Source organism: Zophobas morio, unplaced genomic scaffold (genome assembly GCF_036711695.1).
Source record: "Zophobas morio isolate AGI-343-1 ecotype UQ-CSIRO unplaced genomic scaffold, CSIRO_AGI_Zmor_V1 ptg000012l, whole genome shotgun sequence".
NCBI classification, from domain to species: Eukaryota; Metazoa; Arthropoda; class Insecta; order Coleoptera; family Tenebrionidae; genus Zophobas; species Zophobas morio.
The window spans coordinates 21,778,574-21,922,752 of NW_026972117.1; the positions used below are offsets into that span (position 1 = coordinate 21,778,574).

The 144,179-nt window shown below is 32.0% G+C and overlaps 1 protein-coding gene across 1 annotated transcript; it reads right to left on the reverse strand.

Annotated features, from left to right (window-relative positions):
• Positions 1 to 2,171: 2,171 nt before the first annotated feature.
• On the reverse strand, positions 2,172 to 113,269 carry LOC135128019 (ecdysone-induced protein 78C). The gene is made up of 6 exons (XM_064054810.1): positions 112,894 to 113,269; positions 57,096 to 57,220; positions 31,867 to 32,008; positions 14,371 to 14,885; positions 3,875 to 4,054; positions 2,172 to 3,820 (listed from the first exon to the last, which is right to left on the reverse strand). Exons 1-6 carry the CDS (start codon positions 113,144 to 113,146, stop codon positions 3,629 to 3,631), a joined length of 1,407 nt encoding a protein of 468 aa, XP_063910880.1. The 5' UTR covers positions 113,147 to 113,269; the 3' UTR covers positions 2,172 to 3,628.
• Positions 113,270 to 144,179: the final 30,910 nt, after the last annotated feature.

Below are 144,179 nucleotides of genomic sequence, written 5' to 3' on the forward strand. Positions count from 1 at the left end.
GGCGCCGCGCTAGTAGTTGTTAACATTATTTCGGTAAATACTTTCTTTGATGATCTGTTTTCAAGAAAAAAATATATTTTGTCCCAAAATACAAATTTTTTCATTGGTTTTGCAACACCCGTCGCGAGTTGTTGTCTGCTTCTCTGAAAATATAGTGAAAAGTGCTCTGAAGAAATAGTGAACCGTGAAAAGTGAAAAATACTAACTAAATAATATATTGTTTAATTTTTGATTTGCGTTTAAACCAAGAAATAACGATTTTTTTTTCAATTGTCCAGGAAATTTATGTATTTTTTCCGGATCAACATCACGGTGATCATGACTCAGTATCAATTGCTGAAGAATTAAAGTATGAAACTGAATTTGTTCAAACTGTTCGTCCACGTCCCCGAAAAAGACATTTTAATTACGAAACTGCAGATGAGCTCATTTTAGACCCAAAGCAAAATTTTAAAATCAATTTCTATTATTATTTATTCGACACGGCAATTGCAAAAATAAATGAAAGATTCGAATTGTTAATACAACAGAATAAAAAAAAATTATTTTTAGAAAATATAGAAAACTGGAGGAAATCGGAGCTAGAGCAAAAAAAAACACAATGTGTCAACTTGCAACAGAAATTAACATATGGCGAAGGTCTGTTCCATGAGTTAGAATTGTTGCCAATATTTTTTATAAATAAGTACACAACTCCACTTGATATTTTAAGTTATATATATTCGAATAATTTACTATCCGCATTTCCTAATCTTTCAACATCTCTACGTATATATTTAACCCTTCCAGTGACGGTAGCTGAGAGCGAAAGATCATTTTCTAAGCTAAAGTTAATAAAAAATTATCTGCGGTCAACCATGGCCCAAGATAGATTAACTAGCCTGGCCATTATAAACATTGCAAAAGAAATAGATTTTGAAATAGCCGAAATAATAAAAAAAAATGAAATCTCAAAAGCGAGAAAAATTGACTTTGATGTATGAAATGCCACAGAATAGTTTTAAGTTTAATCATTCTGATCTGACATCTGCACTGTGTAAATTATATAATTGTAATAAGATTGTACTGATTGTCATCGTTTGAACTTCCTAGCCATGTTGTTTATATAATAAATAGATGAACCATCATTATGTTTTTGATTTTTGGCATATTTGAATAGAATATTTAAGTGAATTGTGACGGTTAACTACTTCTAAGTTAACCACCCGTAACGTTAGATTCTGATGTGGGGCGCTAGACTCTGTAAAAAACAGAGTTAATTAATTTTTGACAGGAGGGCGCAACGCTGATTTTCGCACCCCGGCGCAGAGGATGCTTAAGACGGCCCTGCAGGTCTCAATTATAATTTGAGAAATTTAACTAACGATCAGTTACAAAGCAATTTATTCGCATTTTGAACTCATTGCAAGCGTTTTTTTTCCAGTATTAATGAGTTTTTTTCTAATTGATATGATTGTGAATTTATACTGTAATTATTGTTCATCTGGTATGGCTATAACTGTTCGGTTTTGTTGATCCCTGCTGTAACAAAAACCGAAACAGAACTTTTGTCATGATTATAAACTGAGTACTAATTTTTAATAAATTAAATACATATAATCATTCAACACTTAATATAATGATGAATACTGTATATTTATTGATTTTACATCTCAAACAAGATGGATTTTTACTTAATAAATTGTATATATTCTCAATATCGGTTCTTTTTGCGTGTCGCTTCCTGGGTTTTTCATAATTTTATTCAAAGTCCTTTTTCGCAGAGTAAAAACGATGTCTTCATGCGTTAATGTAGTAGGTTTAAGAATTAAATAAACATTTCTTAAGTATTTAAGACGCCCATGTGTTCTGTTGCGGATTTGTTCATATTCTCAAAGTGATTTTTGGTGCTTTGTTCTGAACCGTGCGTTTACAACAGTTCAATGACCGGAAATCTATTAAAATACCATCATGCAATTTACACATCTGTTGAATGCTGATCCGTATCTATTAAGCGTGCAGAAATTCAGTACATTTACTATAATGAATTAGAAACAAAAAAAAAGCTCCGTAAGTGGTTGACAGGAGACAGTTACAACTTGGACGGAAATGGAAAGAAAAAATCAAGAAATTTAATCCGTAATATACAATTTAATCAAATTAAACAATCTTTCATAACAAAATGCTAAATATTGACATATCAAAATAGCATAATAATAATAACATGAAACTTCTACCATTTAGATTAAAATAAAGATTTAGTGCATAAACAATACCTTATTACATATAAACTTTAATAGAATAAACAAGAGTAATAACAACGATTTCAACATTCATAGGTAAAGGTTGTCAAATATGAGCACATATCAATTATAAATATTAAAAACACATCGATAAAATGCGCGCGTGTGGTGGTGTGTATGAATTATGCACATTGAAAAGTTCTTAAATATAATTTGCAAATAAATAAATTGAAATGGCATGATAAAAATGGATAAGGCAGTGGAAAATTGATAAAAACACCGATAAATAATAGAATACTCTCTAACAATATAAAATGTACTATGTACAGATTAAGTATTAAAATTAGGTACATTTAATTGTCTTTTGTCATGTCATTTTTCCAATTAATGTCTACTAATAATTAGTCGTAAAATTATAGCCTCATTATATACATAAATGTCACTAACCGCGAAATGTGTAAGTACGAAACTTCAGTCACACCTTAACAAAATAAGGGATATGTAGTAGGTACATCCTATTCCATCGATATGCAAAGAATTTCTGTAGACACCTAAAATTTCATATTCTGAAACGAAAGTTACACTCTAGTAGAATCGTTTGTACTCTAATAGATAACAACACCCTAATAGGTACAACTAGGGTTAGTGATATACCGCGATATGATTGTTACTCACTTTATAAGCACAATAGATGACTACTATTATCGATCGCAGGGACCCAAAATCACATTTTTCTTTCGCTGCAACTTGCCTATTGATCAAAATTTGGTCACATAATATTGCATAAACGCTCATTTGATGTACACACTAAAACGAATTCTATCTAAACGCTAAAAAAGTATACGTTTTTGTCATCCAGGTATTTGTGGTACTAAATTAGTTCTTAGCGATTGATTGTTACTAATATTTTGTAAGTTTAAACTGGAACTACGAGGTCAGTTGTCAAAAGAAAACTGTGTTTTACTTCCTTCGGGCCACCTGTACTTATTAAAGATACGTTACTAACATTAACTTTATTTTAAACCCGGACTCTTCCACGAAAAGCCCCTCCACACCAAAATTAACCAAAGAGTTGCAACAATATGTACAGATATGCTAAACACAGAAGTAATCTTGACAATGATATGTATGAACGATACGTCAAGTGAACTACGTATTTCGAAACGAAAAACTAAACAAGCTGAAGACCCTGTCGATCACGGATTGATGTCGTTTCCTTTCAGCCTTGGCGCGATTTGAGCAAGAAGAGGCATGTACAGTCTTGGACAGAGTTGATGACCGCCGTCATTATCTCTGTCCGAGCGCGTACATTACAGCAAGATTCATGGCGATCACAATTCGTCAGGAAATAAACTGCAATAAGCCAAAAAATCTGAACACTACGATCGTCTCTTGTCTATCATAGGTCACTGTAGATCGTCTTCGGATTTAGGAATGTCGAATATCTCGGCGAAGAGCGGCGGCAGAGTCAACTTCGTCCAGTTCATACGGAACCAGTCTAGGTGTGCTGAGTGTTTAGCGCCCAGGTTGCGCAGTTCTGGCAGTTTTATTAGCAGACTCGAGAATAGCTGTGGTTCGTTGGCGTGGTTCCGGCCGACCTGCAGTCAATTTTATCAAATTTATGACGACAGTGAAAAATCACACAAATTTACCTGAACTTTCAGAGCTTCGATGAGTTTATCCTGATGATGCTCTATGGATTTAACATCCGTGATTCCGTTTCTGTCCGCTGTTAACAACACGACTGCGGAGAAAAGCCCGACTTCCGTATCATTCAGGGCCAGTGCGTTGAATGTATTGGCGAAGTGCAGAACAGACGAAATGAAGTCAGCCTACAAAAAAGAAATTCAAAATGTAGTAAGAAAATTACTAAAGAACGAAAATAAAAATACATATATTCTGGAAATCAAGACGGATTCATAAACCACAAGTATTTTCTACCTACATGACATTCTTAAAGTGCATATAAAATCAGTCCAGTAATATCTGTCTAATAAAATCTTCAACAGACTACTAAGTCGTGTGTATAAATTTCACAGCGCGCATTTGCTTTATTTGCAAACATGAGTGTCTAGAATTTAGAGAGATAATTGCCAAGAAGTGCTGGAACTTAAGCAGTTATTTTTTCTACTACTTCTAACAACAGAGATCAAGGAAGTTTAACGAGGATATAGCAGACAAGTAATGATCACGTCTGTATTTGCGTGTGAACTGTTCACTTCGTTGCTTATCTTAAATCGAACACGTGGAAGCCATTTGGCGTGGAAAGCAATTTTATGCAAAAATTTTATGACACTATGTTTGTAGACAGTAGTAAATTTAGATTCGGATCTTGAATGTTATGTAACAGCGAAATTTCATGTCGATAATGGTGAAAACATTGTTTCAAGTTGTTTTATGCATCTCCAGCGCATCTACTACAAGTCAAGATCGAGTTAAAAATGGAAAGCAATGGAGATAATAGAAAATACGTACAATGTGCTCCTGAAACTGAATCATATTTAAAAAACGGCCTTATCCAAAAGTTCGTAATTGATATACATCATAGTAAGTATGAGTTATTAAAAAGTCACCTTCTGACTAGAACGACAATGAAATTATTTATAAGCCACAGGAATGAGCGAGACCAATTTTTTATTTAAACGGAGTTCAGGACCATACGCATACAGCGCAAGTTCGGTGTCGGTTCTAGTTCTTGTAATATTGAAGGATCAATTTTAAAAGGTGAAAGAATAATCAATTAATCATAGTACGTGCAGGATCAGAAAGCGGTCGGGTACACCACAACACACTGTTTCTTTCTCTAAAGAGTATTCATTATGCGAAAGATAAAAGTAGCAACCGTATGAAATTCAGAATATAATTTTCCACACTAGAGGCGGATTAAGAGATCAGGCTTATGCTAACGATCGTATTATTTAAATTTTTTTAATGGTCTTGTTTTATTTAAAGCAGTACAACTACATGAAGCTCGTTCAAAACTTATTTGTTTTTGTCTCACACTGTATTGTGAGTAATTTTAAATTTTAGTCATATAGTAACTGTACTTTGCCACATAAAAACATATAATTGTTTAATGAGATACATTTACAACTGTGTGTTTGTTATTAAATATGTCTATCTACTAAAATGTCTTAGTCTGACCCAAATAAAGAAAGTTCATTTGTCAACAAGACAATTTAGTCATTATATTGAACATACATTAAATAGAAAACATTTTCTGTTACTAAAGTCAATGAAAAAGTGATAAGATTCCGTTAAATAAGTAATAACATACATTTGCATTGTTATAGCATATTATGAAACTGTTTCGAGCAATTTCAATAAGTGTTTCATGTCAACTGATCGATAAAATTTCCTCGGAATGATTTATTAGCTGAAAAGAAAATGAACATATGGGAACGATTATCAATTCCCAAGTGCAGCGTCATTAGATGGATTAGGTTCCATAACATTTTCATATACATAAATCTGGCTTGGATTGCGAACATAAAAAGTACTTTGGTTTTATAGCGGGCTCAAGCTGCGAAGAACTTTACAATAGCAAATGTTTTTTAAATATTATAAAATAACATATTTCTACACTTGTGGTTTATGAATCCGTCTTGATTTTTATTAGACAGATAATCTCCGAAACCACCAGACCGACAAATTTTATAATTATCCCTACCAACATTGAATTTTATAAAGCAACATACTTTTGTAGTGGTGATTTATGATTCCGACTTGATTATTACATAATAAAATTTTACACTAGTGTAAGAGAGACCTAACGGGTCGATCGTACAACTCAATTGTTTGGAAAATACATTGTGACGTTATTATCTATATTTTTCAACTTATACATGTTATAATTTTTCGAAGAAGCGGGATTTGAGTGTATGTCAGTGGAGAGAAATGTTTTGTCTAAAACTGTACTTCAAGGGTGAGGGAATTTCTGTTGAAACAGTTATTAGAATATCTCCTGATTTTGTGTTGTTTGTTTTGCGTGCAGGTTATAATTTTTAACTAATTTATATGTACATATCTGTCAGGAGATGAAAGAGTTTGTGTGTATAAATCGAGTTGTTCGATAATATGCTGATACTTTATTAAAAGGGAAGTCTTGTTAACATTTTATTTCTACAGTAATTACCAGTTTACTTAGAATAACAACACTAATCCATTTTAATGACTCGACGTATATGGTGGTGTACTGCTAACCATTAAGTACTTAATTTTATTATTTATTTTCTACTAATGGGTAGGGATAGGTGTTCAATTACATACTATGTAAGCTACTTTTACACATACTACCGATCATTTAATGTCGCCTACAGTACTTCCTGTTAGGTAGTTTAACATTGTTTTTTAAAAGAAATTGTGGTACTTATTTAGCGCAAACAGAAATTCGATTATCCAATTCATCCAGAAACATTACTAAGACTGGCAATTTTAGAAGTTGGATCGAAGAATGTTAGACCGATATCACACAAAACTGACGACGGAGCGATCAAATTTACATCCGAGTTTTCCCGTCAAAATTCATGAATTGTTGAAACTTTCAAAGTTGCCTTAAATGAAACTCCACAATGAAGAGTGACAGAAGGGAATCGAAAGCATCCAAGATGTTTTCTTGTTTTGCATAAAGAATATTTATTTTGGAATAATTTATAGACTATTCTGGATTTGAGCTGGATCTACTTTTCTTTTTTATACCTTATATATTATTATACATAGTGATGCGTAGTGGTTTTCTGAAAAGCCGTGAGAAACACTGGCTAGATCCTTTTTCCGAATGTGTGGTCGGTAGTATACCATCAACGAGAGATTCCCACGTGAAAAATGACAAAAACTTTTTCCTCATTATAATGGATTTCTCTACACGGTCTCACAGTAAGGACGTAAGTTACATTACGTCAAGAAAATGAGGCTTACATTTTTATAAAAAAAAATGGTTATTTATTTTAGTTAAAAATAATTTTACATTTTTTCGATATTCGTTGTTCACGACACATTTTAAAGCTTAGAGCAAGAACACAAACCCGCACGAAGGCTGCTTTTATTTATTCATTTAGTAGTGAGAAAAATTAATCTGGATAAAAAATCACCAACAGATGACAGACTACAAAGAGACGGAAACGGGAAACCGGCAGTTTCGTACTCTTCAAACAGGAAACGCCCCTTATTAACAACGCTTCCGTTAGTTGATTACTGGAATATACACAGCCATACGAACTTCCAATTTTCAGATTCCTGAGGGTTTTTTCACGAACTGCTATTTCGTATCTGAAGGGTTTTGTGCACCCATTTATTGCTGACAGTGAGCCTTTTCAATTCAAATTTAACTTAAAAAACCTTCTATCTCTTCGTCATGAATTATACAAATTACTAAGATTTTGCATAAGCTGTAGAATGAACCCACGATCTGATCGATTTGGTTATATTTTTTAAGAAAAAACACGAAAGGTAATTTCTTCCGCCTAACATCACACTATTTATAATGCTTGTCCAGAAATTTTCGTATACTAAAGGAATTTGATCGTCAGGTCGAGATGAAATAATCAGTATCTACCTACGACCAAGACAATAATGGTATCTGAACAATTACTTTTAACAAGCATGAAAAATCAGAGTGCTCAAGTCACCACAAAGTCTAACAATATTTTATGGCCAAATTCGACTAACAGCTACTTTGGTCCGACTCATTTGATTCGTAGTTGCACTTGCGGTTTACTGTTGTCGCAGTAGTCGGGTTTTAAAACACGATTTGAGTTACTAACTTGTAAATTGCAGCAACAACACATGTTTTCATATCTTTGTTTATTTTATGGCATATCGGAATTCTGACGAAACCACATCGTTACGTTAAAACACGTATTTTTCGTACATACATCTCATTACACATTTATTTTCTTTGTTTCTTCATGATTAAAAATTGGATAATCCTTTTGTTGTGTTTATTACATTTCTTCGGTGTACAGTGTAAAATAGGTACTTGGGAGAAGTAACGGTCTGAGTTTTACAGCTGATGTTTATTGTTGTTGGCAACAACAAATATTTATAGTTTATCTGAGAAATCTTCATTATTAGAGACACGTGTTACAGGTTTGGATTTTTTAGTTATTAAAGTTATGCCGTTGTAACTGATGATCCTTTATTTACATAGCTGTTTATGGTGTCTGCTGATGAAATTAAGATACGGTATCAGATAGGTCCCCGTAGCTTACTGTTTTAACTTTTGTGCAGAAATCTGGTTTTAAATTGTCGTTGCAAAAAAAAGCAAAGTAAAAATTGTTACCTGATGCCATTTTTGAGCTTTTATTTCCAGTTCATTGTTAAAGTTACGATACATATTTATTTTGATATAGCGAAATAAACACAACATTGCCAATTTTACTATTTTATGGTATTTCAATTTGGAGTAGCATGCAGTGTGGCATTTCGGTCATTCATTGTAATTACACTGGACATGGTAAAATAGTAATTTTCAATATTTAAAAAATGATCCGGAAATTTGTGCCATAACTATTAAAATTAACTTTTTTATCTCGTTCAACTTGTATAAAATGGATCAAAAATTACATCCACTTGCATCTAAAGATGTGTGTCTTGAATATATGATATGTTATTGCTGATAAAACCAGGGCACAGAGACCAAATCATGGCTGATTTAGATGTTTTGTTTACACCGTTGCCATGGAAACCACACGTCATAGCCGCTTGATACAACTGGATTGCGGTCCCGTTCCGACCGTGCTCGGCAAGATTTTATTCGACAACAATAATAGTTATTTAAGTAATAAGGAATGTACAGACGTGTTGACATTCGAGGTAAGCGAGTACGAGCCGAGGTAAAGCCGAGGTTTGTCGCTTGCCGAGGATGTTAACATGTTTGTATATTCCGTGATACTTATATACAATTACGTTTGTTGTCATACCCGTGATGAATTTTTCTAACTTTTTTGTTTTAAGTTGTCTGTGCGCGTAATGATATTGTGAAATACAAAATTTTCAAATAAAGCAAAAATATTCAAAAAGTGTCATCACAAATCGAAAAATGGATCTTAATGAAGCTGCTATTATTGCTTCTCAGAGTGTGCTACCTAATAAATCAAGAGCGAAGTACGAATTTACGTACGAGTCTTTTAAAAAGTGGTGTGCCAAAAAAAGTGTGGAACCTGTGGCAGAAAACGTCATCCTGGCTTATATGTTGGAAAGAACCAGCTAAAATCATCAGCCAGTTTATGGTGCGAGTATTCTATGTTGAAAACAACGTTGAACTACAAGAATGCTGTCAACATCTCGAAATTTTCAAAACTAGTGGAATTTTTGGAGTGGTTATCGACCAAAGAAGTCACAAGTATTAACAAGAGAAGAAATTTTAAAATTCATACAAAAGACTGCGGATGAAACTTCTCTTTTAATCAAGGTAAGTCTTTTGGTTTTTTATTATTAAAATTAAACTCGATTTTTTGATTTGTTTTAGACAGACGAATTCTGTAAAGTAGAAATGGCTGATGTTACTGACCATGGAAAATACATAATTATAACAATTCTGCACTCCAAAAGTGACGTACGAAAGTTCACAATTGTTGAAAATCTTGTGTTTAACTTTGACAAAAAATTATAACTAATATATAATTAAGAATGAAAATAAAATACCAAATTTCTTATTTACTCTCATTATATTCCTAGGAATGTAAATGACACTATCCATTCCGCAATTCAGAGAAATTAATAAACGAATGTTGTTGATCATTTACATGTTTTGTATCTAAGCATGTACATATATGTATGTTATTTACATTACCGGCAGCGGGAAAAATATATAATCATTAGATTATATATTACGTTTAACTTCGACTGTTTATGTTTATATATCGGAAGAGTTCGACCATTAACCACGTACATATAATAATTAGATGCTAGTTGACCAGAATAAGAGGCATCAGATAAAAATTATGCATTTGTTTTAAACGAAAATGAAATTTGATTGATTTTGTATCCTCAAAACAGAGAGGTCAACAAAGTATTTTTACTTTCTTAGCGTAACCAATGATGGCGTAAGCTAACTATTGTACTAGGTTCCATCGAACGAATGACTCCAAGAGTATGAAAAAATAACTTTCGCGTTTCCGTCTGTCTGTCGTGTGCCTGTCGTCTGTGTCGATTTTCATTTGACCATAATAATCTACGAAAATATCGGACCAATTATCAAATTTTATATATATATAGCACTAACCAAAATTTGTCTAATCATTCCCATCAAAAACTTGATGACGTCCCCTCACCATTTTGTGTAGTTAAGGGTATCTAAATTTTATGAAATAACATATCCTTGTATTTGTATTTATTTTATGAAGTTGCATTGATCGTTTGTTTGTCATTATTATTATAATTTTTATTATTCAATATTTTTCGCAGTAAAGCTGGTCTTTAAATACATAATACCAACTATACAAAATATAGGCCATGGCTCAGTGGCAAGCGCGTTGGTTTTGCATCTTAAGGGTCCTGGGTTTGATTTCCGATATATCCATTTTTCTGTCTTACACTATGACTGTTTACCTGCACTAAATAGCAGTCCATATCTCTAGTTTGTACTATTTTTTTTTATATTAAGATCTCGTTTTTTCTTTAATTACAAAATGTCAAGCAATCTTTCGCGTTCAAAAAATTAGGTAAGTTATCAAACAAGCAGAAACAATCGTAAATTGTGACCGCCGACCGTCTCCGCTCCCCGTTCTGAGTTTGTGGTTTCTTAGAATAATGCGTTTGTGTCGATGCAAAATCGAGTCATGATGTGGGATTTTGTTTCTATAACGATAAAATATCGGTACCGATAAAATGTGGTCGACTTTTTTTTCGCATCTGAAATTTATACTTTCGTCCTTGTCATTTGTCGCTTCGTTTCGTATTGGTAGAAACTAAATCCCACCCCTGGACTGTTTTCTTTGATGTATATGGTTGTTGTGAAACATACCTTTATTTTTTTTTATTTTGAATTGCTCATACAGAATGACTAAAATTTATTGTACTGTTATCTATTGTTTATTATTACATTCCACCTGTCCAAACTGGTAATAAAATTTGGAACAGAAAAATTCAGTTCAAACATGCGAATAGCATGCTTTTTACTTTTGCTTTACTACATAAATATCATTATTTTAATTTATCAGGAAAAAATAAAATTCGTAAAACCAAATTTTCGAAAAAGTCGGATAATTTCTACCGGGTTCTTCAGGGGTGAGGGAAGTTCTGCCAAAATAACCTTCGCCATTTTTTTTTTTGTATTCTAATACATTTTGTTGTCCAGTGTTACTAATTAAACTACAATGAAGTAAAACATTCTGAATATTATTTTGGACAAGTAGCTGTTGGTTAAGATACTTATCCTTTTATTATTATTAAATATAGGCGGATAGTACATTACTGTATTCTCAAATTTTTGACACAATGTGGTGAATCGTTCTTAATTTGATAAAAAACCACCCTTGCGTAGCTTCGTATTACGTGTCTAAAAAAAACAGATTAAACAATAAAAATAATAATACTAATATTAGTAAACATTAGGCTTATTCATAAACTACGAGTATGTTATTTTGTAAAATTTAAATAACATTTTTACTATCAAAATTTTGAAATCAGTCATCACATCGTTGACAAATTTTGGTTAGTGTGTAAACCAAAAACTGAAAAAATCAAAATTTAAAATACAAAAAATTATAAAATCGAAATTTTAAAAAATCTAATAATTGAAAAAAGAAATTTTAAAAAATAAACGAAAACGAAAAACTGAAATTGAAAACTCTAGAAACTTAAAAAAATTTTCGAAATCCAACTAAACACATTTTCTTGTAGATTTCGGGCAGCAGAAGTCACTTCCGGCCTCATTTCTTCGACTACTTCAACTGTTTTTCCAGAACACACTATATTTTTGGAATCAGCACGTCAAGATCCATAACCTTGAATTTTTTGAGAATTTTTAGACGACTTTTCCAAAAATGAAATATTCGACTATGAAACATCGAGAAAACATGAACATATCTATTCGTCGGAATAAACTTCCGTAGTACCAAGAATGTCAGACCAGGAAAGAAAAACTCATTAAAGAATATTAAAAATAATAGGAGTACATGATATTAACGACAAGAAAGGAAAAAGAGTAACAGAGAAAACAAGGATACTGGAAAAAACGAAAGAATACTTGGAGTTAGAGACTAGATAATTTGCCAAAATCAGTGTTATCTTGGCAAATACTAAGCCGCCCACCCACCCTTTATTTTCTTAGAAAGTAAATCAATTGCCAAAATCAGGCTTATCTTCGCTAGTACTTGTTAAGATAAGATTGATTTTGGTAAATGATATATCCTCTAAGAGAAAAAGGGTGGGTGGGCGGGGCTAAAGCTTGCTAAGATAGGACTGAACAATATTAAGAGTAATCATTGGAATGAAGAGGTGGTGGATGGGCGGAGCTATTGCTTGCTTATAAAAGACTCTATAACTAAAGTTAAACTTGGTAAACATCTACACGATATTTCTAACATACCTTTATACGTCTGTACAAAATCGATCCGTTAGTTTCAAAAATTATCTATCTAATCCAAATCGACTCAGACGACAGACAGAACAAAACGGGAGACCCATTTTTTCATATTCTAGGGATTTTTCCAGATATTTGACGGGGTCTATATTTTTACCCTGCGTCATATATATTTGTTTTTCCCTAATTAAAGTAGAATATTTACGGAAACCGTAAATTTTGATTTTGGTAATTCTATTTGTATAAAATAATTTATGTATCTTCGGATTATAAATGCAGATTTTGCTCTCCCCAAACTTGAGATACGAGTACTACATTTTATAATGAAATCCTTATAGGAATATTTTAAATGCATATTTTTATTGTAGAATAGTAACAACTTGTGTTAGTATTGTGTGACTTGGTTAATTTTAAAACTGTGTTGTATCTAGCGGTTTGCTTTTGGTAGTGTAAATGTTCTGTGGAAATGTACTTTCAAATGTGGTCATTCAAGTATTTTAGACATCTCCAGATAAAGATGCACGGAACGGTTAGAATTCTCAATTTTTCAAAGTAAACTTGGCAGTTGTCGCGGTATCCAAGTCCATCTATGACCCTGATGCATTTCCTCAGAAGCGCAAACAATTTTTTACAATGAGGTGAGTGAACCCACATGAGTATGCCATATGGAAGAAACCGTTATTTTGATTTGGCATGACAGTTTCACTTAATTTGTGAAAAGAGTATCATTTTGTCGATTTGCCCAGGAAATAGTTACCGTGATATTTCCATGTGGGACAAAGTGGGATAATACAGGTTGTTTGTGGAAATTATTCTCACGGAGGGAAAATAGTATTCGACGGAAGTCTGTTTGAAGGCACATGTGCTATTTTTGTAAAAGTTTTTTCTGCTATAAATTTATTAAAATATGTAGGTAAGGGTGTGACAGTGACGTTTGTTAGGGTTTTTAATATTCGCATATTGATATCATATGCATTGGTGCAACTGGACTTATTTATGTGTAGAATTGCATCACGTAAGCTGTTTAAATGCAAATCCTTCGGAATTTATAGGAGTTAGATAATTATCAGAGCTTATAGTGTAATCTGAATCATGTTATTACCAAGCTGTCTGGGTTGTGACGATGTCATCAAGACAAATGCATAAATTTTGATGTTTTTCAATCCAGTGACCTATGAAAATTAAAAATGTTGCAGATTTGCCGCTTTTTAGTAATGGTAGACATTGTTAAAGCTTTAAATAATATTATTAATGTGTGATTTGTCACAGTAGTTCTGACATTTGAACTATCTTTCCATGAAGACGGTTATGAGAATGAGTCAATTTGTTTTATTGATTAAATCATTATTTCATTTTTCCAAAAATGTGGGAATACGTGTCCTTGCAAAAATGTTAATGACGTCATCACAAAATTTTGTTAAGCAAAAATCGGGAAAAACTCAGTTGACACACACGCGCAGCACGCTTCTTTATACTAACATATAAGGGTTCTCTTAAGAAAATAGCCTCACGAAAAAAATGTCACAAAATTGTGGATTTCGTGTATTATATACATCAATTAAATCTTTCCATATTTTTAATAAAAGTGAATCTTTATTATTACTTGTTATTGAACCAACTTACATCGTACATAATTTCCAACTGCTGCCTCGTCACCGTCGTCCCATCGTCGAACATCATCACCGAATTCGTGGTCAGCCTAGCCACATGACTCAACCATATCTCGAAAAAGCCTATTTTAATTAATATCAGCTGATCATCCTGTCCCAGGTCGCAGAAACCGGGAACCCTTTTGGCAAATTCCACCACCCTTTGTACGCTGGGCGTGATGTTGGCGGCGAACTGCTGCCACAACCAACACCGCTCCTGCTCGAAGGCTTCGGCGGTGGAGGTGGCCACCTCGCTGTCGGCGGGACTCGCCGGAGGCGGCACCACCGGCTTGCGGACGAGGTTGCGCGTGTGCTCCTCCGTGTAGCCGCAGTTGGCGTGGTGGGCCTGGGACACGGTGAGGATGACGTCGTATACTGCGAGCTGCTTTGTTTCGGTGTCGCTCTGGTCGGCATCGGTGGTCGTGACTCGGGAGGATTCTTCGGTGCTGCGCTCGCGCGACCTCTTGGGTACGCGACCATATCGTACAGCTGGAAGAGAGAAAAATGGTTTGAATATCTGTGATTCGAAAAAAATTAAAACAATTAGCACTACGGCGAGTAATTTTAGTACAGTAAGATCTTGAATTTAAGTTTAATTACTTAACTTTATAAACGAAAACGCTCAGAAATCGTTGTTAACTTGTAAGATGGTTTTGTTAATGTTTAAGGAATATAAAATAGTGATCGAAAAAAATGCTGCATACAGAAAGAATTAGGCTACAGTGATGAAACTTCCGTAAAATATATTTTATTGTTAATGTTTATAACGAATATTTGGACAAAATACAAATCAATTATGTCCTTTGAGAAAAATGTTTGCAAACAGAGAATAGAGTGTGCAATGCAGATGCTGGTCTTATTCTTCTTTCTCTTTCGTAATTACACTTATCATCATAAACAATGAGAGCAGACAAATATCATCGACGGAAAAAAAAAGAGTCTGATGGTCAGGTCAGGTCAGGTCATTACCAAAACGCATTGACGTTCTTGCAAAAAAAATGGTTTTAAATTATTTAGACAAAATTTTCCTCCTTCGTAAAATATAATAAAAAAAATCCAGTTTTTATGTAAACCATGAAAATTGTATGAACAAAATTAATTTTTTTTTTGGAAATGTCAATTTATGCTGTATTATAAATGTTATTTTATAAAAGGTAAGGCTTATATCCATTAAGAAAATCTGAAACCACAAACTAAGGAACATAAATTAATAAATTAGGGGTATATTATTTTGCATATTTTAAAAGATTTAAAACCGTTTTACACCATCAATTATAGCTAGAATTGTGGCAGTAAATTTGTAGACATAATTGTCCATCGTATAATACATGAATTGTCGTTATGGCCCACTTTGTGTTCGTAAAAATAGAACCTGTTCTAATAAAAGTGTTTGAAAATGAAGTTAATTATGTAGGGTGAGAGACTGAGTGACAGAAAAATCACTAAATCTACGCGAAACTTGAAATTTCAAAATGAATCTAATCTCAAGCGCTATGAAAAACAAGTTTTACATTAGTCGAAAATTTTTGTAGTGAGTTTCGTTTAGGAGCCATAATTGTACGATACGAAAATGAATTCCTGGCTTTGAGTTGATATTTTTTGCTACAAAAGTGTCTCTTAATAACAGAAAACGATGTCTGTTATCATTATACAGAAAACTGACCTAACCCCAGTAATGGAACTTTCAGTAAGTTTACATTTGTAACAGAGACAGCGACAGCGTAGGAATTTCAGTGTATTTTGTAGTGTTGGGTTACTGCCAACTTACATGTTAACTGTCAAGAAATCCCAATCTTTCACCGGAACTACTACATAATAATAATAATATGTTATTTGCCAAAATCAGTCGGATCGGATAAAATCTATCACTAAAAAGGAGACGGGGTGGGTGGGCGAAGCTAATTATGTTCTTCTTCCGAATGAGAGTAGAAAATAATAATAGAATCTAAGATGTAAAAAGTAAAAAAAGCGCTAATCGTAACTTTTTTTGTTGTACTAATTGCTATAAAATTTATTTCTTATTTCATGCACTTGACCTGACTTGACCTGACCTGTCTTGACTTCTCTATTGTCTCAAATAAATAAATTTTAAAAATTTCTGTGAATATTTGTATAAAAACCACGAAGTACATTCTTAAAATAATTATATTTTGTGAAACGAACATTAATAATAATTGCCTTTTCTATCTAGGTACAAAATATTTAAGTATAACGAGCTATTTTGAGTAAACTGTAAAAACTGCTACATTTCAATTCGCGATTTTGGAAAAACGGTATGAATTTCCGAAGAAACGAAGCCAAGAATGACTTTTGGATATTGAAATTTGCAAGAAAATGTCTTCAACTAATTTTCGGAAATAATTGCAAAATTATCGAAAACGTCAAAAATGCCAAAATCAGTGTTACCTTATCAAGTACTAAATGGTTATGGAAACATCCAGATTTTTGGAAAAGAAATCAAAATAATCTTTTTTAAGGTTATTGTACGCATGGTAAATTTTTAATCAAAATCGATGTTAATCTCACCCAAAAATTGATGACGTCATTTCAGAATTTTCCCGAACAAATTCTGTTTAAAATGTGCAAAATATGATAGGTTGGGATTTAGCACTGCATTCATATTTTTTAGAACTGTTTATACAGGGTGACTCAAAAAAATTATTGAATGGGTAAGTTTATTTTTTGATTAAATTACGAACTCTATTTTCTCGAAAATTTGGGAGTACAATGCTGTTATTACTAGTATTACGTTGCACCGGTTCAAATTGACATACGTGTCCTTTTTCATTATAAAATTTGGTAATGGAACATACACTAAAAAATCAAGCAAAAAAGGAACAATTAAAAAATTATCTATCAGTTGAAAATGATTGCAAATCCATGCTTCTCTACCTTTATTTTAAGATTACATAAATAACTTTATTTTAACTTAGGTGTTATCATAAACAAAATAAAATTCTCAAAATTAAATCTTATAATTTTTGAAGAAGCTGGAAAGAGGACAGGAAGTTTTGTCTAAATAACTTTAGAATAATTTTTTTTTTTACTTTCCGAACGAAAGCTAAGGAAGTACTGTAATAGTCTCCGTAGGACGAATGGCTGCAATATAGTTTCTCGATGTTCCATGACTCCTAGAGTACGAAAAAATAAATCACCTGTTTTCATTTGTGTGCCTGTCGTCTTTTTGTGTCAATTTTTATTGGACATATAATCACCGAAACTGCTGGACCAATTATTGTCAAATTTCACATGTGTTTTAGGAATATCATGTAGATGGTGGAACTCTAAGTAGAATTTGTCTAATCATCCCCCTAAACACTGTACTGTACTTGTGGTTAATGATTCCGCTTTGAGTTTTCCCCTAGGCATCCAGATTTACGCAAAAAAATCCAAATTGAATAATAACGTTTTATGCTTTTTAATAATAATGTAACCGAAGCGATTTTACGAAGATTACTTTAACAGCATTTTTTTTTGTTTTCACACTGTAACTGGTATATCTATATTTTTATTTATTATAATCGAGTCCAGAAAAAAAGTCTCCCGTTTCAGTCCATTTGTCTGTTTAGCTGGCACCTGTTATTTTGAACTTAACGGTACGGAAGTAAATTTGGATTGAGGAAATTCAACTACTACACCTCACTAGAATGTTTTAGTATTCAATTCGTATAGAAAACATACACGGAGAGAAACCACATGCAGAGAAAATGTTGTAGAATATCTATTGCTGTTCATTTCCATATAATTTTTTTTTTCTTCCTTGTAAACTTTCTAAATGTAAACGCTGTCTCTAGGAAACAATCGGCTACGGTATTCAGTACTTCGTATAGAGTTTGTTGAGACCAAGGTTGCTTTAGGACTCCTAGATACATAACATCGTAATTCAAATTGGCTTTCGAAAATCTGTCACTGTGAATTTAATAAGAATTTGCTATTTCCTGGATGTATGTAGCAAATCTATCGTGCAGCCTGAATTATTGGTTGCCTATCTAATAATCTATGTTTTGAATAGCTACTGTCCTTATTTTTCGTTATTTGGATATTGTAAATTTTTATTTTTAATAGCTAGTGCATATTATTTCTCAGTTGTGTTTTCATCGTAATTTCTTGGTTGTTGACATGGTAAGCAACAAGTAATTTTACCATGAATAATAAAGTAATAAGTTAAATTGTGTTCGTCAATATTCTGGATAAATAGATAATTTTACAGATTATAATGCGAGTAAATATTTGGGAATATGTTGCTATAACCATATCGAAAATAATACAAATACAAAAAGAAAACATGTCATTTTCCTTCGAAGGAGAAAAACAATACAAACGAATTGGCCGTATTGAATAAAAAAAGTTGTTTATTTTTTGTTTGCAGATCCACAAACACGCAATCTATATAAAAGTGTAAAAAAATTACTAGAAATGAGGCATAAAATTTTATAAAGCGTGTTTTCAACACGATAGACGACTTTCTTTGAAGTAGTCGAGAGCTCTTTGTAGGTAAATGTAAGATAAAAAAGCAAATACCTACAGAAATAGCTATAAAAATATTACAATATATGGAAAAGTTTAGCATCTTAATGTTTTGGAATAAACAAGTATAATCGGTCTACATACACTGAAATATTCCGTATTTTGTACGTTCAAAAGCTGCCATTTTGTGTGATAATTACGTATATATCAGGTGTTGAACTGAAAAAGTCATCAAGTTGACCCTGATTTTTGTAACCATTTCATGGATGTCTATAGTAAAACTAAAATTTAATCGATAACAGCTGACTACGCAGAATGGTACAACGTAACCTCACTTGTTCCTATAATAAAAGTAATTCTATCAACAATTTTATCAAATGTCAACGGGAATCGACAATGGATATTTTCCGGCAGTAATGTTTCATTCCAAATGAACATTCTCCCTACACAGTAATATAGTAATTAATTTAAAATAAAATAAAATAATTTAATTGCGGAATCAATTCTAATAATATGAGTAATTTTAATATCATATAGTACGCTTATTTAATATTTTTCTGTCATATTTCGAGTAGTAAAATGGCTTATCTTGTGTATTTATACCAGTTTGCTGTAAATTTAATAATTTTCCCGGCGCCTCCACCATATTTGCAATGTCACACTAGTCGAAAAAATTGTGTGTCAAACACACAGTTTATTATTTTTGTGTAGTTGTATCACTAATTTGTCACTCAGATTTGATGACAATGTTACATCTCTGCCCAGATAATATCGTTTTAATACTTACATTTTAAAATACATTTTTAAACTAATCCAAATATTTCTGTACTTAAATGTTTAAAATCAAAGCACTAAACAAGAAAGTACTTGAACAAGTAACTCAATTTACAACCCGGAAGAAAAGTTTTCCAACACTCACTCAGCTACACCGAAGACCGACACACCACTTCCTCAAACCAAAAACTTTGTACTTGCTGTTAAAATTTAGCAGCAGCGCCACACAATGCACGTCCGCTTAAAACAAAAGAAACAAATCCCACATTTAACAGAGCCAATGAGAAAGGCGTCCATAAATCACGTGGGCGCAATGAGGTGACATTTATCTCACGACGTGTTGTAATTCTTGTCCTATCGGAGGCATACAAATGAGATCGATTACACACGACGAAAATATGTGACAGTGTCGATTGTGGTTCTCATTCAAAAGAACAAAGAATAATTTTGTTGAATTATTCATCGTGCTACTGCTCCGGTGTGGCGCAGTGACAATGTTGTCATGTCGGTTTTATTATGATACATGATCCTCCTAAGTGGCATACTCCGGCTATAATCACGTGCTGGAAAATTGCGCTTTAGTATAATGAGATTGTGCGGGGTGAGATGCTGCATGAAAGTGTTGTAAAAGTTGAGTGGGTCTCTGGGTAAAATGGAGCTTGAGTTAATTAATTTTACTGATACAAAAAACTAACACGAGGATGCAAAAACTTGGCTTGTTTTTAACGCGTGTTTTAAAAACAAGCCGCAGCAGGGTTAAATATTTATGTAAAGTGTGTGTGCTTTATGTCCGGGTTAATTACGAAAATTAGGGCACACACCGTAGCAAAACAGACACCGCCTAACGCGTAGTAATTTCATCTTTAGCGTGGAGTTGCCACTTCACAGACTTTGGAGCCGTTCGGATTTGAATATACTTGTTATACAAACGGATGCATGAACATTAAGACTGTTGGTTATTTTTGTGAAATATTTATTACAAAGCTCATGCTATCGTCAAAATAAAAGTGTAATTAGTGTGTAACAACGAAAATGATATCGTTAAATTTGTGAGCATTACTTATGTTATGTCAATATTGAATGTTTTCGTAACATCTGAACTAAATTCGACAAAAATTCTAGAACTGAAATTGTAAAAAATACACATATTTTGGACGTCCTGTGCTCTAAAAGTAATTTTTATTTATACTAATGGTGTTAGAGTGGACATGGAGAAATGGAAACTCCAGCGTCAAAAATTATTGGTGTCGTGTTATGACCAGAACTTTCCTCGCCCCTGAAGTACCTGATGGACCCTATTACATTCAACTTCCAAACATATGTACTTCCACTGCTTACCCTCGGAAAGTAATATTAATTTTAATCGTAAAAACATCTGGCGAATTGTCGATTTTGATAGACAAGTAATCTTAAGTAACGTGTAGTCAATAAAACCCTAATACCAATTATGTGGCAATTAAAGAGCGGTTTTAGATGCACAAACATTTGTTAAAATATTCGCACATATATGCACAAAATTCCTTGGAAATATGCACAATTTTTGCAAAATAGGCACATTTTTATGCACAGATTATGCACTTTATCTCCGGTGACCCGGAAAGAAAGAACAATAAACTACAAACAAAAAATTGCTCGAAAGTTGTTTCGACAGAACTTCCCCTGCTCCTGAGATACACTGAAACATATCCAGCATTTTCGAGTTGAGTTTTTTCTTTACACAACTTTGTGATGACGTCATCAACATTTTGCAAGAACACCTATATCAACTTGGATTAGTGAAGTGTATTTCGCACATTTTGGGTAGAATTTATTCGGCAAAATTTTGAGATGACGTCCTCAATTTTTTGGGAGGGAATGAACAGATAGATTTTGATTAACAATTTATCATGGTTACAATAACTTTAAAATGTCTGTAAGATTTCAAAGTATTCAGCTTTGCAATTCTTTATTTATTCAATAAAATAAATTGACTCATTCATTAATTTTTTTTCAGTGTCCCTGTATAAGCAGATCTAAAAAATGAGGTTTTTAATTTGATCAATAAAAAATTGGTCGAAGGCTATAAGTATAATCCGACAAAGCCAGCTGTTTAAAAAAATTATAAAATTTGATTTTACGATTTTCGTTTTGTAATAACCGCTGTAGAGTAAAAACCAGAGGCATAAATAACACCCCTTGTCCTTCAGCAGTAAGTAATAGCAAGTGAAGCTCAAGTATTTATTTATGTGTATACATCGAAATAATGTCACGTAGGAGTTAGTTTGATTTGAATGAGTTTGTCTTCTCAAAACAGGAGTAAAATTATATTAATTAAACCACAATCGAACAAAATGTTCTGAATATTATAATTCTTAGTTTATCATTATTATATAAAGACGTGCGTATTCTTCACATTTTCGAGAAAAGGAGGTGACTCGTTCTTAATTTGACCAATAAAAAAATTGCGATGATGTCATCAACATGGATAATTCTAGTCATAGCATAAAAGAAAAGTAGTCACACCGTTATACCAATTCAATGTAAGAAAAAAAAAAGAAAGGACCAAGTTCACCATCGAACCACAAACGCACGTCGCCATTATCTCCGATACACCCACTGCGCCACGGAGACATTCAAACCGTGTCGGGAATATAACATTATTATACCTTGCAAATGTTTTTGCGAAAATTTGAATGTTTAGAGGACAAACTGAAAGTGGATTCATACACTACAAGTATATGGCTACATTTAACCATCTACATGATATTTCTGATATACATACAATTTGACAACAATCGGTTCAGCAGTTTCGGAGATTACGTGTCTAATAAAAATGGATACAGACAGGCAGTCAGACAGACGGGCAGACTGACAGACAGACAGACGGAAACAACAGATTACCTTTTGTATATTGTAGGGGACATGAAACATCGGGGAAACATAAAAGTGGCCATTCGTCCGATGGACTCGATCGCAATAGTTCCTTCGCTTACGCTCGTTAATTAAAAACACGACACTTTTTTTTTGTTCTTATAATTACCACTGACGTTTTTTCAAATTTTCCATTGTAAAATTCTGTTCTATCTGTCGATAACATTTTGTATAAAGAAAAACTTTTTTCTACATCAGATATGTAAGTGGGCTGCACTTTAACGCACTAATAATGTCGGAACCTAATTCTACAGTAATATCTAGTGATTCGCTACTTAAAATTAAACTAATGTTTTCTAGGAGCTTGAAACCAGTTTTTTTTATTAATTAGCTCTTTTATCTTTTTATTTACAGAATCACCTATTTTTCCTGAAATATTCAAAGTATTGCTTCGAAAATTTTTAATTAAATGCACAGATTCAATTAAGGGCACTCTGTTTTTAATTTTTTAACTGTCACAGATATTAATTGATAATTCGCTTTATTAAACGCTAATTCGTTCAGTAAAGAATATTTTTTGAAAATTTGGTGACATATTGCGATGCCAATGCAATTGTCATTTGAAAATTTTAAAATCACTTATTTTTTATTTATTTGAAATATTCCGCGTAAAAAATTACGGCGTTTAACCAAGCACCCTATCCGATAGTAACGAATTCACGTGGTAGTGTAAAATTTGGCAACTTTTGTTTATATATTTGCACCCGCAAAGGTGACTTTACAAATATTTTTAAACATTACTTATTAAGCGATTTACTGCTGGAAATTATCCCCACCAACAATGTAATTACGTCCTCCCATTTTTTTTTCAGTAAACACGAGTTAAATTTTATAAAATAACATACTCCTGTACTTGTGGTTTATGAATCCGTACAAATTTTTTACCCAAGGCGTCAAAAGTTTCGCAAAACTTCCCTCGCGTGGATGCGAAAACTTTGTTATATACAGGATGATTACTCTTTCTAATAAGCAACTCAACATTATTATGATTAGGAAATTATCTTACTTCCAGAGCATAAGCTAGAGAAGTATTTTAATAGGATTCATTTGGAGAATGACTAATTTCATGTTTTCTGTGCGTTTTACGACTTGTTCTATTTGAAAATTTCGGTCTCCCGTTAGTCCGTCTGTTGTCTTGTCTTGCCGATTTAAGGGACACGTAAAGTCTTAAACTATTAAATTTTAAGACTATAGTGTAGATTAGATAGTTAAATGCTAACCAAAATTTTTTCGTTCATGGATACCATGTCGTTATCTCAAGATTTTTCTAAATAAATCCTCACTTATTTTAATAAGATATTTATTTTTTATTTTTTACTTTAAATATTTAGATTTTTGGAAAAGATTCAAAATTACTTTAATTATAAGAAAATTGTAAAATTTATCTTAGAAAATAAAAAAACTGACCGCTCTGAAATTTTACTAATATTTCAGTTATCATAAATTGTAGAAAATTGCTAATCAAAATGGATCTATTTAACCCTTTAAAACTTCTTGATGTAATCTCAAAATTTTGCTAGAGAAACGTTATCTAAATTTGAAAAATATAGTGTAAGTAGGTTTCATATTTTTTATTTGTTCCTCACTTGTAAACATCAATTTACCAAGTCATAAATTTTATTGAATAATATGCGTCTATTAAGCTACATATAATTTTTATTTTAATGCATAGTGTTATCATACAAAAATGGTCTAAAGGGGCAAGGAGATTATGCCTTTGGTCTAAAGTTAATTCGACATAACTGACCTCGTCGCTGAAGTACAATAGAACAAATCTCGCTTCTTTAAAAAAATTATAAAATTTTATTTTGCGAAATTTATTATTATTATTATTATTTTGGTTAGCGTTATACAATCTACACGACACTCATAACATACAGTTAAAATTTGATAATAATCGGTCAAGTCGTTTCGGAGATTCTACCTAATGAAAATTTGGACAGACGGCAAAAAGACAGACAGACGAAAACCCGCTTCCGTCTGTCTGTCTATACACATATACTTCCTTAGCTTATGCTTGGGAGGTAATAAAATTTGAATAATCAACTTTTATAATTTATCTAAGAAACAGGAATTGTTTGATATGTGATGGAAATTTTCACTAGACCAATTTTTTGTTTACCATTATACCGTACAAAGTAAAGTAAAGTAGCGCCAAAGTTGGTAAAAGTGAACACAAACTTGGAATTACAATTTTACAGGAAGTTTTTTGCGGTGTCATATTGGCAAGAAATTCATTGGAAACATTGATGTTTCTATTTAACAGGAAGACATTTTCACCAGAAGAGGCAAATCTTTTCAAGATATACCTAAAGAACAAGAACAAGGAAAACTCGTCAGACCGGAAGTGATTTAGCTCCTATGTCGTCCCTTTCTCTTCTGAGCTGCTCTTTCTGTTATTAATTCTGAAGTGTGTTTCTACTTTTTTATAACAAAGGCCTGAAAAGTAATCTAAGCATTATTGCATTTGAATTTCATGTTAAATTATGACAGCAATGTTTTCCGAGAATTTCAGGAAATAAGTCTGAAGGGAATACGTTTCAGCTTGCGAACTTTAGGCATCAAGGGTTTTCAAAATGTTCCAACCCCTTTCAGGTTTAGTAAGAGTGTTGTCAAGCTACAGAGAAAATATTAATTCTCCAAGTAAATGGTGACTATTAATAAGTAAGAATTCGAAAAGTCTGTTGTGAAAGAAAAAGCAAGATAAAACCAACATAGACACTTGAGTCGAAATTTATTGATTACTTCGGCTCTAATCTACTTTGGGAATTCCCTAAAGTTAATACTGATGGGAAGTGTTTTGTGGTTGTGATAGCGGATGTAGCCGAAAAAATTCTACTCAACTTACCCGAAGGGTATATAATTTCAAGTTAAGAATTGGTGTGCTTCAAGTCTGTATACATTGGATTTCAGAGTTTGGCCAAGTTGTGTTATTCAAATTCGTTACACTTAGTTAGACAGTTAATCAATATAAGGTTGTTTTATTCAATTTTGTATTTAAAAATAAGTAGTGCGGTAATCTAACTGGTTACCCAACTCAAATGCGTGAATACTGTAACTGAAATTTATCGCAGTGTCGTAGATCAAGTTAATGATCTCACAACTTTTGCAAGCTTTAAACCTCAGGGGGATCTCTTATTAATTTACTGAATTTGCTCAGTTACAAATAGATTTAGTGCTAATACCCGAGGAAAATCAGGAAATTTTGCAACGAAAGGAGATCGATTGCTAAGTTTTTTTGAACTATAAACGTACAATTACACAATCGACTAGAACTCGCAACATGACAAGAAAAAATGTGTAAGTTATAAGCCCGATTTAAGCGAATATAAATGTATCAGTAATGGAAAAACCAACTATTTGGTGACGAAGGCTTAATTCAAAAGCTCTGACAAGCAAGCAAATCAATGAAATTGCACTTAAAGCGAATATTAAAATATCCAAAATTTATACATCAGGCATTTATAACAAAACTGTATTGATTCAAATTGAAGCATGCGTGAATCATGTTTTCCTCCACTTTCAGATAATCCCAATGATTTATTGCTATTACCATATTTTTTTTTTGTGGAGGAAAACCGAACGACGCTGTCTGATACCGATCTCACACTGCCACTATAAAAAAAACTCAATTTCTCCTAACTCTGTACGTTAACAGCTTCTAGCACAGAATTCAAAAATTAAACACTTGTTGCAAAAATTGTTTATTATGATTCTGAGTCTGAAGTGACGAATACATTAAATTAATGGCTATCGAACAAAGCTATGCAACCTTTTAAATTTCTTGACAAATGAAACGAGTTAGATGACTGCTACCACTATTTATTATTGGTTGGATTGTCGTCTTACACAGTTTATCACTAATAGAGATTGTGAACCTAGATGTAAGTATGAAAATGCAAATTCAATCATTTATTATTGTCAGTGGTGTGGTTTTATTACCCATTACTCAATACTATCTACCATTCTCATATGAAGTCTACAATAAAATTCGTTTAAGGACTTAACAGAAGTAACTTCTGCTGTGTTCGAATAACCATCAACAAAAATAATGTCTTTTACTTATTGTTTCCGTATAAGTTTTGTAAATATCTCAGCATCTGAGTGATGTCAGAAAGAGGAATGACTCTTCAATTATTATTATTCTAGTACTAACGAGTGTTGTTTTAGTTTATTGCTCAGTGCACAGTACACTCGGTTTTATGTAGAGAAAATACACGACGTGGGCGACCTCTTGTTATTTCATTTAGAAATAACGAGAGGTTTTAAATTTAACTCAACGTATTTTCTATATTTGTGCAGTTTTGGTATAAATTTGTTTTTTCTGGGATATTAATAGCGGTAAATTACTTTAAACGTATGTTTTTCTTTACTCAGTTTCATATTTACACATAAAAAGTACTTGGTGATTTTTTAAATTTCTGCTCTAGTTACATATAACTGTTACGTTAGCAGTTTCAATTTCACTGCTGATGTAAGTATCATGAGTAACTAGAGCAAACATTTAAAAAATCATCCGATCTAACACAATGTAATATAAAGGATATTGGAGCCATTACATATTTTCTTTGTCAGATTTTAACAAAAAAGAATCTTTTGGTATATTTGCAATGTTAAAAACACAATAGTTCCCCGAAAAGCGGATGAGTAATGAATTTTTTTACAATTATAAGTAAATTCTATTTAAATTTTACAAAAAAGTATGCCTGTATATTTGAAATTTATTAATCCACGCCTACCTTTTTCTTAGATAGCTATATTGTTGGAAATAAATTAAAAATTGTACTAGTAACCTTTTCTTAAAAAATAATATTCCTGTATACTCGTCATTTAGCGAATCATATTTTTAATACTGCGTGTGCAGGCTTTGGGAAAATTATGGTAAAACAAAATTTTACAATCTAACTTACCTAGAGTGTGCAAAACCAATTTTTCTGAAGTTTTGCACACGCTTCAAACATTGCTAATCGAAAATCATTTGTTCATCCCTTCCAAAAATTTGATTACGTTATTTCACGGTTTAATTAAATGCATTTTGCTTGGAATTTAGAATGTCATATGTCTCGTTATTTAGAGTTTAGTAATATAGGTATTCGTATTTGTTTGAATTATTTATACGTGTTGATTAAATAGAACGCGCATTAAAAAGTAGATGACGTGATCACAAAAATTTTATTGTAAAAATATTATTTGATATATTATATCTCGATCTCTGTAGACGTTAGTAGGCCATGTTTTAGTAATTTTTTAGGTACCAGAATCGACTCCATCGGGCGATTGGCTATTTCATGTTTTCTTGACGTTCCATGACCCCTAGAGTAGGAAAAATAGGTCTCCCGTTTCCGTCCGTCCGTCTGTCTGTCTGTCTGTCCAACTCAATCTTTGTCAATTTTTATTAGGCAGGTAATCTTCGAAACTACTCAAATTTTATATGATTGTGTGTTATAGAAATATCGTTTAGATGGTAACACGCTAACCAGAATGTGTCTAATCACCCCCACCAACAATGGGATGACGTCATCTTTAAAATTTACAGTAGTAAATGTTATTTAAATTTTATAAAGTAACATACTCCTGCATTTGCGGTTATGAATACATGTTGAGTTTTTATTCTAGAGTCTAGACATTCGCATTTTTGAAAAAAAAATCTAAATTTTAAAACAACATACTGCAATTTAACTTTCATTGAACTTAATCAAAATGTTTTCGTTTATGCCCCCCAAAAAAAGGTGACGTATAATTTTGCTGAATATTCTGCTTCTTGTAATTTATAGAATAACATAATCCTGCTTGTGCGATTTATGAATCCGTGTTCAGTTTTTACTGTAGGCATCTAAACTTTTGGGAAAAAAATCAAAATTTTATAACAACATTTTAGAGATTAATTGCAAATAATTCAAGGTTGTAGGAAGCGTGATATATCGTTATCAAAATTTATTCGTTTATGGCCTCCCCAAAATATGTTGACGTTATCTTACAATTTTGCTGAACAAATGTTCTCCAAATTTGTGTTTACGTTAGACATCTAGTTTTTCGGAGAAAAAAATAGAATTCTTTCGAAGTATAAACATAAACAGTCGAAGTTAAACATATGTACTAGGAAACCGAAAATACATTTTTTCCTATTATCGCCTTTCAGTATTGTCCACACGTGTGCTCCGTTGGAATTTACACCACTGGTTTTTACTTTAAGAAGTTATTACAAAATAAAAATCGCAAAATCAGATTTTTTATTTTTGAAAGAAGCGAAATTTTTTGAATTATATTTTAAGAGCGAGGGAAGTTCTGCCGAAATAACGTTCGACCATTTTTACTTCCGAACGTAAACGAAGAAGTATTGTAATCGAGTTCGTCGGTCGACTCTCTACTTTTACATTTTCTCGACCCCTAGAGTACGAAGAAGTGGGTCTCCCGTTTCCGCCTGTCCGTCTGTTCGTGTATCCGTCCGTCCGTCCGTCTGCCCGTCTGTCCGTCTATCTGCCGTCCCGGATTTTTATTAGACAGATAATGTCCGAAAGTACTGGGTCGATTGTTGTCAAATTCTGTACTTAAGCATTATGGGTATCATATAGTGATGTTAAAACGCTAACCAAAATTTGTGTAATCATCCCCACAAATAATGTGATGTCGTCACTTCAAAATTGTACATAGTAAATGCGTTTTAAATTATATAAAATAACATAGTCCTAGACACGTAGTTTACGACTCCGAATTAAGTTTTTACCCGAAACGTCCAGATTTTTGGAAAAAAATCAAAATTATAAAACATTTGAAATTTAATTTTCAGTCTGTAAAACCGAATGTTTTGAAATCTTGTACATGTTTTAAAATTATTATAATCATTATACATTTTTTATTCAAAATATATTTGCTTATCTTCTCCAAAAAATTGATGACGTTGGCTCAAAATTTTGCCGAACAAATCCTATCTAAAATGTCCAAAGTATGATATGCTTGTAATTTATCATTCCATTCATATTTTGTGGATTTGCTTATACAGGGTGTCACAAAAAGTCAATTAATGCGTGAATATATTGTATTTATTTAATCAGGAACTGCAAAACCGAATGCTTTGAAATCTTAGAGATGTTTTAGAGTTATCATAAACATGGTAAATTTTTGATCAAAATGTATTTATTTATCCATTCTCTCTAAAAAATTGATGACGTCACCTCAAAATATTGATGAATAAATCCTGTCTTAAATGTGCAAAATATTTTTCTATACTTGTGATTTATCACTGCATTAATATTTTTTTAGACTTGCTTATACAGGATGTTTCAAAAAATTAATGAATTGCAAAACTGAATCCTTTGGAATTTTGGAGACGATGGAAAGTTATTGTAAGCATGGTAAATTTTGCCGAATAAATCCTATCTAAAATGTGCAAAATATGATTAGTCTATACTTGTAATTTACCATTGCATTAATATTTTTTAGATCTGCTTATACAGAGTGACTTCAAAAAATTAATCAATCAATTTACTTTATATAATAAATTTGTGTTTATTGCCCCTAAAAAATTGATGACGTCATCTCAAAATTTTGCCGAATAAATTCTACCCAAAATGTGCAAAATATGATGGGTTTGTACTTGTGATTTATTATTGCATTTATATTTTCTAGATTTGCTTAAACAGGTGGCTCAAAAAAATTAATGAATGGGAATTTATTTTATTGATTAAATCAGGAACGGCTCACTCCATTTTCCCAGAAAATTTTTGGAATATAATACTGTTATTTTTATTATTACACTGAACCAATCCAAGTTGACAGACGTGTCCTTGCAAAAATGATGACGTCATCACAAAATTGTGTAAAGAAAAAACTCAACTCGAAAATGCTGGATATGTTTCATTGTACTGCAGGGGCGAGAGAAGTTCTGTGGAAACAACTTTCGACCAATTTTTTTGTAGGATATCTAATAATCTTCAGAATTTAGATCATTGTGGTCTTAAGGTCATAGAAAAAAGAATATAAATGATCCGCATTTATAAAGCTCTGTAGACACTTATTTTTTAAACACTCGCTCCGCTTGTGCCTAAATAAACTCGTGTCTAAAGAGGTGTTTATAACACTTGTTACATTGAATATAGCTATGCGACTATCTCAAAAATTCTTGTGACCAAAGACGAAAACTTGTCAACTTCATCTTCTGGCAAAAGTAAACCAACCGAAATTTTCTAGATTTTGTATTCAGAGAAGACCTACAACTACTCATTTGGCAATATAATGAAAAAAATTAATATTTTAGCTGCACAAACTTTTGGCTGATACGCGGAAACACTTGTGGCATTTATAGTGGATTTTTTAACTAAAGCACTTAATTTTAGGTCCAAGTTTTTAAACATAGTTTAGTAATTTTTGAAATATTGACATTTTAACTGCGGGTGCGAGATAAAGATTTTGAAAAACTTTATTTAGCTTCAACTCTAACTGAACTTAAATGTTAATGGCACGACCAATATGAAAAAGTGCCAAACTTTTTGTGGCAATAAATCTGAAGTTGATGTAAATGGTAATATTTCAACTGTACCAATACAATGTATTATTATAAACTTTTTAAATTTGCGATAAGAATAACCTATTCTTGGTTTTGAGATTGATATATATATTTGATATTTCACGAGAGTTGTCAACCTGAGACATTTTTAAAGTTTAATTTAACATGGTTAACATGTCATCTGTCAAGGATAATTATGACATTTGAATTTCTACTCCGCTACTTCTCTTTTCTAGAGGGGTTTCGAGGAAATAGCGAGAAATATGACTGGCATCTGCGTTGCGCACTCAATCTCTGTTCTTAAATCTTTTCAAATTTGCAGAGTAGACTAAAAATGAATAATTGTTCTCTTCGGGTTCTATGAATTTTTACCTATTTTCGCTAGATCTACAGATACATACACAGTTAGGATTTAAACAGCAAGATCATTAAATGTAGTTCCTTTTGTGCAAAGAAAATGCAACACAATTAGTAAAACACGTTTATACTTGGTTGAAATTTTTTGTAGCGGGTGTGTGTAGTGTGTTGTGTTCGTGCAGTGACCGATTAATAAAGCAAAGGAAACTACTATTATCCTACATTTATCATTTAACATAAGCGCTAAGCATATTACTGGCAGAACACCGTTAAAACACGATATAAAATTAGACGAGAGTAGAAATACTTCTACGTCGTACTTGTTTTTAGCCAATTATGTTCTCTTTTGTTTCCAGCCGGAGTTTCGCGTTCAAGTTCATCCATTACGTCGTTCGCGTGGTGCCATAAAGAGCATCTGCTGTCAGCGCACGGCAAATAAATCGAGTCCATTATACTCACAGTCCCTGGACATTCCAACGGAGAGGCATTTTTTGAACCTGCAGTACTGACATCGATTCCTATTGAGACGTATAACGAGGCATTTGCCGTCACGCAAACATCTGTACTCGATCTGCTTCTGTATGCTCCTCCTGAAGAAACCCTGAAAGAATTACATTCATTTAGGAAAAGTGAAGCGATGTTTGTTTTCTTGTTTGTGTGTTCCCCGAAGGAGTTCTTTCGCCGATGAATGGCCGGTCTAGCGCGCAAAAACAAGTTTCGCTAAAGCGGAAGAGATCGACGGACCGTTAGTTTGGAGAAACGATGCTGGGACTTGTTCTAGAGGGTATCGATTACCTTATCGGTGGACTCGGTGCATAATTACGAAGATGTTTGCACTATAGCGGTTCTAGTGTTGAAGAAATCGTTACTTGGGGTTGCTTGATGGCGGCTCGATTGCCGGTAATTCGTGTAATTGGAAGAGCGACGCTGCGCGAGGTGTTAATTTATGCAATTCAGATGGATGGATCAATACACCAGATGGGATGCCTAATTGGATTTTTGCTTCTGTAATTTATGAAAAAGTGGGGGATTTTGCAGCAGGAAGTTATTGATTGGTGCATTGACGACCTCTGATCTTTTGTTCCGTGTTTCATTTAATTATTAAAAGAGCTCATACACTATCATTCGGAATAGATCAAACAGATCTGACGCCCAGTTTTGCCATGGTAGACAACTATTTTTAACGTGATTTATCCGCTGATGGCTAAAAATATTTTCATACAACTGTCTTTAAAAAAGACAAATTGTGGTAAGCTTTAACTCTTTCCTAATACAAATTTTTAAAATACAAACAATTTTTTTCAGAAATATTTTCAAAAATAGATTTTTACATCCTGAGCGTAATGAATCTTTGTGGTGTTTTTTATTTTATTTGTCAAAGAATTTAAAAGGACCTTGTAGGCGTCTGGTGTTTCATTTTTGAAAGAATTTTGAAGAATCATGTGGGTTCCTGCTCTTTTGTTTTTTAAAGAATTTTAAAGAATTTTGGTGGCCTCTGATTATATTTAAGAATTTAAAAATCTTGGGGGCTCTGGTATTTTGTTTTAGAACGAATTTTGTGGAAACTTGGTGATTTTCGCTTTTCTACATATTTTCGTGGCCTCTGTTTTTTTTTACTAATTTTGACCTCTGGCGTTTTGTTTTACTACGAATTTGAAAGAATTTTTGAGGCTCTTGTTCTTTTATTTTTTTTAAAGAATTTTGAACAAGGGGACCTAATATATCTTTTTAAGAATCTTACAGTTTTTTAAGAATCTGCAAATCCTAGGGGGTTCTGGTGTTTCATTTCAGGACGAATTTGAAATATTCTTGGGGACCGTCTCTGTTTTATTTTTGAAAAAAATGTAAAGAATCTTCAGGGCTTCGGTGTTTGATTTTTGAGAGAGCCTTAAAGAATTTGAAAGACTTTATAAGAATTTGAAAGAATATGAAATAATTTGAAAGAATTTTGAAGAATCATGTGGGTTCCTGCTCTTTTGTTTTTTAAAGAATTTTAAAGAATTTTGAAGGCTTGGACGTTTTGTTTTTAAACGAATTTGAAAGAATTTTGGTGGCCTCTGGTTTTTTTACTAATTTTGACCTCTGGCGTTTTGTTTTACTACGAATTTGAAAGAATTTTTGAGGCTCTTGTTCTTTTATTTTTTAAAGAATTTTGAAAAAGAGCACCTGATATATATATTTTTTTAATTTTACAGTTTTTTAAGAATCTGCAAATCCAGGGGGTTCTGGTGTTTTATTTTAGAACGAATTTGAAATATTCTTGGGGACCGTCTCTGTTTTATTTTTGAAAAAAATTTAAAGAATCTTCAGGGCTTCGGCGTTTGATTTTTGAGAGAGCCTAAAAGAATTTGAAAATCTATAAGAATTTGAAAGAATATCAAATAATTTGAAAAAATTTTGAAGAATCATGTGGGTTCCTGCTCTTTTTTTTAAGAATTTTAAAGAATTTTTGGTGGCCTCTGATATTTAAGAATTTAAAAATCTTGGGGGCTCTGGTGTTTTGTTTTAGAACGAATTTTGTAGAAACTTGGTGATTTTCGCTCTTTTATTTTCGAAAAAAAAGAATTTTGAAGGCTTCTACGTTTTTTTTTAAACGAATTTGAAAGAATTTTGGTGGCCTCTGTTTTTTTTTACTAATTTTGACCTCTGGCGTTTTGTTTTACTACGAATTTGAAAGAATTTTTGAGGCTCTTGTTCTTTTATTTTTTAAAGAATTTTACAGTTTTTTAAGAATCTGCAAATCCTAGGGGCTTCTGGTGTTTCATTTTAGAACGAATTTAAAATATTCTTGGTGACCGTCTCTGTTTTATTTTTGAGAAAAATTTAAAGAATCTGCAAGGCTTAGAGTTGTTTGATTTTTGAGAGAGCCTGAAAGAATTTGAAAGACTTTATAAGAATTTGAAAGAATATGAAATAATTTGAAAGAATTTTGAAGAATCATGTGGATTCCTGCTTTTTTGTTTTTTAAAGAATTTTAAAGAATTTTGGTGGCCTCTGGTGATATTTAAGAATTTAAAAATCTTAGGCGCTCTGCTTTTTTGTTTTAGAACGAATTTTGTAGAAACTTGGTGATATTCGCTCTATTATTTTCGAAAAAAAAAAGAATGTTTAAGGCTTTGACGTTTTGTTTTTAAACGAATTTGAAAGAATTTTGGTGGCCTCCGTTTTTTTACTAATTTTGACCTCTGGTGTTTTGTTTTACTACGAATTTGAAACAATTTTTGAGGCTCTTGTTCTTTTATTTTTTAAAGAATCTTGAAGAAGAGCACCTGCAATATTTTTAAGAATTTTACAGTTTTTTAAGAATCTGCAAATCCTAGGGGCTTCTGGTGTTTCATTTTAGAATTAATTTGAAATATTCTTGGGGACCGGCTCTGTTTTATTTTTGAAAAAAATTTAAAGTATCTTCAGGGCTTCGGTGTTTGATTTTTGAAAGAACCTGAAAGAATTTGAAAGACTTTATAAGAATTTGAAAGAATATGAAATAATTTGAAAGAATTTTGAAGAATCGTGTGGGTTCCTGCTCTTTTGTTTTTTAAAGAATTTTGGTGGCCCCTGATGTATTTAAGAACTTAAAAATCTTGGTGGCTCTGGTGTTTTGTTTTTAAACGAATTTGAAAGAATTTTGGTGGCTTCTGGTTTTTTTTTACTAATTTTGACCTCTGGCGTTTTGTTTTACTACGAATTTGAAAGAATTTTTGAGGCTCTTGTTCTTTTATTTTTTAAAAAATTTTGAAGAACACCTGATATATATTTTTAAGAATTTTACTGTTTTTTAAGAATCTGCAAATCCTAGGGGCTTCTGGTGTTTCATTTTAGAACTAATTTGAAATATTCTCCGTGACCCTGTCTGTTTTATTTTTGAAAAAAATTTAAAGCATATTCAGAGCTTCGTGTTTGGTTTTTGAGGGAGCCTGAAAGAATTTGAAAGAATATGAAATAATTTGAAAGAATTTTGAAGAATCATGGGGGTTCTTGGTCTGTTGTTTTTTAAAGAATTTTGGTGGCCTTTGATGATTTTTAAGAATTTAAAAATCGTAGGTCTCTGGTATTTTGTTTTAGAGCGAATTTTGTAGAAGCTTGGTGATTTTCGCTCTTTTATTTTCGAAAAAAAAAAGAATCTTCAGGGCTTCAACTTTAAAAGAATTTGAAGGAATTTTGGTGGACTCTGTTTTTTTTTTACTAATTTTGGCCTGTCGTGTTTTGCTTTGCTACGAATTTGAAAGAATTTTGGAGACTTCTGTTCTTTCCTTTTTGAAAAAATTTTGAAGAAGGGCACCTGATATATTTTTTTAAGAATTTTGCATAAATTTGGTGGCCTATTTCAAGAACCTGAAAATCTTACGGGCTTCTGGTATTTCATTTTAGAACGAATTTGAAGTTTCTTCGTGATCCTGTTTTATTTTTGAAAAAAATTTAAAAAATCTTCGGGGCTTCTCTTCTTTGAAAGAGTCTGAAAGAATTTGAAAGACTTTATAAGAATTTGAAAGAATATGAAATAATTTGAAAGAAGTATAGTAAAGAAAGAAAGAAGTGAGTACAGTAATCGAGTCCATCGGACGAATGGCCATTTTTATGATTTCGCGACGTTTCATGATCCCTAGAGTATGCCCGTGTGTCTGTCTGTCTGGTGTCCGTGTCGATTTTTATTAGACCCATAATCTCCCATACTACTCGACCAATTGTTGACAAATTTTGTAACTTTTAGGAATAATATGTAGATGGTTAAACGCCAACCCAAATTTGATTAATCATCCCCACCAACAATTTGGTGACGTCATTTCAAAGAATTCTAGTTTAAAATGATTTAAATGTTGTACAATAATGTACTCCTATATTTGTGGTGTACGAATCCGCTTTGAGTTTTTTCGCTAAATGGCCAAATGGTCACAAAAAATATTAACACAGTATAGTAACATTTTATCACTAGCTTAAGATATAACCGTCCGTGGCCATGCGGTTAATAAGGCGTTAACACGCGGTCCGACGGTCGCACGTTCGATGTTATACTCGCTATTTGTTTTTTTCTCGTTTTCTCTCGCGCTGTGTATTATCTACGTTTATCATAACAATTTTTTATTGATCGAATTAAGAACGAGTCGCCCCATTTTCTTGAAAAGGTGAGGATACGCACGTCTTTATTTAATAAGAATGAAATAATAATAATATTCAGACCATTGTATTCAACTGTGGTTTAATTAATAATTTTAACCTCTGTGACGAACTCGCAAATCAAACAAATTTTTACATGACATTCTTCCGATGTATAAACAAACGCTTGAAGTTAAAGCTTGGTATTATTGCTGAGAGGCCATTTTTCCCGTTGGTTATCTGCTTTAAGTATATTTTACTTTGTCCGTCTTTTGCAATTTGCGCCCCATGACACAGGGGATGCAGGGGTGTTATTTATGCGATATAAGGTTATCACAAAACAAACATCGCAGAAACGGGATTTGTTGGACTTATATTTCAGGAGGTTAATGATTTGATTCTTTTTTATACCTATGGACATTTTTATCGTTGAGTGATTTCTCTTATGGTTGCTCTAGTATCACATGATAACGCCATCGTAGTTTACATATTTATGTAACAAATGCGACATAATATTGTTCCTTTAAATAGTTTCTTATATCATAACCGCACGATTCTTGCACTTAATAGTTACGCTGTTACAAAATTTTTTAATATCGGCTAATAATTTACGGAAATTTAATGAAATTTATACACTTTCAACTGTGGAGCCAGTACAGTATAGTGTGACCATGAATACAGTGATTTTTTGATTTTGAATTTTTCAAGCCTTAGACTAACACAGCTAAAGATAAGCTTGTGCTGTCTAAGAGAAGCGTGACAGCCAAATACAACAAAGTCGAAAAATCGCTCTATTCCTTGGCACACTATACCTTGATACAGTCATTGTTAAACTATTGTACGGTTTAATGAATCAAAGTTGTAAAATCTAAAAAATACCTATAATATGGTTGCTTTGATTATCGTACATATGAAAATAAACGTCGACTTTTGCCGAATGTAGAAATAGGATTAAAACAATTGAACAAATTCAAACTTCCAGTGGTTAATTCAATGTGATATCCATTCACAAACTCTTTATTTCGTTAAGTAACTGTTACACATTCCAAAGTTTCTCCAGCCAGAGATGTTAAATAATGCATCACACACACCGGGTTCGTTACATCTTAGTAGTATCCTTATATTTCACCAGTCGATGATGGCGAAAAATAAATGGAATAGAGAGATCAGGTTTACAACATCTGCTAATTTCGTCAGTTAACTATTACTAATGTTGTAAAATTAAAACTGACAAGTATATTTGATACACTAAGGAAGAGCGGATCCGAACTCCGAGTGTAACACCGATGCTAATCCCAGCTAATGAATTGTAGAGATGTGTAATTGCTTTATACAAATTTGTGTATGTGAGCTGAAATAAACCGATTGAAATGTTTGTTCGACGTATTCCTCCAACAAGTAATTAAAATAATGCACCGTTAATCTGATAGTGCGCCAAATTTAATTAATGTAATGAAAGCTAACAGCCATTGAAACCGCATTCTCACATAACTAAATCTTGCCTAATCACCACTGGATTTAATTACTTATTAATACAGAGCGATTCACGAGTAATTATGAGTCTGATAGAATTGGAAACGAAACTCAGAATGTATTTATAAAGGCTTCGTAGACGTATTTATTTGTGTACCAAAAACATTAAACATATCTAATAATCTCGGAGATCATAATTTTCACAAAAACATCGTTTTTGAAGTTTACAATAAAAAATGATTTAATTTAATTCACGTGATCTATTCCTTTACCAACGTAACATTTTCATCCGCATTATTTAAACCGTCGGTTGAGATACATTCTAGAAAGTCAAGGGTTAACAGACAGCTTCCTGCCCCATCTTCCCTAACGACCACTTCAAGGCAATCCAACACCCTTCTATGGTAATGCGCAAAACAATACAAGTTTAATGTCAATGAAAATTAAAGAAACTCACCTTAAATTATTTCACACTCGAATAAACCGAGAAAACACACTGGCAACGTTATCGGTAATATTTTCGAAAGATTGCGGTAACGTAATATATCACCCTGTATAGTAAAATCAGTTAATCATATGCAACGGGCGGAATTGTATCTCATACGCTAGAACCAGTGCTGTCGCGGCGATAGTTTGATTACAAATATATTTTTCTTTTGGGCTATTTTAACATAATATAACATTTCAAGATCACAAATCTGTGGTCCTGTGGTTGAAAAATTAAAAAGGGCATCAAGTATTATTATTTGAAGTAATATAGTAATATAGAAGTAGTTTTTTACTAGTTGTAAACACTCCAAGCGACGCACTGGCTATGACCTTGTGGACCAGATCAAGGCGTCCCCGCTACTCGCCGTAAAATACACCTTACTTCAACTGGGGGATTGCAGCGGTTAAAACAAATTCCCGCGTACTGATCATATGTTAACACTAAAGCAAACATCTAGGTTAAATGGGAAATAAAATAGTATAAAATTAGACTTTTTTGAGATTTCAAAGTTTGTGCTTGTAGTAAAAAATTATAATTGATATTGCAGCAATTGATTAATGAACTTTTAATTTTCGTGAGTGCCTTTATTATTGCAAGTTAGTAAGTAATAGCGAACTAAAATATGCAAAGCCTTTCTTAACGATCGTTAAGTACCAAGTTTTCATTAAAACTACATAGTTTTAGTGATTATTCAAAATTATATTAGCCATATAATATTTACTTGTGGGTTTTTACGAGCCTGAGTATAAAACGGTGTCTATATTGCGAAGATGTTCGTATATTTTAAAGTAACTAAATTTGTTTTTAATTAGTTCAATTCAAATAAGCTTCCAGTTTAATTACCAGTTTCACCAAGGCACACGACGCGTTTATAGAAACATTCTGGATGCAATTTTATGTCTTTGTACTGTGACTCGAAAACAATTTTAGTAGAAATTTTTTAATTAGAACCGTGGATGAAGGCTATTTTAAACTGTATGCATTTTATTCGTTTTTTTAACTTATTCCATTTTTCAAAATATTGCGCTTTTTAAATCTTACATTTTTCGATTTTTGAGTTCTTTTATTTGTTGATGTTTTGAGTGCTCGATTTTTAAAATCTTCTATTTTTCGAATTTTTGCCTTCTCGTTTTAAATTTTTCGATTTTTCAATTTTTCGCAATTAATTTTTCAGTTTTTCGATATTTCGATTTTACACTTCTTCGGTTTATCGGTTTTTTTAAGTTAAAATTTTTCAATTTTGAATTTTCCCATTTTTTGATTTTTATCCACTTCCATTTCTTAATCTTTTGATGTTCGATTTCTGGATTTTTCAGTTTTTCGATAATTCATCTTTTCGATTTTTCACTTTTCCATTTTTTCAGCGTTTAAGTTTTGGGATTTAGCTATGTATGTATTTAAATTTTTCGATTTTTCAATTTTTCATTTTTTGGCGTTTCTAAATTTTTTGATTTTTCGATTTCTCAATTTCTCGATTAGTGTTTTTTTTAACTTTTCGACTTTTCGATTTTTCGCCTTACCGATTTCCCGATTTCTCATATTTTCAATGTTTAAGTTTTAGGATTTTTCAATATGTATTTCGATTTTTAATTTTTAGATTTTTCGACTTTCTGTTTCTTTGATTTTTTGTTCATTCGATTTTTGAAAATTTTGTGACTTTTTAAATCTTACATATTTCGATTTTTCAATTTTTTTAATTCTTCGATTCGTTGATGTTTTGATTTCTCGATTTTGTAAATTTTCAATTTTTCGAATTTTTAAATTTTTCACTTTTTTGGTGTTCCGATTTCTCAATCTTTCTATATTTGCCTTCTCATTTTTAGATTTTTAGATTTTTCAATTCATTTTTAAGTTTAAATTTTCCCATTTTTAGATCTTTGGCTATTTGGATATCTCAATTTTCGATTTTTCGACTTCTCCACTTATCGATCTTTTGATGTTTCGATTTTCCGTTTTTTCAACTTTTCGATTTCGATTTCTCGATTTCTCAGTTTTACGATAAATCATTTCTCTCTTTTTTCTCTGTTTAAGTTTTGAGATTTTTCAAGATTTCGATTTTTAAATTTTTCGAGTTTCTGTTTTTTTTTTTTTGGTTTTTTACTTACTCGATTTTTCAGAATTTTGCGAGCTTTATAATATTACATTTTTCAACATTTTTATTTATTCAATATTTTAATTTTTGAATTTTTGGATTTTTTAGATTTTTAAAATTCTTGATTTTTCAATTGATCAGTTTTGATAATATTTTGATTTCTCCTTCAAAAACGAAACATCACATATTTAGAAAAAAGACGCTAAGAGCCCCTAAGATTCTGTAAAATTCTTTCCAAATAAAGAACTCCACGGATCCTCGAAATTTGTTAAAAGTAAAACTTTCTCTCTTAAACGCAAACAATTGGTCTAAAGTTATTTAGACAGATCTTCCCTCGCCTCTGAACTAAAAATATATTATCAGTACATGCTTAATTTCAATTGTTTATGTTTATACATCGAAAGAATGCGACAAATAAGCATCCAGCAAATTGTCTCCTCAAAACAGAGAAAGCGATTAAAATTATTAATTAAGCTACAATGCAGCAAAACTGAATATTATTTTGGGTAAGTCGATGTTATTATGACAATTTTTATTTTATCATTATTAAATATACACGGGCGCAACATTACTGTATTCTAAAATATTCGAGCCCCGGCGTCCTTCACAAACCAGTGCTCGTATATTGGTATAAAATGTGATGATCTAAAATCGTGAAGGCGAAAAATCGAAAATTTAAAAAATTGAGCAATCAAAACATCAACAAATCGAAAAATCAAAAACCTGAAAAATCGAAGCTTTTTATTTTTTGAAGATATCTCCTTTGCTCTTTGGACAAATTTGTGTCGTAATAGAAGATCTATTTAATGGTAAACACAAACACATTATTTAAGTCTCGTTTTCGGTAACATCGGAAATTACACAAAACTTTATTTTGTAGTACACCCAGTATATTTTTTAATACATGTTTTAATTAATGTATCTAAATAATCTTCCGTTTGCCGCAGAATACGTAGATATTGCTCGCCATTCAGGTTGATATCAAAAAAGTATTGTCCAATTATGGTATTATTTACTATACATTAACTTTCCAAACTCTGTGGTTTCCCCTTGTCTGAATCTTGTCTCTATTTTCAACAAGAGCTAACAAAATATTGCGCACCATGCCATCTTCGGTTATATTTACGAATTTTCGTTTTTTTAGTGTAAACTGACCTCTATTTCTTAAATTATCAATAATTTGTTTCAAATATCTCCGACACAATTTTATCAATAATAATTTGTTTCAAATATCTCCGATACAATTTTTTTTATTCGGGTATAATTCGTTGAACTTGTGGTAACTGTGATTCACGCTTTTGTTGCATTTCTCATACAATATTGAAATTTTTCAGAACTCCTTTTGAGTGATTACAACAATGATAAAGCTCTATAAATACTAACCTGTTTGTTATAAATGACAAACTGACATATCAAACACTTATTTTTCAAGTAATTAGATTTGAATTAAATAGATAGTTTTTGATTTATTTTACTGAATAACTTTTTAATTACTAATTTTAATATTATTTCTAATCGATTTTTGAAAATAAGAGAGCTTTCCATTTATAGAAAATATACCGAGTGCCCCATTTTAAAAAATGAAGTTGATGTCATTTTGGAGTCTACCGGAAGTGATAATAAGAAGATGTGCTTAGACAGGTTGGTATTTTAAAATGATACAAATCTGCCCAAAGAACTACAGGTTTATCTTTAAAACAAAGTTGCAACGGTTGTTTCAAATATAAAAAAAAAACACCTGTATGTACATATAGTTTGAAAATTCTTAATTTTAAAAAATGTTTTGGACGGGTGATAAAAGTGATATCGTCACATTACTGCCAAAAGATTAAAATAAAAAAATAACACTTTTTTTCGACTGACAAGAATCTGTGCTAAATTGTGTGGGACCAATTTACCCTCTTTCCCGAAAACAGAGATAAATTTTCCACCCACATGAGACATATGCATTGCTTGAAGCTTTAAACGCTGCTAACTGAGTGCCAATGTAAATTTCATTCTTTAAAGTAATACAATACACTGAAAAAGTATTACTAACACAAAATCGTCGACTTTTTGTATCAGGTAATTTAGAAATGCGTCTAACTGTTTTGATTTGCGGTACACGATGATTAATAAATAGCTTTCCGAAAATTAAAAACGATTCAAACGACCTTTGATTGAATAAACAAATTTAGAAATATCTGTCTTTGTTGACTAATTGATGATGAAGCGGTTGAATAATCATAAAAAAAAATCATGTGATGTGTACTGGTGTGTATTTTGTGTTTATTTTTACTTGCTGTATATACAATAATAGTAATTAATGCGATACCGGTGGCATATATAACTTTTAATTGTAAAGTAGAGCATATTTCAAGTTTATTTTTCCTTATTTGTCAAAAGTAGTATTTTATTTAATCCTTGAGCTTTAAAACTTTTTGTTCATAAGAAGGCTTTAAGGTTGTTTAAACAGAAGCTCCCTTGCCCCTGAAGTATAGTCAATTAATCAACTTCAGTTTCTTATATAAACTATATTTTAATTTCTGAAACTGATACCGTGGATACGGTAAATCGCTAAAGAATTTATCTGTTCATCCCTTTCAAAAACTTGATGATATTATGTCAAAATTTTGTTTAGTAAACCTTGCTTGAAATTTTACACACCATAATTTTCTACTTAGACATTGTCTGCAATATTTGTTTTTATGTAATCAAATGAACTACTGGTGACTTTAGTGCCGTATGCAGCAATATGTGTAGCTTGGTTTACTAGCGAAGTAAATCCAAATGCTAAAAATAGATATCTCACATAAAATTTTATATTGTTCCGAATCATTTTATCAACATTTAAATCACTCGTTATAACTTGATATTTAAACTTTCCACAAGTAAACTGTAAAACTTTTGCAAGTTTTAAACAAAACATTTTGGAATCACTAGCAGCTTCTCTACAAATATTCATAATGTTCAAAGAATTGATCTGAGTTTGGTTAATCAAGTGGAGGTACTTTTTCTACTTGTGAGTGTAAGTAATTAGCTGTATAAATAATAGATCCACCAAATGTATTACATTGTCTAATATATTTCACTGGTCGATGCGCCCATTCCAACTGCTTACAGCAATATAGAAGTTTTCCTGTACTTTTTTCCAATTTTTACTTCGACCGAGTTGAGACGATTCGTAATCTGTGTGCATTTTTTCTTTGTAACCTGCGCGTTTAACGATGAAATTTTTTCACGTATTATCCGTTCACGATCTTTATATAGTAGGGTTGGCCATGAAAATCTAGTGAGTTTGTTGGTATTCGATGCAGAAGAATAAAAATTCCCTGAACTTTTTTCGTTTGGTTATGTTTTATTAAATTAAGGGTTAAAAAATATGCCAAAAATATAAACATTGTTGCCGATAGTTTCAGTTTTCAGTAGCAATGACCAAGTTAACGGTATCCATTTCTTAGAAAGCATAAAATTTTACGCTATTTAAAAGAGTTATTCGGCTTTTTGTAAGTGTTTATTTCATATGTAAGGAACAAACACTAAAATTTCACTTAAATATTGTTTTTATATGAATGGGGTTCTACATACGACTATTGTCGCATGCCACATTTAGCATCTCATCTTTAATTCTCAATCATCAGTTCGTTCTGCTCGCCCACTCTTCTTAGAAATGGAAATTTCGACCTTTGTGAACAGCCTATTTCCATATCTTCCAACTTCTTTTTTCACTTTTCTAAGATTACTAAAAGGGTTGGTAAAAGACAACAACCTTGCTCTAGTGCTTTGATGGGTTTAGCTCTTCTGAAACATTTTTCCGGCCTTAAATTGAATGATTTATCTATGTAGCTATTACTAATGCTTACGTAAGTGCTCTTTATTTGCTTTTACTAAGTACTTCCAAACGCTTATTAATAAGAACGTTACTATATGCCTTCTCCAGGTCCATGAAGAGTTACAAAAAAAAAATGAAAATGCTTAGAATTTGGTGCAAAGTAACAACGTGGATGATCTAACTAAAATTATACTTATTTTGTTGTACGTCAGGTAGTTTTTCACATACTACCTTGGTAAATTTAGAACGAAAGATGCGTAAAAATATCACCCCCCGACAAGCTACAATTCACTCCATTTACATTATTTCGCTATGAAAATCTGTATCATCACCGTCATTTTCAAATTCAGATTCTGAATCAGATTCATCTAGCGTAATAATGAAAGGAGGTATAGATTCGTACCAAAGATTTCCCATATTTTTTTCCCAATCTGCCAAAATAAGTTTTTCACAATGTTTACAAAAATTTTGCCACATGGTTGGAGTACATTTAAAAAGCGCCTCAAGCCATAAATTCTCCACCCTATTTTTTAATGAAGGTTGAGAATTTATATGCTTGTTGTAATAGTTCTTACAAAATCTCCACGCCATTTCAATTGGATTATATTGACAATGGTACGGAGGTAATCTAAGAACTTCATGGCCACTTTCTCTTAATGTCTCGTCTACCAAATATATTTTTTTTCTATTGTTTCTGAAGTGTTTTATTAAATCCCACAACTGTTTCTTCGAAATTTTTTTGTCAAATTCAACACTATGTTTAAAGAGCGATTCCTGCATTTCACATTTTTTACTACAAAAAGTGGGTCGTTTATCCAACTGAACCGAATGATACGGTGCATTGTCTAAAACCACCACACATTTTTGGTTCAACTTTGCCAAAGCAGGAATGAGCTGATTAACCACCCGATTTTGAAAAATTGTCCCGTCCATCGTTTTATGATAGTCTCTATGGTTATTTTTTGAATTAAAAAAATTGTTACAAACATCCAAAACCCCGTTGAACAACCCGCGTGGAGAATAGTAAACCTTGATCCATCACTTTTAATTTTGGTGGGATTGCTTTTTAGATCAGTATCGTGCACCCAGCGACGAATGGACAAACCATTTTGAATGATCCATGTTTCATCCATATACACGAAAGTCAAATTTTCACAAGAATTTAGAAACTGTAAATATGTTCTCAAAAAAGTAATTTTGGCTGCAACGACATGTTTTTGTTCACATAGAATTTTGCGACCATTTACTTCCCTGTGTTTATAACTCATTGACTTAAGAATTTTGTATAATGTGGTTCGCCTCCCTTTAAATTCCAACTGTTCTCTAGAATATGCCAAAAGAGTAAGTATCTACATACAGTGAAATATTCGTTTTTTTCATTAATTTGTCAAATTTGTCGTTGCAGGTCTTTTCGAAACATATAATTTGTAATAAATCCGTTGGTTTTCGCTTGTCAGATAGTGATGTTTTTAAATTTTGGTCCCCTGTTGATAAAATTTTCGCCACAGTTGATGTTTCCACCTATGAGAAAAAAAAAAAAAATTACAGCGTATTTTTACATTACAGAAAATATGTTCGAGACCCTCATAGTTACTTCTTCGAAAGAAAGATCGAGCCTGTCTTTTCGAAACTGCAAAAAGCATCTTTTTATTGCAATTTTTTTTGTAGTAAAACTATTTTAGGAATTTTCTTTTTAAATAATGTCGCAATGATCTGTGAATCTGTCACAATGACAAATTATTATCTATGCTGACAAAATTAAAACATTTGTTTGCTTGATTAAAAAATTGCGTCTAATAATTCTGATCTAATAAATGAAGTAGAAAAGTGGCAATCCAGCTCAAAGCTAATGTCAATCAGACTACTGATAGACAAAAAACTAAATCATCAAATCAGTTTATCCAACTTAAAGAAACAATATCAAAGTCTACTTTACTATGTAAAGATCGTGAATGGATAATAGTTCACAAATATGTCGATCTTTTTGGTTTAAGGTGTAACATAGGATAGGGTTCACCATCAGGTTATTCTTAACAACTTCATTAACCGCGTCTCAAAATTTGTCATCAACATTGGTATGACGTGTGTCCAAATTCTGAATAGTTTGACAACATATGCGCGTTTGGCTGTTAATCACTTGAACTCCACTAACAAGCTTTGCACAACTTGAATGAAAAGAACTTTCACAATATTTACACTTTATGATATTAAAGACGACATCTCTTTTACATCTTTTACAAGACCGGCTGCGACACCTTCGCACTGCGCACCGTTTTGATCGATTGTTTGCAGCTTAAATTGACGAAACTACGTAGTCGAAAAAAATTGGCTTCATGTTATAAGACACAACTTCCTTCGCCTCCGAAGTAGAGTGCAACAAATTGAGCTTTTTAATGATAACATTTTTTGTGTCACCGTATATAAAATCAGTTTTTTGGAGCCGATAAACACATAGGTACATTTTGATTAAAAATTGACCATACTTATGATAACTTTTAAAGGTTTGCAAGATTTCAGAGAATTCGGTTTTTCAGTTTCAAAATTAAATTGTAGAACAAAAAACCTGTCTTATATATATTATGGTTCTTTTCATGCAGTGTGTATACTATCTCCATATTTTAAATGCGTTGTTTAATTATACTTATAACAAATTGTTTTCAATTCTTCTATAAGATTTTCTACATTTCGCTGGTCAATTACCTTTTGCCGAATAAACGAAGAAAATTGCTCAATTTGAGTACCCACTACTATAAAGAGTTTTCGTAAGTTTTCGCGCAGCAGCATGAGATGCCAGTTGTAATACAACTTCTGAAGGGCTACTTGAATTGTCCCTATTAACACAATGTTAAGAGCTGGAAGTTTTTGTCTTAATCATGTAGCTGACGCTACGGTTCGTTTGCAGACACTTACGACGATGAAAATCTAGTTACTAACTAAACACTTTACTAAACGCCCTACTTGGTCATGTGAGCGAAACATGAAATATTGTAATGACTAAATCTGAAAGGCTATATACTAAAAACGGGACGTTTTAAACACGTGCACACTAAAGCAATATAAAACAAAACTAGGTATAAATTCTCATAACTTTGTCTTTCTGTGCTCACAGAACTATAATTAGTTTTTGGCACTACTATTAATGATGTTTATTCTGAAGGTAATAGCCATGAAAATTAATTAAATCATTTATTAATTTGAGAAGGATTGATCGCTGTGGTTTAATTCCGCCAATTTTTCAGGCAAATGTGAGTTAAACGCAGTCAAACGTGACCTCTACATTAAGTATATAAAAAATGTAGGTAATGTATCATTATTGAAACAATATCGTTTATTTGTAATTCGTCAGATAATTTTTGCTATTGTTATTAATTTTGTCAATTAAAAAAATAATGTAGACAAAATAAATCATTTTGTTTGTAGCGTTCGATCGACGTTTTATGACTCCTAGATTATATAAAAGTAGGTCTCCAGTTTCCGTCTGTCTGTCGTTTATCTGTCTGTTGGCGATTTTTTTAGACCGAGTGCTGTTGATGTCCTCTCCCTCTCAAAACTTAATTATGTCATCTGAAAATTTTGCTGTATCAATACTCTAAGAAGAAATCAACTATTATTATTATAGTATGTATATCTATTAATCTGGCCTTGCCAAAAAGTTGATGTCGTCATTACAAAATTTTGATTAAGTTTAACAGTCTACACGTATCTGTTTTACTTCCCGAGCGTAAGGAAGTATTGAATCGAGTCCATCAGCTGACTCCCTACTCTTGTGTTTTCTCGACCTTTCATGACTCCTAGAGCACGAATAAATAGGTCTCTGGATTCCGTTTGTCTGTATGTCTGCCGTCCGTCGGGATTTTTATTACACAGATAATCTTCCAAACTACTGGACCGATTGTTGTCAAATTTGGTATGTATATTAGGATTTTGTCATTTAGATGATAGCACGCCAACTAAAAATTGACAAATCATTCCTACCAACAACTGCAAACTATGCAAAATATTATGACTCTATACATGTGGTTTATCAATGTAGTTTTTAGAATTACTTATACAAGATGACTCAAAAAAATTAATGAATGAAGCAGTTTATTGTATTGATTAAATCAAGAAGGACTTAGTCCATTTTCCCGAAAAGTTGTAAATACAGTACTATTATTAATAATAATTAGTAATATTAAAAAATGTTGACGAAATTATCACAAAATTTTGCAATGGAAAAACTCACTTGAAACAAATACATAGCACGCTTCTTTACATTTACTTTAATATTACATACATATCTTTATTTTAACTTATACGGTATAAAAAATAAAATTCACAAAATAAAACCTTATAGTTTTTCGAAAAATCTACATTTATTTACCTTTGACCAATTTTTTGATATCACAATTTTTAATTTTTTCATTTAAGGTAATTTAATTTTTCATTTTTACCATTTTTCAATGTTTCGGTTTAATGATTTTTCGTTTTTTGCAATTTTAATTTCTTCAAATTTTCAATTTCTTGCCTTTCAAATTTTTTAGTTTTTTGTTTCTTCAATTTCTCGATTTGCAATTTTTCAATTTATCAATCTTCGGATATTTCAATTTTTCATTTTTGAATTTTTCAGTTTCTCAATTTTTAATTTTTTGATTTTTCAATTTTTCGGTTCTCAATTTTTAAGGTTCTTGGTTTTTATTTTTCATTTTCCCGAACTTTTAATTTTCATTTACTCCATTTTGTATCACAATTTTTCGTTTTTTTCATTTTCTTTATTTTTCATTGTTTCTTTGGATTTTATCATTTTCTTTTATACAATTCTAAAAATTTTCAATCCTTGATTTTTCAATTCCTCAATTTCCCAATTTCTAAATTTTTCAATTTTGCAAATTTTGGATTTCTCAATTAACCAATTTTTCGATTTTTTAAATTAGATTTGCTCCTTTTATATTTTGAAGTTTCTTAATTTTTAATCTTTCGATTTTTCAGTTTTTCGTTTCTTCAGTTTTTCAAGTACTTAATTTCCAATTTTTAGATTTTTCAAAGTTTGCATTTTATACATTTTCGTAATTTCATTTTTGATGTTTCAATTTTACAATTTTTCCATTGATTCGAAAAGTTGAAAAAATCGTAAAAATGAAAATACGACAAATTAAAAATCGAAAAACTAAACAAGCAGATAAAACGGGAAACTGCAAAATCGAAAAAGAGGAAAATCGAAAAATTACAAATCAAAGTACTGAAGAAACAAAAAATTGAAACACTGAAAAACTAAAAATCGGGAAGATTAAAAATCGAAAAATTGGAAAGAAAAAAAAAACGAATCGAATCGAAAAATTGCAAAATCGATAAATTATAGAATCGTCAAAATTGTAAAGTTGTAGAAATGTAACATTGACAAATCGATAAAATCGTATAAATAAATAAGTTTTAGAATCAAATAATCGAGAAATGGAAAAATTCTAAAATCGTAATATTGAAAAGGTGAAAAATTTCTAAAATTATAATACAGACCTACTTAAAAATGAAAACTAGAAAACTTGGAAATCAAAAATTGAAGAAACGAAATATTGTAAAATGGAGAAACTGAAAAATGTAAAATTTAAAAAACGAAAAATGATAAAATCAGAGCACCGAAAAATCGAAAAATTAAAAAAATAGAGTAAATGAAAAATTAAAGAATAGAAAAATTGAAAAATAAAAAATTGAAAACTCGAGAAATTTTAAAAAGTTGAAAAAATCGCAAAACTGAAATATCGAAAAATTAAGCAAGCAGAAAAAACAAGAAACTGCATAATCGAAAAAGTGGAAAATCAAAAAATTGTAAATCGAAGAACTGAAGAAACGAAAAATTAAAACATTGAAAAACTAAAAGTCAGGAAGCTTAAAAATCGAAAAATATTAATGAATCGAAGAATTGAAAAGAAAAAATAAACGAATCGAATCGAAAAATTGAGAAACCCAAAAATTGCAAAGTCCAAAAATTATAGAATCTTCAAAATTGTGAAGTCGAAAAACTGTAACATTGAAAGTCGAAAAATTGAATAATTGAAAACATAAAGAAATTAAAAATCCGAAACGAAAAATTGCAAGGCAGTAAAATGGAAAATTAAAAATTGAAATTGGAAAAACAAAAAAATTATAAAATCGGATCACTGAAAAATGGAAAAATTGTAAAAAAAATAAAGAAAATATAAAATTGAAACGAAAAGTTGCAAATCGAAAAATCGAAGAAATAAAAATCTAAAAATCTAAAAATTGAAAAATTAAAAATTGAAAACTCGTGAAATTGCAAAACCAAAAAATTGAATCATCCAAAAGTTAGAAAATCGAAAAACCGAAAAATTTACAAATGAAAACTCGAAGAGATGCATATCGTAAAATCGAAGAAACAAAAAAATGAAAAATTGGAAAATTACAAATAGAAAAATTTAAGCAACGAAAAATTAAAAAAAATTAAATAAAAAAAAATCGAAACACTGAAAAATCGAATAATTGAAACATTAAAAATTGAAAACTCGACTAACGCAAATTGAAAAATTGCAAAATCTAAAAACTGAAACAATAGTTGTAAAAACTGAAAAATTTAAACTTGCAAAGTCGAAAAAGCTGAAGAATAAAAAAAAAAATGAAAAATTAAAGAATTCAGGTCAAAAAAGCTGTGGAGGTGATATTTACGCCACTGGTTTTTAGTTTATACCTCAGGTTAACAAAAAACAAAAATCGCAAAAAATTTATAATGTTTCAAAGAAGCGGAGTTTGTTGGGCTGCACTTCAGGGGCGAGGAAAGTTTTGTAGAAATAGATAACCTGCAACCAATTTTTTATTAATATAATAGTTTAACAGTCTACACATATCTTTATTTTAACTAACAGGGGTAACATAAAAATAATCGCAAACTCAAATTGTACGTACAATTTATCAAATAATCTCGGTTTCGTTGTACTTCAAGGGCTAGAGAAGTTTCGTCTAAATACCTTTAGAACAATTTTTTATATTCCTTCTCATCAGACCACACAAGGCCGTGGGTCGTAGACACCTCCATAATTTGATGTATGTGCGTTGTACACATGCCTGTGAGCACAACTTAGCACCCGTAATTATACCCTTACGCATATTGCTTGTGCTAATTACTGAAAAAGAACTCATTACGAATGCTGATCGTGGACCGTTACGGTACGTTGTTTTGATTAAATCATTACTCTAAACTGGTTAACCTGTGTAACACGCTTTAGGTGGGGCCGCTATTAATTAATCCCATTTGAGGCAATGCTCAAAAATGCAGACTGGGTGCTGGAGAGGAGAAGAGAAATCCACAATATGCACATCGGAAACCAATTAAATTACCATTAGCTTTGGCTCATTACTTGCGAATTGTACGACAAGATGGTAGAGTGTGGGAGGACGTGCACGGAACGTATTGATAATGGAGTAATCGTCAGGAAAATAACGACGTTGTCATAACGTAACGTATGGAAGATTAGAAGAGAAATGACCGGCTTGATGGTGATTAATTGATGGAAATAAGTCTTACTCTGGTTTTTATTCATATGCGAGTATGTAAATCGGCTATATTTGAATTGTAAATTTTCGTTTAAATTGGGAACTATCAACACTGTGTGATTTGATTAGTATCTTTTGACTGTTTTAAACTACGCTAAAAACGCTTTTTACGGCAAGTGTGTTCAAATTTTAGATTAGGCTATTTCTAGAGAAGCTAATGAAAAGATAATTCTATTATAGGAATCATCGCTAAATTGAGTCAGAGTTAAAAATTAATTCAGAGTCCAAATACAGTTTATTCATATTACTCTAATAACACTATTATTGCTTCCTATTCTATCTCGGATTAAATATTTCAAATTGCGGAAGTACTGTGCACTTATCAATATAGTGGAAATAAAGGCAGAATCACACTCTATAGATGCATTCAATAAATGCGGTTTCATAGTTACGAATGGATGTCCATTAATGTTTCTACAGAGCTGACTGTGTTTTGCTTTGTTAATTTTAAATCTGTTATTTATGGTATTATGACATTCTAACAATAGAACTGTATTGTACTGTAATACAATCCATTTGACGAATGACTGAAAATGTTTTGTTAAGGTTTCATAGCTCTTAGCATATGCAAAAATAAATCCCTTGTTTCCGCCTGAATGTCATCTGTCGCCTGCCCCTTTGTGATTTTATTAAACAAGTAATTTTCGAAATTAATGGAGCGTGCAGGCGGCGAAATGTAACCTAAATGCCACCTCAAATTTATGAATGGGAAAAACTATTTCAATTTTATAAAATACTCCTGTACTTGTAGTTTATGGATCTGCCTTGGTTGTTTACCCGAGGCATCCATATTTTCGCAAAAATTCAAATTGTATAATTTTTGTTTCATTATCAATCATGTTACAACAAAACTCATGCCGTTCTTCATCTATAGCACATTATTATTGCTACAGAAATTTTAAAGATACTTCCGAATTTTCTTTATTTTTTTTTTTAAGTAAATTAGTATAACTTGCCCACGTCACAACAAAATTTAAAAAAATAAAATATACTAATAACATTGAAAGAAACACTAATCAAGGCATCTAAAAATGTACAAGATGTTCCATTAAAAACTAAATTTTATTTTGCCCCCAAAACAAAACTTTGAATAGAAGACAATAATTTTAAGCTATGATGCTCAAAATGTTGTATAACTTATTTTTTGAAACACTTTGTTTTAGTTTTTTTTCCGATAACACTGTATTATGCTATTTTCCAATGTTGTAAAAATATTTTTATTACTTTTCGAGCGTAATCTAAGAAAGTATTGTAATATGCTCCATCCGGCGACGACTACTTTCATGTTTTCTCAACGTTTCATGACCTCTTCTTTATTAGATAGGTAATCTCCGAAACTACTGGACCGATTGTTGACAAATTTTATATGTATTTTAGGAATATCGCATAGGTTGTAAAAGCTAACCAAAATGTATTTAATCATTCACAAACACAATTTGCGTAATAAAGGTATAAAGGTCAGTAATCTAAATTTTATAAAAGAACATATAGTTTTGTACTCGTGCTTTATGAATCTACCGTGTTTTTATCACAGTTACTTTATAGAAATTTATTTGTGGAATATTTTTCATGTGTTTCATCTGCTCGACATCTCGTTTATCGATCGAGTGGGTTAGGTGATAGATTCTCGGAAGTATTGTAATCAAGTCCATGGGGTAACTGGCACCTTTCACGTTTTCTCGACGTTTCATGACCTCTAAAGTATAAAAAAATTGCTCTCCCGTTTCCTTTTCTCTGTCTGTTTGTTGTCATTTGTGTCAATTTTTACCAGACAGATAATCTCCGAAACTGCTAGAGGCTAAAGTAAAGGTACATTCTAACATAATTTGTTTGTAATATTGACAGTAACAGTACTACATATATTCCTAAATTTTCTGTAAAATTGGGTAAGCCATTTTTTATTTAATTGCCTCATTCATGAATTTTTTTAATTATTCTGTGTGAGCAAAAATCTAAATAAGGTGTCATTCATGGCCATACATATCGAAATATCAAAGGAAACAGTGAAATGCGGCTCCTCATTCGAGGACTCAATTTTGCATTGATACAAACGCATTATTCCAAGAAACCATTAACTCAGAACAGGAACCGGAGACGGCCGAAGGTCATAATTTACGATTGTTTCTGCTTGTACGATAATTTGCTTAAATTTTTGAATGCAAAATAATATTTCTTAGCATTTTATAATTAAGGAGAAAATGAGATTTCCTTAATAAAAAAAAAAAATCGATAGTAAGAGTCACAGACGTACAGAATTGTCTCCTTACTTCTATGGAGACCTAATTAATTTGCCGCTTATATTAGTAGAAAGGATGATCATCCAATTTGGATTTTTTGGGAAAATTTGGATATCTAGGGGAAAAACTCAACGCCAATTCGTACAGAAATATAGTATTGTATAACATTTAAATAATTTTAACATAGAATCTTTTCAGATGATGTCATCAAATTCTTAATTAGGGTGATTGACCAAATTTTCGTTGTGTTTTATCATCTAGTTGATATTTCTCATATACATACAAAAATTGACAACAATCAGTTCAGCAGTTTCGGAAATTATGGGTCTAATAAAAATCTACACAGACGACAGATAGACGGCAATGGGAGACCACTTTTTTCGTATTCTAGGGGTCGTGAAACGTCCAAAAAACGTGAAAATAGGCAGTCGTCTGATGGATCCTATTTCAATATTTCCTCTGCTTACGCTCGGGAACTAAAAAGTCAGGGATTTTAAATACCGGCAGTTTTATTCTTTGCTAATCTTAAGCATCTCAAGGCGAAAATAAATGAGGTATTTGAAAATTAAAACTTATAAGTTACAATAAAAGTCTAAGATTATTTAGACAGAATTTCCCTCTAGTGTGAAGTACAGTCCAACCCATTTTTGTGCGATTTTACCTATCTCCCGGAAGTTCGTTCTAAACAAAAAAAATTATAAAATATTAGCTAGTATACTCTTTTTCACATACCATGGGTGACATTTGGTTCTTTTCATTACACGTATAGTGTACAGTAGAACCTCGATAATCCTAATTAATTGGGAAAAAGGTGTGTTCAGATTAACGATTTGTTCGGATCAGCGATTTTCCCAAAAATCTGAAAATGAATTGAATGACAACTTCATACACAACTGAAAACAAACTTCAAGAAATAAACCTAGATTTTATTAAACAAAATTAAGGAATTCTTAAGCAACAGTGGATAATAGATACATTCTAAAAAAATATTACTCTGTGACCATAAACACTCTTTTTGGAATCAACACCCCGGGATCTATACCCTGAATTTTTTCAGAATTTTTAGATGAATTTTTCAAAAATGAAATTTCCCATTATATATTCGTATTACCCCCATTATGCAAATTTCGACCCATTCTCGACGATTTTCGAAATTTAACTAAATATATTTTCTTGTAGATTTTGGGCCCCAGAAATCACTTCTGGCTTCATTTCTTCGATAAATTAAACCATTTTTCCAGAAGCGTCCAGTTAAAATATTGCAATTTTTAAAAATTTCTAAAAACTCGAATTTCACAGAGAATTTTCCGAAAATATTGCTCCGTTGCCATAAACATGATATATTTTTGGAATCAGTACGTCTGGATATATATCCCTGAATTTTTTCAGAATTTTTAGGAAACTTTTGCAAAAATGAAATTTCTCATGCAAATTTTGGCCCTTTTTCGACGATTTTCGAAATTTAACCAAATACTTTCTCTTGTAGATTTCGGGGCTCATTTCTTCGATAACTTCATCCTTGTTTCCAGAATTAGTTAATTAATTCAGTGCACTAAAATATCGCAATTTTTAAAAACTTCAAAATATTCCATACAACATATGCAGAAAAATCATGCGTCATTTTTGGAAGTAGATGCATGTTTTCAAGTTCAGTTCGAATTGCAGAGTTTTTGTTCGGATTAAAGAGGCATCGACTTCAAATAGCCTCTGTTCGGATTACTGGATGCTCAGATAATCGTGAGTTCGGATTATAGAGGTTGTACTGTATTTACAAAATGAAATCCGATTTCAAAATTTTGAAATTGGTCAAAATAAAGTACCTCGGTCATGTGTCAGGAGAGGGCAATTGCATCCATTGCCCCCCCCCCCCCCCTGGATCCGCGCCTGTATCTAATCAAGATCATCACGAAAATTGTGATGTTGAACAGTAATTTTTAATTTTTAAAGCAATTTTAACATCTGACAGAACTTGTATAACTGAGGAAAACCTAGAAAAAGTAGTAATTGTTATTAGGAATTCCCCACGTGGAAAACGTGGCCATGACTGCAATAGTGCTGGTAATCGGACGACAATGAACATCAATCTTTTACAATTTGTACAATCTTTAGAGTAAAAACTCAAAGCGGTTTCATTAACCACAAGTACAACAGCATGTTATTTTATAAAATTTAAATGGTGTTTACTGAAAAAAAATGGGAGGAGATTATCAAATTGTTGGTGGGGACTATTAACCAAATTTTGGTAATTTCGGAGATATGTATCTAATAAAAATCGACACAGGCAGACAGACAGACAAACGGGAGACCTACTTTTTCGTACTCTAGAGGCCATGGAACGTTAAGAAAACATGAAAGTATTCATTTGCCCAATGGACTCTATTACAATACTTCCTTAGCTTACACTCGTAACGTAAAACTAAATTTTGTTGGTTAATAGTAGGCATATAACTGGAATGGCATTTTTAGCGCGATTCGTATTTCTCGTTGTTTACAAAATAATCATAGCGGAAATAAAAAATTCATTATTCATTCGTTGCTAATGCAATGCACAAGTTAAAAAAAATGAAGCCAAAAATGAATTATAGAGAAAACCGGAAATTATCCATTATTTTATTATTTTACTGCTAATATGTTACTCCACATTTATTTACATTTTACACGTTAAAGATTTTCAGAACATGTTTTCCACGTTCACTAATCATTAACTAATTATAAATTTCAATTTCTGATTTATAAAACAAGTGAGTTTTTCTGTAATGTACACAAATTAAACGTTATGAAGGTATCTACACTCGGAGTCAAATCTTTGGGACAACTACAGTCAAATCCACAATCACATCGTTCCTAATTACCGATATCCGATATCTTTGTCATTTTGACAGTAAATTTCGCAAAGATCTGCCACCGATTGTAATTTTACGCCACTCGATAAAAAGATAATGAAAAGTATACCTTACAGCCCTCGCACGACGTCACTCCATAATGGTAGCCGGAAGCTTTGTCACCGCATACTTTGCAAGGAACGAACGATTTGGTTGTCGATGAACTGTTTGAATCTGCCGCCACATAATGTTGTTCTGTAACAATAAAGAATAATGTTATGTAACATAAAATAAAATAACTTTGCAAAAATCTGTCGTCGCAGTTTTCAATAACCCGTTACACACGTTCGCAATCGCTATGCGTACATACATCAAAGTAACCGTAATTCAAAACGTAGCTTAGAATTACAACTAGAGAACACAAAAAGCTACATCATAAATAACACAATTCCATTGCTGTTATGAGGAACGTCGAAGATTCCTGAAATAGATACCAGGAAAACCAGTATAAATAAAATATAATATCGCTTGTTGTTAAAATACCGATCTTTTTGTGTTTTATGGTGTCTGTGGCACTTCAGCACTTGTTATATGGGAAATAAATTTAATTATGTACCTGACCTTCGGCCACGCTTACACAGTGAACAATTTAAATATTATTGCACGATTTTCTTTCATTCTTGGCTGAGGAATAAGTATTTTCCGTGCAACAACCAACCGAAGCTATAAATAAATTTAAGTAATTAATTAAAGACAAATTCAGCATCTAGTTGTGCTGATCTAAATAGAATGAAATATAGATCTTTTTTGACGGGGAAACTGAAACTGCATGTCGGTACCGTGCGCAGTAGTTGAGCTTTTTGATTATTTTTAATAGCTAACATATTCAATGATCATAAATCATGTTGTAACACGATGTAATGGGACATAAACATCACAATAAACACGTCGGTCGTCAATATTTACATTCAAACAGGCGTGCCACCCTGAAAACATAAAATCGATTAGTTCCAGTGGAACAGAATTATTGATTTGTTGCACACGGATTTGTCCTTTTCTTATATTTATGGGTTTTTTTATACAGTGGGAGAGCTGGCGGATAAAATTCAAAACATGCAGACATTTAATTTATTGTCATCGCTGAGAATTTCTGAAAGGAACATGTAACCTTTAACATTAGCTTTCGGCATTGATTTTATTTGATATTTTAATTTTGTTCCGTAGTAATCTGATAAACGAAGACACGCGTGAAGAATTTTTATTACCTTTTGTGGTTTGGATCGGATTTTTTATGCATCTTTCACGAAGTTCGTTGGCTTTGAAGTTAAACTTTGAAGAATTTTTAAATATTCATCGTTGTTTGAACTTGCTCGTATTACATTGGGTAACACTTAAAAGGAAGTATTATATTTCGTTAATAACATATCAGTTACAGATTTAGTAAGCTCTACAATAATTGTTTCATTTTATATTGTTGTCACACTTAAGGTTAACTAAAAATGGAAATGTACAATATAATAATGGTTTGATACCTTTTATTCACCGACATAAATTTGTTAGACATAAAAATAGATACATAATTTTTCATTTATGAAATTACTGACCAATAAATCAAAACGAGATGAAAGGTTATTATTGGCAACAAATTTGCGAAGACAACAAATTTTTGGTACGCTGATCAACTTCGTGTCAACAAATTTTGCTTGAAATTTGTAGAACTACCATCACACTTGACTTTTAGTTCTCAGAATTGACATATTTAACAGTGACATTGAACTATAATTAAAATTTGTGATTGATTATTATTTTAAAATTTGATATAGTGCCAAGCGTAAGAAAAATTTCTCACAATTGATAAATTCTATTGACAACTCAAACAATATTTGTAAATCACGTTGTAGTTTTTTAGCTATTTCAATTGTATATTTTGAATGATGTGAATATTTAATAACGTTAACGTTCAAGGTTGTACATATACTTATGCAAATTATCATTCTAATTGTCCTACGTCTTCTCATCTGAATACTCTTCGTTATTTAATTAGGGTAGTAGTGCAACGTACTCGTTTCACCCACAAATTTTAAAGTGATCACAGCCTCTGAAGAACGATTTCATCTCCTATTTGTCACCAGAGGTCGCCCCAACCTGTCAATTGTCATATACGCTCGTGCGCTTATCCAGCACACGTCACAAAAATTCATATATCGTGCATTTTTCACAGATTCCAAGGCTTGTGAAATATATGGACTTGAGCCACAGAAAGTGTAAGTGAAAAGCAGATTCCGTTGTTTTTTTTTCTTGTAAATTTCATACCCGAGTTTTCCATTAATACATCGTCTCATCAGAATACTCCATTTCTGTCGCCCTAATAATGATAATAAAAATAATAATGATAAGCCCCCTTCCAATATTGTTACAGATTTACTTTAAACTTAATAACAATTGACCAACTGGGGCGACATGGTGACAAATAGGAGATGAGATCGTTGTTCAGATTCAGAGGATCACTTTAAAACGTGTGTGGAATTATATTGCACTACTACCTAATTAAATCAAGAAGAGTGTTCGGATGAGAAGACTATCACAATGAAGGTCGAACGTCATGAAATCGTTTGACCCTTCTAATAATAACCATTTTGCTTCTGTTGCATATGTTGTAATAGAATTTTTTATTTATGTACTGATTGGTTATTTTCATGTTTTCTCGACGCTTAATAATCCCTAGCGTCGCCTGTTTGTGTCGATTTTTATTAGAATCTCGGAAACTTTGTCGTTAAATTTTACGTGCATGTTACGAATATGGTCTAGATTGTACATTGTGATGACGTCCCTTCAAAGTGATTCACATATTATTGCACTTGTGATTTATGAATCTGCCTTGATTTTTATCTGAATTATTTTATAAAAGTTTGTGTGCAATATTTGGCCTACGGGAATAACGAGCTACTAGTGGGTTTTTTTTCTGATACATTGAATTTATTTGAATGCTTCCAGTGACTTTAGGTGCCAGGGAAGTCCTGTCTAAACAACTTTAGACACATTTTTTGTCTTCTGTCTTTGACAAATACTAACGAAAAAATATTAATTTATCTGTAAGATTGAACAAATCTCACTGTTGTTCAAGAAAGTCTAGTCTAGACTGAACTTTGCACGAAATTTTATAATGGCATTCCAGATATTTTTAAATAACTTTAAAATACATGTAATCATTTTTAAAAGATTACAAATAGTGAGACTTTTAGTTTTTAAAACAATTTGTTATTATTAACAGCATTCGCATTAGGGAATGTTCTATTTTCTGATTTTCAATAAACCTTTTAAAATTGCTTCGAAAATCATATGTAACCATGGTAACATCAACGTGCCCTTTGTAGAATGTTAATAATGTCATGTGTCAAACCTATAAATCGTTACAAATAAGATAACAGGAAAGCGTGACAAGAGACTTTAAAGGAAATTTAATTAGAAGCTTGAATATATATTAAATAAAATCTTCGATATGCCGAAATAACCTCATTATGATGCTAGAATTTTAACTTGAGAACGGAAGCTAGGAAGTTTTTCTCGACGTTTTAGTGTTCCTAAAATAAAAATAAAAAAAATAGGTCCCTCATACGTTTGATTAATGTGGTGAAGCTATCCATATCAGAGTGATTACTGTGAAATTTGATATTTTTTTAAATATCGTATAGAGTGTAAAAAATTAACCAAAATTTGTTTAATGGCCCTCACGAAAAATCTGACGAAATCATTTTAAATAATCCGTTCACGTAATTTTAGCTCTATGCATCTAGATTTTTAAAATAAAATTCAAAATTTTATGTTCACAATGTTATCGTGAACATGTTAAATTTTTAGTCAGAAATTTACCATTTTGAAAAACTTGATGACGCTATCTCATAATTTTGATAAATAATTATATTTATTTGTTACTGTTGCTTAATTTTACAGTACAATTATTTTTATTTATTTCTTGCTTCAAAAAAGCTTACGTCATTGTTGAAAGTTAAAAAAGTAGATGTTAAAAATAAATTCGTCCGAAACTCTTAAAATAACGATAGTACTACAATATACACGTTAAAATTGATAAGTATCCTTTACAAGTTGTTAAATAAATCTATATAAAAAAATATCATCCAATTTTCACTGGTTGTGCCTCCGAGGCGAGGGAAGTTCTACCGAATACCTCTAAAAGAATTTTTAGTTCCCGATTGTAAGAAGTATTGTATAGACTACGAAAAAATAGAAAAATTTTATATATATTTCTCCACCAAAAAAGTGACTTTACATAATAAATGTTACTTAAATTTTCTAAAATTACATACTCCTATACTTTTGGTTTATGAAGTCGTCTTAATTTTTTAGTGTAGATATCCTAATTAAAAAAAAATCAAATTACAATTTAACTTTGAAACTGAAAAACCGAATGTTTTGAAATTTTGTAAACGTTAATTGTCATCTTCCTCCAAAAAATTGATGACGTCATCTCAAAATTTTGCCTGCTGAAAATTCTTTTAATACCACACCTTTATTAGATATGTGTATAATTAATTTCACATACTAGATACAAGATTGAAACATTTTAATTTCTAGGGAAACGAATTTCATGCGTTTGGTATTCAGAGGCAGAGTATAATAAGACAGCAACTTTAAGTTAAGTTATTATTATATCACAATAAATGTTCAACTGTGCATCAGCGGCTGTGATATTTATTTGCAATCGTGTTGAGCGAATCTTTAATCCACTTATGTACAAAAGAGAGAAAGATAGAGAGAGCAACAAAAAAGCATATATGTACCTACTTGAAAACTGATAAGTGTTGTATTCTTAAAAAGATATATAATGAGGAAAACAATCACAATATCTATTGTTATTGCTAAAGTTACTTGGAGACTTTTCAATAAAAATGTATTTATATTTAATGAAGAGAAATATATTAGCTTTATGTAAAATATGCACTAATCATGTTAGGAACCTTCAGGAAAACTACATGAATTACATTTGATATAATCGACAAAATAAATGACGATATACTGTGTGTTTATTATTTTTTTATGATAACTTATATAAGTTAAAAAATATATAGAAAACACCCATCACAGTGTAAGAAAAAAAGAATGGCTCTTGAAGAGTCGAACACGTGTTCGGTTCGTCTTATACTGCTTAAAATTTTATTATATAATTTAATATAATATAATACACCTAAAATTTGACGCCAATCAGTTCGGTAGTTTCGGTGATTAAATGTCTAATAAAAATTTACATAGACTGCAGAAGACAGACAGAAGGAAACCCATTTTTTCATAATCTACGAGTCCTAAAACAGTGATGGACAATACTTTCTTAGTTTACGCTTGGGAAGTAAAAAAGGCGCTTATTTAAAGTCAAGTTTTTTGAGTAATCAACTTTGTGTAGAGTTTTACCATCTTGATAATAATATTAAAGCGCACTTAAAATTCGGAGCAATCAACTCGATCCGGATATGATGTGTCTAACAAACTGCTAGTAAACCAGAGAGAAATGACCGTCGACAGACAAACAGACGGAAATGGGAACATAAATTTACATATTCTCTGAGCTGCAAAGCGCTAAGAAAATTGAAAACGGGCATTTATTAAACGAAGTGTCACCGTGCTAAGGTTCGGGTCCAAAAAGGAAATAACATTTAGCTTAATTTTGTAGGAATTTATTAAATTTTTGTATAACCCAATAAAGCAAGAAAGTAAATAAATTAATACATTTATTATTGTACTTCTTTTTAAGTATTTAGATCTACTATTAGTTTCCGACGTATGTCATTAGGTCAAAAGCCTACTTTTAGAATACGTGGGAAAAATTACACATGCTGTATGACATTTAACAAGATTTTTAATATCACAAGAAAACATTATATGTAACGTATTGACAAGTCTAGGGTAACATAAAAAACTTTAAGCTTAAAATTATAGACACATTTGAACTGATGATTAATTCGCGTGCCTAAGCTTTTACGAGCTTTGTACGTACATGTAACTTTTGTTTTAAATTAATTTATTCTTTGTAGCCTTGGAAACAAATTATTTACTCAATGACAAATCTTTAAAAGCTCTCACATAATGCAATAAACATGCAAACACCTCATAATCATTACTGAGACAAGCAAAAACAACTGTAAATATTACACTCATTTAATGAAAGCCAATCACTCTATAGCGTGTCCCAAAACTGAAACAAGTGATGAAGCGGGAATATTTTTACTACAAGTAGTTATTATGATAATGTGTCTAGTTTTTACAATGTTAGGTGCGAAATGTGTACAAGTATGCAGTCAAGAGATTCAAAGATGATAAATTGAAACGGTACATCGTTATTTGAAAAAAAAATCCAATATAGGAGAATATAACGTGACCCGTGCAAGTGATAGATTCATATTTAGATTACTTACTGACGTTTTAATTTAGACCAGATACCACAAATAAAACTGAAAACCATCTTGTTTGTTTTGTTTTTAGCTTGTAGAAGGTAGTGTTTTTATTTTCTATGCAAATCTTGTATGTTAATATATGTAAAATATCGAATTGGTTATTCCTCTAGTTGGAATGATTTAGACAGAAGATGCTTCAGAACTGGTCGTACCAAAAATGACTACTCCAAATTGATTTTGAGTAAAATTCTAGAAATAACGACAACCAAGTCTGAACATCGACAACCCTTTACTGGCTACAGCAATCTCAAACATGCACGAACGATACAAAAATAATTAATATTATTGACCATCGGAAAAAGACAAAATCGAACTAATCTCTTCCAACCGAGGGCTCGCAATTTATTATTAACTCAAATGCCATTAGCCGTAAGGAAAACGTTCCATGGCTTTCTTAATGAAATATCAATACTTCTTTACAAATAAAAAGCCCCGATTGTCCTTGGCAAAAATCCTTGGAAAATTTCATGGTCCGCAGTATCTGCACGTTCCGGATGGTCGCCAAAGATGCGCTTTTTTGCCATACGAAAGTCGCCATTGTTTATGAAATTAAATCGAGTTCATAACGTGAAATTAACCTAAAAAGCATCGTTACGTGTTGACTTTCTGTTTCAAGGCGAAGCTTCGTGGAGAAAGTAGGCACTTTCATGCATAAAAATGGCCAGAAGGTCAAGTTCACTTCGTGTGATTCAACGATTAAATAATAGCGGAATGTGAATTAATTTTGAACGAACCGCAAACAAGATCAATACGGGGGAAACATGGAGAATCGTGTCCAAAAAGGACGAAACAGTGGCGGCGCTTGTGGGGGGCGTTAAATTTATTATAGTATAATAGAGTATGAATGCGTAATTGCAAACAACACGTGAGAGGGCAGGAAAAAGCGGGTTAAAATTATGGTAGTGTTTAAAGGAGCAGTTGTTATGTTCTGTAAGCATACGTATTGCAAGGCTGTCGACCGTCTGTCATTGCTAATTTAACCGTCTAAATCTGGCTTTAGCAATTCCTGTGACGTCGGTGTAATTATTCAGCGGGTCCTGTTGCTGTTGTCACTTCAGTTGCTATTTATAGATTGTTTGTAATTATTTAAAGAGGCACATACGTACTATCTGACTATACTAAACACAGTTCTTTTGTTGCTAATGTAGCTGTCATAATTTTTGCTACAATTTTTCAAATCAGTGTTTTGATATATGTTATTTTTTAATACACCACTTGAAGTGGATTTATGGAACTTCAGCGGATGTCAATTTCAGTGAAAAATGAGAATCGAAATAAGAAATTGAATGTGGAGAATCGTAAAATCGCTGTCAATAAAGAGTTTCCACGTAATTACATCCATGATTGCTATTAATTATGGTGGTCGTTATTTCTACTCTTTTTAAAAGATTACGGAGTACCTAATGACTCGTAAATCAATTATGACATAACATGCAACACGTAAGTGTGTACGTGTGTTTAAAAGTGTTAAATATATTCTGAATTATGCAAAAACAAATTACACACATTTTTTATTTCTCGAGCGTAAGCGTAAGGAGACCCGCATGGTTTTCTTGACGCTTCATGACTCCTAGAGGGCGAAAAAGTAGGTCTCGAGTTTCCGTCTGTTTGTCTGACGTCTGTGTCAATTTTTATTAGACATAATCTCCGAAACTACTCGATGTGTCTAATGATTTCCACCAAAAAATCTCTAAAATTTACATTAGTAAATGTTATTTAAATTTTGTGATTTATGAATCTGTGTTGAGTTTTTCTCCTACATATTCAGATTTTATTGAACAAGTAATCTCAAAAACTACTGGATAGATTCCTGGAATTTTTTTAAGCATATCGTGTAGATAATCAAATTCCAATCAAAATTGTCTGGTCATCCGCACCAAAAATTTGAAAAAGTTGTTTCAAGTTTTCGCCAAGTAATTTCTATATAAAATACCCCTATTTTTAATATTCTACATAGTTGTAAATTTTTGGAAAAAATCAAAATTGTATAACAAAATTTTACAATTTAAACTAGAAACTATGAAACCAATTATGATATAGATTTAAAGGTTGTTGAACATAGTAAATCGCTATAAATCGAATCGGCAAGTACAGATTGTAGCCGATCGAAAAATATTTTAATCCCTACATGTAAACTGCCGCGGATCTTTCACAGGTCTCAATTAAGATTTATGTAAACTGCAGCTGTATGCAGGTACCCTGTTGCTGGATTCGATGTGTTAAGTGCTGTATTTAAAGATTTACATAGATTCGTCTAAAAGCATTACGTTGTAATAAGGTTATAGTAATTTTATTTGTATTATCGGATCCGATTAGATCTAAAAAAAAATGGTCTAAATTCATTTAGACAGAATTGCATCGCCACTAAAATACAAGCGAAGATGTAGTGCTTCGAACATTGTGCCACTCGATTCCTTGCCTTTTTTAGTCGCAATTAATTTTCAGATCGGAAACGTCAATAGTTTCAGTTTGAGAGAGCCATAAATAGTATCATTAAACACTTTTGAGTGCGTATTTGTGTTCCATAGGTTCGATTTAATAAAGAGACCAAATTTTGAAAATACAAGCGAACAATCACAGCTTCGCTGAAAAATTATAAAATGAAATTTTGCGAATGTTTTATAACATTGATAACCCTTATAAAGTAAAATAAAGAGATCTATGAATTGTTAAACTAGGAACGCATTGATAAATCAGAAGAACAGAGTCATAATAAATATTATGCATATGTATTTTAGATAGGATTTTTCCGCCAAATTGTGAGATGACGTCATCAATTTTTTGGGAGCTTACATTAACCCTAAAATGTTTGCATGATTTGAGAGCATTTGGTTTCGCAGTTTCAAAGTTAACTTGTCAATGTTGTTATGCAACTGTGATTTCTTTTCCAAAAATCTAAATGTGTAGGGTAAAAACTCAACATGGATTCAGAAACCACAAGAATGTAAAATGTAAGTAATATTTACTACTGTGGTGGAAATGATTAGACAAATTTAGATTAGCGTTTTACCATAGACAAGATATTCTTAGCATTCATGTTAAATTTGACAATAATTGGTCCAGTAGTTTCGGGGGTTATCTGTCTAATAAAAATCGACACAGACAGACAGACGACATGCAGACAAAAACCCGAAACCCACTTTTTCTTACTCTTGGTGTCATGAAACGTCGAGAAAACATAAAAGTCGCCATTCGTCGGATGTACCTCTTTACAATACTTCCTTAGCTTACGTTCAGTTATGCAACGTTTTTGTTTTTTAAGTAATGAAAAATAATTGGAAATGAAATTTAATTTAATTTAATTTTACCCTAAAATCGAGACAAATTTACATTGCAGAAAAACCATCACAGATCCGACGCGTGCTGAGATCAAGAAGAAACTGGTTTCCAGTAATTCACAGTTAGTGACCCTTATAATTTTATTATCTGCACCCGGTTTTATTATCCATCGCAATTATGCTATAAAAATTTACAACATGAACTGGAGCTGATTAGCTGATTAATTACGCCGCAGTTTACATACGACCAATGAGAATACCTATATTCACATCTTTAAAAAAATTTAAGAAGTCATTTCAAAATTTATTTGTGACAACTGCGCTTGAAATTTATAGTGTCTGTGTCCTTTATTTGTGATTTAACAATTTAACTACATTTTAAATTATAAAAGAATCAAATGTTTAGAACAAAATTCAAAGTGTCTTGAAATTTCCGAAAAGATTTTTTTTAAGTTTTGATCAGAGATCAACGATTAAAATGTATCTATTAATCTCATAACGTCATCATAAAACTATTGTGTTGTTGTTTTTTAAAACCACTTGTATAGGATGTTTAAAAATTTAATTAAAAAGTGGGATTGTAATTTTCTTTTCCATTTCCGAGTACTAGAAACACAGTACTACTTTGTATTTTAATATAACAAAACAACTTTTTATAATTTATTCGACAAACTGTAGGCTACTGGCTACTTTCATGTTTTTTGACATTTCGTGACCCCTAAAGTATGTTGTCTATGTATATTTTAATTAGATAGAAGGTAATGCCTGAAATTTTGTATATATTTTAGGGATATTACGTACGGCTATACTGGTAGTTTATGAACCCGCCTTGAATGTCCTTATCCTAGGCATCTAGATTTTCGCAAAAAAATCCTAATTGTATTATAACATTTTGCTTTTAGATAAGAGGAACGCTTAGTAGTGGTTGGCTCAGTTGTTTTTTTCTTACACTGTGACTGGTATTATCAGCATATTTATTTTAATTTAGATGATATCATAATATGAAATTTTATCATTTTTCAAAGGAGCTGTCTAAATAATCTTCAACCAATTGTCTATTTTAAATTAAAGTCAGACTTTATGTTCACTTCACATGACTCGTGAAGCTCATAATAAAATTTCACTGACACATCGGGTGACACACCAATAACAACTTACCAAAAAAAGAATATTTCTGTATATTCTAGACGTTTTTAGTCGGTATTTTAAATAAAAAAGTAGTAAAAAGCTGATTTAAATTCGATTTCACCGCGAACCCAATTTTCTTGGTTCTGTCGTAGTTACTTCCATGTTCGAATGTGTATCGATTCTCTTCCGCATCTTAAAAACGTATTTATCTAGACATCCTTTTCCGAAAGCCAAAAGCTTGCTATTTGCATTCAAATTATCAAACCCACAAACATTCGCAAAAAGTCTTTTTGTGTTCTTTGACAAATCTATAATTAAGAGCTCAAGAAACTGTTTTTCGGTTTCTTCATAGTTGTGAATTCGTTTAATCACATTCAACAAGTTTAAATTACACCAGAATTTATGCAGTGCAGTTTTTTAACTCAAGTGTAATTGAGATTGTCAGGTCGCATTGCACGCTTAGGCTGGGTTACAGATGACTACTGCGACGTCGCATCTGATGATGTTAGGTTTAAAGGACCAAAATAATTAAGTATGTAAAAACACTAATTCCTGGTTGAACTCTATTTATACTGTTTACAACCTACCTATATATTGTTTTTTAATATTATTGTTTTAGCTGCGTTTTGGGTTCTGTCTTGAATTGTATGCAATAATTTAACGGACACATATTTGCTCAATGCTGCCTCGATTAAAAGTTCCACAAAAAATCTCTGATAAGAAGTGAGGTGAAAATTTTTTGTTACTTCACGTTGCACAACGAAATTAAATGCGTTTTGGCACAGTGCGTTTTTAACTTTGGTGAGTGTGTGATCGGTTCGCAACGTAGTTTTTTCATTCGGTTTAATTTTGTTAAAAATAATTTATCTCTGTGCTAAAATAAAACGTGTCGTGAGAGATCTTCAGGTATCAGTACGGAAGGATAGGAAATCCGGATTTAAAGGGTAAATATTTATGTTACGCTTATTTATCCCTCTGTTGTTTGTCGTAGGGTTGTTCAGATTTTTTATTTAAATATGTGTGTAACAAAATGAAAATTGAATTGGGTGTACTAAGCAAATTTGAGTAACTTTAATAAATGCACAATACATTTGGCCTTAACTGCAATTATTTGAAATATTTAACATTTATGAATATTAAATGTTTAAAAATAAATAATAAAGTAGCAGAAACACCAGTGTTGACAGAAAACCTTGACTTTGTTTTTTTTAAGGCTATTTTTTTTGATGATATTTAAATTTTGAAATATTTGACAATACGTTACTTCTTGGTTGGTAAGTACAATTGAAATAAATTTAACAAATGAGTAAACATTTTCACAAAATAAGTTTAGTGGAAATTATGAACATCATGAATGTCTAAATTCGTTTTTAAGGTTATAATTTTTTCTTTAATAATAGGAGTTGTAAATCTCAGTTTTACATGAATTTTCATATTTTTTAAAATTACGATGATCAATACCGTTGCATTACCTGTGTTTAAATTAAAATAATTATCCTTACTAAAAATTACAAAGTAAATCTTTATTAAAGAATAATAATAACAATAGTCATCTTTACTTTTATTTATAAAATTTTTATTTATTTAAAGATTATATTCTAAATTGGTTGTATCTTAGGGTTAAAAAAATTCTGTCTAAATATATCTTGAGGCCATTTTTTTTTTAATTCAATTTGATAAATCTAATTTTGTAATGATGCTCTCCATCGTTTTTAACAATGAGTGTTAAGAAAGTTTAAGTTAATTAAAATGGTGTTTGTTGCAGTGGGTTCGTGGATGAATTAGACGGGACTCGCTAATAGCAGAAGAAGAAGCCATAAAAGTTAGAATTTTGTATTAGTCTTTATATGGTGACGGGATATTTTAAAATTTTCATTAGCCTTTCTAAAGTTATTTTTAAACAAACGATATTTCTACTTTTCAATCTGTTATGCCTCTTTAATTTTTGGTCACTAGTTTCTGTCGTGCTTATTTTTTTAGACAGAAATTTAGTTGGTCAGTTTAGAGTTAATTTTGCGTTTAGGACATTCAAACAGCCGTCTTGACTGTATCAGTATGGTAACATTATAATAAATGCTTTATTTTCTCAAAACATAGAAAAGCACTATAGCTCGTGCTAATTAACTTATCTTATAAATACAATGATAATTTCAATTACATTTCCTTTAGTACTGTACGCCAGCAGTTACTAATGTGAAATTTGATCTCCAAAACTACCACTGAATTTCATCATTTCATTCATTTCCTCCATTCCCTTCAGAATACATAAGGAAATTCTTATTATACGAACTGAATTTCCTTCCCTCACAAGGCGACACTAAAATAAGAATTTCATTGTCTCTATTTTCGTATGGTAATTCCCTGTTTTTAATCTCGTGGAACGCCTGATATTAAAAAATAAATCTCTACTTTGTATTCATTTATTCTGTACCACAAAAAGCGACGGTAACACAAGTATAGCTTTTATAGTTTTATACTTTATACCCATCCAACTGGACATAATACCATAATATTAACTTTTAAATACTTCATTAACATACCATATTTCTACCCATGATATAGTAAGAGTAAACTAATTTGTTGTTTAAGCCAACTAAAAAAACTTCTGTATTTTAATAACGGTTCTAAAGTTCATTCAGTCGTTATTAGTGTTCGGGACATCATAATAAGCTAATTATAAAAATACTGACAGATAAATAAGGTTAAAATGGATCTAGTAGAAGAGAAAGACATTACTGGTTACCGCCATATATGTCATTTTAGTATCAGTATGTATAGTTATCTGGCATTTGGTCATTATTTTAAAATAAAAAAAAAATCTTTCAACTGTTTCCATTACATATTGCCAAAATATGTTTTCCTTAGAACACGTTCGCTATATTTATCATTATCATTATCAAGCGGTTGGTAGGTGTTAAATTAGAACACTTTAGCTGTCTGAGTCGTAACAGGAAAGTTCATAGGACATTTAATTAATACCTTTGTATCTACAATTACGACCTCACGTTCTTTTTGCTACTCTTGTTGAGACAATGCGTTGTAAACTTGGTACGACGTGAATTAATGTAAACCTGTTGTTAAAATACAGTTTATACGCTTTTCTGATTAAAAGGAAGTACATAATTTCTATTGCATAACAGTCTGTTTTGCATAATTATTTCTTATGCAGCTGGCAAACCGCAATTGTTATTTTACGGTGAGAAGCGTGGCTTTTTTGTTGATCAAAGAATAGGTAAGATCACTGTGCAGATATGTCGATGATCTGCCGGTTTTTGTTCGATCATTTTATTTCACAGGATGTTTGAGTCGTGTAATAAAACGCTAAATTTCCGTTAAAAAAGCGGCTCCAAGATGGAGGATATAGCGTTTCCAGAAAGATGATCCGCGCTGAATTTTAGGAAGATGATTGTCCTCACGAAGATTCGCTTTTGAAGTGCAATAAACTCGTTGTTAATCTTCGTCAGATGTTTATCTGTGCTGCAGACAAGTCTCCATAAGCTACACAACGGAATGTTCTCATGGTTGCCGGATTTAGGATTGTTTCCTTATTAATTCGTATGTTAAACAAACGGGTTTATTTATAAACGTGTATGCAATTTTTTATTGGCTAATCCACGAAAACTCTTCCATGATCGAAGGTCATTAAGTCAACGACACCTTTTACATAACGCTTTTCGTGTCATTGGCAAAATTATGCTAATCAAAATATAGCAGAGACACGATTTGAATGTCTATGAAACACAAATTTGTTGTTGTTGTTTTTTTAACAACTTTTGTTGGTGGTCTACAGTTACAATTTTATTTCAGTGGTCATTACGATTATTAACGGTTACTAATTGGGTTATAAGGAAACGGAGAAATTAAAAAAGTAATTGTATAACATTAACTTATGGGTTTTACTTTGTTGCACGTGGAGAATTTTAATTGTGATTATGAATCGTTTACAAAACAACCAAATATACTTATGCAGGTGAAATGTAAGGTTCACGCAATAATGGTTTTAACAACGGTAAATGACATAAATAATAGCTAATTAACTCGATAACTAAAAAAAAGGAAAACTTTGTAAAAACTAGTCGGCAAGGAAAAACATATGATCTAATAAACAGACGAAAAAAAAAACACCGTTACGTCGCTTAATTTCAACTAATTGAGGCAAGCATTCCTGTATTAAATTAACTTATTTAACAATATTTAATAAAAAAAATACTTCTCACTTTTCAGGTATGAAGTGTCACGAAGATTTAATCTTTAAGAACGTAAGTGTCACACGTTCCAATTATCACGTAATTCGTTTTCTAGATTGTTTTTTTTTTGTAATTATGTTATACAATACAATTTTAATAACACTTTTTCTTTTGTTTTATCATAACTAAAGTAGATATTATATCACCAATACTTTTTACAGAACTCATATTGGTAGTAGGTAGAACGTAGGTTTGCGGGAATTCAGATGACTTTCTTGATGGAAACAAATTTTTATTCAAAAGACGGGTAAAACTGTCCATACAAAAACATCATTGTAGTTTTTTTTTCTTGCCTTATTGTGGATGGAATGCCGTTTTCATATTCTTTATATTAATAGAAGGCTGGGTTTGAGTGTCAGTTTTTGCGAGTACGAGTCTCAAATTATGCAATACTTTCTCCACAACGAACGTCGGAAAATGGGTTTTTGGTTTTGAGACTCGTCATTGGTTAAAGTTTCCTTTCGGTTCGTAATGTATGAATAATATTTACAACCTTGTTCTGCTGGCAGCCTTTTATTCGCGGAAGATACGGGTAAAGGCCGGCAGAATAAGGCTATAAATCTTGTTTAAACGTCATAATCCACTGCTAAATGTTTGCTTATTACAAGTCTAAAAGACTAAATCTCATTCCATCGCGTCATCAACTATACATACCGCAGATAAGAAGTTGTATTCTACGACAAAATATTGAATTTACACGGTTTGTGTTCTATAGTTAGAACACTTGGTATCTTTAAAAAAGATACATTAATTTGTAATGCCACCTAGTCTTAGTTTAGTGCTAAATTGAAGTCAGGATTTCGCTTAGTACCTGAAATAAATTTTTGGCCAGTGATGATGGCTTCTGAGTTTTCTCAAGCACGCTGTAAGTATTTTTAGTGAATCTTTAAACTTACAGTTGGCATGATAAAACTTTTACTGCTTGCTACGAATCACTACTTTCATGTTTTCTTGACTCTTCGAGTTTGAAAAAATAGGTCTCCGTTTCCGTCTGCCTGTCTGTCTATCTGTCTGTCGTCTGTCTGTGGTCCGTGTCGATTTTTATTAGATCCAAAACTATCTTACCGATTGTTTTAAAATTTTATATTTAGGTATGTTAGAAATATTGTGTAGATGGTAAAACACTAACCAAAGGTTGGTTAATCACCTCCACCAACAATTTAATGGTAATGTGGTTTATGAATCCGCCTTGATTTTTTTACCCTAAGCGTGTACATTTTCGCAAAAAATCCAAATTACATCCTCACATTTTATGCCAGTATTAGAACACTTATGTACGGTGAAACCCGGCCGTGCTGTAAAAATGTTTTTTGTAGTGATCTAATAAAGAACGATTCACTCCATTTTCTCGAATATTTGAGAATACAGTAATGTGGCGCCCCCCTATGTTAAATATTAATAAAATAAGAATTATTATAATAACAGCCTGAGAACTTGTTTGATCGACAGACCGGAGAACGATTAACTCCATTTTCTCGAAAATTTGAGAATAAAGTAATGTGGCGTCCCCCTATGTTAAATATTAATAAAATAAGAATTATCATAATAACAGCCTGAGAACTTGTTTGATCGACAGACCGGAGCGCGCTCAGGCCAATATCGACTCTAAGCGTTCAGATTTCTGCGGGAAATAGTTATTATTTAGATGATTTTATTTACAAAAATACATCTCACATGTCTCATTCGATTTTGACATGCAATTTCTTGAGTTTTTTGATTTTTCGATTCCTGGATGTCTCAGTTTTTGAATTTTTCGATGTTTCGATTTATCGGTTTTCCGATTTTGTACTTCTCGGCTTTTCGATTTTTCGTGTTTGGATTTTTGAATTATCCGATTTTTCTTTGCCATTTTTTAATTTTCCGAGTTTCGATTTCTCGATTTTTTGAGTTTTCAGTTACTCGATTTTTAAATTTTAGAATTTCGAATATTTATTTTGTTGATTTTTAGATGTTTGCATTTTCCCATTTTTCAGTTTTTCAGTTCTTAAATATTGTTTAATTTTTCAAATTTTGACGTTTCAGAATTTTCAGTTTTCCGATTTCTCATTAAAGTATTTTTGTATTTTCCCATTTCTCGACTTCCCAAAGTTTCGACTTTTCAGTTCTTCACTTCTTCAATTTTTCGATTTTTCAAGTTTTTGATTTTTCAAATTTTCGATTTTTTAAGTTTGCGATTTTTCGATTTGTCGGTTTTTCGATTTTTTACTTTTTGGCTTTTCGATTTTTGGTATTTAGATTTTTGAGTTATCCGATTTTTCGTTTCCATTTTTTAATTTTTCGAGTTTCGATTTCTCGATTTATTGAATCTTCAGTTTTTCGATTTTTACATTTTAGATTTTTGAATTTTTTAGTTTTTTATTTTTAATATTTGCATTTCCCCGTTTTTCTATTTTACTATATTTTAATTTTTCAGTGTTTTAAATCTTAGATTTTTCGATTTTTCAGTTCTGCAATATTTTTTAATTTTTCAAATTTTGACGTTTCTGAATTTTCAGTTTTCTGATTTCTCAATTACTCTATTTTTGTATTTTCCCATTTCTCGACTTCCCAAAGTTACGACTTTTCAGTTCTCCACTTCTTCAATTTTTCGATTTTTCAATTTTTCAATTTTTTAATTTCCCAATTTTTGGGCATTTCGCCCGATCTTGTGATTTTTCAGTTTTTCGATTCTTCCATTTTTCTCCTATTATTCAATTTTTCGATATTTCAGTTTTTGGATTTTTTAGTATTTCGACTTTTCGATTTTTTGAGCTCTGGATTTTTCTATTTATTGACTTTTTACTTTTTGACTTTTCAGTTTTTCGTTTTTTAAACTTTCAAAATCGAACTATTGAAAAAGCCCAAAACTGAAAGAAATATCCAAAAAATAGAGAAATTAAAAAATTGGAAAACTAAAAAACAAGCTCGAAAAATGGTAACCTTAAAAAATCGAAAAATTGAAGAATTGAAGAAGTGAAAAATCGAAACTTTGAGAAGTCGAGAAATGGGAAAATAAAAAAGATTGTTTCAGAAATCGGAAAACTGAAAATTTTGAAACATCAGAATTTGAAAAATTGAAAAATCGTAAAATTGAAGAGGACAAAAATTGAGAAATCGTATTATTGAAACATCGGAAAATTGAGAAATTGAAAAAAAAAACAAAGCCAAGTTCAATGCTACTTTTTAAGATTTAAATAACATTTATTCGACAAAATTGTAATCATCAGTTCCCGGGGGCATGAACGGATAAATTGTGACTAAAGATTTAACATGCTTCCAATAACTATAGTTTGGAAAATGCTGTTGCTTTTTCTCCAAAAATATTTAGGTCTCAGGTAAAAACTCAACCCGGATTCATAAACCGTAAACGCAGGATATAATAGTTATTTACGTGGCAAGCTTAGTAAATTGGCCTTTACGGGCGAGCCGGAATGTTTGCAGGGCGAGCGACGTAGGAGCGAGCCCTGTAATCCGGTGAACCCCAGTAAAGGCTAGTTGCAAGCGAGCCGCGCACAACGTTTTACTTCCTCTTGCTGAAAATCCTGAAAATGAACAACTTTGGCATTTCTAGAAATTTTACTTGAAATTACAGTCATAGAAATTATAGTCATTTTTCATAGTTTGCTCCGGTAACTATGGAAAATTGAATTGTTTGAAAATAACGGGACTGTCAATTTGTAAATTCGATTAATAATTTAAATAGTTTAATTTTGTTTCTGAGCTCTGTTAATTGTGGAATTCGATGAAGATGAAAAGTTTGAAGGTGATTTTAACGTTAGTATTAGCACAGTCTTAGTGAGATTAAGAAAAAGGCCGACGCAGCGAGTGTGTGTTTGATTCCGGTGCTGTCATGACAACGTTTTACAGGCACGGTGCCTGTAAAGCTGCCACGGTAACGCTTTACAGGCAGGGTGCGTGTAAAGGCTAATTTACCGAGTTAGTTCAGACGACAGTAAACGAGCTTTAACAAGACAAGAGGAAGTAAAATTTAAATTACATCTACTTTTATAAAATTTGGAGATTACGTCATTTCATTGTTGGTGACAAATTTTAGTGAGTGTTTTACGATTTGATAACACAATTTGAAATGTAAATTTTGTCAATCGGGAACATTCTGTACCAAGTCGTTAAGAACTTTGTTCACTTATTCGTTATCAGGTCCGACCAGATTCGACCATCTGGGTGTAAACCCTTCTTGGTGTGATCAGTAAAATAAAGTGCCTCATTCATTATTTTCTATAGCTTAACAACCAAAATGTTTATCCAGTTCGAAGGACCAAATTTATTGACCTTGAACCGTCTCAGATCTGGTCCGGGGTGGAACTCAGGGTTCGTTAATTTCATGACGGCAACGACTACTTTTTAATTGTTTCCTAATCCGGCTCGAATGGACCAAATATTCCATAGCTCATCCGGTTCGAAGGACCGAATTTACTGTTTTCGTTATTTATTTTCTGCTACTTGACACAAGGACACTGGACCTACAATTTACAAGTTGTTATCTAGACCAGAAGTCGCGACTATTTCGTATTTACAAACTTACGAAACTGATTTGAAAAGCGATCGACTCAATAAAAATATTGTGTACATTTTAAATTGGATTTATTCGGCAAACTGTTGAGACATTTTCAGGGCATTCGGCTCTGCAGTTGCAAACTTGAATTGTAAAATATTGTCGTACGATTTTTCCAAAAGTTTGAATGTCTATGATAAAAATCAATACAGATTCATAAACCACCAGTGTAGGAATATATTATTTTATAAAATTTAGATTTGAAGAATCTGATCCAACGTACAACAGAACAGAACTAAAGAATTCTTTTCACGGCGAATCTTTCGACAATAGAGGAAGCTTGCATGTCCGTAAACCGGCAGCACATCACAAAGGTCGCAGTATCAAAAATCAGGTGCTTCCTGGGACGAATATCAAGCTCTTTGAATCTCGGAGGATAATGAATACTCTGTATTCGATACTACCTTTTTGCTCTCATAAATTTATGCAGACCGACTGACTAAAAAAAGTCTTCTCATATTTAGGCTTCGGTCAACAAAATTTTTGTCTGAGTAAATTCCGACCCCAACATCCCTTATAATGGTTAATTTATTTTTAAAACTTCACTTCCTGAATCTTCGCGTGCTGAAGGGTTGACACGACTAGCTCGACACATTTTCCGTAGCCTAGATCAGTATTCAGGCTCGGTTTCAGCCAAGCTTCCGTGACCTCAAAATTTTCCAGTGACACTGATGTACGGCGCGACGTTTTTGTCACCGAGTTCCCTCCATTACAGTGAATAATTGTGTCGTTTCAGAACTGTCGATAATTCTGGCAAAGAAAAAATTGGAACGTCGTTCTTTATCGATTACGTTGCAGGGGAAATAAAAATGAGTTGGTATGGCACGTCTAGATGCGAGTTCTATCGAGTTCGATGAAAAAACATCTTTTTTAGGAAGGATAAAGCAGAATGCTGGCTATATTGGAAATGCTCAACAGCCAGGGTGGCGTTAGTAAAAACGAATGGGGAGTTTTCTTTTGTTTATTGGAAACTGCGGCCGTGACTGGAGGAATATGCAGAATATAAATCTTAGCTACAGACAGCATAGAAACTAACACATTGATGTGATCATAGTTCTGTATTTTAGCGTCTTTCTTTGCAGAATCTTGATATAAATGAATTCAGCTTAGGCACTGTATCAACAAAAAAAATATAATTTTAGGTTGTACCACAACAACCAAAGCGAGTCTAGTTTCACACTGAAATACTGAATAAAACAATTATTAGAAAGAATATATAGAACTTTTGACATTTTGATATCGCTGTAAATAATGAATCTCTTGAAATGTGAGCGACCTGCGGTTTTAAGCGACTGACATATTTCAGGACTTCAGTTTTGGTAATGCATATTGATTGAATAGTTGAATATATTTGCTATTTTTGGAATAACAATTTTAAATGAAATGTTTTATTTATTTCATTCGCTTGTTTATTTTTTTCTATTTCTGACAGATCATGTGGAAGTACTACATCTTTACCACAAAAGCAAAATAAAGGATAGTTTACGAAGTGAAAATTAAATTCATTTTATACTGAACTTATGTGAAATGTTTTGAGTCTACACAAAAAACGAGAAACATGAATGGTGTATACTGAACATTCGTAGGTTTTGCCCGTTTTTTTTTGTTATTAAATACACTAAAATGTTAATATACTCCACATCAAAATGAATATTTTCTTAGTTTTTATGTCATTAAATTAATAATAATTGTTTAAAGAACTTAAAAAAATTGCTTATTCCTTTTTAACGTATTTCTTCACTTTTGATTTTTGTAACCGTTAATTATAATTAAAATTACACAATTTTATATATCGAGTATTTAACAAAACGTTAATCGATGAATAGAATTGAAAATAATACCCTTTCTTGGAATGCTTTTTACGAGAATTATTTAAGTGTTTTTTGAAAAATTTTACAAACTTGTGTAACTTCGTGCACTTTGATAGAAATTTGTATCTAGAATTCTTAAAATGTGAAACAGTTTTATGGGAAAATTTTGGGACAAGTAAATTTTATTTTATTTCAAAATCATTTATTAAATATGTATCTCTATTTGTCAGATAATGTTAAATAAGAAAAATTGAATTGATTGTCTGAATTTAAAAGCTATCACAGATGCTCAAAGGAAGAAAAAATTCCATGCACAGAGGTATCGAAAAATTAATATTTTTGCGAAGTTATCTAAAAATGCACTAAGTTTTGGGATATAGAACGACATACCCTCTAAGGAAAGAAACGGTGGGTGGGCGGGGCTAGTACCTGCTAAGATAAGAGTGATTTTGGCAATTGACATACCCTTTAAAAAAATAACGGGTGGGTGGGCGGGGTTACTACTTGCTAAAGCAAGACTGATTTTGGCAAATGATACCTTCTAAGAAAATACAAGATACACCCTTTGACAAAATCTTAGTAAGCACTAGCCCCACCCACCCGTCTTCGCTTTCCTTCTAGGGTATGTTATTCGCCAAAATCAGTATCACCTTAACAAATACTTGCCCCGCCCACCCGCCCTCTATTTTCATATAGGTTATATCATTTGAAAAAGGAAGCCTTATCTTAGTAAATACTAGCTCCGCCCACCCGCCCTCAAAAAAATAAAGGACAGGTGAGCAGGGTTAGCACTTGCTAAGATACGACTGATTTTGGCAAATGAAACGGCCTCTATAAAAAGAGAGGACGGGTGGGCGGGGCTAGTATTAGATTTTTCAAATGATATATCCTCCAAGAAAACAGAGGGTGGGTGGGCGGGGCTAGTACTTGCTAAGATAAGCTTCATTTTGGTAAATGATACATTCTAAAAAATAGAAACATGTATCATTTGCCGAAATCAGTCTTATCTTAGTAAGTACTAGCCCCGCCCACCCACCCTCTCTTTTCTTGGAAGGTATGTCATCAACCAAAGTCAGGTTTATCTTAGCAAGTACTAGCCCCGCCCACCCGCCCTCTGTTTTCTTATAGGTTATATCCTTTAAAAAGATCAGTTTTATCTTAGTAGATACTAAGATGATGGTTTCGGACAAAAGTTTTCGAAGTATTCGATTTCAAATTCAAATTTTTACAATATTTTAAAGATTGCCATATTTTATTTTGGCGACTCTGGAAAATTCCAGAAATTAGGGGAAATAAATGCGAAAACAACTTCTGGAGGTCGAAATTGACAAAAAAAACTTGTTAGGTAAGTTTATAACGTGTTCGGGGAAAGGTCAAAAATTTCGTACGATGGGTACTAAAAAAGCATGGTTCCGGATTCGAATTTTTTAAATATTCTGTTTCAAATTCAAACTTTTACTATATATTCTAACAACTGAGAAAATTTATTTTGGAGATTCTTGCATAATTCTAGGAATTTTGGGAAAAAAGTAACCAAGAACAACTTCTGGTGGTCGAAATCAACATAAGATTTTCTCTTAAAAGCTATCACAGGTGTTCGAAGGAAGTAAAAAATTCCATGCACAATAATATTTTTGCGAAGTTATCTAAAAAGTTTTGGGATATAGAACGACATACCTTCTAAGAAAATAACGGGTGGGTGGGCGGGGCTAGTACCTGCTAAGATATGAGTGATTTTGGCAAATGATACCTTCTAAGAAAATAGAAGATACACCCTTTGCCAAAATCTAAGTAAGCACTAGTCCCCCCACCCCACCCGCCCTCTCTTCCCTTCGAGGGTATGTTATTCGCCAAAATCAGTATTACCTTACCAAGTATGTATTAGTGGTTTATGAATCCGCCTTGCTTTTTATCACAGTTACTTTACGAATTTTTTTTGTGCAATATTTTCGACGTGTTCTTCTTGTGTGACCGAGCTGTTTAGGCAATTTGTGCTCTGTTCGTCTGAAATCAAATCTCTTCAAATTCCATCGAATGTTTTTTTTTACAATGTGACTTGTATTATTTAGATTTTTTTATTGATTAAATCAAGCACGATTCATCCATTTTTTTTGAAAATGTCAAAATACAGTAATGTCGCGCCCGTCTATACCACGTGTTTCTTTTATTTGATACAACCCCTGTAACTTTTTTATTTTGAAGGATAAGCATATAGTTCTTTGAGCAAATTTGTGTCAATTTTCAAGCTACTAGATTGTCATAAATAAGTATGAATTTTTCGTCTATTTTATTGAATAACTTTTTAAATATTGATTTTAAAATATTGATCGTTTTTGATTTTTAGAAAAAATCAATTTTTCCAGTTATGAGCAAAAATATATCTAATGTTCCATTAAAAAAAATAATATTGACGTCATTTTCGGTTCTATCGAAAGTGATAATAAAAATATGAGGTTGTCATCATATAGATCTTTTAAAATGATACAAATTTTGCTCAAAGAACTACAGGTTTAACGTTTTATGGCTTAAAAGTAAATAAAATTCACAAAATTTGTCTGTCTGTCTGTTGCCTGCTACTTATTGCTTTGGAATTTAGGGTGTAATTTAAGAATATCTCGTCGATAGTTAAAAGTTAACTAAACCAGCTTTGTTGATCCCCACCAACAATCCGATGACGTCATCTCAAAATTTTGCCAGGTAAATCATATTTAAATTTAATGGAATAATATATTTCTAAACCTCAAGAGCCGGTGTACAGACGCCCAGTTAAATATTTGATTGTAATTAAATTTTTAATGCGGCATTAAAATACCACGTGACCGACATTACACCAATCAGACGTCGCTAAACGCCTCATTAAGTGCGTGACTAACTTAATTTCAATTAAAATATTCCATAAACTGACCCCTAGTTTATTAATTAATGCGCCTTGGACGTTTAGAAATTTTGAAGATGACGTCACCACCAAATTTTTCTACATGTAGTAGGTACACTGATTCAAAATGTGCAAAAAATTATATACAGGTGGTTTATCAATGAATTCACGTTTTTAACGCTGCGTGTGCACATTTTTAGAAAATTGTAAAAAATTCTACAACAAAAGTTTGCAATTTATTTAGAATCAATAATTGCTCTAAAATCTGGCACATGCTTTGAAGTCATCTCAAACTTGATAAATCGCTACCTATGCATTTTTTACTTTAACATGTGACCTCAATAAGAAAAACAAATTTGCAGAATCAAAATACCAAAATGTCATTTTCAAAATTTTGGGACCAATTTTTGAGACTTCTTTTCATTAACTCTGCAAACTGCACTTTTTATACTTTCTCAGACATTTTTATAAGACGTTTTAAAAATATTTTTCGTCAAATTTTTCCATATAAAGGTCAAACAGAAATAAATAAAAGTAGCCCCCTATGGAGATAATATTAAAAGACGTTCCCTAGGGAATTTTCATTGTGTCGTTTTTTCTAATAAAATTACAAATTCAACTGTTCAATTACCAACATTAACGGTATACGATACACTTTCACACTCAGAGTTGAAGAAATAGGATTCCTTACTAGATATTAATTACATTAACAGTTTCTGGACATTATTTGCGCTTTGCAGTATGTATTTAATTTGCTATATTAATTTTAGTTCCTATAAAATATTCTATATAACTTTCGGCGACCGATTTCTAACCTCCGTGGTGCTTGATACTTGTAATATTTACACACCTATCAGTCAAAAGAGTGTGTAGTGGATTAATCCAAGGAGGTTTTCCAAGTGTCTTCCCTCTAATGGATTGTACGGTTCGTTTTCCTGATTTGGAGAATAAAAATTTGCTCTCATATTCGCCCCTCACGTACCTCAAACAATCCAGTCTTGTAGAAAAAAATTGTATTACAATTTTGTTTTTTTTGCGAAAATTTAGATATCTAGGGTGAAAACTCAAGGCAGATTCATAAACCTCAAGTACAAGAGTATGTTATTTTACAATACAGCAGATACCATGCAAAATTGACATCATCAAATTGTTGTCATCTACACCACACTCCTAAAATACTTACATATAAAAATTGACAACAATTCGTTCGATAGTTTCTGTTTAATAAAAATCGACGCAGACGACATACAGACAACCGGAAACGGAAGACTTATTTTTTCATACTCTTGGGGTCATGAAACGTAGAAAATATATGAAAGCAGCCATCCGCGTACTCGCACACAGTAAAAAAAAGTTGCTGACTTGTTACATTATTGAACTAAAAGTTTTTCGTAATTCTACAACCCTTCAAAACCTGTTTAACAAAAAGTTAAGGATCATATTAAATTAATCAAGAATTTATATGTTGAAATATTCGATCCCGTTTTTTTGGCGTTTAGAGCGCCTCTACGATGTCACCAGATCACACTTTCGACCCGCTCTAAAATTATCTCTTAACATTTAATAAACCTTCATATCTTTACAACATCCCCAACATCCTACTTCTCGCTTACACCCTATCACCACCTACTTCCTGTTCTTGATCTGAGGCATTGATCCCGTCGCATACTGCACTGTCGTGAAGTAAGATACAGTACCGTAGATAGTTATGTACCATAGTACAAAGCATAAATTGCACACATACACTCTCACGGGAAACAACCGCTCCGAGCAAGCTTTATTATGTTTTAATGGCACTCTTCTTGCGCTTTATTTACCATTGTTAGAGGAGCTTTTAGCGACACGTGCATATTAGGTGAGATGTTTAAATGAGTACCACCTTTCGACGTATTTACAACCACGTGGAACACCTACACCACTGCGTCGAAGCGTAAAGCAAATTGCCCGTCTGAGATTTGCATACCAAGAGATGCCAGTGGTTTTTTGCTGCTAAATGACGATGAGAGATGGAAATATGGATACCCGTAATGTTTTTACGTGAGTGTGTAGGGTATTAGCACCGTTGTAAACACGTTAGGCTAGGTTGATGGACGGCGATTGATTGTGTCTAGTCATGCCACCGTGTTATTATTATATTGTTGCTTATTTCGGTGCTAATCGATAAATAGTATTCATGTTTTGAATGATAAATAAAGAGCGGCTTTTAAGCTAAAAAAAAAAAAAACAAAATAGGCGATAAAAATGGGGGATTTAGGCCCGAAAAATTGCAAAATAGGCGCTTTAGGCAAAGTTTTAGGAAAAATAAATTTTACGCAACGTCTGGTTTTCTTTGGGATCTACATTTATTTTATTTTTTCTTCCGTTGTTGCTGAGTACTGAATATTCACCAGCCGGGTATTGATGGAAAAATAATAATCAAAGAAAAAAAATTAGCACAGTAAATTCTGCAAGCATGTTAAAGCATTTAAACTAAAAACCTTGCTACGACATCAACAAGTAATAAAATTATGTTAATATTCTGTTATCGATGTTATCACTAGAAGAGTGCTAGTTAGGTCTTACCAAATATTTTAAACAAGTCCTGTTTTTTAGATGGATTATAAAGTCTTATTTTGTTAATTTTATTTTTTGATGGGAACCTCTATTCTATATGTTCTAAAATAAAAAAGATGTGGAATATTAAACCACACGAAAATGAGCACAGTGTGATACTAAACGAACAAAATTCCCAAAATTCTAGAAAAATTAGATGTTTTTGATTTAATGAATAAAGTAAATTATTCCTTTTTTGTATTTTTATAAACAATTCTGAAACAAAACTGTGTTAAGTATTAAGACATAAACAACACTGCCTCTAGCGGCGTATTTTTTAGAACATTTTTCTATTCAATTTTCAAAATGCGTCATCGGTTTTCTAGGAGGGATAAATAAATACCTAAATTTTGTCGATATTGTATATTCATTACATCAATGTTGATGTTCTGCTGAAATTTCAAAAAGTCTGTTAGTATATGGGTTCGAAATCAAATTACTATTTTTTTTTTCAATAAACTTTATTTTTTCACGATAACCCAAAATACTTACGTATAGTTAAAAAATACGAGTACATTAATAAATCATAGGCAAAGAAGAATGTCACAACATAAATTTCGAGCAAGATTTATTTAGCAAAATTATGACATGGCACTATAGCGGATACTATGAAGGCGGTTATTAGATAAATATTTAATTGACGTTAAGTCATGAATCTTTACATTCCCTATATTATCTGATCCATAAATCACCGAAATATACGTATATATGTACGTTAAAAACTAGTTTTGGATTAATTTGTTTTTGTAAGATCTTGTATTTCTCAATAAAAATGATATTCATTGTTATGTATGAGATCTTAAGGGAAAAAAACACGCAGATAAACGTCTAACATCTCGTCGGTACAATCTAAAATATAATTATGCAATTTACTTATCGGTTATTATTACCAAGGCAATTAGATCCTTTAGATCTAAAAATCTAAGTATTGTAATAGAAAATATTATAATCAGACGGCTACTTTTTTTATGTTTCCTCGACGTTTCATGATCCCGAAAGTACAAAAAGTAGGTCTTTCGTTTCCATCTGTCTGTTGTCTGCCGCCTGTGTAGATCTTTATTAGACAGATAATTTCCAAAACTACTAAACCGATTGTTGTCAAATTTTGATTAAATTTTATAAAAGCACATGTCGTTTGTGAATCCGTGTTGAGTTTTTACTTTGGACATCCACATTTTTGAAAAGGAAAAAATCAAAAGTGTATTAAATTTTACAATTTAATTTTGAAATTCCAAAACCGAGTGCTCTGAAATGTTGGAAACGTTTTAAGGTTATCATAGGCATGGTAAGTCGATAATCAAAATTTATTCGTCTGTCACCTTCCAAAAAACTGATAACAAATCAAAATTTCGCCAGTAAAATATCATCAAAATATCTTGTGGTTTATATTTTTGACAATTACTTATACAGGGTGATTAAAAAAAATTAACTAAACAATCACTAGATGGCCCACCTTTCAGGAAAATTTGTTATTATTAATATTATATTCAACCTATTCAAACTGATATACTACGTTCTTACTAAATTACTTATGTGAATAAATGACATGAGTGTCAATTTTTCAAGCTTTTTAAGTATTGGTTTTGGAATAATGGTTGCTTCTGATTTTTAGAAAAAATTAGTCTTTCCATTTATGAAAAATTATACTTGGTGTTCCATGAAAAAAAAAAAAGTTGACGTCATTTCCGGTTCTACCGGGGCTGTATCAAATAAAAGAATCACCCTGTATATGTGTTTGCTAACATGTTGATGACGTCAAAATTTCATGATAGAAAAACTCACTTTATTTTAACTTATCGGGGCTGTCATTATCAAAATAAAATTGACAAAATTAATAAGTTTTGGAATTTTTCGAGGAATCTGTGTTTGTTCGATTATACCTACCTCAGGAGTGAGGGAAGTTTTGTATAAATAACTTTAAACCGATTTTTTAACACATGGTTTTGAATCATGTTGCAATCATGCATATTTACACCGATTTTGCATATATATTTCGGTTTTCAACGAATTATGTCAATTTCTATTTTATTAGTACCGGGCGTAGAACATAATTTGTAATAGCAGAAGGTTCTGGAAACAAAATTTTGATCGAGATGATTGTGTAAAAAGTCATTAAGTTGTCAAAATTTAAATTCAAATTTTTTACAGCAGAAACATACATAGCCTAAGATTTTAAAAAGTACTGGATGGGTTTTTTGAAACACAGCCAACTGCGATCACGAATTAATTGCTCACCCGTTACTATTTGCTATTGAAAAAAGTCATCTAGTAAGCCATAAAATTTATTTTTAAAATGTAATGTTGGCATTGCAGTGGTTTGACAATTTTGAGTCAATGTCAATCTGATTAATACGAACAACAAACGCGTTGGTATGCCAATATAGTTTTTTATTTAGCAAAAAGATTACCAGACGACTTTTTTTCGATTATATGATAGACAATACAGGGACTTTTAAATTGTCCAGTACTCTAACATTTTTTATTTTTATGCTGAAAATTTAAGGTTCTAAAGATAAGGAAGAGCAAAATATTAATTCAAAATGTGATAAAAAATTATTGTAATAAGGTCCATCCGGTGAATAGCCACTTTCATGTTTTTTGGACTCCTACAGTATGAAAAAACAGGTCTTCCATTCCCGTCTGTCTGTCATTTGTTGTCAGTCGCCTGTATCTACCAGACCAACTGTTGTCAAATTATAGATGTGTTAGGCAGATGGTAAGACGCTAACCAAAATATGTCTAATTATCCTCACCAATGATTTGAGGACGTTATCTCAAAATTTTCGTAGTTAATGTTGTTTAAATTTTATAAAATAACATAATCTTGTACCTGTGATTTATGAATCCGCTTTGATTGTTGACCGCGTCGATCGTATTATTATAACTCAGTTGCTTGGAACGTTGTACTACTAACGATCTCAATGCGGGTGCGATCCCCTGATAAGCCTTTTTTTCTTACACTGCAACGGGTATTGCCTATATTTTTAACATGTACGAGTTGCCATACAAAAAATATAAAATTTTATTATTTTTCAAAGAAGTGGGATGGATTTGTTGGAGTGAAAAAGCGCCTAAATAACATTTTTTAATCACATTATAAATTTGTCTGCAAAATAATTTTGCACCTCGAAACTCGATTATAACCACTGCAACAATGTGGAAAATCGAAAAACAGAAAAATTTTAAAATTGAACCTCTACGAGTTGTAAATCGAAGAAACGGAAAATTAAAAATCAAATAATGAAAAAATAAAGAAAACACAAAATCGAATCGAAAAATTCCAAATCGAGATTTTTTTTATCCTTTTAGGATAAATTGTTGTAGGGAAATACTGATTTTGTAATTACGCCCCGCCCCTCGGTCTGTCAACGAATGAAATAATCATTACATGTACCCTTTTTTCTTAATACATATACCAAGTCTTGTTTTCATAAAAGAAACCTGAAAAATGTTTGAAATGGTAAATTTTTGTACGTAAATATGGGTTTTTGCAAAAACGCTCCGCCCCTCGGTGCGACAACCAATGAAAAATTCCTCGCAATTGAGATCGAGGCAGTTATAGGTGGGCCTTAATTTTTGGTATCTAATACATAGTTTTCTTTGAACAACATCATTACTTAAAAATATGTTTCACATGGCAATTTGGCAAATAACGATTTTACAATTAAACTCCGCCCCTCGGCTTACGACGAAACATTTACATTTTTTTCTTAATATACGTAGTCTTGTTTTCATAACAAGAAACTTGAAAAATGTTTAAAACGGTAAATTTTTGTAGGTAAATATCGCCCGAAATCTACAAGAAAATATATTTAGTTAAGTTTCGAAAATCGTCGAAAATGGGTCTTTCGTTCTTTCAAGTTTAATTTTTTCATTTTTTCAGTTTGTCGACTTTCAAATTTTTCAGTCTTACAGTTTCGCAAATTTTTCCATATTAAAATTATTCAATTTTTTGTTTTTTTTTCATCAATTTTTAGTCTTCCGATTTTTCAATTTTCAAGATTTCGATTTACAATTTTCAGATTTTTTTTATTTTTCAGTTTTATAATTTTGCAATCTTTACTTTTTTTATTCAAAAAGTTGAAAAATCGAAAAATTAAAAATGACAAAATTGAAGTGAAAATTTTCAAAATTATCATTACAGATTTAAAAAGAAAACTAGAACAAATTCAAATCAAGTATTGGAGAAACGAAAAATTCAATAATCAAAGAGTTGAAAAATCGAAAAATTGCAAAATCAAAAAAATGAACCATCCAAAAGTTGGAAAATCGAAAAACCGAAAAATTTAAAAATGAAACCTCGAATCGAAAAATTCAAACCGAGAATCCTTTTTATCTTTTTAGGATAAATTGTTGTAAGGAAATATTGATTTTGCAATTACGCCCCGTCCCTCGGTCTGTCAACCAATGAAATAATCATCACAATTGAGATAGGGCGGGTGGGCGAGGCTTATATTAACAGCGTAAAAATAAGTCCATCCGTGTTAATTTAGGAAATATGGTTGAACTCTTATGGAACCCTGGCTCCTAATCCATTTATTCGGTAAAATATAATCTAAACAGTGCCGAACTCAACAACATATGAGGTAAAGCACCATTTTGTTGAAATCAAATTTCAGCATATCTGTATAATCACGATTCGGAAACTTGACCAAGTAAATGGAAAACGACTACTATGTGACTTTTATATTTCGAAAAGCATGTTTTTTTATTTATACCGTCATAAATGAAAAAAAAAGATTTTTTTATAGAGTGTAGCTCGAATGGAAATTTATGTGATGTGGGCGTGCGTTTTCACAAAATTGTTTTTTTTTTTTTTGGTTTATTTTAATATTTTTAGTACGTGATGATTTTTTAAACAAAAATTTTATATTAATTATATCCTCTCTAATATAATGTAAACAAATATAATTTTCGTCAAAAAAATTGGATTACTAAATGATATTAATAATCAACTTTATTGATCAGAAAAAAAATAAAAAACATACAAAATGCACTTTTTAATATTATTAATTATATCATTTTTTTGACGCTTTTTCGAGTGCAAACATTTACAACATAATATCTTGAAGCTATTTGCGCATATTTTAGTCAAAATCTCCAAAAAACTTGTATGATGTTCACACTGAACAATATTGTTGCCATTGTGAGCCGTTGTTATACATATTAGATTATTTGTAATGTAAATTTAGGGTTTTATATCATAATCTCTCTAATCAAATATACGAATACATCATTTTTATGACGATAGGTGGAATCATGTGCATATTAAAATGACTTTATTAAATAATTTACGTTTCATAACACAGCTATAAATTGCAGGTGCAGTACTCGTATAATCAAGTAAACTAACATTAAATAAAATTTATTTATTTATTCGCTGCAGTCAATCGATGCTGTGATCAGTCATCACAAAGAATTTATAAATTGCAAAATAAATTTTAATGCTGCTATATAGTTTCGTTCTTGTAGATACTTCTTTTAAATAGATCAGAACAAGTTTTATTTTGCATGTACTTTCTTCTGACTAAGCGATCAAAAGTAAAAAAAGCTCACCCTACCTGAGAATGACGAAGACCCATTTTACACACAGAAGGCGTTTTTGAACTGACTCAACTCGACTTTGTTAACATTTCTGAGGAATTCTTTTGCACTATCCATTATTCGAGCACATCAAACCGAAGCTAATCGATTCCTTGTCGAATTCCAGTCCGTGCAAAGCATTGCAACCACATAATGGTAGTTATCAATAACAATGTCCTTGAAAACCCGAGTGCGACGGTTCCATCGAGTGTCAATATTTAAGAAGACACAGTTTTTTCCGTTCTTGTTAACACACCACCGATCCATCGCGGCCATCTGGCCTTTTCGCTTTTCAACATCGTGTGAATTGGACGGTACGGCTCAGGAATACCAATAGGCAATTATGAAATTCCTATAACCTTATGAGAAAACACTTCCTGGTCGGTAAAAGGTGCACACATAACTTAATTCGATTTTACAATAAGTGCAGATAGAATGAAATTGTTGAAATGGGAGAGCGAGGAAAGTTGTTACGCAAGTAGTAATTGTCGCAAATTTACTCAAAGGAGGTTTCGTTGTTGTACGTGTTAGCAGAAGATGATGTTGGATATTTCGCGTTTTTTATTGAATCGAGAAGTTTTTGTTTTGATGAATCATCCTGTTCATTGAACTGTCAAGTTTTAGCTGGATCAATATTATGAAAATAAGTCTTGAACTCTGTGGTCTGGGTCGAGCTCTGAGGAAGTAATTTGATTAGGAGGAGGTTCGTGCTGGCAAGGTGATTTTTTATCTGGTAAAGTGGATACCTGGTAATCACCTTTTTTGAAGCCACGCTGTGATTAGAATTCATAAAATTCAAGGAACATAAAATAAAGTAAGGAGTCAAAGGCATGTGAATTTACTACGGTCATAATTTAGTAGTAGGTACTTCATGCATTTTTTACGTATACCGATTTTTATGTGCACAGTGTAGTTCAAACCATGTTGCTTGATTTGAGAAAATTAAATAAAAATCAATGAAATGAATTGATTAGTATCACTCTATTTTTTGGCTTTCCAAATTTTATTCAAACTATACAATACTCGCATCGCTTTAGGGGCATTTTACAACATTTTTTTTTATTCCTTTTTTGTACAGTTTTAGATTTCAAACTTTATAGTAATGTACACAGTTTTAAATAAATCCAGTCATTTAGAAAATGAATGTAGTAAAAACTACTCGCAGCGTAATAAAAACACTTGTAGAGCTTGTTTTTTTGAATTTATAATTGTGTCATACTCAGCCATTGCCTTTGATTCGAATGCGTTATGTTACGAAAATACGCTCTTTACCATCTACACAATATTCCTAATACTTTTTCATCCTCTTAAGGGTCATGAAACGTCGAGAAAACATGAAAGTAGTCAATTTCCACAAGAAATAATATTGTGTGTGTTGTGTATCTAATTTTGAGAACTTTTTTTTGTAGTTAATTCCTATAAGGGATGAACGATATTTTAATCGTTGTTCTGCAATCATTACATTAGTGTTGATATCTCCACAAGAAATTCTAAGAGACCCTGTTAATTTGCTTTTAGAAATTTTATTTTTTAAAGGTAATATAAAGCATAGTCCGTTATAATAATAAATTATAAATTTCAAGCGAGATTGACTTATCAAAACTTTAAGATGACGTCATCATGTTTTGAGAGGAACGAGTAGACGAATTCTGATTAATTATTGATTTATCATATTTCGGATAACCGTGAAGAGTGTAGACAATTTTAGATCAGTTTTGTAATTACTTAGGTTAGATAGTAATGTTTTTTTTGTATATTTTTGATTTTTTCCCTAAAAATCTACATATTCTAGGTAATAGGATTTACTTAGCAAAATTTGTAGTTAACGTTGAAAATTTTTTCGTGGGGTTAGTCGTTAAAATGCTCCTACAATTTCACACTAGAGCGACGGCCAGATGGAAACAGGAGATCTACCGTTTCATGTTCTAGGAGTTATAAAACCTCAAGAAAACATGAAATTAGCCATTTGCCAAATCTACATCTACAATATATGGATATTTATGTGATGAAATATGTCTTTTTAGCATTTGGGTGAAAGTTTTCATAGCGTATGTTTAAAAATCAATATCGCAGTTATTTCGGAACGCAGTTTTCACCACTGTTTTCAGCTTACAAGATATCTAAGAAACATGTTCGGCTTTTTTGTCAGAAATGACTTATAGTAAAAGGAAAATTGTGAGTTTGTGTTGAAAAAACTACTTTTGTTGTATTTCATTTCTGACAAAAAAATTGATTAGGTTTTTCAGGCAGCTTATAGATTTTTGTAAGCTGATAACAGTAGGGGAAACCGCGTTCCAAAATTTCCATAAATAATTGAGATATTGATTTTTAAAGATACCTGATACCTGAACACTTCCTTCAATTAAAAAAAAACTGCTATTACGTTATATAGAGAAAATTGTGGACGGGTTATAATTAAAATTACATAACAATGTCTGTTAATATTACGTTCTGAAAATGCATTGAAAATCCTAAGGTTTTCGAAAAATTAATTCAAGTTATAAAATCAATAGTAGAAATTTAAAGTTAGTGAAAACATTTAAAACACAACATCTGAACAGTCGCTTTAAAAGTTTAGAATTTTCCTAGTTTCTGTTATGTTATGGCTGTCTACGATTGATTAAGTTAAATATGTCAATATTCAATTGAAAATTCCATTACGTTGGCCTTGATTTTTATTTCCTGAGCGTAAGCTAAGGCTAATTATAATCGAGTTCATTGGACGACTGGCTACTTTTATGTTTTCTCGATGTTTTAGTATCCCTGGAGTGTATGTCTGTCTGTCGGTCTGTCTGCCTTCTCTCCGGATTTTTATAAGATAGATAATTGTCGAAACTACTGGACTGATTGTTATCAAATTTTATATATGTATTGTGAATATCGTAGATAGTAAAATGCTAACCAAGATTTGGCTAATCATCCCCACCAACAATAGAATGACGTCATTTCCAAATTTGCATTAGAAAATATTATTTCAGTTTTATAAAATAAGGTACTCCGGCACATGTGGTTTATGAATCCGTGTTGGGGTTTTACTCTAGACATTCAAATTTTTAGAAAAAAAATCAAAGTTGTATAATAACGTTTGGAATTTAACTTTGAAACTGCAAAACCAAATGCTCTGAAATCGTACAAACGTTTCTGTAAACATGGTAAATCATTGATCAAAATTTTTTCGTTTATGCCCTCCTCCTTCAAAAAGCGAGATGACGTCATTTTACAATTTTTGTCATCAATGTTCTTTAAATTTTATAGAATTACATACTCCTGCATGTGTGATTTATGAATCCGTGTTGACTTTTTACCTTGGACATTCAGATTTTTGGTAAAAAATAAAAATTCTCTACAATTTAGCTTTCAAATTCTAAAAAATTAATGCTGTGAAATCTTATATTAAATATTTCAAGTTAATTGGAAGCATGGTAAATCGTTAATTAAAATTTGGCCGTCATAAATGTTCTTCAAATTTACGAGTGTTTTTAGGAAAAATTGGATGTGGTGAATCACTTAATCAAAAATCAATCAAATTTCATTTTTTTCTATCTGCTGACGCTTGCAATCTAAATGTACTAATAGTCGAATTCTTTCGAAGTATAAACATAAACAGTCGAAGTTAAGCAAGTACTGAGAAATTGAGAATATTTAAATTTTTACGTTTGTCATATGTCATATTGTCCATAATTGTGCGGATCGCACCCCTGGAATTTTGGTGCAGGGGGCGCGACGGTGTTATTTACGCCACTGCGTAAAAAGAAGGATTTTTCGAACTATATTTCAAGGGTGAGGGAAATTCTGTCGAAATAATTTTCGACCAATTTTTTATGAACATTGTAAAGTATTTCTACGATAAACGTAAAATTTAGTAGATGACAATTATACACAGCAGTGTGGATTAATAAAACCTATGCATTTTTCGCTATGTTTTCTTCTATCAAAAAAACAGCGCCAATTTGATGCCTTTTTCTATGAATACTTGTTATGTTATAACTTATAACATACCCTTATAAGAACTAAAAATTTTACTTCCTATAATTTAAGATTTATTAGGTTACATTTTCAAGCTCGATATAACGTTAAAAATTATAATCTTCTTTGTTAACCTAAAATTAATTTCCTAAATCCTCATATTCAGATGAATGAAACTTTCCACCAACTTTAAATAGTAAATAAATTTGTGTCATAATTATTAAAACAATTTTTTTAACTCGCTCCATTTGTTGTGTCTTGGATATATGATACTTTGCTGAAATGGTGATAAAAGCGGACACCAAATCATGCCTCATTAAACGTTTTATTTACGCCGTTGCCATGGAAACCGTGCGTCTAGTCACTGTATTTAGCTGGAATCGGGTCCTGCTCGAACAGTGACCACTAGCAGTAAATCGGTTGCGGGATTTCATTTTCATTCTGCGCGAGTGAAATTGTTTGAATTTTAAATAAAAATAATGAATTCAGTTGAATATTTAATAAAAAATCGTCTTCTCTATTACAATAGTAAAATTTTAGTGAAAAAGTGTTCATGAAAAAACGAGAGATTTTGATAAATATTTCAATAGAGATATATAACAAGCATGGTAAATTTTTGTGGATGTGCGGTTGTAAAAAAATACAATAATTTGTTTTGTTTATCTTCTCAGTAATGATTTAAAACCAAAGGTATGTGGACAAGTACTTTTTACTTTTCTTGAATGTATTTTTGTATTTATTTCCGTCACATAATTTCGTCTATAACAGCCTGTTTTATATCATCAATCAACTTGTGTCCCCCCATTTCAAAAGGTCACGAGCCGCCACTGATAAATATCCTAATAATCAGATCTGGAGTGCGTTGAGAAGAAGTTTGAAAATTAACTTAAAAAAAAATTGTTTTGCATAATTGTAGGAAAAGATTTTTTTCTTTTCTGAATAATTTAAGAAAAACGTCTGTTATAAGTAGGTTATGGAAATGCATTACTCACTGCCTTTAAAATCGCTACTAATCCGTGGTTATTCGAGCTGTAGATCCATTATTTCGTCATTAGTTAGCTACAAGTATAGCAAGACCATTATTTTGACGAATATCTGATTTCATGTTTTCTTGACATTTAATAACTCATATGTAGAAAACGAAAATCTTGCTTTCACGTTACCCTCCGTCTATTCGTCGTATTCGTTGGTGAGCTTTTAAACAGATAGCATAAACTTCAGAACCGATTATTCTGAAACTCTAAGTATAGTCTAAGTGATCGTGGATGTGCTACAAGTACAACGATAAGCGAAATTAGTTTGTTCATCTTCAAAAATCGTATAAGATCATCTCAAATATTACGGAAATATCACTTAAGCATAGCATTATAAAATCCTTTAATGTTGTCTCAAAAATAAAACAGTAACATTGATTTATGGACTATGCATCATTAATCAAAACTTAATTATTATTATCTTCGGAAAATCTATGACGTCTACGTCAGCTCAAAAAATTGTTAAAAACTTTGATTCAAGGATTACAGAATTGAAACTAAAGTTTAATCGTGGATCATCCTCTCCAAGATCTGATGAAGTGATCTCAGAAAATTATTAATTAAATCTGTTGAATTTCATTATTTATATTTATTTTTTTTAATATTTATACAAGTTCTTTATAAGATTTACGTCTTCTAAATTATGGAAACATATAATATTCTGGACTATTTTACACTACACATAAAAATCATATAGAATGTAAATTAAATTGTAGAATATTCGTATTCTCCTTTAGTACTCGGATTACGAACCTTTAAATAGAACTCGGCTCCACCCTGTGACAGAAGTCATTGCTGCGCCCATTCCACTCGATTAATTTAATAAAAGCTGCCACATTTGCGCTCAAAGCTCACAGCCTGTCAAATTCAGCAAAAATGGATTAATAAGGTGTTTATTACTTCGACCAGCAATTTCGATTACGCAATTCAGGCTATAATACCACGCGGATGGTTATAAAACAACCGGTATCGACCGTCCAATTACCGCCTTTACAAAACCTCGCCAGTCAATCTCGCTCTTTGCATTCACGTGAGAAGTTCCGTTAGCTCTAAAAAATCTATTGCAGCTCTTCAAACATCCAGTCTAACTGCCATTTCCGAACCGAACCAGCTCAAAATCGGCTCTGCTTTTTTCGGCAGTTTCGGCTCCAAGAGATGTTAATCTCGAGTTGCCGGACATGACGTTAGTACCTCTATGATGGTGCTATTTAGTTATAGAAACAGGTTTTTACATCATGGCCTTAGGCCTTCATCGATTCCAAACCGGCCAATGAACCGTCTTCCCCAAAAACGAGAGCCGGAGGCGAATGCGCGCCTCTCACGAGCTTATTCTTGGACAGGGAAGAGGCATATTAGCATTTTGGTTACTCAATCTCTTGGTGCTTTCAAGGACAGGGCCATGTCCAAGTGGATGAGGATTGCGTGTTCGGAATTTTTATAAAATTACAGACGAGTTACGAAGTTTGATATTTTTTTTGGTGAGGAGGAAAGTTTTCCGTTCAGCTTTTATCTAGTTTTAGAGTGCGATTTGTTTCTATAGAGTTTTAATTGAAAATGTCTTCGTTTGCTCGGTAATTAATGGAAACATGCATCTGGATGCAAGGCTGTCACTTCAAAATAAGTGGCGTTCATTAAGGCTTAATGAAAATTATTGGAATCAATAACGATGCTAACTGCACTGTGCAGAATTTACGGCAGTAATTACGAAGTTCGAGTGTGGTTGGTGTACACAAACAACAGAATATTTTATTCAGAGAGATTTAATTTAATTTTATAATAATGTTCACGCTTTTGTAATAACCTTTTGTCTAGTCAATCCGGCGTTAAAAATAGACAACCGTGCCTTTTGGGTGGAGATTTTTTGGGAGTTCAATATATAAATTCATTTAGAACGTTTTTTGACCGTAGCAAGCTATGGAAATCTAGTAACTTGATCGGTAAGTTAGACCAGGTAAATCTAGTAATTTAGTTGGCAACCAATTTCGTATATTCAAAAATCCCTAATGAAAAATGAAATTTATGAGATTGGATTAAGTTGCTTTTAATGTAAGGTTAGAAAATCTGACCAAAGCTGTTAACACTGTTGGCAGTAATTCTGTGCCTTTTATCTTCCATTCCAATAACTACGATTCAAAGCACTGAAGTAAACTACTATTTTTTCAGTAATTAATAAGCATAGTCAATATAACAAAATTTAAAATTCACATTTGAATGAGTAATAATTAAGTTTTAACTTTACTAATCCGTATCAACATTTTTAATTATATTATACAGGGTTATGATAAACTGACGTAATTTTTTTTGACATTTGTCAAAAATGGAGTAAAATTACAAGCTTGACATATTTTTGCATTTTTTTTAACAAATGCAGCGTTTTTCAAGAATTTTGTACATTACCTTATCATATAATAGCCTGTATATAAATTATTAAAACTTTAAGTTTCTGTCCATATCATTCACATCTTCTACGTGTGGAACCTTCTTAGGAATCTTAGGAAAAAATTTAAAGGTTCAAAATATTAAACCAAACAATTTTTTTGTACAAAATTGCATTTCAAACCACTTCTTGGTAAATTTTGAAAATTATTATTGCCAATACAACAATGCTAAATCAAACTAGTGAAAGACAACCAAATGTCGAGGCAGAACAACTGAACACTTCTTTGTGTGTGTTTTGTTAGCTCTTACAGATAACCATAATTCGCCCATTAGTCGTCTTACTTCTTGTCCTATTTCCATCCCCCATAAATCTTCCGTTGTCCCCGTTATCTAACTGAACTTTAATTAATTTAATGCCTTATTTTTTACCTAGCTATCGTTTCACCCTTCCCAACCAGTTTACAACATAATTATTCAATCCAGTAATAAATCCATCTTGTTTTCGCCCTAGTTTTTCAGTTTTCCAACTCATAACTTTTTTATTATTAATGTAACCCCGAAAAGTTGTTAATAAAAGTTAGTTAATATAATTATCTATGAAAAGTTTCTTAGAAATTTTTTGTTAGACTCAGGGTTGTGGAGATAAATAAAACATTTATTGCATCCTTATTTTCCAGTTCCATCCGTGAAAGGAAACAGTTGCTATAGCACTACAAAAGGATGCTTCATATCATTTTTCTTTGTGAATCACTGTAACTAGTATAAATGTAATGTTTCAAAGGCACAACTCACTTTATAATACAAGAAGTAGAAGCATCTTGCGTTTTCAAATAAACCAAGCTCGTGTCGCAACAAAGAGTGGTTTAGCGAATGGTAGTTTTATAGTCTTGCGGACATTTCCTTATTACTGTACATGCTCTAAAGAACGAAGCAATTACATTTAAGATGATACTAATAGCTCCACATGATATACGATTTAGTCATGTTTTTCTCACTATTGTAGTTTTCTTGGAGACACTTCTTTATTTTTTTACTGGTATATCTTTCTTTGCTGATAACACGGAATTTTATTGCCAAGTAGTTGATGTTGTGAAAAAGCTGCATTCAATCGTACGCAAAATTTGTTCACTAATTTGTAGTAATTCAAGATAAGTTCACCATTGAAAAGAAAATGTTGATTTTGCGACATTTCAGGAGACATCTAAGGTGGTCTTCATGGGATTTTAACGCTCCAATGCTCTCACCAATAATTGCATAGTGCAGAAAACATTTTTAAAACATTTTTATGTAACAAAACTTTCATCGTTTTAAAAAGATTTGTGTTAGCCATAAACGTCTATGTGACGTTGCTAAAAATTGCATCATTTGAAGTTCAGCGAACTATTTTGAAAATTTCAGATACAAAAAAAAAGGTTTCCTAAAACGTCAATTTGTGTAAATCGATTAGACTCTAAGAGCCAAACCACCAGCATACAACCATATGTTAGTTTTATGGTGTTATGGGTCATCCTGAATGAAACGTTGAACGGTTGTCTTTTCATTTATCACAGATAATGAACCACCGGTGGGACTAACCTTTGTGTTGCTTCTTACAATAACACTAGAACAAGTGAGTTATCACATGTTAATGACAAATTTATCCGGTGGCACTAATGTTGTGTTTCTTCCTGTACAATAATACTAGAACAAGCCGAAACGTGAGTTAGCACATGTTAATGATACATTCTGGAGCTAGTGACGCAGCTTACAATTAGGTGGAACAATCGATCAATCATGCATTCATGTTGGAATCTTATTTAAACCAGTCTTTACAGCGCCTTTAACATAAGGAATTTTAGCAGTTGAAAGTGGAAACTAAATATAGTTAGGGAAAAATATTATCCCAGTCTATCCCTATATTTCTTAAATACTGCTTTTTTTATGCTAACCAAAATTTAGCTAATCATCTCCACCAACAACTTAATGACGTCATCACAAATTTTTTGGTGGTCAAATTAAGAACGATTCACCCCAATAAGACTAATTTTCAGAACATTTTATTCGATTGTGGTTTAATTAATAATTTTAGTCCTCTGTTTTGAGAAAACAAACTCATTCAAATCAAACTAATTTCTACGTGACATTCTTTCAATGTAAACATAAATAATCGAAGTTGAGCATGTACACTGATAATAATATACTCTTTTCCGTTGGTAATTTGCTTTGAATTATACATATTTCATATTGTTCCTGTGTCTACGGATGGCGCCTCCTTTTAAATTGTGCCCCCGCGGCGCAGAGGTTCGAGATGTCATGTACAGCACTGGTTTTTACCATATAAAGGTTATCAGAGAACAATTTTTTTTATAATTATTTTGATTTGTAAAATAAGGCACATTACAACGTAATACAAGCTATAAATTTTTTTATGTAATGAATGTATTAATTAAAACCTTTTTGGAAACTGACACGAAAAAGTTAATCAAAATAACATATTTGAGAAATGCCGCAAAGGGAAAATAGCCAACACTTACTTTGGACATTTTATTTTGTGACCGACATTGTGTCACTAAAGATCTATGTAGTGCTTAGATATAATAATATTGTAAATGGAGTCCATTCGGCGACTGGCTGCCTTCATGTTTCTGGACGTTTCATGACCCCGAGAGTATGAAAAAATAGATCTCCCGTTTTCTGTCGTCTGTGTTAATTTTTATTAGACAGATAATTTCCAAAACTACTCAACCGACTGTTGACAAATTTTATAAAATTAAATCACATACTCCTGTACCTGTGCTTTATGAATCCATCATGATTGGTTATCTTAGGTGTCCAGATTTTTGCAAAAAAGTCGAAATTGTATAATAAGAACGCAAAATTATGGCCAAATAGCTCAGTTGGTGAAGCGTCGCGCTAATAACGCCCCTAATGGATCACCTTTTTTTCTTACATAAATAAAATTTTTGCGAAATCAAATGTTTTTTGTTAATACGTCAACTAATTCAGAAAACAAGTAGTTGTGACGTTATGATAATTTTTTGGACTATACAGGGTTCTAGCAATTTTTAGGATTTTTGAAAAACCCAAAAACCCGAGTTCTACAAAATGTTTAATTCCTCCATTTATTAGACAGATTATCTTCGAAACCACTGACCGATTGTTTTCAGATTTTCTATCTGTATTAGGAATATCATGTAAATGGTAGAACGCTAACCAAAATTTGGCTAATAATCTCCCTCAATAATTTGATGATGTCACCTTTAAGGATTCTAAATTAAAATGATTTAAATGTTGTACAATAATATATTCCTGTACATGTTGTATCCAAATCCGCTTTGAGTTTTTTCCCTAAACTGCAAAATTTTCCAAAAAAAAAATCTGCGAAGGCAGTGGGCTACCAATGAGCCGTAATAAAAATCAAGGTAAATCCGTACAGGAATATATATGATTTCATAAAATTTAGATAATGTTAATTACGCAATATAAAGATAAATTTTGGTTAGCGTTTTACCACCTACATGATATACGTACAAAATTTTACAACAATTGGTTCAGAAGTTCCGGAAATTGTCCACCTAATTAAAATCGACACAGACGACAAACAGACGAGACATACGGAAACGGGAGACCATTTTTTTCGTACTCTAGGGGTCATGACACGTCGAGAAAACCTGACAGTAACAAATCGTCCAATGAACTCGATTACAATACTTCCTTCGCTTACCCTCGGGAAGTAAAAATAAACTTAAGTAGTTCTATGACAGAGACGTGTTAGGATACGGTTTATAAAAAGAAATATACACACATCAAATTGGAATATTTACGAATTCTCTTGTGAAAAATTAAAAAAGCAACATTTTCCTATCTCTAATGTTGAATTAGTCCAACGACAAATATAACTGCTCTTGTCCAACAGTGGACCTAAAACAACATGTACCCTGAAGATATTCCGATTCCAATGTATCTATGTATTAAAATATCATTGCTACTAGAAGGATTACGACTGTCGTATGGATTATCCCAAGCGTCTAGTCTAGTTCCACTTTCCCCTAACAAAGTGTACGGTGTAGAAGAATTTAATTTTTCGATGACGATTATTTTTCCTCACATACACAATTTGTCATGAATTTTTAGCGTAAGTGTCTTGAACCATTAGCTTCTGATTTTTTGTATTTAGAAAGATTTATAAAAGGAATTAGTAATGCAATAGAAATTTGTGCAATAAATATATTTTTTTTGTTTTACTTGTCTACTTTGAACCAAAATATTTATCTCTTCGTCCTGTGCCAGTTAAAAGTTCGTGATTTTTGCTTTGATACAGAAGTGGGGAATGTACTAGACAAAGTGTTGGCAATGTTCACAGCATACCACGAAAGATCGCTAACCATTTGAAGTTGCCAGATTCTTGCGCTTACACTGGCCACTGTTTTAGGAGAACTTCTGTTACAATGCTAGCAGAGCCGTACGTCAATCTTTAAAGAGACATGGTGAATTGAAGAGAAACAATGTAGCAGATGAATATAATGAGACTTCTGTTGGACATAGAGTTCAAGTAGCATACAAACTAGAAGATAAAAAAAAAATAAATCGACGTAATTAATAGTTCTAAGTGATATTTTAATTAACAATTGCCAAAAAATTACTGTTAACAGATATTTATAATCAAATTAACAATAAGGAAAAATTCAAGTTCCCTTAAGTCAACTGACTTTCACGATATTTATTTTACAACATATTCAGCACGAATAGTATACTAAATTGACTGAATCCACTTCATGCATAGTTCTATGTAATACGAATCTACTCTTTTCTTTTATTTTATTGTTTTCGATATAACAAGAGCGACGTGTAAAACAATAGTTCAACATTATAGTAGTTCCAATACTTCTCTCGGTGGGAACTCCTCTTTTCTCTTTGAAAATCATACTGAAGTGAGCCCTTGAGTCATGAACTCACCTAACAACTTTTACCCCATGCAGCAGTCTTATTATTGTTAATCATCTCAACCGTATTGAATATGAAACCTTTATGCTTAATCGATTAGATTGCGGAGCAGTTAGCTAAATTTGGCGTCGCAGACGCCTCTAGAAAACAAAAAAATTCACTATAATTAGAACAGTAATGTATGTCATTTAGTATGCATGCTAAGTTCATAAGAGACTATTCCGCGTTCTGAATTCACTGCATATCGATTAAAAGTTACAACCAGTCTGATTCAGTGATGCATTATAAGGCATTCTGTATTCGCTACTATATTAAAATGCAAAGGCCATTGGTTTTTGTTATTTTATGCTTGTTTTAAATCTATTTTAGTAACTGAATGGATTCCGAAACTTTATCTTTTGAACTACATTCTTAATTTGTTTTATGTTTACCTGTTCAGTCCATTATGGTGAATACCGTGTTATTAATGAAGCCATGCATAAAAGCTACTCATTGTAACTTAATTAACGCTGCTTTTAATCAATACGTGCAGCAAACCTACTGTGACAGTTCAAGCTAGAATCAGATCATTTGAAATAGTTAACCCATTTGGCATTTTGGACAAACGAAACAATGATTCATATAGATATTTTTAGTACATGATGTTACACAAAATAATCTCCGATCTTTCGCATTACTTAGATTCCAAATAAAGTTATTACAACCCATAACGGTCCCGTGCAAAGTTAATTATAGAAATTATATAATGTTCAACAGGTATAAAGTTTGTAAATTCATTCCGGTCTGTGAGTGAAAAACAGGTCACAAGAGGGACCAAAATCTCCATGAGAATAAGAACAAAACCGCAAGTTGCACATCCCATCCGATATAAAACCTGAATGTCTGAGACAAGAAAACTGGATGCAATTAAAATTTTGACATGAAATCCCCGATCTGCATTCTCTAAGAGTCAGAAGAAACGATAAACGAATCACTTAATGGACCTGGTCGGTCATTATAGAAAATTTACCGAAACACACGAACCGGCCGAAACATGTTTAGCAAGCAATTACCTCTACTTTGATTCATCTTACGTAATCGGCCAAACAAGATAATAATTGTGCAATAAAATGGAATTGCTGCAGGTATATACAGAAATTGAATTTTCCACCATCACATTTGTAATTTAGAGAAGACGCATCAATAATTTGATCGATTGGCAAACGAAAGCACTTACACTATCGTAACACTTGTATGTTGTTCAAAAACGTCAGCACTCGAATCAGTCTGAGCGGATTTCCTCTAGATAGCGAAATACGTAATTAATTCTGACTCACCTGTCAAACACCTAATTACCCGTTTAAAATGTTTTTTCTTTCAGCAAGAAATCCATCAACTTGTCAATTAAGACGACCAAAGTCAAGTTTGGTGAAGATGTCAATAGCTACTCTGTTTACAGACAATTTATCGGTGCGAAGTCGACGGTCCGGTGAATGTTTAATGGTAAATGTCATGTGGCGGAATGTTCAGTTTCAGGAAATCGGTGTATTCAGAGGATGGATAATGGAAGCGCTGATTGGTCGAGGCATTTAATTATAATTGAGATAAGTGAACTTTCCAATGGTGTAAATGTTAAGCGCGCAGTTTAATATGCACGACTCTGCAATGAGATGTTAATTCTTGTAGTAGCAACGTTTTTGCTGCATTTACAAGAAAGTTACAGGAAAGACCGGAGTAATCTGCTGTAAGTACGCTTAAGCCCTATGATGGCATAAAATGCAATGAAACGGATTTGTAGAGAACGTTCTATTAATTCTGTGGTTGTTCAGCCACTAATAGCGAGCTTTCAGATAACCTTGTCATTGTAGATCGGTGACAGAACTTTGCACTTCAGACTTCATGAATTTAATAATCTAATTTTATAAGTATGCTTAGAATAGATATTAAAACCGTAGAAAATATTTATGCTTCTATTGTAACTGTAAGTCTCGAAGTAGTGCCTCCCTAGAGCACTTCTCTCGGTTTAATTAAACGTGTAGGTTTTCTTGCACCTTTTGCTCCTCCTTAATTTGGAACAGATCTAAGAACTGGAACGATATAAATTAAAGCAACCAATGTGGAAGCTCTCCGAGTGAGACAAGTCTATTTTAACACAAGTAGGTTTTCTCTTGACCATCTTGTCTGACAAATATAGTACCGGACATACACCTACATACGACCACGTGTTCAGCAACGACAATATCATTAGCCCACGTGAAAACTAACTTTCACCCGAAACAAAATAAACTGAAGACAAATCATTTGAACAAACAAACGGCGAACTTAATTACTGTGTTTCGCAACAGTTGATCGCTTTAACAAAGTTCAAAGTAAGCACTCATGTAATTAAAGTTAATAACTGTGAGAGGGAAAAAAGAAAGATCAATCATTTCTATTGTAGCGAATTAAAATAAATCGCGGTTATTGATTCATAATGACTCAGATTTTCTCATCAGTACGGTTTTATTTTAACACGAGGTTTTATTTGCATAATGCATGGGTTAACTGGCAAAATAAAGAATGAATCTCTCAGTCACGTTCGCATTTTACGAATAACAATAATTTGTTGTTATAGACAATTCGTTATTAACTTTCATTACTATAATGTTTTTGAAAGTTTTATTGTTGTTTTCTTTACACAGTGAAATTCTGTCTACAACGAATTTCATAAATGAGCAATCGGTTCAGACAAATCTACTAAATAATTCATTTTACTATTGAAAATGTTGGTCTTTCAATTTTTGGTGGCATCGATATAAGCTTAATAAAATATGTCCACATTAAACTGGCCAGTCATTTTTTTTTCATAGCCTAATCTAAGGAAATATTGTAATGGGGTCCATTCGGCGAACGACTAATTTTTCCGACGTTTCATGACCCCTAGAGTATAAAATAATAGTACTTCCGTTTCCGTCTGTCGTCCGCCCGTCTGTCTGTCTGTCTATATCTGTTAATGTCTGTCTGTCTGTCTGAAGTGATTATTGTGATATTTTGTATGTATTTTGGAGATATCGTATAAATGGTAAACCGGTAACTAACAATTTTTTCATCAAACTTAGCTTGACCTATTTTAATAAGTGTGTGTATATTTACAATTCTACATAGTTGGGTTTAATATCGCCCAGAATTAGTTGCTTTTGTTTCCTAAATATTTAAATGGGATCTAGCTTTAGTACAAAAAAAATATTATTTTTTTAAAATAATTTTTAAATTATCGAAAATATTCCACAAGTAATTTCCACATAAAGTGCACATTTTGTTTTATTTGAAAATTATTCTCTATATTTCCCCTCTTTTGTCAAAATCGTTTCTGATTTTGTGCTTCTCGAGCGTAAATATTGTAATCGAGCCCATCGGGCGACTGGATACTTTGATGTTTTCTCAACGTTATCACAAACAAAAATAAATATTACCCTATAATTTTTAGGGAAACGAGATTTGTCGGACTGTACTTTAGCGGCCAGGGAAGTTCTGTCTAAATAACTTTAGCCCATTTCTTTTTAATACACATTCATTTTAACCTTCTATTTCGAACATGAGTTGGGCTTTTTTCTGTCTTTAGAAATATTTGTTCTTTCATTACTCCTTCACGTTATTTTTCTTTCATCCTTCACACAATTTTTTTGTTATTTTATCAATCGTTTCCTAATATATGACTTTAAAAATGTGAAATCTTCAACCTGAAATTTTTTAACAAACTGCCGACGTATTTCAACAGCTACGCTGTCATCTAACTGGCTAATTTTATGTTTTATCGAGGTTGCATGACTCCTAAAGTACGAAAAAAATTGGTCTCCCGTTTCCGTCTGTCTGTCGTCTGTAAGTCTGTCTGTTTGTCGACTGTATCGCTTTTTATTACACAGATAATCTCTAAAACCACTTGACCGATTGTTCTCAAATTTTATATGTATATTAGGTATATCATGTAGATGGAAAACGTTAATCAAAGTATGTCTGATCACCCCCACCAACAATGTAAACGTGAAAATAACATACTCCTCCACTTGTAGTTTCTGAATCCGTGTTGGCTTTTCTAGATTTTTGTAAAAAAAAATCAAAATCACATAACGTTTTACAATTTAGTTCCAAAACCTTACAAACGGTTTAAAGTTAAAGTTATTAGAACCATGATAAATCGTTAATCAAAATTTATCCGTTTGCGTCATCTTACAGTGTTTCCGAATAAGTTGTATTTAAATTTTATAAAACTATGTGACATTTTGCAATTTAACTTTGAAATTGCAAAATCGAATCGTAAACATAGTAAATCGTTAACCAAAAAAGTTGGTGTCACTTCGAAATTTTATCGAATAAATCTAATATATATGTATACAGAATATTTGGAGTCCGGAGGACCTCATCTCCGGTCCGGATCGGGTGTTTACTATTAATCCGGCACCTTAACTCCGGTCCGTCGTCAGCTACGCCCCTTGGGTACGGCATTAACTCCGGTCCGGGAAATATCTACCTGTCTCTATGCTTATTTAGTGCCGGAACACATTCAATAATTCATTATGGACTAGGAAGCGAAATAAAAATTATTTTAAAAATCGTTCATTTAAACAATATTAGCATTAATGGAGGAATGAAATTTGTTAAAAATGAGACACATTTTACAAAATCGTATTTAGTTTTCATTATATTGCCTAACTTCCTTAATGACTACACGTCTGCTTTCTGTCCTATTTAGTTTCAGGTTTGTATCAATTTGCCTGGATTTTAAAACTGGAATTTAACAAGGGAGAACTAAAATTTGTGCAAAGTTTACAGTCGATGCTCTTATCAATTTGGCCTGGAGTTAAGGCGAGGAATTAAGGCACTCCAGGTACCAGTATATGATATGACCTTAGACCCGAGTTGATGCTCGCCCTAAGAGTCTATACTTGTAGTTTATCAATACATTAATATTTTTTAGAATTGCGTATACAAGGTGACTCAAAAAACTAGAAATATATGCATACGATGCTAATAAGGGTCATCATAAAAAAACTAAATTCTCAAAGGAAAATTTTCTAACTTTTTGAAGAGGTATCTTGTAAGTTCATTTGTACCCTTGGACCTATATTTGTTTGTTATTTTGCGTTCATGTTTTGTGTTCCTTATTGTTTTTGTGTCCAGGACTCGTTTTTTCTTCTCTTTTTGTTATAATGTCCTGTTGGGGTGTCCTGGTTGAGATAAGTGTAACTTAATTTTGGAATATAAATTTCGAATAAAAAAAATCGTCATTTGGCACTGAATGAGCACACTGTCTTTGTCATCGCCTATTTCCCATAAAACAGAACCAAGAAGGCAGATAAATTTGACGTCATCTCAAAATTTTGCATAGTAAATGCTACTGAAATTTTATAAAATAACATACATATGTCTATACTTGTGGTTTATGAATCTGCCTTTACTCTTTACTATAGACATCTGGATTTTTTGGAAAAAAAAAACTATTACCTTTTACAATGTAACTTTGAAACCGCAAAACCGAATGCTCTGAAATCTTGTAGACGTTTTAAGGTGATCGTAAGCACAGTAAAGCGTTAATCGAAAGTAACCTATTTGTTCCCTCCAAAAACTTGATGACGTCATCTCAAAATTTTGCTTTATAAATCCTATCTAAAAATTCACAAAATTAAAGTTTATAATTTTTCTAAGAAGCTGTATTTGTTGAACTGTATTTCAGAACCGAGGGAAGTCCTACTTAAGTAACTTTAGACCAATTTTTCATAACGATATTTTCATACAAACTTTTCACAAAGTACCATTTATATCCGTGTTAGTGAAACAAAAATAACACTCAAAATATCTACTTTTTTGCCTCGCATCTTTTACAGCAAAAGCTTTAATCCAAAAGCAAACTTTGATAACACCCATAAAAACAAGAACACTGTCCATAAACAAGGCTGAAATAAAAATGTCCATGCCGTGCACTCTTTAGATGAATACCAATAAGTTGCGCCCAAAAACCAAAAATTTGCTATACACCACGTAAATACCAACAGGGTCGTTGTCTCCCATTCCGCAGTTATTATTCAATTGTTTTAACTTGTTCTTGCGTAAAATCAGAAAAAGTTCACCGCGAATACCTCGCGTTTTTTTATTTACGCGTAGCGTAGCAAATTATGCAAGAAGAAAATAATTAATTTTAATGTTATACGAGACACGTGAAGTAAGTCTGGACAGGTATGTCAACGCCATCCTAATTTAATATTGATGCACCCAATTGAGAATTCACAAGAAAGAGAAAATATATTCATACTCGGTGACCCCATGCACGGTCAAAGCTTCAACATTCGAAAGCAGCTTTATAAATAAACGAAATCAAACTTGACATTGAACGTTGTCACTCATGGTCAACTCGGGCTTCCGACACACTTTGCAGGTTGAAGTCGGCTTCTTCGGGATGCAGGGATTATTTATTAAATTTGTTAGTTGTATTTGTTGTAGACGAGGTAAGCTGTTATTAAAAACAGTGTCGTGATTCAGTCGGCTGATTAAAGGAAATTAAAAATTATTTATAGGCCATTATTACCGTTTTTTATTACAGTTCGTATTCCATGTAAAGTGTGTGAGTAATGTTCGTAAAATGAATTATTGTAGTCGTTTCTGACAATAATCATAAAGCACTTCGTTGTAAAGGAAAATTCACTGTGATTACATACATCAAACAAATAGTCAAAATGAAATATACATTAAAAATTCGTGTCCTGAAATAAACCTAATTTGTGCTTTACGTAAACATGCACACAATTTCATGTACATATTAAAATGTGATATAAGCTAAGTACTTACTTATTTGTCAAACCGGTCAAATCCGATCAAATCATGTGAAGTGCATCAGATATCTTTGACAACATAATAGGTTTGAATAATTTACTAGATTTTTTGCAAATATTTCCACTAAAAGAGTGTGTATTTGATAGACAACACTGATAAATGTTACACCATCAAGCTCGTCAGCATGAACAGTGAACTTGATTGAGAACTAAGTACTTGATGGCCAGTTGCGTTGTACTTACAAGTGCATGTACAACCAATTTATGAGGAGTTATTAAAACTTGTCTGTCTTTATCAACTGCTTTTATCATCTCTAAATTTGATTAAAATAAATGCACCGCCTTTACTATTACAACTTTACTTTCATTTCATGGCTAGGAAAGCGTTATGTTATTTCACGACCTTTTAGACTTTAGTAGGCCATGGTTTTTTCTTTTGATTGGCTACCATGGCTGACTGACGTGTTTTTTATTGTGACATTTGACAGAGTAAGAGCACCACCTGAACTGTTAAAGTGCAGTCAACTTGAATCTTTTTTTTTTATTGCACAGTAATACAGGTGTCGTTTTTATTTGATATAACCCCTGTAACTTTTTTATTTTTGAATATAGGTCCTATGTTCTTTGGACAAATTTGTGTCGTACTAGAAGATCTATTTGATAGTAAACACATTCTTTAATTCTCCCTTCCGATAACACCGGAAATGACATCAACTTTTTATTTATAAATGGAACACTAGTATATTTTTTAATAAATGGATATTTTGCAATTTTTACCACATACAATCAAAATCAGTTGATATTCTAAAATTAATAATAGGTATGTAAGTTATTCAATCGACAACATTTTTTTATGAATAGGAATAAAATACAAGCTATTTCAAAACGAGAATTTAATTTTTGAATATTCCTAATGTGTTTTTTTAAACGCTCAAACTTAGAGGACAGGCTAAGAATTAAATTTGAATACAATAATAAGAGTACAACAAATTTCCAAAAATGATTTCATTTTGTTCGATAAACATTTCCGCACGCCTGTGTGGGATTCACCATAAACTGTGGGTTTAATGTTTTCCAAATTTGTCTGACGCGTTGTTTCAAGAAATCTTTGTCTCTCCATTCATTAAAGGAAATAATCAATGGGGTTCAAATCAGGCGATTTTGGAGACCTCTATTCCCCATCAAATGGTCTTGAAATATTTCTGTTAAAAAATATCCACTATTTTCAACAAAAGCTAACAAAACACTTTTTTCAAGCAATTAGGTTTGAATTAAATAGATTTTCTATAGTAAAAAGCAAGCTTTCCATTTATAAAACAATATACCGAGTGTTCGATTTAAAAAAATGAAATTGTGTCATTTCCGGTTCTATCGGAAGGGTGTGGTTACTATGAGCCACATATGTATTTCAACTACAGGTTTATCTTTAAAATAAACAATTACAGGGTTCATATCTAATAAAAAAGACACCCTATACAGGGTGTTATTGTAAGGTACGTACAACAAAATGGACAGTTCTTCGCGAAGTCTAAGAAGTCGGAAAAACTTACGTTGTCTTATCAAAATTTTAAGGGGAAAATTAACCCTTATCCAATCTTTTTAGACGCTACTGAAGGATAAATAGGTAAAATTAATCTATTTTAGTAAATCCTAGCAACTGTAACAATAAAACTTTTGTCAAGACTAAATGTTGCTATAGAAACGAAAGATGATCTTTTTATCAGAGGCGTACAACAAATTTGGACATAAATTTTAATAATTTTTATCTCTAAAAGGAGAACACTTTTACCTGAACTTTTTTTAACTTTTAGCACCCATACTTCGAGACCAATTGCCGATTTTATTTTGTACGTACCTTTCAATAACAGGCTGTATAAGCTTCAATGTAAATTTAAGACTAAAAATTGTTAGACAATTGAAATGCAACTATGTTGCACCGACAGATTATGATAATCTTACTTGACTTATCATTACAGCAAAAATGCGTGAAGTTAGCTACGACGTTCTATTTCTGTGTTAGGTTTCTACAATAGTAATTATGAAAATGAAAGGGTACTGATGTAACATTTATAAAGCAATTAATATCATTTATCTTTGCTAACACTATAATGTTATTAGCATGAATCAGTCCGATTAACCGATAAACTAAACCAGTTGCATGTACGTACATACAAAGTAAATCTAGAAGTACTTGTAATCGAAAATACGTGTACTTGTTAGTGGTCTTTGTTTATTATTCACACTTTTGTTATCACAGCTTCTATTGAATTTCATTCCACGCTTAACACGGTACCACAACATCACAATTATCTGGAACTGAGTTCCATTGAAAATAATAACCATCACAAAACTTTTATTATATCGCGTTCTTCTCTATTAGTTATTAATGCAATAAAAGGAAAAACTCTCGAATGCTTTTTTGACTTTTTTCTGCAATTTTTGACATCATCTAACTAACTCAGCATATCACTAAAGTTAGTTTTATCACATGCATATACATACAACTTTTTACTAGCATTGAAACTCTGATCAGTACTGCACTGTGCTATTTTGAGAATATAAATCACAATTGCAGAATTTGCTTACAATTAATTATCATGTGTTGAATTAGTCAAATGATCAAAATACACGACCTGTATGTTTTTTGTTTAAGTTATTCATGTATACGTGGCATCAGAGGTGAATAAACTTATTATTATCTATTTACTGCGACGCTAATTGAGTACATCCGAAATCTGAAAGACTGTTTTCTGACATAGAGGTAGCAGCACTTTTCCAGTGAAGTAGTTAACACATCGGCAAAGTGTGTTAGTAATAATTTAATAAGCAAGTGGAAATTTACTTACTTTGTCACTCTAGTTTATATTACTTTTAAATTTTACAAATATCTACTTTAATAAAAATGTTAGTAATGAAAATAGCTTGAACCTGTGCTAAGTTCGCTCCGGTACCATTTAATCAAACAATTTTCGCCCCTGTTAATTAATACATTTTTCACATTTGTCATGATTGTTTGAGAAATGATAACAAATTTTTTGTATTTTTCGAAAAAACAAATTCAGGTTCAGAAAAAAAGCTAAGCGCCATTGAATTCTAGACAATTTTTTCTTTTATAAAGTAGTTTAAAGTTATTTAGACAGAACTTTTCACGCCTCGGAAGCACACTCAATTAAACCAGTCCAGATTCTTAGACAGGTACTCTACAAAATTAATCTGCAATGTATGTTTATTAGGGTAACCTCTATAAATTAAAATTAAAGTACGGAAGTGCTACGAGTATGTCTATAATTTTCCTGTCCTACACAAATAGTAGTTTTGAATTAATTTAATCGATCGACTGAGATGAAACGGTCTGTATGCATAGACATGCATATAAGATTATGCGACCTTACCCCGACAACTCTAAATCCTTGGTAACTGCAAGTTACCAAGGATTTGGAGACGAAAATTTTTGTTGTTTGATACATACTAAGACTTAAAATGAAATTTCAAAGTTAGATTTCTTTTACAAAATAATTTTTATGGGCTATAAGATGTATTACAAGATTTTAGAACTTTAGTGGGTTGAATGTGAAAACTAATTTTTCGCGTAAAGTGAAGATATACAACAAGATTATTTTTCATAAAGAGTAACAATATCGAGAAAGCAATAAAAACACGATGAAAGACAGCCATGCATTTTTGAAGATTTGTCTTTGATAGAATTTTCGTCCTGTCAGAAACAAAATTTTAACGCGGTATTTTTGAAAATTATAAGACCTCTAAAGTGAAAAAACTGTGCAGATATATTGCTTTTTTATTGAATTTGATTTTTAATGTTGATTTTATGAAATGAGATTAAACCCTACTTTTATCTTTCTAAATGGGAATTTTCATGGTTTTCGAGTTATAAGCGTCTTGTCTTTCTCGTAAAAAAACGTTTTTGTATTTTAAATGATTTAGAGAAATGTGTTTAAAGTTTACCGATATTTTTTTATGAAGTTGGTATTACTTTTTAAACAATTTCTATCAGATGGAAGTCTAAATTATATATCCTATTTTGAAACTGTGAAGAGGTCGTTTTGGACTTTACTGTCCTCAAGTCACCAATTTAAAATAAATGTGTACAAGTCATAATAAAAAAAAAGTGCACCATCAGGTGCTTAGCAATCAACAGAATGGCCATTATCACTTTAACAGCTTGCTCCCTTCTTCCCAGTAGCATCAAATTAACCATTGACAACACAGATAAACATCCCGAGATAAAGCTCCTTTCAAACCGCAATGAAACTTGACATTGACCGTTGTCATTCATGGTCGTCCCGTCCCCAGTACCTTGCTTGATGGCGGTCGGCGGCGGCGACAGCATCCCTGGGCCGCTCGTGCCCGGCACGGGCGTCGGTGGGGGCGGCGAGCTCGCCGACGTCGATCCCACCGAGCCCGGATCGCTGAAGCCCTGCTGATTGCTGTCCGTGTCGAAGAAACTCAGGTTGAACTCTGATCCGGCGTCGAACGACACCTCCGGCGCTATCTTGTCGGGGGCGGGGACGCCGCCCCCGATGGTCTGTTCAATCTTAAACACATCCATGCTCACTCACATCCCCGGCGACAGGTGGTTGGGGGCGCGCACGCGTCGCGACGCATCGCCACGTGATCCATCGGCACTCGAGGTTGTATAATCCCGTACTAATCGCTGCTGGGTTCCGAGCCAGGTAACCAAGAGGAGAGGTGGACTTGCTACCGGCTAGGGGTCGACGACCGCAGAGGAGGAGGCGAGAGAGGGCCCAAATCACGATAAGAATGCAAATGGAGGAGATGGCGGAGGTGGCGGGCGGCGGCGTCGAGGCGGCGGCGTCGGAGCCTGCGGGCCGGCGGAAGGGAGCACCAGGTGCGAGGACGAGGAGTCGATCTCGGCCGGGAAAGCGCACTCGCTGGTCGTGCTTTACGAGTTAGCGGTGAGGAAGAGCGATAATGTACGGAGTGAGTCATGGTTATTGTACATCAAAGCGGAAAGTTCGCGCCTTGGCTTTCAACAAACGATCTCGAAAAATTACTACTAGATGAAATTCACGCTCGATCCGAAAAGTTGCAACGACGGCATTTCTGCATGCATGCAATTTATGTGTGTGAGTTGCACCGCAGGATTCAAGGATTTAGGGTACATTTACATTTTTTCAGTAACACAAACTTAAAGACGTGTTTGATAGACTTTCGAAGCACCTACATACTTTAGTCAACAGTCCTTGAAAGATCTTATTAAATACAGGAAAGATACGGTTTTTAGGCGGTAAAATTTGTAGTGGTTAATTTAACACAAAAAAAAAAGAATATTAAACAGAATTTTCCTAGCAAGCACGCTGCATTTAATGTTATTTAAATTATATTATAAATTTTTTAGGTTCGGTGAATATAAAATATTTATTTGTTGGAACAGTATTCAAAGTTATCATTACTATTACTGTTGTTATTTCTAGACCCACCACCGATCTAAAGTCGTGGAAATATCCCTGTTCAAAGACTGTGACGTTTTTTTAGTGACCAAACGTATGTGTTTTCCCGTATGTTACGGATAACTTGCTATAGTATATCAATGCAAATTGCAGAAGTTCTTAATTTTTAACACAACTCTAAAAATCATCAACACTAATGTCATCATCTTCACTATCACTATCATCTGAAACGTAATTAACATTAATAATGACTTGATTTATTTCACAATTGTCCAAAATCTTTTCCGTTTGCTATGCCGAATGGATGATTTTTTCCGTGTTCTTAATATAATTTTCCCAGTGTCTACAGGGAACTTGGTTTATTACATTTTCCGACCATACCAATTTGTATTTATATTAGGAATGTCATGTAGATGGTAAAACGATAACCAAAATTTGTCTAATCATCCCCACCAATAATGTGATGACTTCAGTTCAAAATTGTATATGGTAAATGGGTTTTACATGACGTGAAATAACATAGTCCTACGCACAAGTAGTTTATGATTCGTATTGAGTTTTGACCAGAAATATTTCGATTTTTGGAAAAAAAAATCAAAATTATAAAACAACATTTTGCAATTTAATTTCGAATGTGCAAAATGTTCGAATGCTTTGAAATCTTGCAGATGTTTTAAAGTTATGATAAGCATGATACATTTTTAATTAAAAAATATTTGCTTATCCCCTAAAAAAATTGATTGATTGATTGATTGAAACATTGTAAAATGCTTTAGTAAAGTCATCAATTTTACAATATCCAAATTTGGCACAAAATAACACTTTCATTTCAAAAACTGACACTTCTTCCATTGCATTAGGAGCCGTATTCATTTCTTTAAGTCGGGTTTAATATCATTTTAGTAATATATCATTTATATTTATTTTTCATCAGACTAAAATGCAAAAAGAAATCGCTTAGAATGCGAGCGCAGCGAGCATGTGTAGGCGTTGTTAAAAATAATTTCATTATTGTCCCTGAGAAGCTAAATTATAGCAAAAAATTTATTTATCGCCTACAAAAAAGTGTATCTCGAAAACAATTGTGATTGCTAATGATCAGAAGACTTGAATGTGCTCACTGCGCTCGTATTCTAAGGGTGAGTTTCCGAAAATTACAAAATTATTATTATAAATGATCCCAAACAATTTCACTAAAACACTTTCTTGAATATTTCTGAAACTAAATTGTAAAGAAAGAACTTTTTAGAAAGCGAGCGCAGCGAGTACATTCAGGTATTAAAAAAAAAATGGTTCATTTTTTGGGAGGTGGTAAACGGAGAAATTTTGATTAACGATTTACCATGCTTATGACAACCTTAAAACGTTTGCAAAATTTTAGAGCATTCGGCTTCAAAATAAAATTTCAAAATTTGTCATACATTTTTGATTTTTTTCCGTGTGTTTCGGGCAAAAAATCAAAACCGATTCATAAACCACACCTAAGAGTATGCTACTTTATAAAATTTAAAGCACATTTACTGTGTACAACTTTGAAGTGACGTCATCAGATTATTAGTAAGATGATTCGATAGGTAGTTTCTTTAACAAGATAAACACCTGAACAACCTTGTATGTGAAAAATTTCAGAAAACGTCTCGGAATTTCAAGAGCATCAACATGAATTTGAGATGACGGAGCCCACGCGATGTTTGGATATTCTAATTTAAATCTAAGAGTAGCACAGAATAAACTACCTACAATGTTAATGTTATTAAAACAACTGTTGTATATATCTAATTATAGAGGCACGATTTTGTTTGAAAGCTTCTGTGATTATATTTCCAATGTGATAGGAAAAGGTGCCAGCGAAGATAATAAAGTCTTTAAATGAACAAACCCTTAATAACACAGATACATTAGTAGTATAGTCATAAGGCTCATAAGCAGAGAGCGGGTAACCTTCAAGTAGTTCGATTGCAGTTTAACTAGTTCAGTTAACGCTATCTGCTGTAACAATAAATAATTGTTGTTTTGTTTAAACTGTCCTTTGTACAACTGAGTTTAAAATTCGGGTTGTACCATACGCCATTTGAAGATTAATCGCTCCGCCGGGAGGTTCAGGCGCACCATTACGTTGGCGGTTTCAGGGGTTACGCTGGAATCCGTTCTGTAGTCATAAGATAACGTATAATTCTTATTTGTCAATGACATAACGCAGCATTTGTCACATTAGTTTACAGGAAGTTTAAGATTTACTCCAGAGATGTGTCAATGTCCTTCCGGAGTTCAACACAACCACTTACGCATGAGATACGCTGGAAAATGTTTAAGTCGTGTGCATACATCACGACTTAATATTTTTGCTTTAACTAGAATTACGAATAAATTAAGTTACAATAAATTGTAGGAAATCATTATTGTAAAGCAAAACGTGGCAAACACACGTATGTAGTAAGGCTTCATGGCTTTTATTTTCTCGCAAAGAAAAATATTTTTAAATTGGCAACAAAAAGTGAAAGGTGTTTCAGCAGCAAAAATTGACGGAACTTCCCTTCCCTATTCAGACATCGCAAGTTGAAGGTCACTTTCAACATTTTTTGTGACTTACTTAAATTTTTATTGTAAAATAAAACTGCACGTAGAAGCATATTTTCTTACAAGCGGCAAAATTCTTGAATTAAAAAAAAATATATTTTCAACGAGTGCTGAATATATGAGTCTTTTAAGCAAGTGGTTTTGTAGTTTCTAGGATAATTTGTAAAATTTTGCTGCAGGATTTTTTTTTTCCAAAAATTTACAAGATTAAAGTAAACAATAAGAGTGGGTTAATAAATCGCAAGTCAGCAGACAACAGACGCAAACCTAAATTTTCTGTTTCATGAATTATGAAACAACTCGAAATTATGAACTCAGAATTCAGAACTCAGAGAATTAGTCAAGACTAATAATAACACAGGAATTTTACAGGTCCGATCCATACAATACTCGTCAAAAAAAACATGAAACAGTAAAGCTGCTTTTGTATTTTCAAAAATTTCTAAATATTTTACACAATCGTCATTCATTATTCGTTTTTACTTTATTTTTTTAATGTTTTGAATGTAAGGGTTAGTTTCCAACCATTCCTGGTACAAACACTGACAAGAAGGTTATTATCTGCAAACCTTTAAAAACCAAAAATATTAGGTAAACAGTTTTGTTCAACTTTCTTTAACTAACACTCATGTTACTTACTTCAAAATACAGGAACTTCGGTTTTATTTTAGTATTTTTCTTACAGTGCACATAAAATGTGTACAAATTAAATTTAATAAAAAAACGAGATGAATGAACTTTCACAAAACAGATCGAATTACAATGCTTGTCATACAAATACCGCTTTAGGAACAAATTTTTTCTGCTTTTTCCTGGTGGTTTTGTTCCATGATTTTATTAGGTGGAATTAAGTGACATGTCCGTTTTTTAAATTAGAAATGAAAAGCAAATTTTTAACAGTTTCCGACGTAAGGTATAGTACAAAAATAGTTTGAGTTCCAGATAACCCGGATAAAGTTGCACAGTCATTGGACTTTGCAACTAGTCTTTTTTGGATTTTAAAATAAGACCACTATTAAAAAAGGTGGTCATATTATGTTTTTAGGTTTAACGTGAACAGCATTAACTAAGACGTCTGAAATTTACGTATTTTACGGTGCAACGGAGACGTATTATGTTTTATATTATGTTCTATAGAAAAGCAATTTAAATGCTGAAATTTAGTTAATATTCTCCAAAATATATAAGTATATTTTTTTAATAAAAAAGTGTGAAAGACCACGTTCGCTTGAGGCTTTTAAATATGAGAATACTCTTTGTATTCTTATAGTAACTGACAATTAGATTTATATTCTTTATGGACTATATTTACCTGACGAAACGTGGAAATTTAAAACCAAACCCTGTATATCAATCAACGTTTAGCGTTTGTTTGTGCGAAGTTTTTTTCATATCCCTGTGACGTCAACCACATGATACCAGTGAAGCAGGATAACTTAAAGTGCTTCAACTTGAAAAACAATTTCTGGTTATTCATTACTTCATCTATTCACTTGCGCATTTAGGACAAAAATAACGTTCGGATATCGAAAATGAACACAACCTTTTCAAGCTTCGTATGTCAATTATTGACTTGTGTTGCAGCCTCCCCTGTAGGCGGAATAAACTTTTCTTCTGTGACATTTATAGAATTTATATATTATTAAGATTTCTTAAGTTTGGTTCTTCTATGCTAACACTTCTATAAGCAATTTCACTTAACATAGCTGTTTTACTTCGCACTACGAGTACATTTATAAACAAACAAGTCGACTTAAATTTAATGCCTAAAATTAAATAAGTATTGGCTTTTTTAGAACAAAATCTTAACAAATTGAAAATACATTACGTTAAATCTCGATAAACACGTTGTTATCTCCACGACACCGAAACTTTTTAGCTGATAAAATGTTTATTTTCGTTTCCGTTTTTGAACCACTATTAACTATTATAACCAACTATTAAAACATATACAATTAAGAACTTCCATTACTATGAAACTTTTCTGACGGTACACATTTTTGAGCATGTTGATTTGTCAAACGATAGATATCCCAGGAAAATAATAATTCTGTTTCTATTAATTCACATTTTCATATTAAATCTGAAAGACTATTATCCGTTCACGATCTTTATATAGTAGGGTTGGCCATGAAAATCTAGTGAGTTTGTTGGTATTCGATGCAGAAGAATAAAAATTCCCTGAATTTTTTTCGCTAGGTTATGTTTTATTAAATTAAAGGTTAAAAAATATGCCAGAAATATAAACATTGTTGCCTATGCTTTCAGTTTTCAATAGCAATGACCAAGTTAACGGTATCCATTTCTTAGAAAGCATAAAACTTTAAGCTATTTATAACAGTTATTCGGATTTTTGTAACTGTTTATTTCATATGTAAGGAACAAACACTAAAATTTCACTTAAACATTGTTTTTATATGAATGGGGGTTCTACATACGACTATTGTCGCATGCCACATTTAGCATCTCATCTTTAATTCTCAATCATCAGTTCGTTCTGCTTGCTCACTCTTCTTAGAAATGGAAATTTCGACCTTTGTGAACAGCCTATTTCCATATCTTCCAACTTCTCTTTTCACTTTTCTAAGGTTACTAAAAGGGTTGGTAAAAGACAACAACCTTGCTCTAGTGCTTTGATGGGTTTAGCTCTTCTGAAACATTTTTCCGGCCTTAAATTGAATGATTTATCTATATAGCTATTACTAATGCTTACGTAAATGCTCTTTATTTGCTTTTACTAAGTACTTCCAAACGCTTATTATTAAGAACGTTACTATACGCCTTCTCCAGGTCCATGAAGAGTTACAAAAAAAAATGAAAATGCTTAAAATTTGGTGCAAAGAAATAACGTGGATGATTTAACTAAAATTATACTTATTTTGTTGTACGTCAGGTAGTTTTTCACATGCTACCTTGGTAAATTTAGAACGAAAGATGCGAAAAAATATCACCCCCCGACAAGCTACAATTCACTCCATTTCCATTATTTCGCTATGAAAATCTGTATCATCACCGTCATTTTCAAATTCAGATTCACCTAGCGAAATAATGAAAGGAGGGATAGATTCCTACGAAAGATTTCCCATATTTTTTTCCCAATCTGCCAAAATAAGTTTTTCACAATGTTTACAAAAATTTTGCCACATGCTTGGAGTACATTTAGAAAGTGCCTCAAGCCATAAATTCTCCACCCTATTTTTTAATGAAGGTTGAAAATTTATATGCTTGTTGTACACACTGTTTCTTCGGAAATTTTTTGTCAAATTCAACACTATGTTTAAAGAACCATTCCTGCATTTCACATTTTTTACTAGAAAAAGTGGGTGGTTTATCCAACTGAACCGAATGACACTGATTGTCTAAAACCACCACACATTTTTGGTTCAACTTTTCCAAAGCAGGAATGAGCTGAGTAACCACCCAATTTTAAAAATTTGTCCCGTCCATCGTTTTATGATAGTCCCTATCGTTATTTTTTGAATTTAAAAAATTGTTACAACCATCCAAGAACCCCGTGGAGAATAGTAAACCTTGATCTTTCACTTTTAATTTTGGTGGGATTGCTTTTTAGATCAGTATCGTGCACCCAGCGACAAATAGACGAACCATTTTGATAGATCCATGTTTCATCCCAGTACACGAAAGTCAAATTTTCACAAGAATTTAGAAACTGTAAATATGTTCTCAAAAAAGTAATTTTGGCTGCAACGACATGTTTTTGTTCAGAATTTTGCGGCCATTTACTTCCCTGTGTTTATAACCCATTGACTTAAGAATTTTGTATAATGTGGTTCGCCCCCCTTTAAATTCCAACTGTTCCCTAGAATATGCCAAAAGAGTGTCTACAGTAAAAAATTCGTTTTTTTCATTAAGTTGCCAAATTTGTCGTTGCAGGTCTTTCCGAAACATATAATTTGTAAATAAATCCGTTGGTTTTCGCTTGCCAGATAGTGATGTTTTTAAATTTTGGTCCCCTGTTGATAAAATTTTCGCCACAGTTGATGTTCCCACCTATGAGAAAAAAAATATATATATATTTTACAGCGTATTTTAACATTACAGAAAATATGTTCGAGACCCTCATAGTTACTTCGAAAGAAAGATCGGGCCTGTCTTTTCGAAACTGCAAAAACATCTTTTTATTGCAGTAAAACTATTTTAGGCATTTTCTTTTTAAATAATGTTGCAATGATCTGTGAATCTGTCACAATGACAAATTATCTATGCTGAAAAAATTAAAACATTTGTTTGCTTGATAAAAAATTGCGTCTAATAATTCTGGTCTAATAAATGAAGTAGAAAAGTGGCAATGCAGCTCAAAGCAAATGTCAATCAAACTACTGACAGAGAAAAAACTAAATCATCAAATCAGTTTATCCAACTTAAAGAAAAAATATCAAAGCCTACTTTACCATATAAAGATCGTGAATGGATAATATGTAGAGTTAAATTTTTTATAGCAGAAGACAAAAATTCTACAATATTGTAATATTATTACTTCCCTTGTTTCTTCCCCGAAAAATAAAAATCTAAACATCTCAGAAATGTTAAACAAAAGTTATCGCATAATAACAATATTGAAATTGACAGCAGATTGTAATTCATCAAGTTATAGCACTTAAAAGAATTAAAAGATGGAATACATTATTAAAGGCAGAAATTTTAATGGTAAATGGATCCTTCACCACTCCCACACTCCGTCACTCAACTAAGCAGGTTTGAAATTGGATCATCTCTTCAGCGTTAAAACAGATAATTTCAAACTTCTCGAACACATTAGCGAATTTCTCCTGAAATGACAGGGGGAAATGTAGAGCACCATTTCTGCTGCCAAGCAACCGTAAGTAAATCCAAGACATTGCAGTTACGTCAATACTTCCGAAAAACTGTATAGCATATGGAGCTACATTGTCTTCCAAGATAAAGGGGACTTTCCCGTGACGGAAATGTAGTAAATGGTCGGATGTTTTCTAATCAAAAAGTGTTTATATTTTTCCTTCTGTTAGTTTTTCTGGTTTACGTATTTTGAAAACACAGATTTATCAGTTTTTTAAGGGAAAGTACGCAGTTTTTCGATCGATCGTTTTCATAAAACTACCGTTTTGTGTTTTATACCTTGTCTTCATATCCGCTTCCGCATCGAACGCTGCAAAACGGTGGAAGGAAAAGCACCAAATTGGAGAGAACGAGGAGTGCTGGGCTGATCCGGGCAGGAAAGCGTGTTCGCACGGTCGTGCTTTACGTGTTAGACACGAGGGACAGTGATAATGTACGAACTGAGTCACGGTTATTCTACATCAAAGCGGAAAATTCTCGCTCTTTCAATAAACAATTTCGAAAAATTCAAATTAGCGGAAATTTACACTTATTCCAAGAGTTCCAACATTAGCATACCCGCACTTGATGGAATCTGACAATGTGATAATTTTACAGGGAGATGCTAATTGTTGTTTGTGAAAAGGGAAAAAGATTTCAGTTTGTTTTGGAATAGATACAGCTTGATTTTCAAGCGAAGCGAATTGCAAATTACAGACGGACAAATCGTTGTGGCTTGCCTCTAATAAATCGTTAAATCTTCAGTAAGCGAAAGTTTTCAAAAATATTTGCAATTTATTATTTTTTGCTAAAATAGGAGACACATTGTACGTATCAGAACTCTGGTTTTGCTAAAAAATTGTTACTATTAGTTCTATTATCCTTAATAGATCCGTCCCATAACTCATAAGTAATGTGGTAGTTGTCATACATAAATGATGGATCATCTGCAATTTTAAAAAATTTGAAAACAAATTCGGTTTTGGTGGTATGCTCTTGACTCTCTGAAAAATAATTCAAACAGGGTTACTTCAATAGGACACACAAAAGTTATTCTAATCGATATTGCGGTGCTATAAACAGAGAATAATGTTTGAAAAATTAATGCACATTGGTAAATGTCACTTTACACGATTTAATATTCTCGGGTTACTTTTAAAGTTATGAGTTGGCCCCCCAAATAATCAATCTTTAGAGTACACAATTCACGAAATTTTGACCATCAAATCTCATTGAAGTTTTCCCGAGATTTTGAAATTCTCGCGAAAAAAGTTTCCTCGCCTTTAAAGTGAACTACAACATCCAGCTTTTTCAAAATTATAATATTGGTTTTTCGAATTTGTTAAGTATAATGCTACTTAACAAATTCTTGGTGCTACTGGAGAGCAACATTAGCACAAATGAAGTTCATGCTTATATTGTAGATATATCACAACTGCGATACAGCAGGTGGGCGGGCTTATATTTGGCCTTGTTTTTTAATATATGTAATTTTCATTTCAAAACCAGAAACTTAAAGTATGTTCAAAATGGTAAATTTGAGAATAGAGAATTTTGTATTTTGCACTTAATCTCCACCCCCCAGCTCACGACGAATAAAAAAAATCATCACAACTGCGACAGGGCGGGTGGGCGGGGCTTATATTTGGCCTTTTTTTAGGCATATGTAATCTTCTTTTTCGTAACAATGTGTGTACCGTTGGTGATTTGTAGAGAGCGGATTTCTAGGTTTAATGATTTTTGTGAAAAATGTAAGCATTTCAAAACTTTTTTATATCTGTAACTATGATACAATTTGGAGTCATTTGACAAATTTTTTTTAATGCTTATTTGCTTTTTTTTCAATTTTATGCATATTAAAACTTATATGTTTATTTAATGCTTTTTTCGACGAATATGAGTTTTAATGCATATTTTGTTCAAATGCCGGCCTTGTCGGGATGACAAATACTTGTTAGTTAGGCGTATCGTATCGTATGCATTTTACCTGGACTTGACCATTGAAGTACACTTACTCAAGACCCTTTCTGTGAATAGGTTCCGGTCGTTTGGGTAATAAAATTTTATTATAGGATTGGAAAAATGCTCCATAGATTTTATGACTTTAAATCCTTACTTCTGTTGATAATGAATTAAAGCTTTTAACCCGATGTTCTTTTTCGGCATTTTGCGGCAAGACCGTTGAAGATTTTCTAGAAAAAAGGATTATTGTACCCAACTACCTACCTTAAAATTTTTTTAATGGAAACTTTTATGTAAATGAACCGTTTATTTCACAACCATCAGTCTATCGCATCTGTTGTAGTACAGTGTTATACGTGGTTCTCCCTTGTTACATGTTGAGTTCTTTTTGGTAATATTACTAATATTTTAAAAGAATGCCGAAAGTAAAATCGACGCCGGATGAGTGGATAAGGGATTTTCCAGAATTAAAATTAGAAAACAACAAAATATTCTGCAGAGCTTGTGTGAAAACCGTAAGCCCACTAATTTTTTTTTATCTATTTTCCTTTGTTAATCCTGTATATGTACGTTGTTTTAGATTCAAAGTGATAAAAAATATAACGTGACGCAACATGTCAGAACGACTCTTCATGTAGAAAGAAAGAAAATGTTTGAAGTTTCTAAAATTAAACAGCAGACCATACATGAATCTGTTGCATCTACTTCCACAAAAGATGAGCAGTTTCAGTTTAATTTCGATTTATGTAAAATGATGATCCAGTCCAATATACCTTTAAAAATTGGAGAAAGGCCCTCTTCAACAATTCCTTGAAAAACACTGCAATCGACATATTCCGGTTGAAAGTACTCTCCGAAAAAATTATGTAGGTCCAGTGTTTCAGCAAGTTTACAACGAAATTAAACATCGGATTGGAGATAATTATTTTTATAGTTCGCTGTCGATGAAACAACCGATAGTTGTGGAAGATACGTGGCAAGTTTAATTGTTGGAATCTTAAATGAAAATTTCCCTAGTCGAGGGTATGTAGTAAGTTTGAAAATGTTAGATAAAACAAATGGCAATACGATTACCAGATTTGTAAATGACAGTCTTACCAAATGCCGTACCGGCGAATAAAATTTTATTGATGATCTCGGATGCAGCTCGTTATATGTTGAAAGCAGGGAATAATCTAAAAATATTGTACCCCAATTTAATTCACTCTACTTGCATTGCCCACGATTTAAACAGAGTGCTGAAGGAATACGTTTGCAGTTTCCTACTGTTAATAAATTAGTGGCAAATAGTAAAAAGATTTTTGTTAAAGCCCCACTAAGAGTGCAACATTTTAAGGAAAAATTTCCAAACATACCATTGCCCCCAGAGCCGATTATAACGAGGTGGGGAACATGGTTACAGGCCACATTTTATTATGAAAAATATATCAAAGAATTTGAGGAAGTAGTTACGGAGTTTAGCGAAGATTCTTCTCAATCGATTAAAGATTGCATAAATATTTTGGAAGACAAAGATTTGCGACAAGATCTAGCTTTTCTAAGAAGCAATTATCAATTCGTATGTGAGGTAATAGAAAAGTTAGAAAAACCCAACATGTTGTTGGTAGATGCCATAAACTTAGTGAAAGAATTTAAACAACAAGCAAACGCAGTAAGGGGTGATATTGGTACTAGAGTATCTCAAAAACTTGACGAAGTGTTAAATAAAAATGCAGGTTTCGGTGTTCTTTCCGACGTTGCCCGTGTTTTACAAGGCCAGAAGGTGGAAAATTTGGAGTTAGATTCAACTTTAGTTGCAAAATTCAAATTTGCGTCAACAACGAGTGTGGATATTGAACGCACATTCTCCAATTTTAAACACATTTTAAATGATCGGCGAAAAAATTTTACAGTGGACAACTTAGAACATATTACAATCATAAATTGTTTTAAAGAAAACTGAAATACGTGTGTAAAATATAAAGTCTAGGACTATTGTAATAACATTTTATCCAAAGTTCTAAGAAGTGTTCTTTGATTTGTAATATGATTATGTTTTTAATGCTTTTTTGCTTAAAATAAAACTTTTTTAATGAAAGTGTTATGCTTATTTAATGCTTTTTTGCTTAAAACAAAACTTTTTTATTGAAAGTGTTGTGCTTATTTAAGCGCTTATTCTTAATTTTTTTGTGCTTATAAATCCGCTCTCTAGTGATTTGAGAAATAGCGACGGTTATGCTTTTTAGATTTTTATTAGATCCTTACTGTTTGAGGGCTCGAGGACGAAAAAGGGAAGGTGTTTGAATTTGTCGATAGTCTACCACTTTGAATAAACAAAATAATTATAGGAATCAATAAAATTTGTGGATTGTAATTACCTACACTAATTATAGTGTTTTGCTGTTTCTACATTACATACCTCATCAGTTCTGTTATTAGTACGAACAGTACCATCAGGGAGAATATTTCCATGAAAACATTTGTGATGATAGCTATGTGAGTAAAATAACAAAATATTAATTAAAATATCTGGTACAGAAGAAGTAATCCTCACCTTGCTTTTTTGAGTACATTTTTCCTGATAATTTTTTGCATTGATTTTTGTGAAAAAAGACAGTAGCCTACAGAGTCCATTTTATTTTTACAGTTTTTGTTTAGATTTTCCCATATGTTTGTTGCATAACATAAACTCTAAAGTTATGTACATTGAAATTTCCTTGCGTTAGAGAAGTAACCTGTTCTGAATGGAGCTCAAGGCGTGCTTTTAATACATATTTTTTTAACATTAATGACAACGTTACGGACTTCCCGGATCGATTTACACATTAGTTTTTTCAGACATTCTTTGCAGGCTATTCTGTGTACCGACTAAGTACATCATCAGCTATTTGGAGGGGAGAATAAAGTTTGTAAATATTATGTGATCTCCAAACCAATGCTGACGTTTTACCACAATAATTAAAAAATCTAAAACGTGTCTTAGAAAAATCGTAATTTTTATGTTTTCTCGACGTTTCATAACCCCTAGAGTACGAAAAAACCAGTCTCTTGTTTCCGTCTGTCTGTCTGTCTGGTGTCTGTATCCATTTTTATTAGATACGTAATCTCTGAAACTGCTGGACCCGTTTATACATTAATGATAAAATAAAAATTATAATATTCAAAATATTTTGTTTGATTTTGATTTAATAATACTTTTAGTTCTGTTTGGAGAAGACAAACGCATTGAAATCTAACTAGTTTCTACGTGACATTCTTTCGATGTATAAACAAATAAACACTTGAGCTTCAGACTGCTGTTACTTAGTGCTGAAGGACAAAGCGTCTGGTTTTTACTTTACAGCGGTTATCACAAAACAAAAATCGTAAAATCAAATTTTATATTTTTTTAAGGAGCTGGATTTATCAGATTATATTTACAGCCCTCGACCAATTTATTACGGATCAAATTAAGAACCTCAGTTTCTACAAAACGTAAGAATTTTAGTCTTCTGTTTCGTGGAGACAACTCTTTCAAATTAAACAAATTTCTACGTGACATTCTTTTGATGTATAAACATAAACAATCGAAGTTAAGCATGTACACTGAAAATAATACATTCTTTTCCGTTGCATATTTGGTTTTAATACATTTCATATTGCCTGTATATATGCGGACGGCACCTCCACTAAATTTACACCCCTCCGGCGCAGGGGGTTCGAGGTGTCATTTACACCACTGGTTTTTACTACTATATCAAGGTTATCAGAAAACACAAATTTTCTATAATTTTTCAAAGAAGCGGAATTTGTTGGATTGTACTTCAAGGGCGAGGGAAGTTCTGTCGAAGTAACCTTGGACCAATTTTTTCTCATGGCGAATTTTTCCATAAATTCATTTTGTGTATTAATTACATCAAGAATTTAAACTAATCCTAACGTTACTTCATTACTCTTTATGATGACGTGATCAGCTTTGCAAATCGTAAATTAATTATTATATTTAGTATTCTTTAGTCAGTTTTACTAAGGTTTTTTCTTCAGCGGTCCCTCGGGTCAGAAATTATAACTTATTCAGCTCAAAAATCATTATGCACCACTAGAAAACTCCAGGGAATCGACTGGTCTTGAACCGTTTTGAAATGGAGAGCTCGGAAACTCGAAAAATATTTTTTGAGATTTTAATTGAAACGCGATTTCAATTGAAACGGAATTGATTCAACAACTGACGGCAGAAATGATTTCTACATTCCAAAATTAGTCATGAAACTCAAAATTAGGGAGATCGGAAGAGATCTAAAGTACAGTCAAAGAGTATATCATTGTATATATTTTGGAATGACGACATTATTTTATCAAAAATCTAGTTTTTAGTTTAATTGCAAAATGCTAAGAAGTGTCTTCTTCAATCAAAGAATTAAACAAATTATCAAACAAGCAGAAACGATCGTAAATTTTCCGCCATCTCCACTTCCTGTTGTCCTGAGTTTATAATATTTTGGGATAAAATCCGGTCCTGGAACCTCTTGATAGCATATAAACTATTAACAATCTACTGTTGCCTTTAATATTTCGATCTGCATTGTTGTTGTAAGTGACACTTTGGTTAGAATTGCTTATACACTGTGGTGTCCCAGTTTGAATTAAAATTTCGCGCTAAGAAAACAACGCCGCGATACCGCATTTGAATAATTTGAATATGAAAATTAAATTAAGAAAACCGTTTCCAGTTAGGGTTGTAGACCGTCTAGACGTGTAAATTCACAGTACCTGTTAAGATTTCCTGTTCGTGGTTTTAACATAGTTTAACAATCATGAAACTGATCATATAAACCACGACGTGTTAGGAAATTCACTTATTCAAACTTCACTCTTTTATTTATTAAATTATAACTAAAGTTTCTGGATGTTTTTACTTCAGTATTACGTTATAGCACACTTCTTAACTCTCACTCGAGATTGCTAATAATAATTCATTTATGGCATTTAAACTGATCTAAGGTCTAATTATTTTCTTGCAGTATTTCGAAGTATCTCGAACGCTTTCTGAGACCGCGTTTTCGAAGTACTTCGTACGATTTGATCAGTAACTAACGCAAATTAATGCATAATTTATAACAAGATGTAAATTGTTTGTTGGTCGAAATACTGAGTAATTTAAGAAATTCCAGAGACAGAATTTGAATTTAACTGAAATAAAAGGGCACAAGTTTTCTAGTTAAAGTTTGCGGTTTTGTCATTGCCCAAATAGATACTGAAATTGGGACTCCATGGGGAGATCCGCGTCAGCGTGAAACGCGCAGCTGGACCCAATAGCTGGGTGTTTTTCGAAGAGGGGGTAAAAGGAGTATAATATGCGGCAGCTTTTTTGGGCATAGAAATGTGCTCTCGTTTCAACGTCTTCTGCATCTTGCTTACTGAGTTCTTGACTGTCATAATTTAAATTTGCCCCCACATAATAACTTGACTATTTACATCCAATTACTTTAATTCAGATTCAAATATGTACTTGTATTGATTTTATTTTGAAAGCTAGACAGTTTAGAACTGAGGGGTCTTCAACCTGACCAAAATGCACTTAATCACAGTTTTTTTTCTTTCTCGCCAGAATGCAGCAATGAACGATTTTTGTCATCATAAAAAAAATACACACACAACGTAGGGTTCCACTTTTGTTGAGGGTCACCGTTCAAGGCCAGATTTTAAATTTTTCGCGGGTTTTAAAATTTATGCATGAGGCAATTAATTTTATTGACGAAATCAAGAATGGCTTACCCTATTTTCCTAAAATTTTGCAATACACTAGACTGTTATTATTAGTATTACATTGCGCCTATCCAAACTGATACTGATCCGTGTTTTAACTAAAATTTGCTGTATTTTAATTTATAGAGGAAATGGTTAAAAAATCAAATTCACAAGGATTTTATAATTTTTCGAAAAAGCTAGATATGTTGTACTGTACTTCAGGGACGAGCGGAGTTCTGTCTAAATAAATTTTTTTAAATCAGCCTGGTTTTACATATTTGGGCAGCTTCCATGTCGAGAAATTAACAATCACGGTTTTTCTAATTTCATAAACCGCAAATTGCTTACATAATGTTTTTTGCTCCGCCGTGTAAAAACTCAAGACAACACGAGTAACACGAGTCGAACTGAAGAGTCTGAATAACTTCCAGTTAATGGTTGTTTACTACATGCTACTACGTACAGGGCAATAACCACACCGTAGAAATTAAAATAATAACATCTCGATACCAGCAATCTTGAAAGAAAATGAGTCGAGTTGGAAATCACACTTTCAAGATAATTTTCTTATTTACGTTAAAGCAACGTGCCCAAAAGTCAGAAAAAAATTATTATACAAAAAACAAAAAAACAATAATAATTATTTCTTCTGCAGGAAAGGGGACGAAGTAAAATCTAAACTTCATCCCCTTTCCTGCAGAATAAACGTGTACTGTTATTATTATTGTTTTTTTGTTTTTTGTATAATAATTTTTTTCTACAATATTTTCTCAACTCCGTCTGAATACAAATAAAAGAAAAATATATATCAAAAGAAAAATAGTAAGAAAAATATTGCTCAGGTAACAAAAAATAACAAAAAAGGTAAGCATTTATGTAACTACATACGTCACAAAAATTGTCGATGGTATTTTCGGAGTTGTAGGGTTGTAGGTAAAAAATGCGCATTAATCGAAAGATAAAAGAATTCTTTTATTTTTTTCCCAAAATTATTTAGTGAAAAATTAGCCCAAAATAAATCTATTGAATTAAATTATTTTTCACAATTGTAGGACAAAGATCTCTTATGAGACGATACCTTTCGCTCATGGGACATTTTCAGACTTATTGTTATGAAATTTTAAATATAACCTGTCCACAACTTTTTCTACATAATATAGGGGCATTTTTTAAACCGTTTATCATTATCTCCGTTTTAAAATTTTGGTAAAATTTCTCATCATGTATCTTTAAAAAGCAATATCTCAATTATTTATGGAAATTTCGGAACACAGTTTGCACCACTATTTTCAGCTTACAAAACTCTAAAAACCACAAGGGACGCAATATCCACTTTTTATGTCGGAAATTCAAAATTGAGACAGCCAAATCTTTCCATCGTTACTTCCCGAGTATTAGCTAAGGAAGTATTGTATTTTAAGAAATCAGCTGACTCCCTACTTTTATGTTTTCTCGATCTTTGATGACCCTAGACTATGAAGAAATATATTTATTTTATTAGACAGATAATCTCCGAAACTACTGGACCGATTGATGGTAAAAGGCTAACCAAAATTTGGCCAAGCACCCCCTCCAATAGTTTGATGACGTCATCTCCAAAATTTACAGTAATATGTTTTTTTAATTTTATAAAATAAGATATTCCTGCACTTGTGATGTATGAATCCGTGTTGAGTTTTCACCCTAGACGTCTAGATTTATGGAAAAAAAACAAAATTTTATAACGATATTTTGCAATTTAACTTTGAAACTTCAAAAACGATGTAAAATCTTGCAAACGTTTTTAGGTTATCGTAATCATGGTAAATCATTACTCAAAATTGATTCATTTATCCCCTTCCTAATAATTAATGACGTCTATCAAAATTTTGCCTAATCAATTCTCTCTGAAATATGCAAAATAGTTATTATAAGACAGTTCCTAACGTTTACCCTTGAGACACTTCCAACCACGGTACATTGAATGTGATTGGAAACATTGGTCCAAAGTTATTTTGACAGAACTTCCCTCGCCACTGAAGTACAATATGATAAATCCTGCTTCATTGAAAAATTATAAAATTTGATTTTACGAAATTCTACTTTTTTTTGATTACCTCGATATAATAACAACAATATACTTAGATAATACTAGTCATAGTGTAAGAGAAATAAGGAAAGGCCCATACTGAAATCGAATCGTAAACTAAACTCTGTTTTTTTTCTGTGAAAATTTACATGCCTGGAACAAAACTCAAAGCGGATTCATATACCACAAGTATAGGAGTTATTACTGTGGAACATTTAAATAATGTTAATACAGAAACTTTTTAAATAACGTCATCAAATTGTTGGTAGGGATGATCAATCAAATGTTGGTCAGTGCTTTACCATCTACATGATATTCTTAATATACACACGAAACTTGACAATAGTCGTTCCAATAGTTTCGGAGATTATTATTACAATACTTCCTCGGCTTAAGCTATATTTTTCGTTGAGTCTAAAGTATCAAATGCTTTAGAATAAAATCTAATAATTCAAATAACGTACATTTTTCTTTACGATAACTTGATTGATTATTCAATATAATATTTTGAGATACAACATACTTGATTGTAAATCAATTTTTGCAATATTTTAGACACAATGGACAAATTGCCCTCAAATCTCGAAAACATCTTCGGTTCATTGGTTTTAGGCAATAGACCTCCTAGTCGTTTTTTGTCGTTTCATCTGGGGTACCACAGGGTGGTCATTTGGGATCTATATTGTTTTCGCTATTTATCAAAGATTTAACGCACCATCTTTCACCTTACAGTTATTTAGGGTTCGTGGATGATTTAAAAATAATTAATAAAAAATATAAATCAAGTTAATGTTAGCTGATCTCGAAGCTCTGGACTCGAGGAAAGTAAAAACCGGCGTCACTTTTCGTTTTAAACTACTCAATAACAAGATTGATGGCACCAAATTTTTCAACTTTTTCCACTTGAGAGTACCAAGGTCACCTAAGCCTAGTACTGAAACTTTTATGTTAAACTTTCACAAGACCAACTAGAGTAATTTTTCATTCTATATCGACAACATTGTTCGTGCAATGAACTCCCTCGATTCAGATGCAGTTATTTTTAAGGTCTTTGGTTAGACAATTGACAAATTAGCAATTCACTAATTAATAGTGCTTTTGACAAAATTTATCATTATTATTTTAGTGAAATACCATCATAATATTCATAACCAACGACATTTGATTTAAATTTAGATATAATTTCAGTAATCTGATCTAAGCTGACAAGTCTAAATTCAGAGGAATTTTCTTTTTCCTGAAATTTTATTAACACAGTTATTTGGAGGTTTAAAAAGAGAAAGAAAATAATTATCAACCTAAGAATCCGTAGTTTATGCATAATACATAGACGATAAAACACGGACATCACATTTCCAACAAGACACCACTTTCACCCAAACATACCTTTTTCTCTCTCTTAACCCACGTGAAAGAAAAATAATCGTATCCAATCTCACACAGCCCGTCTACCAGAAATCAAATCCTCGCGTCCAGATTTCGGTGAAAGCAATTGTATGTACATCGACATTGAGAAGATCGGCCCAGGGATGTCCACTTTTTCCATCCACCAATCGAAGAGATAAAGCGTGTACACGTGTGTAAAGCTCCAGAACCGGTTCGTAGTCAAAGTTCATTCACACTCGGATGCTCACAGACTCCATTCGTTTGATAAACACAAGAGTAATTATTCGTATTTTAGCAGCATCCGAATTGGATGGACGTCGAGCGAAAAAGTGGCAGCTGTGGCGAAAAAGGCCAATGCCTCCGTGACGTAACACAGCTGAATATTCAAGAAGAGAGCACCTAGTGCTCGCCTCGACCGGTAATAGCTGGCAGCGCTGCCAGAGGCTCGCAAGAAAGAGGAATAACCGCGGACGTTCACCTCCGACGAGTGCCAGAGCATTCACAAAAAGAGAATTGTGCTATCGAATCAGCAACATCACTAGGAAGCGCATTATTAGCGCGCTAAGAGTAATTATAAATCGTGAGAAAAACTGATCGGGGATTTTTCGGGCGAGGGGATTTATGGACGAGCAGCTGAGGATGACGCCGACGAATTTGTCCTGTTATTATTTGTTTGTTGTGTCAAAACATTAAAAGTATGTCAGCGTTGACGACTCAACTCTTGGCCATTGTCATAAATGTTGGCTTGATATACGATCGTGTTGGCTCGCCTATTAAGGTGTTTGATTGTGGGACTTTATAGATGTGTGAAGAAACCTTATACAGATGGGTTTCTTTCAAATCTGTTTGGTTTGTGATGTGTATTAGAACAAACAGCGACACTGTGAGGATATAGTTATTATTTTGGTCGTTTATGAAAATAACCGAAGACACAACGTTCTGGAACTTGAAAAAATGAAATTACTAGTTATATATTTATGAGCTTTCGCTTGATTTGATTTATACGATGCACTGCCAGCATATCTCGCCTAATACTTTGTCAAAGGATTGCCCAAAAATCGAGAAAGTAGAAAATATTTTAACATAACAATTAACAATTTATTGCGGCTTATGTTCAATGGTAGCTAACAATCTTCAGTTTTGAAAGCTTGCAGATTATATATATGGTGTCCCAAAATTCAAGTTATGAAAGATTATTTAATTATTCCTATAGACCAATTAAAACTAAGTATGTTTTGACACAGTCTGATGGAACCATACTCTTTCCATTACCGTGTAGGTACGTTACTGTTTAACATTTATATTGAATTCATCTCGGAAGCTAAGATCACCAAATTATACAAAGCGTTCCCTTAATATAATACATATCAAAGATGCATATCTTATTTAAATGGAACACTCATGTATTATTGCATGTTTGAATACCTTACGAAGACGAAAAGAAAACAGTATAACGTTAATGACTTCTGCTTAATAGTTTTCAGCATAACTGTATTTTTATAAAAAAAATATCTATAGTCTTTATCCTCACATTAAACTTTCTAACAAATTTTTAATAAATTTAATAAATATTAGCTTTAAAAATCCCCGTTTTTTCTTTTTGTTTAACAACTCAAATTTGCTTTGAACTCGTCTTTAAGCAGATTTCGTTCTGAATTTGCATTTGTTGGAGTTTGTTTTAATCGATTTTTAATTTTGGAGACAAAATTAATCAATTTTGTTTTGATTGGTTTCCATAATATAAAATAATAATAATAATAATGTATTTCATCTCTATGTTAAAGTAAATATTCTATAAAAACATTTCGTTACAACATCAAGGCGGATTCATAAACCACAGGCGTAGAACTATATTATTTTAAAATAAATAAATAACATATTGCTATGTTCGAACACGAAAGTATTTTGAATGGCTAAAAATTCTGACATTTGGTAAGTTTGGAGCCATTTTTTATTTCTTTAAGTTACTGTCGCTTCGGAATGTACCAATAGTGGGTATAGTTGTCATTTCAATTTCATTTATTTTTGTGATGAACTAAACCTGCTAAAAGTAAATGATTTATTTCAAACTTGTTGACATACTCATAGTATCAATATCAAATGATACAAATAACAATAGACCGAATTAGCATTTTTACATAGTCTATTTTTAGATCTTACTGAATAAAATAACAAATGTAGACTCATAATATTTTCCACATTTTCGAACACGTCACTATGTTTTTGGAGGAGATACACTAATAAATTTTGATAAACGTTTTATCACGCTTACGAGTACCATAATTTCAAAGCATTTACAAGATTTCAGAGCATTCTGTTCCTAAGTTAAATTGTAAATGTTGTTAATTGAGTTCTGTGACGGGATATTTCAATAAAATCGCTTTCACTCTGGAAGTCACGGCTCCTTCGTAATTTGATCAATAATAACTTCATTAATTTTTTTGAGTCACCCTGTATAAGCAGATCTAAAAATTATGAATGGAATGATAAAACAAGTATAGTCTGGTCATATTTTGCACATTCCCGAAAGAATTTTTTCGGCAAAATTCTGAGATGACGTAACCAACTTTTTGCTGTTGATAAACAGATACATTTTGATTAAAAAGTTAAGATTCTTACAATAACTTCAAAACGTGTGGAAGATTTTAAAGTATTCGGTTTTGCAATTCTTGATTTAATCAATTAAATAAATTGACTCAGTCATTATTTTTTTGAGACACCCCGTATAAGCAAACCCAAAAAATTTTAATGGAATGATTAGTCACAAGAAGAGACTTATCATATTCTGTACATTTTAGATAGGATTTATTCAGCAAAATTTTGGGGTGACGTCACAATTTTTTTGGCGGGGATGAGCAAATACATTTTGATTAAAAACTTACTATCCTTATGATAATTTAAAACATCTTCAACATTTCAAAGCATTCGGTTTTGTAGTTTCTGATTGACTCAATAAAATAAATTCACGCATTCATTAATTTTTTTGAGTCACCTGTATATGCAAATCCAAAAAATTTGAATGGAGTGGTAGATCACAAGTACAGACTCATCATATTTTGTACATTCTAGATAGGATTTATTCGACAAACTTTTGAGCTGACGTCATCAAGTTTTTGGAGAGGATAACCAAATATATTTTGACTAAAGATTCATGATGCTCTTTAGAGCCTTAAAACATCTGCAACATTTCAAAGCATTCGGATTAGCAGATTCAAAATTAAATTGCAAAATGTTATTTTATAATTTTGATTTTTTTCCCAAAAATCTGGAGGTTTCGGGTAAAAACTCAATTCGGAGTCGTAAACTACATGTGTAGGACTATGTTATTTTATACAATTTAAAGCCCATTTACTATGTACAATTTTGAAGTGAGGTCATTGTATTAGTGGTGGGGATGACTAGAGACATTTTGGTTAGCGTTTTACCATCTACATGATACTCCTAACATAAATGACGTGACGGCAGACAGACGGACAGACAGACGGACAGACACACGGACGGACACACGGACAGACAGACAGACGGAAACGGGAGACCTATTTCTTCGTCCTGTAGGGGTAATGAAAGATCGAGAAAACGTAAAAGTAGAGAGTCGGCCGACGGACTCGATTACAATACTTCCTTTGCTTACGCTCGGGAAGTAAAAATAAAGACAGGCTCATAAACCACAGGTATAAGAAGTGTGTTATTTTATATAAAGTTAAAATTTTCTAAAAAAAAAAAATTGTATTCTTAATTCACTTGGAAAAATTTTGAAATAACGTCATCAAATTTTGGTTAACGTTTTAATGGTAAAAATGGCTACATACATGATATTAAAAAAAAAATGAAAAATTTAACAACAATCGGTCGAGCAGTTTCGAAGATTAAACTAATAAATGAGGAACAGACTGAAATAGGAGAGCTAGCTTTTCATACTTTAGAGATTATGAAATATCGAATAAACGAAAACTAGACTATGGTTCCAATAATAATAAATTAATAAAGTATAACTTGAATCACTTTTATCAGGTATAACTTACTTATATTTTTATACATCTGACTGGTCACTTGCGCGCGGTGGTCAGGGGCTGATCTAATTCCCAAAAAGGTCGCATGGTATTAGGTCGCAACTATGGGATTATAAGGGTTATTATTACGTAGAGGTGTCTAGTTGATAAGAAAAAATCGGCAGTCCATTGACCCTGCTACATTACACTTCCATCAATTTCACAGTACAGGAACGAAAAAATTCGAAAACTGTTTTAGTCTTCAGATTTCTAATAGAACTTCATACTAATATATTATACAGCACGTCCCGGATTGGATTTACAACACGATTTTTTAAATAAACCAATTTTGTTATCCAGACAATTTAATTAAAAACAATAATTTTTGTTGTTTATTTTAAATACATGTTTATACTTCTGTTGTTTTAATTGCGGAATTAATTACACCGAGCTAATCAACAATTTTTGTTGCTTCAAAATTTTTTTTAGAGAACCATATATATTTTTTTCCTTTTGTAAACTCAGTCCGGGGATGTACTGTATATGATATATTAGTAATTTAGTTAATATCTATAAAAATAGCAAGATCAGCTAATTTGCTTTTTTAAATAAAGTGTTTTGTACGGATATGTGAAAAGATAAAGTAATTTCTTGACAAACTGTTTTATTTTTTACCAGATGAACTTATTAGAAGAAAATTAACGAACAATACAAAACAATTTCAGCTCTCTACATATACATATGTAATGATTAATAAATATGTGAGCAATGGTGTCTCTGAAACTATATTTGATTTCATCTACTTCGTATCTTACACCCACATAAATTATCAGAAGAGTCACCAACTGTTTATGGTATTAATCGTTAAAATTATATGAGAATCTTTAACCGCAGCGCGCAACTGACCCTTGCTTTTCAGCAGTTTGCGCGCAATTGTCCTGCGATTTTTGCAGATTTTTTTGATCGCGACGCACAACTGACCCATGCCTGTCAACACAAGTTACCTCAAATGATTTCACTGAAATTAGATTAATGTGATATTCGTCTTTAATAATGTCACAAATTTCTTTTTTTTTTTGTTAAACAATGTCTGTAAAGTAACTCTCCCTCTGATGATAATCACTTCAGCTGTGGAGGCATCAATTGATGTCTAAATTAACAAAAAAAATAATTTTGCGAATAAAAGTATGTGCGGACTATTAAACTACAGGTACAGGAAGATGTTATGCTGATGTTTCAAGTGAGTTTTCCGTAACGAGATTTTGTTGTGACGTCATCAACATTTTAAAACTGACTCTTATATCAATTTGAATAGATGTAGTTTAATGTAAGACTAATAATAACAGTGCTATATTGTAAAAAAAATCCCCGGCCCAGCTTTGATCCGCGAACCTCTCATCTATGAAGCGAAGGCGTTATCCGTAGACTACTGTGGTAGCGGGAGATCGTATAATGTGTCTAAAGAACAAGGCTGATTAAACAATAATAAACAAAATCAAAGTAGATTAATAAACCACACATTTTAGGTAACCTTAACTACGCGGTTGCTGGTAGAGATGGTTAGACAAATTTTAGTAACGTTTTAGGCGGAAATTTGGGACCACTTTTTTCGTACTCTAAGGGTCATGAACCATCGAATCGATACTTTTGCTTACGCTCGGGGACCTATGTGTAAATACTGAAGCACAACTCTTAATTTAATTATTGGTAGAAACAAGGAAAACAAGTTAAAAATCCAAATATTAATAATTTTTAATTATAAATTAATGAGTTTCACCAAACGTAAAATGCCCTATGTAGAGGTGGCAGAGAGATGGTGACTTAATTGTTATTCGGTTTTTTTGTTTACAGATCAAAAAGGCTGCGGTAAGGACATGTTTGTAGTGACAAAATTTTCTAAATCATAAACTTTATTTTTTCCATTTGGCGAAAAGTTAATTTTATGTTTTTATGCCATCTAAAATACGGAAAGTGGGTATCCTGTTTTCGACTGTTGATTTTATGATAATTCCCAAAACTACTTCGAAATTTTACGTCTGCTTTATATTAACGTGAGAACGATACGTCGCTAATCAGATTTTAATATCTCTTCAAAAAAACTTGACGTCAACTCGAAACTTGATTTGTCTTAGAATTTTTGTCAAACATGTGCTTCAGTATATGCAAAATCAACTTATGTAATTTACCTAAGAAACTGGACTTGTTTAAATGGGCTTCGCGGGTGAGGGAAATTCTGTTTAAACTACTTTGAACGATTTTTTCTTCCCAAGCGTAAGCAAAGGAAGTATTATTGCAATGAAGTCCGTCGGCCGATTCTCTACTTTTACATTTTCTCGATCTTTCATGACCCGTAGAAGACGAAGAAATATGTCTCCCGTTTCCGTCTGTCTACCGTCCCGGATTTTTATTAGACAGATAATCTCCGAAAGTACTGGGCCGATTATTGTCAAATTTTGTATTTATATTAGGTATATCATGTAGATGGTCAACCGCCAACCAAAATTTGTCTAATCATCCGCACCACTAATGTGATGACGTCACTTAAAAATTGTACAATTGGGTTTTAAATTGTATTAAATAACAGTCTTACACATGTAGTTTATGACTCCGAATTGAGATTTTACCCGAAACGTCCAGATTTTTGGAAAAAAAATCAACATTTTGATATTTAATTTGAAATCTACAAAACCGAATGCTTTGAAATCTTGCAGATGGTTTACAGTTATGATAAGCATGATAAAATTTTAATCACAATATATTTAGTTATCCCCTCCAAAAAATTGATGACGTCACCCCAAAATTTTGCTGAATAAATCCTATCTAAAATGTACAAAATTTAATGAGTCTCTTCTTGTGATTATTATCAATCCATTCATATTTTTTGGATATGCATATACAGGTGACCCAAAAGAATTAATGAATGCGTGAATTTATTTTATTGATTTAATCAGGAACTACAGGAATTTTGAATTAAAATATATTTGCTATCTCCTCCAAAAAATTGATGACGTCAGCTCAAAATTTGCCGAATAATCCTATCTAAAATGGACAAAATATGATCAGTCTCTTCTTGTAATTTATCATTCCATTCATATTTTTTGGATTTGCATATACAGGGTGACCCAAAAAATTTAATAAATCCGCATATTTATTTTATTGATTTAATCAGGAACTACAAAACCGAATGCTTTGAAATCTAATGCGAAAAAAAACATAATAGGCTTGCAGTCGTCACGTTTCCGGCAGCGAGGGAAGTATTGTCTAAACTCTTTAGACCATTTTTTTTATTTTACTGAAGCCCTGAGTTAACAAGAAGTCGTGATTGTTAACAACGAATTACTTTAAATATTACTTTATAACATTAATCTTTAATGGTAAATAATTTTAATTATGTTCCAGTAAATGTGTTAAAAAATATACTTATCGATTCTGTTGCAAAATTACAAAAGTTCTAATGGAAATTCAATTCAGATTATGGAAACAATAATTTTTACTGTTCTTTAACAATTCAAAAATATGTTACAATAAGTAGATCACTTTCTTTTATTGCTACATATGTATGTTTAAAAATATTCTGAATTATAAAACATCAAACAAGTTTAAATTATATTAAATGGAGTAGTAATTAGTAAAGAGGAGTGTCGAAGATTCGTAACGCAATGTATTGTTGGTTACATATTCATGACTTTGGGTAAACAACAAAATGGGAATACAACTACTGATGCATTGTTTCTATTGTATTGAATGTAGTACCTCACCAATGATAATTTCCGTAAAAGGAAAACTTACCCCTCGTTTGAAATAGTGCTTAAAAAAACAATAATTGTAAAATTAAGGGTTGTACTCAATTTTATCGAGGTTTGTTTATGCGTGGGGGAAATAAGGTAGGTACCAAAATTACGTCTTTTGTTGAACTTTTGATACTACTTGATAATCCAAAATGATGTGTGTATATTGTAATGAATAAATAATTAGATATTTTTTATTTCATCAAGAAATGTTTTCACATTTTTCGTACATTTCTTCTCCTTGTAACGTGGGTCATTATTTGGAAAAATAACTATTGTAAACTGTATTATTTTCAGTTAGTTAGCTGCAATGTCCAGAAAAACGAAGTAAGACAAGTGCCGCGTACAGATTTTATTATGTTTAGGTGTCATTTATTAATTTTCAAACTTTCTACAGCTTTTGTTTTATTCCTGCCTGTTATTAATTTATATCCGTCCTGCAGGCTAATAATTAGACGTCAAGTGGTATTACTAAGTACGTCAATTAAGTTATCCTTTTATCAACAAATCATTAATTTTTCACACCGTACCTAAACGTTTCCTCTTCTGTTGCCCACAAGCAAGAAATAATGCATTAACATAGTCATCACTTGATGTTTTCCACCTGCTGCTTCTTAGTTCATATTTTGTTTATTTATTTTATTGAGCGGTTTAATATCTGTATATTATTTACTTGATTTTTATTGAAATAAATACATCGAACTAAAATTCTTAATTGAAGAAACTCACTGTCTATTTTATTTCTTCTTGCATGATGTAATTTCAATAGGAGGTCCGGTCAAAGCCACTCCGTCCAAACCTCAAATTCCGAAATGTTTCTAATGTGGGAAAAAATTGAGTAACTGCAACATTTCCGTAACCCATCGATTTATTATTAACGGTCAATTTAAATTATAATAACCGAACTATAATTTATCTGCTTTCAAGCCAGTTTTGCGCCCATCTAATTTATTCAGTTAATGGTTAGTCGTTAGATCAAGACGAACCATCCCAGTGCAGTCATCCTCGGCTGAAAAAAATTGGCAGAACACGGTCTTTTCCTCAGGTACAAAAAACGAATATTTCTCGTTTCGGGTTTAATAAATGTGCTATAAAATTCTTATGATGTTCAGCGACTTGGCGAGATTGAACGTTTGGAGGAATGTTTTCCAGATAAAGTAAAGAGATGCGCATGTTCAGGCACAAAACTGAAAATCTTTCGTGGATTACAGCAAAAGCAATTAAGTGCCTAATTAATAATGCGGGGAATGATTCTCAGGAAAATTTCAAGAAGAATAATAATGAGGAACAAACTTGGTCGTTATCTTCATCTCTGTTGGTATAACTGTAGACAAATCAATATTCGCTGAGTTTAAAACAGAAGCAGGAATGTTTCTAAAGAGCTAATTAATGAATACATAATGCGCCAATAAATCGGGCTGTTACTTAAGACTTCTTAATATTCATTTTACCGTAATAAAGCTATTTTGCGCAAAGATTAATCATTTTGACTCTTTTCTAGTATTAGTTTTAGAATAGTTAACTGTACTTTCACAACTTCCGTGCGATATTGTACATAAAATATAATAATCTACTTATTCACATTATCAACATACTAAATAATATAGGGCGAATTTCAAACTTGTTTTCTATTTCAGGCAATTTTGGCCTTCGCATAAATACGTAATAAGTAAACGCAATAAATTAATTAACTTTTATACGAAGGTGAGAAATTACTTTGATCGATTTATTTCATTTTTAAAGTCGTAAAGGATACACTTATACCTACCTATACACAATTAAAGTTTTAATTAACGAAAGCTTCATTCAAGATGAACTTAACTTTTTAATCTACACTTGCACAAGAGATATACTTTTGGGAAAACAATGTAATCCTGCTTCAACACCTGAAAAAATGCATTGTGTAAATGCTTATAACGAAGGCGATATGAAATTTTACAGACGATGGTGCCGAAGTTTTTATAATTAGAGTCCAAAAAGCTATGGAAATTTTGTAACTAACACTACAAAACAAAGCAGCTCTGATTTAATTGAAGATAATTAATTTTACAACATACAGAGCCGGTTTATAGAAAAGCGAATTAAATATTTAATCCTCGATGAATTTAACAGAGGATTAAAATGTGGAGTGTCTGCCTGTGATTGGTTAAAACATACACGTTGCCTAGCAACGCACCTCAATTAAAAGTTAATCGGGAATTAATTTTAATTTTGCTTTCTACATATAAACCATGTCACAGTGTTTAAAATTTTAAAAATCACTTCTTCTGTTAACACCTGTGTTCATCGCCATGGATTTACAAAATTTAGATAATACAAGTCGTTGAATAATGAAGGTAAAATTCTAAAGAGTGGCAGCATGAAAAGGAATAATTTTTAGAAAAATATTATTTTTTTTTTTTAATATTAACTACACAATTTGCATCCAAAATTTTCCAAAACGCCTTGTATATGATACATCATAAATGTAGCCCACATCCGTTAAATTAGATGAAATTTGGATTTCTCAGCCAAGTCAATATCTTTTGCTTTAAATAAAAATATTGCCCAGCTTAATATTTGGTCGGGCATTATATATGCAATTATTTTCTCATATTTAAATATTTAAGTAAGGAATTCAAGCTGGAAGAGGAATATACAGCTGACAGCAAAATAACAAATTGGTTATTTTGTCAGCGAAGTCCGCATTTTCCGCATCAAACAAAACTAATTGTCTAACTTAAATATTTTATCACTCACGTTGCGTGCAATTATTATCTATTTAAATATTGACTAACAAAGTTATTGTTGATGAAAAACATACAGATATCCTGATATGATATGTAGTTAAAAAAAAATAAAGGCTAAAATAACTAGAACAATTTTATTGTTGTCGCACCGCACTAAAAAAAAATAGTAGGTATAAAACATGTTGTTTACTCCTATCACAAACTCATAAATAATAAATTAACATTTATTGAAACAATTTTCAGTACTTAGGTGGAATAAGAACATTCACATCTTTCAATTCAAAATTATCCCTCACATTCGAAGTTTAGTGTAATTATTTCTTTCCTTTTAGCATACCTACAGTTCTCCACGAAAATATTGAATGTTGGTTTCCAAAAAATCCGTATCCGAATTTTAAATTTAATACATACAGGACAAGTCTACAGTGTGAAACACAAAATATCTGGCTATCTGTCTCTCTCTCTCTCTCTCTCTCTGTCTGTCTGTCTGTCTGTCTGTCTGTCCGCCGTCCGTGTGAATTTTTGTTACATAGATAATGTGTGAAACTACCAAACCGATTGTTGTTAAATGACATACATATGTGTATTATGAATCACATGTAGATTGTAAAACGCTAACCAAACTTTGTCTAACCATCCCCACCAACAATGTGATGACGTCACCTCAATAATGTACATAGCAAATGAGTTTTAAATTGTATAAAATAACATAGTCCTACCCGTGTAGTTTACGAATCCGGGTTGATTTTTTACCCAAGACATCTAGATTTTCGTAAAAAAATTAAAATTGTGTAACAATTAAATTAATTTTGAAACTGCAAAACAATGTTCTGAAATCTTGCAGATGTTTTAAAGTTATCGTAAGCATAGTAAATGTTTTATCAAAAAATATTGCAGCATAAATCCTATCGCAAATGTGCAAAACATGATAATTTATGATTTATCATTGCATTTATATTTTTTAGAATTGCTTATACAGGCTGAGTCAAAAAAAATGAGTCAGTTTATTTTATTAATTATATCAGGAACGGCTCACCCCATTTTCCCGAAATTTTGGGAATACAATACTGTCATTATTAGTATTACACTTTTGGTATTATCCAAATTGATATACGTATTCTTGAAAAAATGTTGATGGCTTCATCACAAAA

Bases quoted from the DNA above. Each gene is read 5' to 3' on its own strand.
- LOC135128019 (XM_064054810.1), bottom strand. From the start codon at position 113,146: ATGGATGTGTTTAAGATTGAACAGACCATCGGGGGCGGCGTCCCCGCC. The intron at 57,221-112,893 runs GTACTGGGGACG...TTATTGTTACAG, and splicing joins GCCGACCGCCATCAAGCAAG to AACAACATTATGTGGCGGCA. The intron at 3,821-3,874 runs GTAAATTTGTGT...AATTGACTGCAG, and splicing joins TCGAAGCTCTGAAAGTTCAG to GTCGGCCGGAACCACGCCAA.